At 30.1% G+C, this 103,633-nt stretch overlaps 5 protein-coding genes and 1 long non-coding RNA gene across 13 annotated transcripts in view; 3 read left to right on the top strand and 3 right to left on the bottom strand.

The window, feature by feature from the left end:
• Positions 1–655, bottom strand: part of LOC147804044 (uncharacterized) — a 963-nt gene extending 308 nt beyond the window's left edge. The window contains exons 1-2 of the mRNA XM_087151395.1: positions 219–655; positions 1–170 (exon numbers count right to left, since the gene is read on the bottom strand). The exon at positions 1–170 is cut by the window's left edge and continues 308 nt beyond it. Of these exons, the coding sequence (XP_087007521.1) occupies positions 1–170; positions 219–655 (607 nt within the window). The remainder of the gene's footprint in view (positions 171–218) is intronic.
• Positions 656–11,205: 10,550 nt separating this feature from the next.
• LOC107447208 (uncharacterized) lies at positions 11,206–20,574 on the bottom strand. Its single transcript, XM_016062069.5, has 5 exons — positions 20,306–20,574; positions 19,171–19,228; positions 16,261–16,448; positions 12,481–12,636; positions 11,206–11,520 (listed from the first exon to the last, which is right to left on the bottom strand). The coding sequence occupies exons 1-5, from the start codon at positions 20,435–20,437 to the stop codon at positions 11,293–11,295; spliced, it is 762 nt and encodes a 253-aa protein (XP_015917555.3). The 5' UTR covers positions 20,438–20,574; the 3' UTR covers positions 11,206–11,292.
• Positions 20,575–25,471: 4,897 nt separating this feature from the next.
• Positions 25,472–53,150, bottom strand: LOC122268247 (uncharacterized). Of its 2 annotated transcripts, none has more exons than XM_071186524.2 (5): positions 53,061–53,150; positions 34,458–34,515; positions 32,346–32,533; positions 28,153–28,299; positions 25,472–25,806 (listed from the first exon to the last, which is right to left on the bottom strand). In XM_071186524.2, the coding sequence occupies exons 1-5, from the start codon at positions 53,088–53,090 to the stop codon at positions 25,579–25,581; spliced, it is 651 nt and encodes a 216-aa protein (XP_071042625.2). In that variant the 5' UTR covers positions 53,091–53,150; the 3' UTR covers positions 25,472–25,578. The 2 variants fall into 2 exon arrangements, with proteins under 2 accessions (XP_071042625.2, XP_042906864.2); XM_043050930.3 differs by lacking the exon at positions 53,061–53,150 and adding an exon at positions 35,768–36,160.
• Positions 39,348–81,884, top strand: LOC122268411 (retinol dehydrogenase 12). Of its 7 annotated transcripts, none has more exons than XM_087151746.1 (7): positions 39,348–39,480; positions 53,567–53,713; positions 55,616–55,807; positions 66,064–66,222; positions 73,672–73,791; positions 75,201–75,511; positions 81,336–81,473. In XM_087151746.1, the coding sequence occupies exons 1-7, from the start codon at positions 39,456–39,458 to the stop codon at positions 81,336–81,338; spliced, it is 957 nt and encodes a 318-aa protein (XP_087007872.1). In that variant the 5' UTR covers positions 39,348–39,455; the 3' UTR covers positions 81,339–81,473. The 7 variants fall into 7 exon arrangements, with proteins under 7 accessions (XP_087007872.1, XP_087007874.1, XP_087007870.1 ...); XM_087151748.1 differs by having other exon boundaries at positions 39,351–39,480; positions 75,201–75,408; positions 81,336–81,884; XM_087151744.1 differs by lacking the exon at positions 39,348–39,480 and adding an exon at positions 40,260–40,380 and having other exon boundaries at positions 75,201–75,408; positions 81,336–81,884.
• On the top strand, positions 62,580–63,461 carry LOC147804043 (uncharacterized). Its single transcript, XR_015429213.1, has 2 exons — positions 62,580–62,843; positions 63,246–63,461. It is a non-coding gene; the product is annotated as an uncharacterized LOC147804043 (long non-coding RNA).
• A 4,119-nt stretch (positions 81,885–86,003) lies between the features above and the next one.
• LOC147804042 (retinol dehydrogenase 12-like) lies at positions 86,004–101,786 on the top strand. The gene is made up of 7 exons (XM_087151739.1): positions 86,004–86,140; positions 88,435–88,581; positions 90,770–90,961; positions 93,910–94,068; positions 97,144–97,263; positions 98,629–98,836; positions 100,324–101,786. The coding sequence occupies exons 1-7, from the start codon at positions 86,134–86,136 to the stop codon at positions 100,418–100,420; spliced, it is 930 nt and encodes a 309-aa protein (XP_087007865.1). The 5' UTR covers positions 86,004–86,133; the 3' UTR covers positions 100,421–101,786.
• The last annotated feature ends 1,847 nt before the right edge of the window (positions 101,787–103,633 follow it).

Raw genomic sequence — 103,633 nt, 5'->3', positions numbered from 1 at the left:
AGTACTCCGGAGGGTGGTTGCCCTTAGTAACCTCGGAGAGCAGTGTAGTATGGAAAAACACTCTGGGCAAGCCCGCAATGGGACATACAGGACTGCAGATGAATTGCGGATCAACATTGAACTCTACTGCATCAAGCGAAAGGGCCCGAGAAAGAGGGCTGTCCTTTTTGCTTAATTGGCAAAATTATCAAAGATTAAAAAATCTTTGATAACTTTGCCAATTAAGCAAAAATTCAGCAGTCCGATTCTGAGTGCCCAAGCTAGCCAATTTCGCATAGTATTTAACAAGGTTAAATTCCCTTCTCATTTCCAAGGGCTGTAAATTTGTTTCATATAGTAGAATATGACTCGGGCAACTATTACGCAATCCAGAAATAATTCTGGCTGCACTATGCTGAACTTTTTCAAGCTTCTGGAGATTACTGGCCGAAGCACAGGAGTAGACCTGGAAACCATATTCCAATATGGGTCTCACGAGGGCAGTATAGGTTGTTCTAAGGGTGGCTGAGTCAGCCCCCCAGTCTCTGCCTGCGATATACTTTAGAATATTGAGACGACTTCTACTCCTGTTAACCAGGGAGTCAATGTGTCTATTACAATAAAACTCTGGGTCTACGATAAAACCCAAGTATTTAGGGTTTTTGTCATAAGGCATCCGAACTCCGCCGATGAAAATCTGAGGTTGGTAGTTGTATAAACGTCTATTTGTGGTAAAAAATGAAGTCACCGATTTTAAGGCATTGAAAACAAGTTTGTGGTCGGCCGCAAAATCATTTATAGGTCTTGTAACACTACTTGTAACTAGGACTGGGCTATAAATCGATATATCGCGACATATCGATTTAACGCCTATATCGGCAAACCGATACAGCAACTTTCATTCCAAGCGATGCATCAGAAATCTGATTTAAGCCGTCGAGTGAAGAAGACGATATAGCGATACACGCAAGGACTTTCTCTTACGTTCCGATGCCAACTCGCGCTGTGGAAGACGATATTGTTTCGTTATGTTGAGACGGCCTTGACTGATGAGCGGTAGAATCAGAATCACTTTTGAGACCTTATATCGTTATATCACAAGTTCGTTTTCGCACCTTCGCGATTTGAAATCGTTTCTTGTAGATTATTTTCAATGGGATTAACTTCGTGATCGCCGTCGTAACCTTGTTCTGAACACAATCTATTATTGAAAAGAATTTATAAAGAAAAGTTTCTTCATTAATTAGGTAAGTTTTTTATTTATTTTCTGACAAAACTTTTTTTATATTTTTAAATGTGAAAATTATCGGAAATCTAATTTAAGGCATCCATAAGGAATTAAATTACAAAGTAAATAAATTTGTTAGGTTATTTTTTTACTTTCTTTTAATTTATTAAAAACCTTTCGGATAAAACTTCTAATAATTTAATGGGCTTCTATTACTGATTTTAAATTTATAAATCTTGAGTTGTTTCTAATTTTAGAAATAAAGTTAAAACAAAACTTATTTTTTGGACATAAGTCAATAAACTTTATTTGTTCAAAAGAATTTGAAAAGTTTGCGAATTTTATTCATTTCTTTTTTTTTTTATCAATTACTACTTCGTTTTATTAGAGAGTAAAATCATTATTTTTTTTTAATTTTCGTTTTATATTATTAGTTAATTAGCTAAATATATTACCGAATATCACAATTCTTTTGTTTTTATTTTTAAGAATTAAATTAAGAAACTTTGCCTTACTTTGTTTTTCGTTCATAATTCGATCATTATTTAATTTAATTTAATTATTTATATCAAATAATAATAAAAATAGTGTTTAAGAAGCTTTTTTTTCTAAAATTTATTTAGCTCTTTGTTTTAAGCATACAAATAATTTTTTAACGAACTTATTTTTTAAATTTTGTTCCTATGCTGTTAGGTAAATATATTGATAAATTTCACTTTTATTTATTTTTTTATTTTTAAACTAAGAAATCTTTTGTTATTTGCTTGATCATTTTTAGAAAATATAACAAAACTTGTGTTTACTTCTTCATTAAGAATTTGAACATTACGATCGAACTTAATAATTCTCTAATTATTTACGCATAATAGTACAAGCAAATATTGATTTGTTAAAAAAAGTTTCTTTTTTTTTAAAAAAAAAAAAAAATATTTTTAACACTTTGTTTTAAGTGTATAATGAATTTCTTAATAAACTTTTTTTTTAATTTTTTAAATTTTCTTTCAATAATTTCAGCTAGATATCTTTATAAAATTCCCTTTTTATTTTTAAACTGAGAAATCTTTCAGAAAACGAAAATTTTAAGAAATTATTACAAATCTTATGTTTACTTTTTAGTTTAAAATTCGAACATTTTTAATTTTAAACTTCGGCTTTTAGTCAATCTAACTTTTATTTTAATTAAAATATATTTTGAAATTTTAAAATGAGCTTTTGTTTAATAACAATATTCTTTTTTCATTAAGGGTGTTTTAGGGGTTAACTTAAATTAAGACTGCTTATACCTTATAAACGATAAGGAAGTGCAAATATTTCATTCTGTATCTATACACACAGTTTTTCAATAAATATTTTAAGTAAGATTTGTACATCTTAGTCAATTTATTTAATATCTTTCTTTAGCAAAACATATATATTTTCAAATTAATAAATTGATTTAAATCAATATGCGTATGAAGTCTTGATAGAAATCTGACTTTCTGTGCCTTAAAGTAAATGAAATTCAAAAATACTATATCGCGATACATCGCTATATCGCGATGCAAAACTGACGATATATCACGATATATAATTTCTAATATCGCCCAGTCCTACTTGTAACACTAATTAATTAGCATATATAAAGTATGCATTGTGAAAAAAAAAATTTGGCTCTTTACTTTTTACTAATTGTTAACAGTTGTAATTCACAAATATTGTACATGTTCTAAAATTTCTATTTTTTACTCAATTTATCCCATATTTTTCACGTTTTTATGTGTAATTAATGAAAAAGTTAAAGTAATTAACGCATTAATATCCTTAAAATATTTTGATAAAAGTTTGCTTTTATTAACAGATATTGGTTTCATAGTTGATATTATTTTCTGTACAGTGCTGGGGAAAAACGGAACTCCTTGAATACATTTTGATTAAAGGATCGGATTTTCTTGTATTAGGACACAACTATTCACGAGCGTGACATCAATTATGTTAATTAATTAGTACAAACGATATTTTAAGGTATAAAAGAACGATATTTTATGCATCAGACACAGAAACATACTTTAATTTTCTCTGAATAAATATATCTTTGATTCGACAAATTTTGAATTTTGTATCCTTAATATTGAGGTGAGGTTATAGCCACAACCTGGAAAATATGATGAAAGTATGATCTCAATAATTTGGGGAGTACCGTTGAACGTTTTGTTATGTTAATTTCACTTCGCCTTTCGAAATTGATGAAAAGCTTCAAAAAGGGTCTTGGTTATCGCACTTTCTTAAGTCGTTTATCCAAAGATCCTATTTGAAAAATATTTTTTTAATATTTATTTATCATTCTTTACTGTTTAATTTATTAATGATAGAATTTTTTTTAAATAATAAGATATTCACATTTTTACGTCGATTTAATATACTTATGATAATTTAAAAAAAACTTTATTTTTTTTTTTTTTTTTTTTTTTTTAAAGGCGATTTTTTTAATATTTTTTATGCGGAAATTAACATCGGGGGAATAAAATTTTCGATCTTTTTCCTGTTTTAAATATTAGTACCATTTTCTTCAGATATTTTCTGGCATTCACGGATATTACTTATTCCATATTATCCAGATACTATTGGAACCACTTGTTTCTAATTGGGATCATATTTACCCTTTCACATACTGTGGGTTAAAGATTCAAATCCATTAAAAAAATGTAGGTTTCTTCACAGGAGTGCGTTCTGTGTCCGACTTCCTAACTTAAAATATCTTCTGCACTAATTAGGTATGTTTAAGATAAGATTGATATTAAAAAAGCTCTCTCTCTCTCTCTCAGTTCATTCTACATAATTTACATGTATTGAATTTCAATATGAGATAAAAACGTTCATGTATTAGGGGGACCGGAAAGTAATGTCGTTTCGGTGCATTTCATATTTGTTATCAAGATTTTATTTTTAATCGATAATATATTCACCCTCGTTAGCAACAACTTTTCAATGCTGGATAGAAAATGATTTGAAATGGTTTGAAAAAAAAAATAAATAGGTTTTTAAAACTAACGAATATTTAATGCGCCGAAACGACATTACTTTCCGGTCCCACTAATACGTATTCTGTAGTCTTAAATCCCTAGCATTTATAGGAAATTAGTATGCCTTATTATTATTAGTATTGAATTTGTTCTCACGGTATTTTAGTTGGCGATAACTTTACTCGGCTCGTATTGCCAGGATATTTCTCGTGATGGTTCTTGGCCTGATAGTTTACCCCAGGGCTCGAAAAAACTCAGAAATTTTACCCGTCCCCGAGGACGGCTTGTCCAACAATGTACCCGTCTTCCTTTGAAACTAACCCGTCGTTTCTAAATAAATAAAAATATTATTTTTTCTTATTTATTACAAGCATTTATATAAATTACACAATGAATTAGTAGCTACTAGGATTACATTATGCAATAATAAAAGAAATACTAAGTTACTAATAGTAAAACCTAGCATTTCTTTTATGAAATAATTTAAATGACAAAGGTCAAATTATCTGGAATGTCAATTTATCCGAGGGTCTGCGTTTTTTAAATGAATCAAATATGACGTTTGCCAGTTCCACAATCAAGCCTATGACTTACAGAGGTTTCTGCACAGAAATCTGAAAGGGGTTTTCCATTTAGGTGGTTGTTCATAATTGCGTTTAACGCTTACATAATGTTTTTTTTTTTTTTTTTTTTTTTTTAAAGTTTATTGCTGAAAAGTCCCTTTCAACTGCTGCATTACTCCCAGAAGGAAAAAACATCAATCCACCATGCGCAGTATGTTGATGTACGGGATTTCTAGATTAGAGGGTCATTTTAGAAGTGAGGCGCTAGACTCTTGTAAGACAAAAATTGAAAGTGTATCACGAACATTAACGGGAAAATGGCCGTCCGAGCGGACGTCTGATTCGAGAAATTCGTTGTTCGCGGAAAAATTTTTGACCGCCGAGGACGGGCGGTTTTTCGAGCCCTGGTTTGCTTTAGTAATAGGATATTTCTCGTCGTAGTTCTATCTGCTTAATAGTTTGATATTACTTAATCCATATCTTGATCCAACATTGATCTTGTAATAAAACAGTTAACTGAACTCTTATTTTGCCGTTCCATTGGAGTACGTCAGTTAGGTGACAGTGCCGGTCGGTAACAATGAATTATCTCAAAAATGGCTCAGATATGAGCCAAGGCCGCTTGTTACAGAGCCAATCCGGTTCATAGCTTTGTTGGCTTTGTAATTGTAGCGATATTTTTAAACTATTTAATTTCTAGTTTCACAATATATGTTTGTTTGTAACTTTAAAATATATATGTATTATAATAATTGTAATATAAATAACTACTCTTTGTTACTTTGTAATATATATTTACTATTTACATTAATAATTTTGTAACAATCGTGTTCACTATTGGTCATTTTCAAAAACATTGTACTTATGATGTCCCATGACTTTAACACTTTGAGGGACAGGAAATTTCCTTTAGAAACAAAAGAACAAATAAACCAGAGATGGGTACTTGCAAGTAACGTCATCGTAGATAAATCATGGCATTTGTTGATTCAGAAGCCAATCATGTTCGACACACACGCGTGACGTCGCTTACAGGTTTCCAATTAAATCAGCTTTAAATCACATGGCTAATCATAATCACTTCTCGAGTTGCAAGTCAAAATTATTTTATCTAGTTTGGCTCGAGTAGAGCAATTTATTTAAATGAATTTGTGGTGATTTAGTTAAATATATTAAATAAATTAATTCAATAAAAATTAACTATCAACACAGTTTAATAATAATAAAAAATAAAAGAAATTATATTAAGTTACAAAGTAGAAAGACAGATAGGATTAGCTACAGCAGCATTTCAAAAAAAGGTGTAAGTTCATCAGTCAGAAAGCCGTAATGAATGTTTTACAATTGGGTATACTATAGCCTACGTCACAGGTTGTGTTATTCCTACTAAATTTAACCCATGAACGGCATTTTCTGCGAGCCTAACTTCAAGCCACAAATGAACAAACGAAGTGTTTGATCGTTTAAATAGCTGCTCGCCAGATTTTATTGCATTTAAAGAAAAGTAATTGATATTCGATTTTTGATTAATAATTAATTTATGTGGATAGTGGCATTTATGTGGATAGTGGCATAGAATTTAGCATTGCGTCATGGTAAATGTTATTCCTACTAACAAGGAAGTGTGACTCGCCAATTTTGAAATAAACTAGTGGGATGTATGCCTTATGAAGAATAATTTTAGGGGGCAACATTCGTTTCGGCCCATAGAGGGTCCTATGAGAGATAAAAAATAATTAAGTATGTAGAAAAATCGGTATTTTATTACTTCAATGCAGACTATTAGTTATTGTAATTATCTCATACTCCAATTAATTTTGTGGTACTTTCACGCACTATATAATGCATATTTATTGTCAAAATTGATTTCGAAAATTTTATATATCTGTAGTTTTTCAGAAAAAAAAGAGAAAAAAAATTGGCATATTTAAAAAGAAAAGATTTGACATCAAATTTTTTAAATTTTTTTTTTCAAAAAATTTCCCAATGTCAAAACTAGTAAACAGTAATAAATTTCATTTATATGAGAGTCGAAATATAATATGCATTTTCCCAAACTGATGGAATTTTTTGTGAGTATAGCTTATGTAACATCCAAAAATGTGATTTATAAAAATAAAAAAAAAATTCATATTGTTAGATCCTGCAAAAAAATCTGAAATAATTTATGTGATTGCATAAAATTAAATTGCATTTATAAAAATGTTTTCAAATTTGGGAAATTCGAACTTAAAAAATGTTTAATATTTCAATTCGATTTTTTTAGTAAAAGATCAACTGTACTGTATACACAAAATTTGAAGTGATATGTCACTTTAAGTGGAAAATCCGTTGATACCTACGTCATGTGAACTGTTCAATATTTTGTCAAAACATTGTTTTCATTATAATATTATTTTTATAGTATCTGATATCCTAGCTAATTTTTGAAATATTTAACTTTAAAAGTTGGCATTAGCTAGGATATCAGGTATAAAGATAATTGTATGAATAATATTTCAAAAATAGCAATGTTTTGACAAAATATTGAACAATTCACAGGGCAATTTTTTTTAATAATATGTTAATTTTTTGGCAAAAAATTTAAATTTTTTTGAAACTTATTTTTTTTTTCATTTTTTTACCAGTTGTGCAATAAAAAAAATTGTGAAAAAAAATGTGTCTATTAAAGCGACAAATACTTACAAATTTTGTTTATATAGTACGGTTGACCTTTAAAGAAAAAAAGAAAATAATTGAAAACTGAAATATTTTTTTAAGTTCAAATTTCCCGCCAAACAAATTTGAAAACATTTTTATAAATGCAATTTAATTTTATGCAATCACAAATTGAAGGACAAATTGGGAAGCACAAATTGAAAACAATGGAACAAGATTCGAGAAGCTGCTAAAAATTTCTACTAGTGTTTTGGATAAATTCAAAAGTGCCTTGGATTCTTCAATAGTGATTCACGATGTAAATATTAAAAAGTGGGCTTTGAAAGCTAGAGATGAGGAGCATTTATCGCCTCACCTGTTCACTGCTTCTTCAAACTGGTTGCATAATTTTAAGAAAAGTCATCGAACTGTTTCCCGTAAAATAAATAAGTTTGTCACCCTAAAACAACTGGACTCGAAATATGATTTACTGATTCAATCTGATGAATTCGTACAGAAAGTTAAATCTGAAATCGATTCAAGGTCTGAAGATTCTCTTTACAACTATGATCAGTCAGGATTTAATCTACAAATTCACGCAGGACGAACTCTCGCATTTAAAGGGGTTCGAACCATCCAATCTATAGCTCAATCTCTTAATTCTATGACTCATAGTTATACAATTCAGCCTACTATATCCGCTAGTGGTAAATTACAATCTCCTTTGTTTATCGTTCTGCAAGAAAAAGATGGAAAATTTGGGCCTATCGTGAAAAAAAATTTCTATCAAGCAGAAAATATAGCGGCATTGGCTTCAACATCAGGAAAATTATCTTCCTATCTTTCAATGAAATGGTTTGAAAATGTTTTTCTGGCAGAAGCAAATAAAAAGTCAGTTTTGTGTTTAGATTCGCGGTCAGGGCGAACAGAAAAACAATTCGAAGAAGTTGACACGGGTGACAAAAACGTTAAAATTTTAAAAAATTCCGGGAAAATACAACCATTAGTTGTAGGTTTTCGCCCTTGGAAAAACTTTGTCAAATATTTTTCAGACATTGTTATACTACACGATTATGACGTTAATTTGCATTTAAGGAATAACGTTCTCAAGCTTCAATCTTTGACTCACAATCAGTTTTCCTCTCCCAGATGTATAAACTTATTTAAATATGCGTGGTACAAAAGTGGTTATCTTGCAGAAAAAGCACCAAAATTTGTAACGCCTGTTGACTTTTGCTTTAAAAACATTGACTTTAACTGTAGCTCTTGCGTGAAATTGGCAATAATTAAATGTTCGTGGTGCAAAATTGTCCTCTGTATGAACCACTTTTTTAACCCACAAAACAAAAGAACACCACATTATTGCAAAAACTTTGAAGAATAATGTATTCTACATCATAAATTTTATGAAGTACGCTATCTGTTATAAATTATATAATGTGTTTTTTTGTTATTTTAGAGATTTACGTTACTATTTATCTTTAATCAGATGGAAAATGAATTAGTTGCAAAATATTTAAATTTTGAATTATATGACGTATATAAGAATATCTTTATGATAACTCATTAATATAGCTGAAATTATAGTTGCAATTTAAATATTCTTTGAAAATCAGAAATTGTTATTTATTTATGTATAGTATGTTTAGAGTCACGTTCTTTAAATAAATTTATTATTATATGTCCAAAATTGTTAATTTTTTTATTGAAACTCTGAAGATTGTATATTTATTCATTACACGAAAAAAATTTTCTTTAATACACTTATTTTATAAACGAAGATCTACCTTAAAAATATTTATATAATAACTTTTGTCTCATTATAAGCTAGGGAACAAAACGTATTTTTTAAGTATTGCCAAAATACTGTTTAAAAAGGAACATCTTGTATATTAAGCATTGATTTCTGGAAAATACACTTTTTTTAAGACTTTGATTTTTTCAAAAATGTTTTCTTATATTTCGACTCTCATATAAATGAAATGTATTATTGTTCACTTGTTTTTATATAAGAAAATTTTTTGAAAAAAAATTTTTTTTTTTTTTAAATGCCAATTTTTTTTTTTTCTGAAAAACTACAGATATATAAAATTTTCGAAATCAATTTTGACAATAAATATGCATTATGTAATACGTGAAAGTACCGCAAAATTAATTGGCGTATGAAATAATTACAATAACTAATAGTCTGCATTGAAGTAATGAAATACCGATTTTTCTACATGCTTAATTATTTTTTATCTCTCATAGGACCCTCTATGGGCCGAAACGAATGTTGCCCCCTAAAATTATTCCTCATAAGGCATACATCCCACTAGTTTATTTCAAAATTGGCGAGTCACACTTCCCTAGTTTCCCTTGTAAGTGGAAGTAGTTGTGTTTTTTTTATATTATACCCAATTGACCTGTTGCCATTTCTTGAAACTAAGGTTTTAACACAGAAATGTTGCCATCTTATAGAAAAGTCATTTCCTTGAGGGGAAAGTTTTGTACTGCCACATGGCGAGCAGAGTTCATCCCCATCTGGTGAATCGCTACAAAAAGCCGTTTTTTTTATTGTTAAAAGCAACTAAAAAAAAGAAAAATATTTGGAAATAATCTTAAAAAGAAGAAATACACTAATGATTATTTCCAAAATGATGGTAAGGTAAACATCTTTCAAAAAAGAAAAATCCTAAAATTTTACGAGGAAAAAAAAATTTTAAAAAAAAATGGTGGGAAAATTTATTGAATTTTGTTCCGGTGTTTTGGTTTTCCGGTTTTCTGATTTTCGGATAACGGATTCTGTACTGTACTACTAATTTCTGTCTATTGCGAGAATGAAATGTACGGGGTGTTCAGTTATAACCGCCCATAATATGTATGATTTAAAATGCAGTCCTAAAGTATAAACAATAAGGGTTACAAACTAATATTTAAGATAGGAAAAGTTAAAAACGCTATCAAAACATTTAACCATGTTTGATTTCCGAAATGAAATAGGGAGGAGTTAAAAGGTAATTATTAAAAACAATAGGGAGATTATGTATGATTGTGGTTTCCCCTAATTTTAACATTAATCTTATTTGAGCATCACAGCGCATACGGGAAAATTTCCTACAAATCACAGTGACGAAAAGCGGGACGTTTAACATAAGACGAACACTATGCAAAATCTCTCTATTAATCAAGGATCTGCAATCAAAGATAATCAAAAATTAATCAAAATCTCTACAATCAAAGTTTTTTTTTTTTTCATTGCGTAAATACTAACAATTGGAGCATAACTTTTTAACTTTATTTTAGGCGAAAATTCTTCGAATATGAATTAAAGTTGATGTTCACGGAACATCCTGTATATTAATGCACGGCATCAGTGCATCATGTAACAAATAGTTTTATAAATCTAAAAATTGGGCTGAGATTTCCTGGTTGGTAGGGCGCTGGACACTCTCATTCGTGAGAACGGGAGTTCGAATCCAGCTGACCGAGGAATCCCCGTGTAGTAAAAGCTGACTGGTGCACGTTAAATCTGTCGGGTCACAAAATCCTCCATGTTCTCATAACAAATTATTCTGGGGATACTGAATTGGAGATTGATCTTTCCCTGGGTCAGGTCAAAATTACGATCTGTGGATGAATGAATTGATGCATGAATGTGTTCGTCCTATAAGCGGGTGTGACGCGTGGGTATGGCAGAAGTCGAATTCTCGGCCATAGATGGTGCCACTGGAAAACGAGAACAATAGTACACCCTCTACCTTAAAAAAAATCATTAAAAAAAATCCATTAAAAAAAATCTCAAAATTAGCAGGCAGACTAAAATTACAATGATTTTATTTCATAAATCATATGTCTCAGCACTTTTGGTACCATATTGTTCATTATTTTTTGTGAAGTGACTTATTCAAAATGGTATTGGTTTTCCGAATCTGTCTATGAAAGTTCCATGGTGATCTGCGTTCAACTCTCCGATAGTTTTGATCATAGCCGATATGCTTTCTTCTGGTGTTAACTCGGCTTTTTCTTTGTTGCCTAAATCTGTCTTGACCCAGCCAGGGCACATCATGACGACCAGAATGCCTTTCTCCTTTAAGGGCAAAGAACTAACTCTCATCCCCATGTTCAGAGCAGCCTGAAATAAACACCAAAAGTTTTAGTAAACTACATAAGTTACGGGGAAAATAATAATAACAAATGTCACATTAAAAAAGAATGCAGAAATTTTCGACTAAATAAGATCAACGTTTATTGATTGGAAAACAGTAATATTTTTCGCTGCACACAAAACTTGGACACTAATTATCAATTTCAATGGTGCAAAGAATTGCAATCTGGAAAAAATGGACGCAATAGCTTAGTTTTAATTTCCCTTTTTTCTTATTAAGCTATATTTTAAAAATTTCTAAGTGAATTAAATGTCATTATGCGGCATTGCGGCGGCTACTATATATAGCTTCCTTATTCATGTTGTACTGGGGTGTGTAACTGTGCTAGAGCCAAAGAATATATAGGGGAGCAAATAATACAAAGAATATACCCTATATATTCTTTGGTAGAGCATCCTACTACGAACCGGAAGATCCTTGGTTCATATCCCTACTGGCAACCAACGAACATCTTTCGCACACATTTCTCCCTCCACATGCATTTTGCTCGAAACTGAGTATATGCTGTTTCAATTTTGAAAATCTGGGGTTTTCAAATTCGACTATAATTTGCTTCGGAGCTATTTTGACACATTTTTGCTCAATTTTGAGAAATCCTTTCCTTTTTTTTTTTTTTTTTTTTTTTTTTTTTTTTTTTTTTTTTTACTGTGTGCACAGCACAGAACGTGTTTGTCTGTCATATACAGATATAGCTAGATGAGAATAAGGTGTTTAATGAATATTCGTGTCTCATACTTAAAAGAAAAATGAAAATTAAAACAAATCTTTGTGTATTGATTGCGCAATAAAAGCAAATTTCAATTGAAAAGAAATCTACACAAGTAATGAACATAATCATTTAATTGTATAGAAATAAAATTAAAACGAGTTTTCCAAGTTCAGAATATATCTTATTAATATACAGTAAAATATTGATTTTTTTTTACCTTGCTCATTTTGTAAGCTGGTACCATGGGATCAACCCAACTGTGCCATGATCTTCCTGTCAATTCTATACTTCCCAATGTGGAAGAAATGTTGAGGATCGCCGCTCTATGGCCATCTTCTTGAAAAGCTGATTTCTCTAATAATGGGCGCATCACCTGAAGTGTAAAGAAAAATTCTGTTTCGTACAATACGTGACAATATTATAATTTGTTGTAAAGAATTCTTAAATTTTTTTTAAAGTAAGTTGCCTAGAGCCGCGGTGGCTCAGGGGATATCCCCAGGGGATTCGAATCCCAGTCAATATGAATTCCGCATCCGGCTTGCACCTACCACAGTGATCACATGAAATATCCTCAGTGGTTGACGGATCATGGGTTAGAGTCCCCTTGCCGTCAGGCTAACCGTGGGAGGTTCTCGTGGTCTTCCTGTCCATGTAACGCAAATGCTGGTGAGCTCCATCAAAAAGTCCTCCACGAATGCAAATTTCTCCCAATACTCGATCCAGGAGTTCCCTTGTCTTCTGGATAAGGTTCAAAATTCCAAGACTGTGTAGTGGAACATTAGTAGTCGTAAACCCATAAAACTGGATCGGCTGTTCAACGATGGTTATATTAAAAAAATAATAATAATAAGTTGCCTTAATATTCATAAAGTTATAATTTGAATTAAACCCGAAATTATGTCTCATTGCTTAGTTTGAGTTGTACATAGTTTAGATTGCTAAAAAGAACTCTTCAGAAAAATCAGGTGTCCTTTAAAACACATTTTGACAATATTGAGGTTAGCTTCGAAATCGGGGCAAAAGCTTCACCCTAGAATATCCTACGTTATGATATAAGAGTTGCAAAAAAGCCAGGCCGGCTAGTTTTTGTTTAAAAGACAGCTTTTATTTTATAAAGCTGGTAACATTAAATTTTTTATGTTTCATTGCTCAAAATTAACATATACGTAGTTAAATTAATTTTATTAAAGACTAATTTTCAGTAAAATAACACAAGTAAAATATGTTATGATACTAATTTTACTACCTCTAAAGTACATTTATTCCATAAATGGATAAAATGTTATTTATTTTAATAATTTATTTACTGCTACATATTTTGCTTGAAATTCTTTTAAACTTATTTCATCATGTTTTAATTCTGAATTGATTTCTGATTGTAGTCAAGCTGTTTCGAAAGTACAAAATTGCGGCTCCATATTATTCCGATCATACTATCACATTAATGTAGTAATTAATTCCCAATTTTGATATACCTTTTATACTAATACAGTTTTTGAAACATATTATTTCAAAATAAAAGATGGATGTTTTTGTTTTAGCCGGTCTCTCTTAATTGATTTAAAAGTAAAAAAAAAAAAAGTTTTTTTTTTTTTTTTTTTCTTTTCTTTTTTTTTTTTTTTTTTTGCTTTGTTTGGCTAAAATCCGGGAAGCCAGCACGATGCATTTGAAAATGTATTCAAAATTAGTCAAAATAAAAAATTCTTTAAAAAATCCTACTTTTTTGAAAGGAAATTTTGAATAACTATACATTTTAGAAATAAAAATTTATAACATCATAGCAAATAAGTACCAAATATGGCCGCATCGTAGTGAGTAAAACCTGCGAAAATGTCAAAACAAGACACACAAATCATTATTTGTTAGCAAATAATTCCAGCTGATAATTGATTTCAATACAAATTTTGAATTAATAACTTTCGAGGAAAATGTTTTTACTATGAATGAAATCAATTAAGTGTAGTGTATCTTAGGGGTCATGTCCAGGCTAAATTTACGTACCTTCACAAATTCAACTTTAAGTAAAACGGAAGTTTCACAAAATACTTTTTCTTAAAATTTTAATTTTGTATCCCGTAAGAAATGATCGATCCATATTTTTGTGTTGATTTTTTAATATAATTTCTAATTTTCACAAATTGGGTCAAAAGTTTTACAAAATAGGTACCTCTCAGAAAAACCTAAACAGACCCCTGGTTGCGGCTGAGGTTCTATTATCGGTGATGTCTAGAATCCCAGCCATCTTCAGATGGATGGGTTCGAGCTCGTCTGAGAATTAAAAGCAGTCGCAATGCTGATTACATTGCACCATCATGCTTTTGGAAAATTAAAGCCTTAACTTCCTTTACCAACTCCTTACTCTTGCAAGGTTGTTTTATTTTATTTATTTGATAAAACAGATTAGTAGTGGGAGTTGAATTCTTGCCCATAGATGGCGCCACTGGAAACTAAGAAAAATTGCAACAATTATTTGTCAATAAACCGAATATTTTTTTTTTTTTTTTTTTTTTTTTTTTTTTTTATCACCCACAATAAATCTTGTCTTCTAATGATTAGATATTTGCAAACCAGGAAACAATAAAAAATAATTTCAAAAAATGAGAACATTTTATTAATTAGTTAATGATAAATATTTTTATTAAATTTAGGAATCAGACACCTTACTTTCTCTCTCAAAAAAATTTTTTTTTTATACTTGTGGAACAAAATATGGAGAGTAATTAGGCAAATTTGGAAAATTTGACCTAATTATTTCAGTCAGAAAAATAGTCAAAACTTTAGGTTGCTTAATGCTAATGTTTCTTTTTGTTCTAATGTTTATTAATAGTAATAATTTCTAATGTTTATTAATACGAGCATTCCTAATAGTTTTGCATAGATTTAAAATTTTATTGATGTATAGCTAAATGTTTCGGGAGTTTATGAAGTGAATCAAAAAAATTTTGAGCACGCTTGAAAGCTTGTTTATACAAAGATAATTTTTTATTATTTTATTTGCATTGTAGAAATTCCAGATCAACTTACGGTAGAAAGTACGGCGCTCCTAGTACAGTATCTGTAAGAACCATTTTACCATAAAATCCATGTTTACTGTAAAACTTGATACCTTAATTTCAGTAATATTTATTTAATTAGAGTGATAAAGTGATTTTTTCAGTAAATATTACTGTAAAAATTACGATATATCAGACTTTTTATCCCGTAAAATATTACAGTAAAAGTGGATTTATCGGTAGAAAGTACTGGAAGCCTGAGTGCCGGTACTTCTTACCGCAATTTGATCCGGAATTTTTAACAGTGTAATAACGGTCAAAAAAAAGTTTTGAATTATAAGGAATACAAATTCTTATATAATTTTAAAGTTTAAAGTCTGTAATTTTAAATAACAAATCATAAACGAAATTCATTTAATAGTTCTTAAGAAATCAAAATTTAAAAATATAAGTCTTTTTAAATTTTACAACACATCAATTTAACAGATTTCGCTCGTAAAGTTTGTTCTGTTTAAGCACTTAGTTTTATATCTATATATATTCGGGTTTACGACTATTAATTTCAAACTCCGCAGCCTTGTAGTTATAAACCCAATCCAGAAGACAAGGGAACTTTTGGATCAAGCATTGGAACAAATTTGCCTTCGTGGAGGACTTTTTAGATAGAGCTAACCAGTATTTGCGTTGCATGGAGAGGAAGACCACGAGAACCTTCCACGGTAAGACTGAATGCAAAGGGACTCTAACCCATGATCCGTCTACCACTTAGGATATTTCACGTCAGTACTGTGGTTGGTGCAGGCCGGATGAGGATTTGCATGCACCAGCCATAGCTGGGATTGTAACCCGGTTCACCTCATTGGAAGGCGAACGCTCTATCCCCTGAGCCATCGCGGCTGTTAACTTAGTTTGAAAATATCATGATAAGATAAAATTATGATATTTTTTCTGACATGCTGTTTCAGAGTTACAAAAACTTGTAAAAATTTTCAATGTTCATTTACCGCTGCAATCATCAGTGGTGCAATAGCGTTTGTCTTAATATGTTTTTCTATATTTTCAATTGTGACTTGATCAATGTGAAGGTGTTCATTAATTCCAGCATTATTGATGAGCAAGTGTAGGCCTTCTTCTCCAACATTCGCTTCGACAATCTGTCTGGCAATTTCAATTTCTTCCGGATCATTGACATCTAAATTAATTCAATAAAATACTCAAATGAAAAATGCTAATTATCTACGATAACAATGTACATAATTGAGGCAAATGTATGCAAACCATAAGTTGGTCTTAAAAAGTTTATAACATTGAGTTTTTAGATTTTTATAATAAGCAAGAAATTAAACTGACGTTTTTCTTCTGAAGACGGTAACATTAACTTTCTAACAAATCACACCTTAAATTTAGATAACTTTTAAAAGCAAAAAAAGAAAGAAAGAAAGAAAATTGTGCAATAGTTCAAATAATAGTACAAATAATAGATCGTAAATGAATCTACAAAGGTGACCTAGTAAATAATTGTTAAAAAAAGAAGTCAAGTAGTTAAATCGATTAAACACCCGTTACCTTTTCGAGAAAATAAGGCCCAGATCAATAAGCAAACCAAGATTGATGGTAAAATACGAATAAAATATAAAAAATCTTATTACTTTTGACTGTACACCCACGATTTTTAATTTTAAAGTTCAGTTTTGTCCTAATATATGTTACGTCTAATATAGGACTTAAAATATCTTGTTTTTTCTGCTATTTTGTGTGTTACATTATACTACAGTCGAACCCCGCTATAGTGAACCGTCTGCGGACTCAGTAATGTATCCACTATAACCGATGGTTCACTATATCCAAATTTTTTTAAAAATATTTTTTGCATAAGACAGTTGAATGATTGAAAATTGGCTTTGCAATTTTGCATAAGTTATTTAAAAAATTATTAACTAATTAACAGATAATAAAGCAAAAATTGATGGAAAAAGTAATTACGTCGCTAAATATTAGTTTTATTTTCACTTTTTATGAAAAAAATTTGTGATTTTTGATTGAACACAATTTGATTTTAAATTGAGTTCATCAATTTTCTTATCTACAATGTGCAAAGAATGTAAGATTTTTACATTTTGAACAAGATTTCGAACCATCCTAACAAAGCATCTTCTACGTTTTCTCTTTCAGCTCCACGCAGTTTTTTCGATGAAATCATGTTTTTGTCGTATGCCGCAAGATTTGCACTTCGATTTTTCTAAATGTTTGAAACTGTAGATTTTGACAAGGAAAATTCCTTACACAGTGTCGATTGATTGGTTCGATCATCAATACGCTTTACAATTTTAACTTTGTCGTCTATCGAAAACGCTTTTCTCTTTAGAGAATTTGCCATTTTCACTGCTTTTGAAATAAAAATCTTGTCTCAAATAGATAATGTAAGAATATGAAGAGAGCAGCTGTAGAATGAGTTAAATTGTTCCCCTTTTTGATTGTCAAGGGGTGATTTGTAAAGAATATGGTTTGAACAGATAAGAAAATTCCAAAAATTCAGCAGGTGGCCAAGTTAACTAGTTGTAGAGCAAGCTTGGGGAAAAGAGAGAAAGCGAGACTTGTCAGGGAGGGGGGAGTATAAGATAAATGATCTGTTTGACATTTATTACAGTATAGTTAAAAGTGATAAGCATAAAGGAGAGTAATATGACACATTTTATAGGAAGGCATTCATTTTCAGTCCCAACACCTACAAGTTTAAAGATGGAGGACTGAAAAAGATATTTAAAGAAATGGAATTTGAGTCCACTATAACCGAGTTTCTAAGTTCTAAGCTAAGTTCTAAGCTGTTCACTATAAGCGTTAAAAATAACATTATTTAAATAGGAATACGGACGGGACCGCTAAAAAAGTTCACTACATCCGAGTGTTCACTATATCCCAGGTTCACTATAGCGGGGTTCGACTGTATTTTTAAAATATTTTATATTCCTAATATAATGGGATAAAAGTAATATAAATCATATTTTAAAAACAAATGCGTGAAAATCTAATTGTTTTTAGTAAATAGAGAAAGTTTTGCTTGCTTTTTTTTTTTTTTTTTTTTTTTGTAGAATTTATGATTAGAGCTAAGTAAAAAAGAAATAGGGATAATGATGAGAATATAGGCAAACATTGCTTACATTATGGTATTAAAATTATTGCATTTAAAAAAGAATAATTTTAAATTATTAGAATGGTTATCTGTGAAGAAAAAAATAAATTCTTTATTCCTGAATTGGTGTATTTTATTTTGAATTAAGTGCAATGAGAATTACTCATGCAGTTATTTATAAATAAATATCCTTGTTTTGCTTTATTAAATATATTGTTGTTGAAAATGTAATATATTTTTAAATTTTGCTACTTCTTTTTATTGGCATTTTTCTTAAAAATACTATCATAAAATTAGTCGAAATATTAAATAAAAAATAGATTACTGACTGTATACAAACACAGTTTAAAGTTTCAAAAGTCGCTATTGGTAAAAAAAAGAAATTATAAAAAAATCTTTATTCGCGGAACCGTAGTGTCCTATCCACAGAACCCTAAGGTTCCGCTAACATCTTTTGGGAACCGCTGCTCTAGCCCATGAAAATAATTTTTTTCTCAAACAGTTCGAAAAGTGGTATGCAGTTGAAGCCTTTGATGCATATCGTGATTTAACTAGCGTAATAACTTCTTTAAAATAAATAACGACATATTTAACCTAAATTTACTGAAAATAATTAACGGAGTACTTAATAGTAAAACACATTAAGTAATTAATGTTCAAAATCTCAGAGAAAATTAGCATTTTAATTCTGAAACAATATAAAAATATTTTTCTTATCAAGCAGAGAGAAAAAAATTTAAAACTTATATTTAAAATACTAATAATAAAAATAAATAATACTTACCCATTTTAATTAAGACTAAATTTGTTTTTTCGGATTTCTCTTGCAGAATTTTAAGATCCTGATTGAAATAATTGCATAATATTAAAAGATACAGTTTGTTTAAAATTAAATTAACTCTACCAGATGAAAAAATAAATAAATACTAGATTTGTTTTTAATAAAAACAAACTTAGTTTATTATTATATTTTCTTTAAGTTCAATATCCTACTAATTTGGAGTTAAAATTGTTAGTTTTAAGAGCTAAGCTCATGAGTTGAACTATTAAATAATAATAATGCATAATCATACAGATAAATAAAATTAGACAGGTGTGGCTGGTAGTTCTAATTGCCAAAAATAAAGCATGGCGAACAAGGGCGCCGGCAGCGGAGTGCAAGGGGGTGCACTTGCACCCCCCTGGCTTTTTTTTTAAACAATTAAAGAGATACAGAAAAACAATTTTGTTATAAAAAATTTTTATTAAACATATTTTTATTGAAAAGCAAATAATTAAGTAATTATTGATACATAACAATTGAAAAATTATTTAATCAAACAAGAATAATAATCTTCTTGTTTGCTGTCCAAATATGTTAATAACTTTTTCAATGAGTCAACTTTGATTCTTTTCTTATGCAAACTGAGCATGCACATACTTGGCAGATATCTAAGCTATATTTTTAAATTTCATTAAATAAAACATAAGTAATATTATATTTTCTATTAGTTATTTAGTTTAACAAAGGTGTATAACACAAACTGACTTCTCACAACTGTGAAACTTCATCAACACAATAAATACCAATGTTAAGCGTGCACAAACACGTTAGTATACGAAACTATTGTTTGTAGTTATTTATGTTTCAAAGTCAGTAGTTATGCCAGCGCCATCAATACAGTTTCTCGCGTGGCAAAATTTGCAAGTACAAGAAATTCGTACTTTTTTTAAAATATCTTGTTAACAATGAAGAAATGTATCTTGAAAAAATTGACAGATGAAAGTTTATATAATACAAAACAAAATGTAATAACAGAATACTTAAATAAAAAATAGGGGGGGGGTAGTATGTTAGAGGGTTGCACCCCCTTTTTTATTATTCTGCCGGGCAAATTTATCTATACTAACAAAAATAATGAAAATGAGAAACAAATTACCTGCAGTGTGCTAGCGTTACGATAAGTGGCGAAAATAATGCTCGGTGGGTCATCGTTGGATATGAATTGCCGTACGAATTCACAGCCAATTCCTTTATTTGCGGCGGTAATAAAAATATTCTTGTATTTCATACCGCAATGTTGTTGAATTCAACAGCAACTGAAGAACGTAGAATGACTAGCACGTTCGCGAGCAGTTTCGTCCTTGGAAATACGGAAGTGCTGCCCAAAGCGAAGGTCGCGTTATTGGATATAAAAGTTTTGACTCCTTTTTTTATTTTCTTGTTTATAATATAGCTACTTTTTATTTATTTTTTTATTTTGCCGGCAAATGAAAAGAATTTTTGTTTTCTACTTACTTAAAATAAACTTTAAACTTTTATCATTTTTTTTTTTTTTTGTACAATTTATTGATCTCATCTAACTGATAAACGAATCAGGAAAAAATAGAAGGAAAATACGCTGCGTTTATTGTGAAATAGTCAAAGAACAAAATGGCATCATCTTAAATAACTTTTATTCTAATTATTGGATTATCACGTACTAAAATGCAATTTTTGTGTTTTGAAGAATACGCTTTAAATACGTTAAGGAAAGCGTAAGATTGGGTCTCATTGCTGCGTCAGTATATGCTCATGTTCTAAACATACGTACAAGGTTTATCAGATGATATGGCTCATCATTACCCATATCTTCTCATAATATTAACCTTTAATTGTTGTAATTGTTATAACGTATTACATTACCACACGGAGCCACAAAATCCCAGACGAATTAGGGGTCACATAATTGTGACCTATTGTGCATGTACACTTTATGCATATTCGCGGAAATAACTTAAAAGCTTGAATCCCGTTAATTAGCAGTGGTATGGCATGAAGCAATAGACTGCTAATTCCAAGGGCGCGGGTTTGAAACCAGGGGCGGTACTGTCGCAGTATATGTGAACAACAAGGTTTATTATAAGCTAAGTATTTTTTATTTTTATTTGAGATTTATTCTATACTGCACGTCATATCTTTGGAACTAACGTTGTGTTTTTAGTCTTATCTAGTTCTGCAAGTTAAAAATACTCTTAGGATCATTTATTAAAATCATTTACACCAAGAAAATTTGATGAAAAAAAAAGATAATTTTTAGAAAATAATTTTTCTTTAAGAATGATAAAGAAAAAACGTTTAAATCGAAAGATTTTTGCTTCTCTCAAGTAATGCAAATTTTAAAGGCTTAACCAAAAAACATGAACAAAACCTCTAACATAATTCCTAATAGTTAAAAAAGTAAAAGACGTCGCAATTTTTAATTTTTCTTTTCCTTAAGAAACTATTCAAAGTCTCGGTTCTAAACTAAAAATGTACAGAATAAAAATAGTTATTATTAGGGGCCAACCTTTCGATCGTTCTCCAGAATTAACTGTTGGAACTGTATTTTTCAAGTGACAACCTCCTCCCTCCCATATTTTATTAGTCAAAAATCCGAATCCACCAAAATAAGAGATATTTTTATTCGAAGAAAGTACGCTATTATGTCCGACATCGCTACTTGTAACACTAATTAATTAGCATATTTAAAGTATGCATTGTGAAAAATAAAATTTTGACTCTTTATATTTTATTAATTATTAACAGTTCTAATTCACAAAAGTGGTTCGATCTTTTACTCAATTTAATCCATATTTTTTTCACGTTTTTATGTGTAATTAACGCATTAATATCCTTAAAATATTTCGATAAAAATTTGCTTTTATTAATAGGTATTGGTTTCACAGTTGATATTATTTTCTGTACAGTGCGGGGGGGGGGGGAACGGATCTCCTTGAATACATTTTGATTTAAGGATTGGACTTTCGCGTACTAGGATAAAACTATTATGCTAATTAATTAGTGCAGACGATATTTTAAGGTATAAAAGACGATATTTTATACATCAGACGCAGAAACAAACTTTAATTTTCTCTGAATAAATATATCTTTGATTCGACAAAATTTGAATTTTTAATCTTTAATATTGAGGTGAGGTTATAGCCACAATTTGGAAAATATGATCTCAATAATTTGGGGAGCCGTTGAACGTTTTGTTATGTTAATTTCACTTCGCCTTTTGAAATTGACGTTCAAAAAGGGTCTTGCACGCAATTTCTTCAATCGTTTATCCACAGATCCCATTTAAAAAATATTTTTTTCATATTTATTTATCATTCTTTACTGTCTAATTTATTAATGATTGAAATTATTTTAAATAATAAGATATTCACATTTTCACGTCGATTTAATATACTTAATTTTAAATGATAATTTAAAAATACTATATTTCTTTTTCAAATGGCGAATTATGCGGAAATTAACATTGAGGGAATAAAACTTTCGATCTTTTTCCTGTTTTAAATATTAGTACCATTTTCTTCAGATATTTTCCGGCATTCACAGATATTACTTATTCCATATTATCCAGATACTATTGGAACCACTTGTTTCTAATTGGGATTATATTTACCCTTTCACGTACTGTGGGTTAAAGATTCAAATCCATTAAAAAAATATAGATTTCTTCGCAGGAGTAAGTTTTGTGTCCGATTTCGTAACTTAAAATATCTTCTGAACTAATTAATAGGTATGTTGAAGATAAGATTGATTCCTAGAACATAAAATTCCGATCATTAGATCACAGATATTAAAGCTCTCTCTCTCAGTTCTTTCTACTCAATTTATATGTATTGAATCTCAATATGAGATAAAAACGCTCTTATATTAGTGGGACCGGAAAGTAATGTCGTTTCGGTGCATTTGGTATATTAAAGATATTTTAAAAAGAATACCTATGTAATACCTTTTTAATACGTCAGATACAGCTAAATTGCTACGTCAAAAAGTTCGTTGGCTTTTATTTTACCGCAATAAAACCAACTACTAATTGATAATAATTTTTATTTATCTAGTTGTGAAAATAGGGCTATATTTAGTATAGCACAGCTGATGAAATATACTGTCGTATCAGCTTTAAATGACGTCATGATTGTAAGAATTATTTTCGTGATACTTGTAAAAATAAAACAACTCAACAGCGATGGAAACAGTTTTTAAATTCTTGTAAATAATGGTAGTTGATAGAATATGCAATTCTGATAATTTTTTCTCTTAAAAGTCATTTTGTTAAGTTGAATATTTGATTATTTCTTTTGAACAAACAGTAAAAGAATCTGATTGTCTCATATTGTATGTGACATATACAGTTTTAGAACTACTAATAAAATTCAAAGTTCTAGTGCAGTACTAATTACTAGTAAAAATCAAACATTTTAATATAGTCCCAGGGTTTTTCCATTCTTTTACGCACACTCTGTTACTATAATTATTGTATTAAATTATTCTGTTTAGTTAGCAAAAATGGTTCCCACGGCTTCCTGAATGATCTGTAGCTAAGGTAGCTATTTCAAAAATTGTCACTATATTTGCTGTATTCTAAGAAAATAAATCTTTGACACGGTAAAGACGTTTTATTCACTTTCTAGATTCTAGATATGTTTTATTCTTTCTGTTTCTAGTATGTCTGTTTTAAATTTATTATTTCAATGTTCTTTTGATTTTTTTTATTGCAAGATCAATTTGCGTTTTTTCAGTTTCATTTAATCATTTCGTCTTTTCTATTGAACCTGTCCAGGTAAATTGACTAGCAAATTCTCTTTTTCTCTCTGTTACTCTTTCTCGGTGTCACCATATTCATGGTAACTTTATTGACTAGACTCTTTATTTGGTATATAATTAATTATTAAATTTATTAAAAATATTAAAGTTATTGAAATAAATATAGTTGATATCAATATTTGCATGACTAAAATTTAGTAATTTGTAATGCAAGAACTGTCAACCTTCTCCTTTGTTACTATTTTCTACAATTTGTTAAGCTTTCATTTTCCTACATTAATTTAACAAGAAGCAATTTTAGTGATTTTCAGTGTAAATTTGACTAGAAAGTAAATTGCTCACTGTTTCAGGTAACTTATTTTTAACACTTATGAACATTGATAACAAAGGGAGACATAATGCAGATTTAAGTAGTGTTTTATCTTTTTATGTTCAAAATCAAAAAGTGCACTGCTGTTTTAAGTTTTATGAACAAAAAACATTCCAATTGCAACTGATATCTTTATACTTAGTAATTTGAATATTTTGATTTTTTCAATAAAATATTTTCTAAACTCACTGAGAAAAATTTAAGGTCAAAAATACTAGAATATGGTAAAATTTATCGCGTTTCTGGCTCTATGGAAACACCAAAAAGCTCAGTAATTTTAACCGAAGCTCTTTTGCAATGATTTTGGTAAAATTAAGAATAAAATATTGTTTTATAATCTGTGACAAAATTTGGAAAATGTAAAATTTGGTAATTTTATCTTGATGCTTTAGAGCAGTGTTCCCCAACCTTCTAATCGCCGCGGACCAGTCAACGTTTTAATAATTTTACCACGAACAGCTAAAGGGGAAGTGGGCGTTGATTGTTTATATTTTAGATGGTGCTGATTTCATAATTTTAATTTAATTTCTTTTAAACATGCCTTCAAAACAGAATGGAGTTACATGCGCGGTATGGGTTCGGCCTCAGGAGATGAATCTTAGTTTTAGATAAAGTCTCAGATTAACTCAGATTAAGTTTTATCTTACCTCTCGCCCGTAAAAAAGTCGCACAAATTTGAAGAAATACACCATAGTAAATAAGAATGGAAATAATTAAATTTTCCAAGGGGCGGCTGGGTAACATTTGATCCCCTGACCGGTAACGGTCTGCGGCCCAGGGAATGAGGACCACTGCCTTAGAAAACCCTTTATTCCGTTAAATTTACTTTTCAGTTATGTATTTTTAACGAAATGTGTGGTAATGAGAATTATAATTTTGAAACCAGAATGTCTGGTAAACCGTACGAATGGAAAAACTATCAAATGAAGGGTTTGAATACAGTATATTTTGGTTTTATTAACCAAAATTATTATTATTATTTTTTTTTTGTTCTACTAGAAATGTCAAAACCATTCAGTACGGTAATTTTATCAGAATGTTTTTCACCGTGTGCCTATTTATTTTGAAAATGACCCATATCTAATAATATATAAAGTCTATAATAATACATAATGTCTATTAGTTGTGTACTTTGGTCTATTCATATCCAATGAATTTTGTTTAATTTTTCAGTTTTATTTATAAACTTAACGAGAAATAGATAAAAATCTTCACACAAATATTTTTCTTAAAAAAAAAATCTGATCTTTTTTAATCGGTAATCAAAAAGGAATGGTTTTTCCAAATCGGTCTATGAACGCTCCATGATGGTCTCTATTAATTTGCTCTAAAGTCTTCAGCATTGCCGAGATGCTTTCTTCCGGTGATATCTCTGCTAAATCTCTGTTGCCCATGTCTGTTTTAACCCAACCAGGGTTTATCATCACAACCAGTATGCCTTTGTCTTTTAGAGTTGATGCCAAAATTTTCATTGCCATGTTCAAAGCAGCCTAAAATAATATTAATAATAATATTAAAATATTAAATAATAATATTAAAAAATAATAATAATAATAAACAATAAAATACAATTCAAAAGTACAGGGGAATATCCTGGTACAACTCAAATAATATGCAAAATTTAATAAGCTGGGCGAATATACTCATTTCATGTAGTCAGCATTGCGCACAGGCCGCCTGTATTTCACAGACAAACTGTTACCCTTCTGTTACAGACTGTTGTCACAGACAAACTGTCCTTCTGTCACAGACAAACTGCTACAGAATTGAAGCCGCGATTAGGGATCAAACCCCGGATTATTAACCAAATATTTCTATGGTCAGTAATTGCTTTTGTAATGATAAATTAATTTAAAACTTTATCTATAGTTGTTGATAATTTATAACTTGCACATTTTAATATTCCAAATGCAATCATCATCTTTTCATTGAAAAGGTTACGAATCCATATTGTAACATATATTATTCATGAAAATCAGAATAATCTGTTGGTTGTGGTAGCCATATATGGCAGTACTTTTACTTTCGTTACTTGTACCGCCGGTACAAGTAAAAAGTACGTACTTTTACTTGTACTTCGTTACTTTTTAAATTTAGTACTTTTACTTGTACTTTCGTTACTTTTTTAGGGAAACAATACAAGTATTTGTAACGGAAATGTTGAATGAAATCGTTACTTTTTTCTAAAACTCGGTAAGCTTTCTAAAGAAAAAAAAATGCTTTCGAAATGCAATTATTTTGCAAAATGAATAAAAATATTAATTATCAAGTTATTTTCATTCATTTTCGAGTTTTATGCATTTGTTTAATACATTTTAAATTAAAAAAAATGTTGGATTTTGTTATTATGTTTTTCAATTTTCTTTTTGAACTCACTAATAATACATTTTTGTCTAATATATTTTTAACTAGCACATTTTTTACTAAAATTATGTTTATGCCTGACCTTGTCAAACAACGCCCAGTCAAATCTCTAAGAACTTCAGAGCTATTTGTGCTATTGAAAACAATTATAATTACTATTATAACTCTTGAAAACTCGAAGGTATTAATTTAGCCGCTGATACTAAAACTCGTTTACAAATTTCAATTATTCCGTTAGGCAGAAATGTTCGGAAAAGTCATTTTCTCGCATGACTTCAGCATTAACCATTGTTACAAATAAAACTGTAAACTGTTCTGTTTCAACTTATACTGCGCATTCAATTATTTTTTACTAGTTCAAAGATCGCAAAGCTATCTGAAACCCCGAGTTTGCTTTGTTTATGTTTGTGCTTTTAAAGCGCGTTTCTATAGAGTAAAACAATTTTAAATCAATGGTAATTTAAATAAATAAGAATAATAAACTAGAAATTAAAATCAATAGATAAAATTTCTTTTTCGTGCAAATCCATATATTTGATTTCAAAATTATATAATACGATTATATTTTAAAATTATATTAAAACATTCTTCCGAATTTAAAAATAAATTAATGTCCATAACTTTCAAAATTAAAAGTAATTAAATAAATAACAAAAATTTTTCAAAAATATTAAAGAACATAAGAATATGATTCAATAAAATTTTAGGTTACTTTGAATTTTCGATTTCCTAGAAATGTACTTTCAAATCGTTACTTTTTTTGTTCAATACTTGTACTTTTACTTGTACTTTTTACTCGTTACTTTTTAAAATAAGAACTTTTTACTTTTTACTCGTTACTTTTTTAAAAAATACTTGTACTTTTACTCGTTACTTTTTAAAAGTAACGTTGCCATATATGGTGGTAGCCCTGTGATTAGAGAAATGAACTCCGGTCCAGAGGGGCCGGTGTTCAGTGTTCGACTTCGTTGATCCCAACTGAGTAATTTTAAATTACAAGACATAAAAATTTTGCTTTTGAGTTACTGAAATGCAAAATTTGAACGAAATCGGTCGAATAATTTCTGAGAAACATAAATTCGAAAATTCATATTTTTTAATGAATTCAAAAATTTACGTTTTCACAGTAGCTAAAAGTTTATGTTTTCAGAAATGAAATTAAATGTTTTCAAATAAAAATTTTTTTTTTGAAACAATGATAAATAAAAATGCACCAAAGAAAAAAAAATTAGAAAAAAAATGCCCTCTTAAACACAAATAGCTTCCTTTTAAAGATAAACATTGGAAGCGTATCAGAAAATTGTTAACAATTTTTTTCAATTATAAATGGTACTTTAAGAGAATCCTTGAAGATGGAAACAATACTACATAAGAAAGATTAAAGGTATATTGTATTATTGTTTTTTTTTTAATCAAGATTTATTGCTATGATTATGACAAATATAAATTGTATGTAAACTAATCAAACACACCTTGCTTATTTTATATGAGGGTACATTTAGATCGAAGAAATTATTTCCTGTGTTTGTAATGCTTCCTAATAAAGATGATATACTGAGTAAGACTACTTTATATCCGTCATTTTTTAATACTGCTTTCTCTAGGAAGGGTTGCATCACCTGTAAAAATACAGTGTTTAAGAATAACACATAACAGTATATTGTTCAAGTAACAGATATCGATGTATTATTCAGATATATCAGACAGTAACAAATTATTTTGATTTGATGGCTAATAATTATATCGTTAAGCTATAGCATCTAATAAAAAATTAATCAAGTTAAAGGGATAATATTATTTTTGAGTATTGATAATAGTATATACTTATTGTTGAGATTTTATAGATATATCTGTATTATATAAAAAGATATAGATTACAAATATTGTACGAATATGACAGTTAATAATATATTTCTCAGATATAAAAGATAATCTATTGTTTATGCAAATTAAATAATAATACAATATTTAGATCAAACAAATAATAATATATTGTTTAGATACAACAAATAATAATTTGATTATAAATAAAGTTAATATATTGTTTGGATAAAACAGTCAATAATAAACTGTTAAAATACAACAATAAATAATATATTATTTAGATTTAACAAACAATAGCACATTGTTAAAATACAATAATAAATAATATATTATTTCATTATAAGCGATAAGAATATATTGCTGTACAACAGATAATATTTTGTTTCGATACAACATATAAAAACATATTGTTTAAGTTAGATATAAATATACAGTTTTTAGGAAATTTAAATGTTACTTATTGTTGAGCGAAGCTGCATTTATTTCTAAATAATTGTTTTAGTTTGTTTTATGCTTTACAGAAATCTAAAATTAATTTACGAAGTATTAGACTAACAGTTGAAAATCATTTATTTGAATTAATATCGAAGATATTTTAACGATTTCTAACTAAAGTTTGAAATTAACTTTTAACAGTTAAAGTTTGCTTTTTAGGTTTTAGAAAATTAAAATTTAAATACGATAAAGCTCAAATATTCATTTGAATACAAGTTTAGAAAGTAATCTAAAAATTACTATATGCATAAGGAGCGTTGTTATATGAAAAATTGAAACTTGTGTATTAAATCTCACAAAACAGACTTCTGAGCTTGGTATAATAACCTTAAACATTGTTAACTGTAATTAATAATGATTATTAATGCTGTAGTAATTATTATACATTGCGTAGACTTCCCAAACCATAAAAGTAATTTTGGAAAATCAGCTTTAATCAAAATACAAGGATTTTCTTTCGTTCTAATTTTACGAATTTAACTAACCATTCATAACTTAACTTAGTATTTCAAAATTATTAATCAGCTTTTATAATTTAATATTTGAACAGAAATAAATATTATCTGAGTACTAACTAATAATGTGGTATAAAAATTACGTACACGTACAAAATGTTTCGCAATGACCACCCTAAATACATTCATTTTTCAATCTTTGCAATGAAAAACAATGCACTTCAGTGCCATAAATTAATTTTCAGGTGAGAATTAATAAATAATGAAACTTTGTTTGGGTTAATCAGAGCAAAGAAAGTACAGTAAAAATGATCAAAATATAAAAAGTTTCTTTTCCTGAGAATGTAACCAAACAAACTCGAAGAAATTTCTGTAAAATTTGGAATGTTAACCGTTAATTTATATGACAAGCATCGTTGAAATAAAAGTTCAGTGCCCATAAATGCAACGATCTTCAACAAAATTTTTAGAATTATTGCGCGTTTGTATATGCGGACTGCTCCCTCAAGAGGGCAAAAAAAAAAAAAAAAAAAAAAAAAAAAAAAAAAAAAAAAAGTTCAGTGCCGTTATTGTAATGAACTTAGCAAAACTTGCCGAATCGACAGCCGCTAAGTTATATGACCAGCTACCCGAATTTGTTCTCATCCCGTATTTTTTCTCATCTGCCGATAAAGAACGACTCTCTAGCACCTCTTTTACATTAGTGATTACTAAGGCCCGGATTTTGATGACATTTGCATTTTTTTGCATTTTTTTTGCATTTTTGGACATTTTTTGTCTTTTAGAGCATTTTTTTAGATTTATAGGGCATTTTTCTTGAAATTTTGGGGGGCATTATTTGCATTTTAATGCATTTTTTAAAGTTTTCTGTTAATTTTTTACAATTTTTATTATTTTTTTATCAATTTTCATTATTACACTGGCTTCCAAACACTAAAGAAAATCTATAGGATATTAACAGGTGAAGCAACATCTTTTCAAATTGAAGAAGAATTGTCAGTAAGTAAGACCGTCTTTTTCAAGTACGCACCTATAACATCAGTAGACGTTGAAAGAAGCTTTTGCAGGAATGAAAATTTACTTTCAGACAAGAGACGCTCGTTTACATTTCAAATTATCAAAAAACATTTAATAATCCAATGTAATTCTGATATTTAGTAATATTATGAGATGGAAGTTGTTATATCCATTAAAGTTTCTATACAAAATAAAAATATTTTGGTGTCAATATATTTTCCTTTTTTTTTTGTTATTTTAGGATATAAAACATATTTTTCAAACTTTAATGAGCGTAGAACAAGTATTGCATTGCTTTATATCTTTTAAATGACTCATAATAATTTTAAAGAGCAAAAATTTTTTTAATTCAATATTTTTACTTTAATTAAGGCATTTTTGCGCAATTTTTGCATTTTTAAGGGCATTTTTTGCCCTTTTTAAGGGTATTTTCTGCACTTTTTAAGGGCATTAGTTGAGATTTTTTAGGTCATCAAAATCCGGGCTCTAGTGATTACTAAGACCCGGATTTTAATGACATTTGCATTTTTTGCATTTTTGGACATTTTTTGTCCTTTAGAGCATTTTTTGAGATTTATAGGGCATTTTCTTTAAAATTTTGGGGCGTATTTTGCTTTTTAAAGCATTTTTTAAATTTTTTGTTAAATTTTTCTAATTTTTTATAATTTTTTATTATTACACTGGCTTTCAAACAATGAAGAAAATTTCTAGGATATTAACAGGTGAAGCAACATCTTTTCAAATTGAAGAAGAATTGTCAGTAAGTGTGACCGTCCTTTTCAAGTACGCACCAATAACATCAGTAGACGTTGAAAGAAGCTTCTCCTGGTATAAAAATTTGCTTTCAGACAAGAGACGCTAGTTTGCATTTCAAAATATTAAAAAAAAATTTAATAATCCCCTGTAATTCTGATATTTAGTAATATTATGAGATGGAAGTTGTTATATTCATTTAAGTTTCTATACAAAATGAAAATGTTTTGGAGTCAATATATTTTCCTTTCTTTTGTTATTTTTGGATATAAAGCATATTTGTCAAACTTTAATGAACGTAGAACAAGTATTGCATTGCTTTATATTTTTTGAAACGACTCATAATAATTTTAAAGAGTAAAACATTGTTTTAGTTCAATATTTTTACTTCTATTTAAGTCATGTCATAAGGCATTTTTAGCGCAATTTTCGCATTTTAAGGGCATTTTTTGCACTTTTAAGGGCATTTTTTGCAGTTCATAAGGGCATTTTTTGCACTTTTTAAGGGCATTAATTGAGATTTTTTAGGTCATCAAAATCCGGGCTCTAGTGATTACGAATAGGCAACTCCCTTACTCCTCGGCAGATGGCAGCACTACACGACTGTTCACCATCAATCTACAAGCAAATCGCTTGAATTCCAAACAACGTCAAGACCTATGATGAGCAAGATAACTATTATGGTTAGTGGCTATATATTTTACAAGAAAAAATTTACGGGCAGGTCTGTATTTTTATGGTCACAATAGTTTTACGAGCATAATTTTTTTTTTTTCATTCAGAGATTTTAAGTGGAGCATTTTTTTTTTTTTTTTTTTGTCACTGACAGCGAGGAATAAATATAATGTAAAAGACGACCTCATTCCAATCTCTCAAGACAGAAAAAGAAAATTTTATTATTTTAAACTCTCCTTTACTTTGATCAACCTCAAAATCTTCAGAATGTTTTTCCTCCGCACTTTTGACTCCCAATGTGCATTTCTTGTGCAAAAATCCAAAATATATTTCAAGGGTGGATATATTTCAAGGGTGGATGATTATTACGGCGCATTCTGTATCCATATATACAAAGAAATTTAAATATATTCCGATGACACAATCATTCGATGTTTTGGTATTACCTTAGACAGCATCATGGGACCTACGGTATTTGTCTTGAAATGTTTCTCCAAGTTTTCGGCTGTCATATGTTCTAATGGAAGGATTTCAAATATACCTGCGTTGTTAATAAGTAGATGCAGACCCTCATCCCCAGTGTTAGCTTCAACAATTTTTTTGGCAACTTCAATTTCTTCCGGCGCGTTTACATCTAAAATGAAAATTTTTTGATAAATTATTTAAGATATAAAAATATTATTAAAGACATAATTTTTCATGGAGATTTTGTACCTAAATTTCGTGGTACTTGATAGAACAATGTCATTGTACATGTCGCAAGCAAAATATCAGCTTAAATTTGAAAATAGATTATTTTTACGTGATTGAATCTTGAATAATGGCATTGGGTTTCTCTTATTACTTCAATTTGTAATCAACCTTAATTGCAGTTTGTCTGAGTAGGGCAACAATGTATCAAATTTCAATATAGTTGAAAATGCTTGATTGGGGGATAATATTTAACTGGATAAACAATATGAACAACTTTATAAGGTAAATATCTAATTAATAAACATAATAAAACAGGTATTAGGAATACAATTTTAAATTTATTACAAAATAATTATACTACTAGGGGACTCCACCTATTGCACCCACCTCACGCCCACCCCCGTAATTGATTCTTATTCGTAATTGTTTATTTTTTTCAAGAAAGCAGAACATTTTGGTTTCGAAATATACCATTATTTCAGATTTATGTAAGAGCAGTTTGTTAACATGTTAATCGAAACGAAATGGACAATTAGCTTCATTTGAAAAATAATCATCTGAACTTGAAAAGAAAAGCTAAAACTTAAGAACACAGAATTAATGACTCAATAAGAAAAGACAAATGAAAAGTAATATTATTTGTTGATAAAATTTATAAAAATAAATTTTTCATAACAATGTATAAATCGTTAACATTTAAAGCAGAAAAAGCTGAAAAATTACCTAAATTTGCAATACTTTTTGAATAAATGAGAATTTAAAAAAAAAAAAAAAAAAAAAGAATTGTTAAAATTATGACGCAAAATGGCCCTATCAGCAGCAACGGACCTACAGCATCAACTTTGTGGTTGCATTTCAACGGATTAGATCGTAGATATTTTTTTTTTAACTGCAAATTTAGCAGTTAAATATTTCTTGAACTAACAATCAAAAAGTAATTTTTTTTTAATGCATGGAACTCTTTGAACACTTTCCTACACATCTTCTAATTTCAAGTTTCTAAGTCTGAAGATTAAGTCAAGTTTCTAAGTCTGAAATTTTGAGCAACAAAGCAAAATGCAGCGTAAAGCAGGAAACTGAGAAAAAATTCACAAAAAGTACCTAAAATTCGAACTAACTTTCGAACAAATTGGAATTTCGAAAAAAAAATCTGTTAAGTTTATGGGCAACCGTGGTTCTCTCAATATTTCATCTCTGTAATATCATTATCTTGCGACCTATAGAACTTCCCCCCAAGTTTAGTAGTCAATAATTCTAGAAAAATTATTGAATGTTTTTTTTTTAAATCGCAATTCCTGTGTAGTTCTCAACACAACTTAACAATTTAAGGTTTCCCAGTCTTATAGCAAAATGTAGCATTAAGTTAAACACACAAAACAGCGACTTAGGACCTTACGATTTTTTAATAAAGAGAGTAAAAAATTAGGACATTTGAACATAAAATTAATTAAATAAAAATATTTTTTAGGTGTTCTAATGTATTGCATTATTTTTAAAATTATTATAATCAATTAATTTTACATTCAATTTAAATATGCAATTAAGTACTGCATAAAGAAAAACAAAGTTACTATAGCAAAAGTATATACCAAAAAATGTTAGTGTTGGTCTAAGAAAAGGATAAAAGAGAATATTTATATGTTATATATAATGCTATATCAAATGTGTCAGAATTTTGTTATTATCAAATATTTTAAAATTCAATTTCAAAATGCAATTAAGTAACACATTAAGAAAGCAAATTATGACAAAATTTTATTGTGGATTGCGAAACACATAAACGGATAATTATGTTATCTCCTTCGTAAAAATCAGTCTCTAATCGTCTTAACACGAAATCAGCTTTAAATAGTTTTAACACTTACCCATTTTTATAAGAATAAGTTTAGTCCTAACTGCATTATCTTGCAATGCTTTTAAATCCTGCAAATGAAGTATTTTTCATTAAATAAAAGATAAATATGAATAGTTTGGTAAAGTTAGCAAAACAAATATGAAAGTTTTAATAATACATTTTAAAAAAAATCATAAAAACTAGAACTGGTTTCAGAAGCCTTAAAAATTTTTTTGACAGCTTCAAATTTAAAAATCATCACGAAATTAAGTATTTTAAAGGATGCTGTTCGCACCATACTTTTGCATGGTGCTCAATGTTGGAACTTCTGCAAAACCGTAATAAAAAAACTGCAAACATTCCAGAACAAATGTCAAAGAATTATTTTAAGAATATTCTGGCCTTAACACTATTTCAAATGAAGATCGACTAACAAAAGCAAAAATAGCATCCATTCATGAGGAAAATTTGAAGAGAAGATGGAGATGGTCTGAACTTCGTTTAAAACGGGATAGTCCAGTTAACGTCGCACTTACTTGGGCACCTGTTGGAAAATGTTAAAGAGGAAAGCCAAAACTTACTTAACAAGGCACTAAAGCAAAATTAAATGGATGGAAGGAGGCAAGAAGAATGGCTCAAGACAGGGGTGCCTGGAAAAAAGAGACTAGTGGCGTTATGTGTCAGCTGACGCAAAGAGGATACATTTTTTAAAGTTTATGGAAAAACCCTTGAGTAATTTTTTAATGTTATCATTATTAATGACGTTAGCTGTTACAAATACATAAACTAAGAGTATTTTCAGTTTTTTGAAATTTTATGGCTGACGCAAAGAGGATAGGTAGCTTGGATACATTTTTTACAGTTCATGGAAAAACCCTTGAGTAATTTTTTAATGTTATCATTATTAATGACGTTAGCTGTTACAAATACATAAACTAAGAGTATTTTCAGTTTTTTGAAATTTTATGGCTGACGCAAAGAGGATAGGTAGCTTGGATACATTTTTTACAGTTCATGGAAAAACCCTTGAGTAATTTTTAATGTTATCATTATTAATGACGTTAGCTGTTACAAATACATAAACTAAGAGTATTTTCAGTTTTTTGAAATTTTATGGCTGACGCAAAGAGGATAGGTAGCTTGGATACATTTTTTACAGTTCATGGAAAAACCCTTGAGTAATTTTTTAATGTTATCATTATTAATGACGTTAGCTGTTACAAATACATAAACTAAGAGTATTTTCAGTTTTTTGAGATTTCGTGCTTAAAACATCAGAAACGCAAACATTTAAAGATATAAATTATAATCAGTAAAATTAATTCTAAAAATAATATTTACCAGAACAGTGCTACCACTCCTATAGGTAGCAAAAATAATTTTTGGTGGATCTTCTCTCAATATTAACTGTCGCACAAATTCATATCCAATACCTCTATTTGCCCCCGTAATGAAAACATTTCCGATTTTCATTTTTAATGCTCTGTAACTAACCGATTTCTAATACGAATGCGTAATTCAAGGAATGAAATATAAAAAGCAGCAATCTTAGATAAAAAGCCGACCTTGGTACTATTTTTTAAAGGGTTAAAGTTCCGCAGTCAAGAGTAACATAGATACTACTTTATTTTGAATTGATATCAAGAATATTAGGTTCGAAAGAGTTTACCCTTTGTCAATTGGTATAAATTTAAATGCATAAAAGGATCAACGATCTCTTGACGTAAACTCAAAAGCAAAAGTGATAATCCGACATTTATGTTCTTATTATTGACGATAAGAGGGAGATATCATAGAATCTCAGACGGAATTCATTGGTTTTATTTTTTTCTTATCAGTTCTCACATATATATTTTTGTCTAAATATTCAAGCAAAAATAAATCAGATTTAAAATAATTTTTGGCAAAGTAAATACACCGATATTTAAACCATTATTTTTTTGAATCCGAACAAGTTCAATTGGAGCTAAAAAAATTATTTTTTTATCATTTTAATAATCATTGTTGCAGTTTAATTTTTCATCAAATGATAGTGTTAAAAGCACCACTCAGATTGATTAGTCTTCGCCAATACTTTTAAATTCATTCTAACATTTACCTTTAATAGCCTCAGACTTATACCACTTTCCAAGTAGAATTATTTCTCACTCAAAAGTAACGGCACATTTTATAATCTATAATATAAATAAAAAATATTTGTGAAAAAAACGTTGCTTTAATTAAAAGACAACCTCCCTCTTGTGGTCATCATAAAATTATTTGTAATTAATAATACACTGAGAAAAAAGTATGGTCGAAAGATAATTGTAAAATCTACTGTTTTCTGGCTCCACAGGAACACCAAAAAACGAGGTATTTTTTACCGTATAACTTTGGTAAAATTAAGTTTCATGATATGTGATAAAATTTGGTCAATGTGTTATCATGTTCCTTTAAAGCATGGCATAAGAACTATTTACTCAGTTAAATTTACTTCTCAGCTTTGAATTTTTAACTAAATGTGTGGCAATAAGAACTATAATTTTGAAAAACCAGAATTTTAAATAAATCGTTACCTTATGAAAGGATAAATTACCAAATGAGTGGTTTAAATATTGTATTTTTTTCAGAAATAAATGAATTAATATTATTGTACAGTACAGTATTTTAACAACAACAAAAAAAAAAATCTCCTTGTAACATGAATAACAGCCGTTTACTTGCTTCATTTGCTGCTTTATACATAACATTCTGGAAAGATTTGGAGCACGTAAATCGTACACTTTGGACTGTGCTCCAAATTTTGTGAGAAATTAAAAATCAATCTGCACAAAGAAATTTCTAAACATACACCTGATATCCAAATTAAGAGGATTTTCAGATCCTTAAAACTACTAGACAGATTTTAGAGAAATTTGGGGGGACCATAGGTTGATATAATAAGAATAAAATAACTGTTCTGCAATTATAATACGCGTATATGATCTTGCTCAACACTCTACGGAGTCAGAAGATAAGAAATAGTGGCCACAGGAAAGAATAAAAAATGGTTCAGTAGGCAGTATGGCTTCTTTTTACAGATACTATGTAAGTCATACAACGTAATTTCATACTGGGATTAATGTAGTTTAGAAGTTGCGATTATAGTTCTCACTCAGTTTCTGGTCCTATATGCGTTTTAGGGAGGAATTTCGAGTTCTAGTTGCCCTCCCTAGGGCCTTCTGATCATGCTGTACGAGATTGAGATCTGGAGACTGACTACGAATATTTTCACTTTTCAAGACATCGTCGATCAGATAAGTTCTATGAGGCTGTACATAGTCGTCCATTAAAATGAAATCAGTCCAACTATAACCATGAGAAGCAAATCCAGGGTTACAAGACATTATCACCATATCTCTATCTGCCCATATATCTGCTTAGCCCTATACCTCATGTGGAGAGAACCAGTTTTCCATTATCAGTCCTCCAACATCCCAAAAGTAAAATAATATATATATATATTTTTTTGGAGTTATAGTTATGATTATTTTAGACATTGAATTTTTGGCATTTAAATGCCATCATTTAATTAAATTTTGGAATTCTAACCTTAGATTCTTAATCCCTTACCTCAAAATCCCTTAAGTCTATAATTTTTAAAAAATATAATTGAAGTATCAGTTTTGATTAGGTAATTCCGAGCTATGAGAATATAGAAGCTTTCCATTTTCTGCAGTGGAAATGTGGTTTTGGTTTAAAAAAATTCACCTTAGTTAAGTTTTTAAAGTTGTCATTGAAGTGTACTATTTTTAAACAATACTTTGTCATGTTTTTTATATTTTTTGTCGTATAATTGTCCATAAAAGCTTTGATTTAAAACGTTAATTATAGGTTTATGTATTTAAAATGTCTTAGTACTATCTTGTTTTGGTATCTCATAGACTTTTTCTAAATTTTGTAGATTTGATAACATTTGTATTTTTTGAAATAATATCCCAGTGTTTTTGAGTCTGACGAATTTTGACAATCTCTAATGATTTACACGGATCATATATGCATTAGATATAATAATAATGAACAACTTAATAATTGCTATCTTCTTATTTTGATTTTAAAAAGTGTGACCTTTTACCTCCTATTAATTTAATTTAGATCATAATTCCTTCGCTTAATTTTCAACAATTAGGCTAGCGAATGTAATATACTACCAAACATTACATTTTCACAATAATTAATTTGCTTAGTATTTGACTCATTATTGTTTGTATAATAACGTGTTAAATTTTTAATACACTGAGAAGAAGTTTTGCTCGAAACTACCGGAATATGGGGAGATTTACCATGTTTTTGGCTCTACGGGAACATCAAAAAGTTCGATAATTTTTACCGAAGCGCTTTGGTAATGATTTAGGTAAAATTAAAAATAAAATTTGGTTTTTAAAATATGCGATAAAATAATGTGGTAAGATTTCGTAACTTTACCATGATCCCGTAGAGCATGGCATAAAAAAACATTTATTTGTTTAAATTTATTCCTCAATTCCGTATTTTTTACTAAACGTATGGTATTAAGAACTGTACGTTTGAAAGCAAGAATTGTCGGTAAACCATATGGACGAAAAATTGCCAAATAAGCGGTTTAAATTATCAGAATTATGTTTTTTTTTTCTTCAGAAATGTCATTATCATACAGTACGGTAATTTTACCGAAATTTTAATTTCAATATTTTAACTCATTATATGCTTAGAATTTATTTTTCATCGTAATTTTATAGCTGATGTGTATTGAGGCATGAATTTAAATGAACAAAACAAGAAAAAATGATGCGTCAAAAAAATTTTAAAGTTTAATAAATTTTATGCTCCTGTCTCAATATTTTTGTTTCTTGCATTATTGGACCAGAATCGAATTTGACCTAAGATCCGTAGAAATCTTTAGGAGGCCTTGATCTTCCTTTGATCGATCGCTGCCTCTTAATGAAGTTCAATCGATTCTCGGCTATTTACGGCCCTGGGGATTTGAAAATTCTGTACATTCACAGAATACCTCAAAGCATTTCACGGGAATATGGTTTTGTTTTCCGGAAGTAAAGGTAAGTTTTTTTTTTTTTAAGAGAGAAAAAAAGATTACATAAAGAGTAAAAATATAAGTCGAAATTTTGCTTTTAAATTTATTTTTATTCAAGTATTAAAGGAAAAGTAAAAATTAAGAAATGGAATGCGCATTAACTCATACAGTTCATTTTGAAAATGAAAGAACCATTTTCTTATTATTACCTTGGTAATAAACAAAAGAAGGAAAAGGGAACTTCGCGTATTTTTGTTCATAATTAAATTGAAACAATCTGAAAAACGAGTTTTTTCTTGAAAATTATAAATTTTTAGTGATACTTTTTTCGCAATTTAATGGGAGTTTATTTTACCTCTTATATAATACAAATATGACGTAATCATTACATTTTCAGACAACGGATGATACTGAACTTTTGACAGGAAACTATATAAGGAAATATATAAAAAATATCTATAAAAAATTATATAAAAAACTTAAAATAATGGAAATATAAGAGAAAAAATATTAAAAAAAAGTTGTCTCTTTACTGATAATTTTATTTATTTATGTTGAATAAACAATTTCTGAAAATACATTACGTTAAAATAATGAATTTTTAACAAGTAACTGTTAGAAACACTTGACGAAGGAAAGAAAACTATTTTATATATTGTGTTTATTTATTTTAAATAAATCATTTTTCAAAAATGAATAAGAAAAACTTTCTGCCACTAATTTTGATTATATTTTTCAAATGTTAAGTACGGTTTTTATGTTTAAAAATTATAACAGTTAATACAAACGTATTTTTCAAAGAAAAAAAAAACAACCTGTTATGACATTAACTGAAGACGATCCAATTGGACATAATCCAAAAAGATGTCTCGTATTGTAATCATTGTTGTCCAAAGCGTCAAAGAAAAGGGAATGCACCCAAAAAGTGAGCTATTTGACTTCTTATATTTTGTTAATGCGTTTTACTATTGTCGAGATCAAACGAGATTGAATGAAGCATTATTTAACCACGTATCCGTTGAAATATTCGCTTGATTCGAAGGGGAAACTATTTTCTGATAGTTTCTAAAAATGTTCATTTTCTACGCAAATATTCATTTTTTTATGAAGAATGAAAAGGTTTTTACCAAAATTGTGAATTTTAATAAGCACTTTTTTTTTATTTCTTTGACATTGTTTGGATTGAATGCATCAGATTTTTAATGTTTGCTGGTTACTTGAATTTTTTACGTGCGCTTGAATCAATTAATCTCATATTTCACTACTAAAAATTAAAGATAATAGTTTTGGAGAAAGAAACTTTAAAGATGCAATTAATTAATTATTCAAATGTATTTTTTTTAAAAAAACTATGATGTATGATTCATTAATCTATGCTTTGTTTATTCAATTTATTTGAATTTTAGTTACCGTAGTTTTAGTTTTCTCTAATTCAAACTTTTTATAACATGTCTATCGAAGCATTAAATTGCATCGGTTTGCTAGGTTTTTAAACTTAAAAATATGTATGCGTTTTCTATTATACTTTGATATTTTTTTTATTGGGAAATATATTGAATTTCAAATATTTGCAGATTTTGTACCTTATTCTGATTTAGAAAATAGGTTAAAATATTTTTTTGAGATTAAAATATTAAAAATGGCGATTAATTTAGGTAGGCATAAAGCCTATAACAACATTAACATAAAGCCTTAGCAATTTTTTTAATTAAAATTGAATGTCATTCAAATTAATTTATTAATTTTATGTACTTAATTGTTTACCGATTTTGCCCATGTTTTTTTCTCTCTCCAAAATTCGTCATAAAATGCTTATTTGTTTTTTAACTCAACAATAAAAGATTATATTACAGAGAATTAATAAATTTTAAGTTTAAATAAAATTCTATATTTTTTTTATTATTAATGTTTATGAAGTAATAACTTTAATAATAAAAAAATATAACATTAACAATAATAAGCGATGCTTAAGTACTATTGAAAATTTTAGTGTCTAACAAAAAGTAAACAAATGAAATTAAGCTATGTGCTTTTTTTTTCCTTTTAATCGCTAATTTGGTTTAAGAATCCTGGTGTCTTGCGTTCCCCGAATTCGAATTAGATTTAAAATAATTGTGTTCAAATTTTTAACCCTAGTTCGCTTTCTACTAATCGATAAAATAAATTTTTGCATAACATTTTTGTTATTACTGAAAACACCCTGATTATTTTCTTGCAGTGACTTTTTTAAAATGCTGTGCTAATAGCTATAAAAAAATCCCGTTCTTCTTATAGGCTTTCTCTGTACATTTGATGGTTTAAAGCTGAATTATTGACAAAACAATTTTTTGTTTTTCATTCTAGTTATAAACGGAATAAAACCGCCTGTTCAAATTCTTTTTTTTGCCCTTCAGTCTTGCTTACCCTACGATAAATTAAGCTTTTTTTCAAATCATTGTACGTTTATTTTCTCTAATTGCTCTTATTTTTCAGCAATTATTTTATGATTTTGAGCATCGTAAAAATAAAACTGTGATTCGATTTTATTGTCAAGTAGATGCTCTACCTGATTATTATATTTCTTTAGACATAATATTCTGCTAAGTTAAGTTGTCAGACATTTTTATACTGATGAACCACTATAGTTTTAAAAGCTTTTACACTTAAATATTATTTCAATAAGTGAGACCTTTAAGATCTAAACAGTTTAAGATTTTTCCTCATACTAAGACACTAGTACGAAGAAACTAAGACTCTAGAGCCGTGATGGCTCAGGGGATAGAGTGTTCGCCTTCCAATGAGGTGAACCGGGTTCGAATCCCACCAATGGCTGGTCGATTCGAATCCGCATCCGGCTTGCACCGACCACAGTGCTGACGTGAAATATCCTCAGTGGTAGACGGATCACGGGTTAGAGTCCCTTTGCCGCCAGGCTAACCTTGGGAGGTTCTCGTGGTCTTCCTCTCCATGTAACGCAAATGCGGGTTAGTTCCATCAAAAAGTCCTCAACAAAGACAAAATTTCTCCCAATACTTGTTCCAGGAGTTCCCTTGTCTTCTGGTTTGGGTTCAAAATCACAAGTCTACGGAGTTGAACTTTAGAAGTCGTAAACCCAAAAATTGGGTCTGCTGTTCAACGATGATTATTAAATACTAAGACACTATAGACCTGCGGTAGTTCAGAGGACAAAGCGCCTGAGGTAGTCCAGGTTCAAACCCCAGCGTCGACTCGCCGTACGAATGCTGCTCTCCGCTCGTATCGACCAACTTGGTGACATAGTTAAGTTTATAGAATTTTTTGTTAAAATAACTGCGTTTATTTGTTAAAATAACAGTACTTATCGGCTGGAAAAAAAGCATGCATCTATTTTTAAAAACAGTACTTTTCTGTGAAATAAACGGGTTTTCACTGACACACCAGCTTACAGTTTGTTCCCGTGAACATCACGGATTTTTCTTTTATAGAGTAAGAAATGTGAGAAAAAATGTTTAAAAACTTTTAGACTTCGTATAATTGTTTTAACTATTTTCTGTAAGCTATATTTTCGCATAAATATAGCAAAAAACACTGATTTGCTTGAAACCACTTGAATTAAACTACAGTAGTTGAATAACTTAATATACTGATAAGTATAAACACGTTAGTTAAACTTTAAATATCGGGTAAAAAACTGCGGATGTTACAAATTGAAAACAGTTTATTTATTTTCGATTTAAAAATATTGTATTAGGAAGTCATTGAACAGAAGTTAGCAGAAAAGGTACCAAGTTATTTTTTTATAAAATTTTTAATAAGCTTAAAATTAAAACAACAAAAGAAAAAAAATCGTTAGGCAAAAATAAGCTGTCTTTTTTCTTTATGGCATGATTCAATTTGCGGTGCCACGTATTATTTTAAAACATCGTTATCACAAAGAAAGCGATTCTATAAATAGCTTTTCTATAAAAACGATTCTATAAATGCGAAATTTATACAAATCGTTTTCAGAATTTTTTTTAAATATATAAATGGAGCATACGAAGATTTTTGCGATATAATTAATTTGTAATAGTTATTTGTAAATTATATAAACTTAAAAAGCTAACTCAATCATATTTCTTTTAGAAAATATTAATTTAATAAAAAATATTATTTTTATCGAAATCAGAATATGTGATTCTTTATGGCAACATTGTTTGAGCTTAATAACAGCATTTTAGAACTTGTATAGTATCGTTTTTCATTTTTTATTTTTACCAATTAGAATATTATATCATTAATGCCTTTCACCAGAAATCTGAGTAAGCATCTTGAGATTTTCTTTAATCTGTGCATTATTTCATTCCATTTTCTTACATTTTGCTTAAATATTTTAAAGAACAGTTGAAAATAACCATTTCTGATAATTTATTCATGAACACTGTTTCCATTTCTACTCAAAACAAATTATGAATCATTTTCTGTGAAAACAAGATATTTCTTATTTCTACCATCCAACTCAAACTTTTTTTTTAATTGTAAATAGTTTAAAAAAATCAATTTAATAGACTCCACTACCGGCTCACCTGCTTAAATTGAGTAAGTTCCAGAAATACATATGTTGATTGTATTACGAATGAAATAGCGCTAGTTGATAATGAATTTTTCTTAGATCACAATATTTTTGGGTTTCCATTTAAATAAATTTCCTTAGTTAATAAATTCTTCGAGAAAGTAAAGTTATTTACAAAAGCTCTATACATTTTTCAATATATGTAAAGATGATTTCACTTTATTGCGTAAAAACCGAAGAAAAAGTGTTATGTAGTATAATGTTCTACTGTAGCGTAACTACCACTACAATTATTAAATTCCTATTTACTAGCTAAATTCCTATTCCTATTACACGCTTTCACCGACTGAAATCCCCACTTCAATTTGAACTCACCTAGTTTGATGGAAGGAAAACAGTGAACAATTAAATTGCTATTTAGGAATGCGACATTGTCCTCCTCTTACTGTTGCTACTCAGTCTCAGTCTCGATCACTCACAACGGGATCCTGAGCACTCGACTGTTAAGTGCAACACAGGAGCGACCCCGCTAACAATCGTGATTTTAACTCACGACTAGCACTCAAAGTCCGGTGATCTTAATACAGCTCTCCGGTCCTCTTGCAAAACAGCAATGAATTAACTAGTGATATCCATTTATCAAATTCTATCACAAATAAAATTTCTGGTAGGGGAGTACTGAAGCGTAACTACAAAAATTATTAAATTCCTGTTCTCTAGTATATAAGACGTGTTAACTGGATTCTATAGAACCATGATACATGAAAGTTGACACTATTAATAGCCCAACCCCATACAGCAATCTGAATAAATGACTTGATTTTCCATAAAAAGTCATAAGTTTTCCTGAAAAAAAGGCTTTTTTATGTGCTTGCCTGATGGGAAATATTTTTGACAATTATTTTTCTCGGGATTTTTAAATATAAAATTGAAACATAAAAAATTGAAACATAAAACTTACTAAACTTAATACTATATCTTTTTAATAATGCTTTCTTATAAATTGAGCAATTTGTTGGATAAACTTTATTTAATGCATCTATTGAGCTGATTCTTTGCTAGCAATATTTCTAAATCATATTTATCAACTGTAAAAAGTTGAATAAATAAATTAATAAATAAATAAACAATAAATCATATTTCAGAAACTAAATTGAATTTTGATTCTCGAAACCTGTTAGATATTTATCTTGGTTCCTTGGAGTATTAATCCAATTTTCCTTCGAGGAGAATTTCATACCCGTCGAATATCGAAGGCCGTGTTACTAGTCTGATCGTTTTGAAAGAATTCTGAATGCTCTGCGTGTGTAATATGCCTGATTCTTTATCGTCTTACAAGATCATTGCCAACAAAACCAATTATTTTTATTTTTTGAATCCGGAATGAAAAATGTAGCAGAAGAGTACCGATTTCTGTGTGGATGCTTGTTTCTGTTTCTGTTGGATCGTTAAACTAATTAAAGTGATTCTTCGCTTACCTGACAAAGTACCAATCTTCATTTCTATAGTTCTTTCTTTTTTCCCTTTTTCCCCCCCTTTATTTTAATGGCAGACACAAGCATTTCATGTTTTTATTTTCTTGCTATCTTCTTCTTCTTTTCAACATTTGTATGGTTTCTGGTCTGTTGCTGGTATTAAAGAATAAAATGAAAACAAAAGTAATTTGAAAGCTGATGGAAGCTATAGTACGTGGTGCCTTACAAAATTATAAATTTCTCATTCATTGTTCGTTATAAATTGTTCTTTTCATTATAAATTCATTGTTCATTATAAATTTTAACGCTTTAAGGTAAACACGTAAGATAAAAGCATCACTGGCTACGGGTGTGCGGGTGGGTGACCACTTGGATCAGCCTGTGTAGGGACCGAGGGTGTGCGGTATTGGTCCTCGTTAAACTGTTCTACCGTAAAGTGCTCGACTTCGCGTGCAGGTCGTCGGGCTACCGAAGCGGGGGTGCCATCCCCTCTGCAGAGGATCAAAATTGTGATGGCATGTCTTCGATTCATCCTCATTGATGTTTCCCAGACCGTCGCCAATCGCCCATTGTGCAGCTCTAGTGCGACGTAAATGAACAAACGAGCGAATATATATGACATAACATAACATAACATAACATAACGTAACGTAACGTAACGTAACGTGACGTGACGTAATATAATATAATATAATATAATATAATATAATATAATATAATATAATATAATATAATATAATATAATATAATATAATATAATATAATATAATATAATATAATATAAAACACAATATTATATTACACTATACACCGAAGAGCCATTACATTATGACCACCCTTCAAATAACATGTAGGACCACCTTTAGCCCTCAAAACTGCTAGCACCCGCCGTGGCGTGATTCCACAAGGTGCTGATAGGTAGTCTGAGGTATCTGGTACCAAGCGCTCACCAACTGGTCCTGCAATTCCCTCACATTGCGAGGGGGTAGCGTGGCAACACGAATTTGGTTTTCCAAGTAGGATCACAAATGCTCTATCGGATTAAGGTGAATTTGGGGGCCAAGACATGACTTGAAAGTCACTGGAATGTTCCTCGAACCAATCCATGACGATTCGACCCTTATGATATGGTGCATTATCCTGTTGGTAAACACCCTCCCCCGCAGGAAAAACTGTTGAAATGAATGGATGAACCTGGTCTGCAACTATGTTCTAGTAGCTTACAGATGTCAGGGATTGTTCTATGAGGATTATGGGTCCTAATGTGCCTATGAAAATATTATTCTTGGGCGAGAAACCATGAAAACCTGGGTGAGCCCATTGCTTTAGATGGCGGGTGGTCATAATGTAATGGCTCTTCGGTGTATATTAAAAAAACTATACTTGCTAGGGATTCATTTACCGTGGTTAAAAATTTCAAATAATGTGACCCTTCATTTAACAGCCTATAGTTTCTTGAACACTAATATTTAGAAGTTAAAAATTACTATTTCTAAATCTACACCTTGTAAATGATGCTTAAAAATATTATGTTTTAGATTTTGGTTGATCTTACTGTGGGATTGCCCATATACTTAATTATTGAACTAATCACAACGCTTTTTCAACAATAATTTCTGAAACCATCAAGATTTATTGATTTTAGTAATGTATCAAAAATACATAAATAAGAAATTACGCAGCAGTTTTTTTTTTTTTTTTTTTTTTGTGTGTTTTTTGTGTTTTTTTTTTTTTTTTTTTTTTTTTTTATTCTAGATGAATTGGAAAACGATACCAAAATCTTTTCAAAGATTACTTTTGATGTTGAGTTGATTTTAATTTTAAATGAAAATTTATTCAAAAATAAACGTTTACAACATGCATAAAAAGCAATATAATGAACTTGCAAAGCTTTTGTAAAATTAAATTATTTATTTTTTTTTATAATAAAACGCTATTTATTAATTGATATTAGCTATTATCGCATAGCTCTTTTTAACATAAAATGTGTGCCCAATATTGAATAGCATATTTGCGATAGTATTGTATTGCTTTATGCCAGACATTTAAAAAGCCAAGACAGACGATAAGTCAGGATAAGATTTCGAAGGAAATGAGATTCCGGAGGGGAACCTGACGCCGGAGAATAATAAATTGAGGCGTCGGGAGGGGGGTCGTGTTTCAAAGTAAACACAAATTTGAGTTCAGATAAACGTCATTCTATAGTCAGAGCGAGTTAGAAATGTGTGACTCTTCCACGAACCGTCCGGCAGGTAAAATTATGCCTTTCTTTTCTCTTATCATAACAGCAATTATTTTTGTAGATTTCTTACAGTATTTTTCAAAATGAAATCTGCATAAATAAGAATTTAAAAAAATAAGAATGTAGAGTTAATTTTAATATTATAAGTATTCACTTTATTTTGAATGCTTTGTCCAAAAAATTTTTAATGTCAACAATCTGTTTATGCTCCTGTGTCTTTTCCGCGCTGTGAACAGAGGAATCAACTAAAAACGTGTTCTTATTTTATTTTTCATTTTATAACAGTCGTTGAACTGTCTACCCAGTTATTTGGGTTTATGACTACTAATGTTCAACTCCGCAGCCTTGTATTTTTGATCCTAATCTAGAAGACAAGGGAACTCCTGGATCACATAGTGGGAGAAATTTGCCTTCGTGAAGGACTTTTTGATTAAACTAACTCTCATTTGCTTTACGTGGAGAAGAAAACCACGAAAACCTCCCACTGTTAGCCCGGCGGCAAGGGGCCACGATTCCCTACGTAACGGAAATCCGGATTTAACGAAGAAATCAGAAATATTAGGTTAGTACTAATTTAAGAGTACAGCTTGCTTTATACGAGAGAATCTCGGTTTTAGACTGAAATTTTTTGTGATTCGTGTTATTCCTACTAGATTTACTCTCTGCAACACAGCCTTCTTGGAAAAATACCCTTTCGATGTTTTTCGGGTCGACGAATCCCAGAATGATCTCGACAATGTTTTTCAGGCCACGAGTCTTATCCGACGAACGATAACACAACAAAAAGAAAATAAAACAATTCAAAGAACTTTTTATGAGCACTCGGTTGTAACGAGCTAATATTGCAGTCCATTCGTGTTCGCTATAAGCGAGTTCGACTAAATATGATAAATGAAAACTATAGTTAGCTTCAGAATTCTTAAAGTGGATACTTGCAGTTGCTTTAGGTATTCGCATACAAATACTTTGCTTTATGAAATTAATATGAACAATCTATCTCTGCTCCCGTATTCTTTTTCGTCAATAATGATGATAAAAAAACATCTATAGTTAGCTGTAGTAGTAGCTCAAAGTAGATATTTAAAATTTGCTTAGATGTTCTCATCCAGATACTTCGCTTTATTAAATTAATATGAGCTATCCATTTCTGCTCCCGTGTCCTTTTTCATCATTATCTATCTATATATAAATGAATGTGGATGTGTGTGTTCTATATGGACTCCTAAATCATTCAGCCGAAATTGATGAAACTTGGCATACAGATAGTTTGAAGCATGAGGAAGGTCACTGTCGACATTAAAACATTCTACGACGAACCATTCGAGTAGGATGAACGAAAACCGAAAAGGAATTTTACGATTGGTTAAGCGTTTGCCATTGTCTTAAATTTAACTATAGATGATTCAATTTATTACTTACTTTAAAGATAATATCAGAGATTATTACTAGCTTATAGCTCTATTTGATCAAAAAATAGTTTATTGCACGTATTTAAATATTTCATTTTTTATATCGCTATTTAATATCAATTGGGTATAATATGAAAAAAACACAACTACTTCGATTTAGTAGGAACAACATATGACGCAATGCTAAACGAATGGAATTTAGTTGTTGTTTATTTAGTTATTGTTATTAGTAGTTGTTGTTATTTGTTTTAGTTGTTGTTGTTTATTTAGTTGTATTTAGTTTCAATAACTTTTCTTTATAATGCAATAAAATCTGGCGAGCAGCTATTTAAACGATCGAACACTTCGTTTGTTTATTTGTGGCTTGAAGTTGGGCTCGCAGAAAATGCCGTTCATGGGTTAAATTTAGTAGGAACAACACAACCTGTGACGTAGGCTATATTATACCCAATTGATTGATACCAATTGATTTGATTTCTATACTGGTTCGTTTGATAACAAATGAATAAATTAACATATGAACTGTAATTAAGATTTTCTTATCATTAGTGCTACGAGCACGCTATTGCTATAAGATCAACAACCAAATTCCAACTATTTGGGGTTACAAGAGACGGCATCCTTGTCTTGGCATCCCCGCCCCGCCACCAATTCAATAAACAACATTACGTGATAGCACGCGTAGTCTAAGTCGCCAAATTTATACTTTTAAAGTTGTATGATACCATGAGCTTTTTTTTAAAATCGATAATAATTTTCTTAAAACTGGTTTCTAAAACATTATTTATTTAAAATAAATGGTAATTGAATAGAAAAATATATTTATAAGTTTAAAGACAAAATTAATGTTAGTGTGGTACTAATTCGTTAAGGAGAAACGTAAAAAATCACTATATTATTATTGACCTTATTATTATCGATCCTTAATTAATTTAGGTAATATATTCATTTTGAAATTAAAAAAAAAATGTTCTGCACTAGAAAACAAAAGAACAGTAAGAAATCGTAATGCTACCATTGACGATAATGATACTTAAATAATATTGGTAATATGTTAATTAATATGAAAAGATTTATGTACTAAAAAGCAAAAATAATGGAGAGAAGATACTTCTTCATTTAAGAGAGCCATAAAAATCGCCATATTATTATTGACATTAATGCTTTATTAATATTGATAATATGTATAAATTGAAATAAAATAAAATAAGCTATGTGCTAAAAAACTAGGTCAAAGGAGAAAGAAGAAATTCTTTTAGGGAAGCCGTAGAAAATCGCCGTTCACAGATGACGCTTAATTATTGTGTACTACTGCTACCGATGATAACATGTTAAGTGAGCAAAAAAAAAAAAAGACCACTTTGAATAACTTTTGATCTAATGATCGGATCTTCACGTTTTAGGGGGTGACTTCAAATATGCTAATTAATTAGTGCAGACGATATTTAAAGTTACAAACTCAGACGCAAAAAAATACTTTCTCTGAATAAACATACCTTTTGTTGACGGATTCGGATTTCTGACCCCCAAAATAAAGGGGGTAGCCGCAGTCTAGAAAGCATGGATTCTATAGTTTGGTCAGGAGATTGCTCCACAGTTTGGAACACTTAATGTTAATGTTAGTTTTTGCGTATTTCGCTGTATCTCAAGAGTTTTCTAAGCGAATTAGGAAACTTTTGCACGCAATTATAAAATTCGTTTGTCTAAAGATAATGCCAAGCAAAAAATAGCTTTTGATAAATATTTATATTTTTTTTTATTATTTTATTTAATAATAGTCGAAAAAATTTCGAATTGTAAGGTATACAATTTTTTGCATAATTTTCAAGAATATAATTTTGCAAGACAAAATACAAAATTTGAGCAAAATAGGCTGAATAGTTCCTGAGAAATCGAATTTTAAATATCTGACTTTTTCGAGTGATCAGATGACTATTCAGATAGAGAAACGGTCATGCTCCAAAATCCTTATCAAGTACTAATAAGAATTCTATTTTTTCAAAAAATTTCGGCATTAGTTGGCTGTCACTGACAAATGTATTTTTCACAAAACTCAAATTTTGAAAAGTTAATGTAATAAGTACCTAATATATGCATAAAATACTATATTGATATATTTGGTGATTATTAAAACTACGCCAATACTAAGCAGTTTTAATACTGATACTTCAGAAATTAGCATATTACGGCCCCTAGAAAGGGGCATGTACTGAAGAAAATTACTTGATAGTGGTAAATTTTGACTATTATGAGTTGGCCGCAAGCAGTAGCATCATGCCAATTGATGCTAAATACATTTTATCTTTATTGCAATGATATGAATTACGAACAACGAGCTTCGCTTACTGCAATTAAGCAAAATCATTAATTCGGGCAGCAAATAATATTAAATAAAAAAAAAGTTCAATTATTTCGACTACATTACTTGAAAAACTTAGTGGAAGAACCAGGTAAATAACATTTTCAGAAAGAAAGAAAATTATATCTGAACTATTTTATTATCAATTTATTAGATTTATTACGGCACAAATAATTCCTTGCTCTATTTTATTTACCACTGCCTAATTGAAATTAAAATCTAACAAGCATACTAAAAACTGATATGATAACTTACTTTAAGATTAAAGTGAAGACAAAAACAGGATCTGTTACCCATATTGAGGCAACCATACATAACCATACCCAAAAATACCCATATTGATGCAACCATACATAACCATACCCAAACATACCCATATTGATGCAACCATTTTTTTGTTTTGTTTTGTTTTGTTTATCTTCTCTGATTCATTAATACTCCAAAAAATTTCAATTACCCGCGGTTCTTCCATGAAGCTGCTTAATTTTGTCAGTATATGCTTTTCAGTTCAGAGCATGATTTCGTAATGTTTCTCAGTACTGATTTATTGATTCTTTGGTTATTTTTTTATTTACCAGGTGGGAAGAACGGGTATTCAGCTAATTGATGATAGAAGAAAGAACTATAACTAGCTATAGTATTCTCTAAGTGGATGTTCAACGTTTGCTTATGCATTCTCAGTCAAATATTATGCATTATAAAATTAAATGAACGATCTTTATTAGCTCCCGTGCACTTTTTTGTCAATATAGATGTTACCGGCAAAGTATGAAACGCCGGCATTGTATAGAATCACTAGGCATTGTATAGCATGCCTGACGTTTTTAGGCAAACTATGAAATGTGAGAAGTATTACATACTTTGCCTAGGCATTGTATAGAATGCCTGGGCATTCTATACAACATATACTAGGCAAAGAATGAAATAAACGTCCTGATGAAGTTATTATGTAAATAATGTGCATGTTACTGTGAATGAGGGAAATCGGTGGTTGTTGACTTTCACCGGTGAATGTTGACAATCACATAGTCGCTTTGGTGAATGTCCGAAATATTTATTACATCCAATTTTATATTAATTTATCCGTGGATATAATTACATTTATTCGATATTTTAATACATACTGACGATAGATTAGAATAAACATCAGTGTTTGGAGTATCGGGCAAATGTATACCGGGCAGTTGCACTGAACTATAAAAAATCATCAGTGTAGGGTATAAAGGGCAAATGTATACCGGGCAATGGCACTTAACTAGACCTAGTATATATTTCGGACATTTACAAAAGGTCCAGTCATACTAGTTCTAGTTAAGTGTTATAGCCCGGTATACATTTGCCCGGTATACCCTACACTGATGTTTCTTCTAATCTATCGTCAGTAAGTAATAAAATATCGAATAAATGTAAAACTACCGATTTCGGTCATTCACAGTAACATGCATTTCTCAAAAATAAAAATGTTATTCTGAAAAAAATACTGAGAGTGCCATTGAAAAACATTGATTCAAAATGTGGAAAGAAAATTAAAAAGTTATGCAAAACAAAATTTAAGCCTTTCTTATTAAGGGATACAAAATTTTCATTTAAAAAATATGAAATTAACTTACTTGTTGCAACATGGCAGGCTTGAATGGCATTTTAAATTACATATCATTAAATTTTTCCATGTAAATTTCATTAAATTCCTCCATTTCCATGTCGCACAGTAAAAAAAATAATTTTTCTTATTAGTTAAAAATCACGAGCCACGCGTTGAAAGTCACGAGCCTTGCCAAGTGACATTTGAAACGAATGGAAGATGTGTTTTATACTTTGCCGGTTTTCTCATTTGGCTATCTATAGAAAGCCTAGGAAATGGGTGAAATATAAATCATTTCATATTTTGCCGGCTAATTTTAGGCAATCCATACAATGCCGAATTTCTTACTTTGCAGGTAACATAGATATTAAAAAAGAGAACTATAGTATTCTCTAAGTGGATATTTCAAGTTGGTTTATGTATTCGCATCCAAATACTTTGTATTTTAAATTTGATGTAAAATTAGTGTCTTTGTACTTATGTTCAATTTTTTGCTGCGTGAATGATGAATTTAAATGACAACTTTTTTCACAGGCTCTAACCGCATCCTGGTTTATTTGAAGGACTTTTTTAGCAGTAAAAAATGCCAAAGTACCGCTTCTTTCCAAAATAAAATAGTCATCATCACTGGTGGTAATGCTGGCATAGGAAAGGAAACAGCTTTGGATCTCGCAAAAAGAGGTATGATATAATAAGTTCATGATTTAAATGTATGTTTATGTCTTTTAAATATTTATTAATATCTATTATATCAAGTAGGTGTTTGGATTTAAAAAATGAAAAAATATTTTTTAGGTTTCTGTATAATAAAAAAAAAATACAAAAATGAGCAGAAAATGAATTTGAATTTCATGAAAAAGGAGTGCTGATTCACCATGTGCGAACCGTACTTTTTTTCTTTTCTTTTTGCTAATGGAAGTAAATGTTGCAAAAAAAAAAAATAATAAAAAATTAGTTTTTTTTTGCTGGTAAAAAGAGAAGGCATGGATGGTATTTAACGAGTTTTGCAATTCGTAATTCGCTTATGTTCACTTTGGAATACCTTTATTCTGCAATATTTTTTAAATGCAAACTTTTCTACCTTTTTAAGAAGAATTTTTATAATGGTAGCAAAGCAATATGCGTTTGTATATTAATTTTTACCTTAATTAATGCGATTTAAATTAATTTTGAACATTCATCATGGAATAATTCAAACATAGGTATAAAATACCAAAATATGAAGCAATGATGTGTTTGCGTAATAAAATTAGTCAAATTTATCCAAAAAGAGGTTAGGATATCCTTTGTGCTATGTAGATAAAAGTAACGTGAATAAAGCACAAATGAAGAACAGAATTATTTATCTGTGCTTTATTCACGTTGTACTTGATTTAAACTTAGAGAAATTTAGTTGTCATCTCACTGCAACAGGAAAAACATTTTTTAAAAAAGCGTAAAAGTTGGAAGGTATGGGAGCATCCGCCATTATGAAATTTTTCTTTTCCCGACTAAGACGCTTAAAAATCGAATATAATTAAAAAATTATTGATAAGCTCTTATTTGAAATAATGATGGACATTTCTGAAATAATGATGGAATTATTTTAAGTAATGATGGAGTTATTTTAAATAATGATGGAGTTATTTTAAATAATGATGGAGATATTTTAAATAATTTTGGAATTCTTTTATATAATGATGGACAGTTATTTTAAATAATGATGGAGTTATTTTAAATAATGATGGAGTTATTTTAAATAATGATGGAGTTATTTTAAATAATGATGGAGTTATTTTAATAGTTTAAATCTTAAATTTGGCACGTTTCGGGAAAAAACGAACCCTCTATCGTAATGCATTAACGAAACGAGTTCTTTTTGCTCGCTATTTTGATGAAGTTATCTGATGATGAGAAGTTCGTTCCTTACGAAAGCATTGGTTTGTTTTAACTAGTAAGTGTATTTCGAAAAGTATAATAAATATTTATGTACTTTAAATATCCCGTTTATCCCGATTCCTTAATATTCTAGCTTTTAATCAACTCGATATTTCCTGTTGCGATAATTCTACTTCAAAGTAATGGATTGTTGACAATTATAACCAACAGGCTCAAAACACAACTCGCAAAAGATCAATTTCCTTTCATTATTTGGCTCGTAAAATTATTAAAAAATTAATATTTAAAAGCGTTACTAGTAAACGTCCTTCATTTAATAGCATAGGACAAGTCATATAATAGCAAGAAGTCAAATATTATATGGGTAAGCTAATTAGAAAATCCAACTTTTTTGCAAACTGCTGACATCACTTTGCTTTGCGTCTAATAAGCGTAATAATTAACTGTGGCAGTTTGCGCAGAGCCGGATTTTCCAACTAGCCTAAGACATATATTTATGTATAGATACTGCGTGTTCCAACTATATAAAGCCACCTTAATCTTATGCCATAACTGTACGCAAAGAAAACCATAAGAACCAAATATGTACATTAAAAAATCTATATCTACACACATATAGTTACAAAAAGTAATCCATTTCCAGCACATTTTTCTATTAGTTTTTTTCCCCTGAAGCGTAAATAAAACTAGCATTGATTATTTCAGGTGCAAAAGTGATTATTGCATGTCGTGACACAAGAAAAGGTGAAGAAGCAGCTCAAGACATCAAAGAAAAAGAGCCCTCAGCTGCAATTCAAGTAGAGCAGCTAGATTTGTCTTCTTTTGCTTCGATTCGGAAGTTTGCAGAGAATATATTACAAACGGAACAACGCATTCATATTCTGATTAATAATGCAGGTAAAGAATAGCGTTTTTTTCGATATTATAAAACAGAAATTCAAATTTATTTATCTTGATAAACTTCAAGCTTGGTGTTGAATATGCGCTCAAACTATCTTAATTTGATCTCGTTAATTATATTATATATTTTAATTCTAATATATTTCTCGTTATTTCGATTTTCTAAAAAATTACTCGATTTTTCTAAAAAATAGTTATTTTGAATTTAATATGGCTTGTTTGTTGTGAAAGGATGGTGTCTTGTTTGCTCTAAAATGTGAAAATAGTTATAAAATCTATAATAATAATAGTTATAAAATCTAATAGTATAGTTATATAATCTATAATAATTTAAAATAATGAGGTTTTATGGAGAGGTGTTTTTCTTTAAAAACATCAAGTACTTAAATAATGCCGAAAAGGAATACAAATTTTTTGTCCCACAATTTAATGTGTTAAAAATAAAAGACTAGTTTAAAACAAAGGTTCTTTTCGGTTTGACGAAAGTAGAGAAAATCAACTATTTTTTTTTTTAAATTTTTTTACATAATTCTTTATTTTATTTAAAAATAAAAAAAATAAAAAAAAAGTTGGTGGAGGTATTTTTCCTTGAGCCTGGCGAAACTAAAAGTGCCAAAACAGATTATATCACAAGGTGGTGTGATATAATCTGTTTGGGCTAAAATTATGTATAAAGCTGATCTGGGTGCTAAAATAATGTATAAAGTTGAGATTGGATTTTAAAAAAATCGAAGGCAAAATAAATGCGAAAGAATATATATATACTAGGGGGCTTAGCCCCCTGTTCGCTGCCGCTCACCAACCCCTATTATTGCTTCGCAATAATTGTCTTTTCTTGGCAGAAAACAATTTTTTGATTAAAGTTAAAATTATTCACTTAACATATATGTACTAAAAGGAATTCTGTTTACTTACTCTTGTGCCTCTACTTCCCACGTCTAAATATTACTCTCAAATATTACTTTACCCAAATATTAGATCTCTTGGTGAACGGAAGTGATTTTTCGAAGTAATCATTTTTTAAAATAACATTTATATTCCTATAGCATTATATTGTTCAAGCAAATTTGATGAGTTCACAACCATAATTTAATATTCTCGCTAATAGTGGCAGTATTGAGTATTGTAAAGTGCTACGAGCAAATAGTAGCAGTACTGGAAAATAAGTTTAAATTAGGGATACAAAAATATTTAAAGAAAAACAATTCGCGATCGCAACGAACTATAGGGGGCGTTGTTGTATGAGACTAATACCTGCGATTTCTATATGAACAGTCATTCAGTTACTCTAGAGATGTCGTTAATGTAGCACGTAGCATTGCAACGTTCCTTCTTTATTGTGGCTAATTAAATTTAAAAAGAAAAATGCTTGATATTCTTTCTTATGCAAACGAAAACAAAATGGTATCTCTTTTTATTAGAGAAGGAATATCCAAAACACATCGGAAAAATATTTGTACATTAACAGAAAAAAATATGTATATTCTTATAAGAGTTAAAACCTAATGCCCGAGAAATAGTATTATTAAATTTAATGATATAACATGAAAGGCCCATTTAAACTTTATATTCTATAGTTTTAAGAATCATATTACTTCAAAAATTAAAATGAACAAAAAGTATACATAAGCCTCATAATTTTATGAAATTTAATTTTGTACACAAAGATTTTTGACAACAATTTTTATCAAAAAATTTCAAGTTTCAATAAAAATCATTATTTAGAAACTAAGAAACGTAAAATAAAGAATGCTGACGAAACAAAAACAAAAAAACAATTCTTTTTTGTCGCCATTTTTAGTGCTACGAAAATTCGTCTTTGGGATTTGCCAAAAACAAAACAAGATGCAATTTTATTTTTTCAGGAGGGAAATATTTTACCGGAAAAACGAAAATGTACCAATTCCCACAACATGAAACTTTATCTTGGTAAACGTACGTTTTGGAAATGTTATTTCATTTGGAATCTTATTTATCAGAGTTCATATGGCGATATGATTGTTTGGAATCTATGCTAAACTCCTTATCGGCTCATTTTCCACCGAAATCCGATTGACTATTTTGATTTTAAATAAAGTGTTTTATTTTATGAATTGTCGCAAAAATTTTAAGTGTAGATTGGCGGCACTTAAAAACCGCCAAATCTGTAGCGGCGGTGGCGTTAATACATAAGTACCGAATTTTTATTCCATACTTTTCTGAATCATATTACTTCAAACATTGGAATATACAAGAAGTATACATAAACACATAATGTTATACCATTTAATTTTTCAAAAAAGTATTTTGAGAACAATTTTTATCAAAAAATTATAAATTAAAAAACGGAAAATAAAGAATTCTTAGGATAAAAAAAACGATTTTAAGAATTCTTTACATTGAAATAAAAACTTTCACATTGTTTCTTTTTTTATTATTCTTATAGTTCTTAATCAGACGTAAAAAACCATTCTGTAGAGAACCATCATCAAATGAAAAAAAATATTTACAAGCAAATTTTTTATTGTAAAAATCATTGCACTTACCTGATTTGTAATTTCCGGAAAATTCCAAAATGATAAGTTCCTTGTTTGAAAACTTTATTCTCAAATAATAGATACATAGTTTATCCTTTCATTACTTTTAGATAACATACTACACAGCAAAAATTTATAATTGATATGAATTTGAATATGTAACTAAAAACAGAATAGCTGAATTCTAGTTGAACTTATTCTTTCAAAACTAAAAAATACTTACCAAGAAAACGATTAAAATTAATTAAGAATCAGCGCAAATGGCACTATTTCAAGTAACTTGGATAATTTTTTATTGTTGTTTTCTGAATTATATGGATACAGAAATATATACTATTCCATAACGAAGAAGAATATGCGATAACTATTACAATTCTGTATGTTCTGAATTCTTATTTATTCACTGGAATGACGAAAGCAATGCTGACTTCACTTTAATTCGTAATGAATTGAAGACAGAAGAAATGCATTTTACCTTAATACACACATCTGTAACAGTATCCGAAATCGGAAGTCATCAGTTGCAAGTTTGTTGATAATGGAAATTAAAAATTATTGAGGAATTTTTCTTCAAATGTTTGGCGTGTTCTGTTCCTGAAAGATTTACTAATACTCTGGAGATTTTTTTCAAGTTCTTCGGCCTTTTCCTTAGGGAAATTTTGTTTCTTATTTGCTGCTAAAAAATGGCGTCTGATTCAGTCAATGATTTTGTTGTTGTTAATTTACGTCGCACTAGAGCTGCACAATGGGCTATTGACGACGGTCTGGGAAACATCCCGGAGGATGATCCGAAGACATGCCATCACAATTTTGATCCTCTGCGGAGGGGATGGCACCCCCGCTTCGGTAGCCCGACGACCTGCGCGCGAAGTCGAGCACTTTACGGTAGAACAGTTTAACGAGGACCAATACAGCACACTCTCGGTCCCTACACAGGCTGATCCAAGTGGTCACCCACCCGCACACCCGTAGCCAGTGATGCTTTTATCTTACGTGTTTACCTTAAAGCGTTAAAATTTATAATGAGCAATGAATTTATAATGAAAAGAACAATTTATAACGAACAATGAATGAGAAATTTATAATTCTGTAAGGCACCACGTCAATGACTTTGATGGAACTAAATGAAAACGTGATAAATTAATGTCTGATATTTACAGGCTCCCGCTGGACGGCGTACTCGAGCGTTGCGATTCGCGATCGCAACGCTCGAGTACGCCGTCTAGCGGGAGACTGTAAATATCAGACATTAATTTATCACGTTTTCATTTAGTTCCATCAAAGTCATTGACTGAATCAGACGCCATTTTTTAGCAGCAAATAAGAAACAATATTTCCCTAAGGAAAAGGCCGAAGAACTTGAAAAAAATCTCCAGAATATTAGTAAATCTTTCAGGAACAGAACACGCCAAACATTTGAAGAAAAATTCCTCAATAATTTTTAATTTCTATTTTCAACAAACTTGCAACTGATGACTTCCGATTTCGGATACTGTTACAGATGTGTGTATTAAGGTAAAATGCATTTCTTCTGTCTTCAATTCATTACGAATTAAAGTGAAGTCAACATTGCTTTCGTCATTCCAGTGAATAGATATGAATTCAGAACATACAGAATTGTAATAGTTATAGCATATTCTTCTTCGTTATAGAATAGTATATATTTCTGTATCCATATGCGGAAAACAACAATAAAAAATTATCCAAGTTACTTGAAATAGTGCCATTTGTGCTGATTCTTAATTAATTTTAATCGTTTTCTTTAGTTTTGAAAGAATAAGTTCAACTAGAATTCAGCTATTCTGTCTTTAGCTACATATTCAAATTCATATCAATTATAAAATTTTACTGTGTAGTATGTTATCTAAAAGTAATGAAGGGATAAACTATGCATATATTATTTGAGAATAAAGTTTTCAAACAAGGAACTTATCATTTTGGAATTCTCCGGGAATTATAAATCAGGTAAGTGCAATGATTTTTACAATAAAAAATTTGCTTGTAAATATTTTTTTTTTCATTTGATGTTGGTTCTCTACAGAATGGTTTTTTACGTCTGATTAAGAACTATAAGAATAATAAAAAAAGAAATAATATGAAAGTTTTTATTTCAATGTAAAGAATTCTTAAAATCGTTTTTTTATCCTAAGAATTCTTTATTTTCCGTTTTTTAGTTTATAATTTTTTGATAAAAATTGTTCTCAAAATACTTTTTCTGAAAAATTAAATGGTATAACATTATGTGTTTATGTATACTTCTTGTATATTCCAATGTTTGAAGTAATATGATTCAGAAAAGTATGGAATAAAAATTCGGTACTTACTTATTAACGCCACCGCCGCTACAGATTTGGCGGTTTTTAAGTGCCGCCAATCTACACTTAAAATTTTTGCGACAATTCATAAAATAAAACACTTTATTTAAAATCAAAATAGTCAATCGGATTTCGGTGGAAAATGAGCCGATATAGAGTTTAGCATAGATTCAAAACAATCATATCGCCATATGAACTATGATAAATAAGATTCCAAATGAAATAACATTTCCAAAACGTACGTTTACCAAGATAAAGTTTTATGTTGTGGGAATTGGTACATTTTCGTTTTTTCGGTAAAATATTTCCCTCCTGAAAAAATAAAATTGCTTCTTGTTTTGTTTTTGGCAAATCCCAAAGACGAATTTTCGTAGCACTAAAAATGGCTACAAAAAAGAATTGTTTTTTTTTTGTTTTTGTTTCGTCCGCATTCTTTATTTTACGTTTCTTAGTTTCTAAATAATAATTTTTATTGAAACTTGAAATTTTTTGATAAAAATTGTTGTCAAAAAACTTTGCTTACAAAATTAAATTTCATAAAATTATGAGGCTTATGTATACTTTTTGTTCATTTTAATTTTTGAAGTAATATGATTCTTAAAACTATAGAATGTAAAGTTTAAATGGGCCTTTCATGTTATATCATTAAATTTAGTAATACTATTTCTCGGGAAATTAGGTTTTAACTCTTATAAGAAATATACATATTTTTTTCTGTTAATGTACAAATATTTTTCCGATGCGTTTTGGATATTCCTTCTCTAATAAAAAGAGATACCATTTAGTTTTCGTTTGCAGAAGAAAGAATATCAAGCATTTTTCTTTTTTAAATTTAATTAGCCACAATAAAGAAGGAACGTTGCAATGCTACACGCTACATTAACGACGTCTCCAGAGTAACTGAATGACGGTTCATATAGAAATCGCAGGTAAGCGGCTCACACAACAACGCCCCCTATAGTTCGTTGCGATCGCGAATCGCGAATACCTTTACGTCTATTGTTAATTTTGTGCTGATGACAACCAAAACAATATGGAAATGAATGAGGGAAAACTGGATCCTACCACGTGATTTTCCGGCCAATAAAAATGCGACGACAACAATGGAAAACGGCGTCAGACTTCTATTATTTTATGTTATATATATATATATATATATATATATATATATATATATATATATTATATATATATATATATATATATATATATATATATATATATATATACAAGGGGTGATCAAATGAAAAGGTACGAAACAACGTAAAAACGTAACAGTTAAATATTTGCATATTCCGCTATGGCAGAACGTAGCGATACATCTCGGGATGCAATTGGAGTCTCTGACTGCGGTCGGAGCATGCGCGGGTGTCCGCATGAGCAGGAGAAACCAGAGGCTCTTATCAAAAGCGGCGTCCAAATGATGCTGCAGTCCGTATGAGGACTGGATGGCGTTCGCGTTGCAAAATTCGACGATTGAGGAGCAGCGAGGTGTTATCCGATTTCCTCGAGCACAGAAAAACCATCAACTCCGATGTGTACTGTGAGACACTCTGACGCATACGCAGGTCCATCAAGAACAAAAGACCGGGGCTGCTCACGGAGGGTGTGGTTCTGCTCCATTATAACCCTCGTCCACACGTCTCCAGACTCACACACATGGAACTGGCCAAATTCAAGTGGGAGACGTTGGACCATCCACCCTACAATCCGGACTAGTCGCTCAGCGATTTCCATGTGTTTGGTCAATACCTCCTAGAAAGGAATCAAGCCTCACAACGGGTTACTATAGGCGATGATGACGTAGTAGAGTTAGGCCCAGAGGGAAACCAGTCAGGGTAGCTATTTTTAAGAAAAACTCCGAATCTGATCAAACGAGCCATTGGCGATATTCTGAAGTATTATAACCTGTGTCGGCATTCAGCCAATTGGCAAATATTTTTGATTTGAATTTGTAAACAACCGTCGGTGTTCTGGTGTCAACGTTCTTCGTAAAATTTATATTTATTCTACAAATGTTATAAATGTCAGCATTAATTTAATTCTTAGTGTTATGAATAATTGCATATGAGTGCTGTGTACCAAACTGCAGAGGATTTTACAAAGTTGATGGTACAAAAGTATGAAATTTTGGATTTCCCAATACGTAAGAAATGGCTTGCCGCCATGCCAAGAGATTTTGAAGTTGCAAAGAATTCTAAAGTGAGTAATATTTGTTTTTATTTTTAAAAATTTAATTATGCTTCTTTATTATATTTTTACTAAGAGTAAATTATTTTAAATTGTGGATAAATTATTTATAATAATTAAGTTGTTCTTATCAATCATATCGCAAACTATTGTAATATATAGTTATTTTTATAGAGTTTTATTTTATAAAAATATTAATAATTTTAGTATTTTATTAAATTTTTGCTCAAACTTTAAGCATTTTTGTTTGACCATAATATATTGTAACTGCTTAAAGCAAAATTTTTTTTATTTGATTATGAAATTTAAATCTATTAATTTTTCTACAAAAATCTATTAATTTTTCATACATGAATATAGTATGTACTATTTATTTTAAATGCACATATAAATATTGTATTCATTTTGTTATAGGTATGTGAGATGCATTTCAAGGAAAATGACATTAGAAAAGAGATATTAAATGACATTAGAATTATTTTTAAATGCTACTGAAAGTTAAACATATATCAGTAAAATTTATGTTTACATTTTATTTATCATTTTTTGAATTTGCTATTTAATAAAATATTTATTATCTAAGGTTGCTTACTTTATTTTAGTTTATCAGTGTGACGGGTAAAAATTATACTTTTTTAAATGTTACTGAAAGTTTAACATATTTCAGTAAATACATTTTATTTATCATTTTTTGAATTTGCTGCTTAATAAAATATTTGTTATCTAAGGTTGCTTACTTTATTTTAGTTTATCAGTGTGATGGGTAAAAATTATACTTTTTTAAATGTTACTGAAAGTTTTAACATATTTCAGTAAAATTTGTGTTTACATTTTATTTATCGTTTTTTGAATTTGCTATTTAATAAAATATTTGTTATCTAAGGTTGCTTACTTTAATTTTAGTTTATCACTTCTAACAATCACACTTCCACAGGAAAAAAATACACATTATAATCATGCTTTTGATATGTTTTTTTTTACTATCTAAACCTTGTTTGAAGACTGCATTTGATTTTCTAAATTTTTTTAAGCTCATTTTATGTCATTGTTTATAAACAATTTCTATTTTATTTCGTATGCTCTAGTTCTAATAACATGCAAAACATAATCATTAAAATCCAAAATAATCATCTACTAAAAATGTAAGTATCATATTATAAAAATTAGACCCCTTTCTTAGTTTTATGTCAAAACTATAATAATAATAAATGTGTAAAATCCCTTTAAAAATATATTACTTTGTTTTTAATCCATACATTTTATAACAAAAAGTTAGATAAAATTTTTCAATTTATAAAATAAAACTGATATTTAATGCTTAAAAATATTTTTTTTTTTCATTCACACAACAGTTATTTTTGTTAGAATTGATTTATTGTTAATCATTTCTGAAAACAAATAAATATATTAAGCATTTTTACACAATTTAAGAACATTTAATCTAGACAAAAAAAAAATAATAATAATTTGTAGAAAGTAAAAAATTAGTAGAAGAGTAACGAAAAAGTGTCGAGAAACAGAAGGGAAAAAGAGAAGCTTCGTCAGAAGTGATCAGCAAATCTGGGCCTAACTGTATGAGTCATCGTTTTGCGTCCTTCGACTTTCTTCCATCTAGGTTCTAGGAGGTATTGGTTTGGTCCACTGAAGAAACACCTGAAAGGGAAGCTCTTCAACTCGGACGACATACTCAAGGACGCTGTGAAGGACTGGGTCTCGTCAAGACCGCAGGAATTCCTGGAAACAAGGAATCTTGCTGCTTGTTTATCAGTGGGATCGTTGTGCACAGGCCTATGGTGTATATTTTGAATAAAGTCTACATTTGTACCCACCGCGTCGTTTCGTACCTTTTCATTTGATCACCCCTTGTATATATATATATATATATATATATATATATATATATATATATATATATATATATATATATATATATATATATATATATATATATATATATATATATATATATATATATATATCGCTTTTTATCAAATTTTTTTGAATTACAGTTGAATAGTGATCTTTAAAAATGATTTCAAGTAAGTATAAACGATGAAAAATGCTAATAAATACGATTTTTAAAGTATCTTCAAAAGCTCAAAAAAGAAGGGTTAATGAGATAAATTCCTTTCTGAGATAAAGATGAACATAGAATTTCGCAAACTTGTTTTTATTTTAATGAGTATTTCTCAAACAAGCAAAATTACTACCATATTTTAAGACTTAGATTAAATGTTAAAAACGCACACTTGTCCCAAGAACTTATTATTTTACAATAACTGGTATCACTTGACTGATTAAATTTATTAAATTGTGATTTATTGTACTTTATTATGAATTTATAATTATTTTTTTAGTATTTTTATTACTAAGTTTTGTTCTGTAGCTTAAAACTCCAATTGAATTTGTTTTCACATAAGAAGCATAATTGGAATTACAGTCGGACTTCTATTTAACGAACTTCCATTTTGCGAATTTCTCCTTTTTGCGAATTTTTTTGAGGAATCAAGAACATTTTGGAAATTTCTTCGTGAAATAACTTCCAAATAGCGAAGTGAATTTTCTATTTAACGAATTTTTCTTTGAGATCCACTTTCCCTATTTCCCACTTCCCTACTTAACTCCTACTTTCCCTATTTAAAATTACTTTGCAGTTATAATTTTATACAGCAAATAAATACAGTCAAAATTTTATGAATAAATTTGGCTGTTTTTAGTTGAAAATGTATGTAGCATGATAGTGTAACACTGGATAATGTTTTGCTCTATTCTTGTTTTCCATGCAGATTTCTTTTATGGCTAAGATTTATAAAATAAATAGTAGGTACTAGTTTACAAGATGAAGGTGTATCAATTGCTTTTTTAATTATGTCTAGTGTTTATGAATTTAAAACCTATTTTGTGTTGCTTAAGCATTTTAAAATCGCGATTTTCTATTTAACGAATTTTCCATATAACGAACTTATTATCGGGATTTAGGAACTTCGTTAAATAGTGGTTCGACTGTATTCAGTTCCCTTTTCTTAAAGTAACTTGTTTTGAATTTTTAAACAAAAAATGTAGACTTTTTTATCTACTTTGTGAGGGGAAAATTTAAAAGCCTATTATAACTGATGCATTTATAAATCAAATTTAAAAACATTGAATTCTTGTTTTAACTGCTTATGTTTTTGTTTAATTGTTAATGATAATGTATTGTCATTTTAATTGTTGATGTTTATATTACTGAAAGGCGTAGCAAGTTGTCCAAAATCCCTTACTGAAGATGGATTCGAGATGCAATTTGGTGTGAATCATTTAGGACACTTCCTGTTGACAAACCTTTTACTGGAACGTCTGAAAGTTTCTGCTCCAGCAAGAATCGTCAATGTCTCTTCAATTGCTCACATATGTAAATATAACAGCTTTGTTTAATAATTGAATTAATACAATGACAAGTCACTTTTTTAAAATGTTATAGAGAGTAGTTTTGTAACTTACTTACTTACTTATCCTCTACGTGCCTTGGGCACTTAAGGCCTCCAGCATATCCCTCCAACGCCTCCTGTCTTTAGCAATAGATCTTGCTTCCTCCCAGCCAGATATTCCACATTCTTTTAATTCGCCCAAAAACATGCGCTGGATGGTAAGTCTGGGTCTTCCTCTTGTTCTCTTACCATCAGGGGCCCATGTAAGCGCAACAGATGAAATTTTTTCTTTGGGCATTCTAAGGATATGTCCGAGCCAGCTCCATCTTCGTTTTTTAATTTCATCTTCGATTGTTTTTATTTTAGCTTTCTTTAATAGATTTTGATTTGATACTTTGTAAGGCCAGAAAATTTTAAAAATAAATCTTAAACATTTGTTTTGAAAGGTTTCTAATTTTTGTATTTCGATCTTAGTCTGTTTCCAGGTTTCTGCGTCATATAATAGTACTGCTCTAACAATAGCTTTGTAAACAACTATTTTTGTCTTTATTTCAATATTTGACTCTCTCCAAAATTTATGTAATCCCTTAAAACATGTTCTTGCTTTGATTATTCTCTGTCTAATATCTTCGCTACTTCCACCTTTTTTATCTACAATAGAACCTAAATAGCTAAATGATTCTATGTCATCTATTTCGTGATTTTCGATTTTAATTTTGTCATTTTTCTTTTGATTTATTCTCATTACTTTAGTTTTCTTCTTGTTCATGAATAAACCTACACTATTTGAATATTTGTTGAATTTGTCTGTTTTAAGTTGAAGGTCTGTACATTTGGATGAAATAAGTACGATGTCATCAGCAAAATCAAGGTCTTCTAAAGTAGTTGTGAAATTCCACCTTATTCCTCTTTTTTCATCTTTCAAGCTGTTTCGCATAATCCAGTCTATCACCAGTATAAATAAAAATCCCGATAAAACACATCCCTCTCTCACGCCAGTTTTTACTAAAAAGAATTCAGTTAATTCTCCATTTACTTCTATACATGCTTTGCTGTTATCATACATATCTTTGATTATGTTAATATATTTTTCTGGTAAATTATAAAGTGATAAAATTTCCCATAATTTCTCTCTCTTAACTGAATCAAAGGCTTTACTGAAATCAATAAAGTTTAAATATAAAGAGGTGTTAAATTCTAAGCTTTGCTCAATGATATTTCTAAGTGTGAAGATTTGCTGCATTGTTCCACTTCCACTGCGGAAACCTGCCTGTTCTTCTCTTAAAATTCCATAAATTTCATGTTTTAGTCTATTCAAAACTATTCTTCCAAATATTTTTCCTGGTATGGAAAGTAGGCTAATACCCCTCCAATTTTCGCATTTTGTTAGATCGCCTTTCTTGGGAATTTTCACTATTACTGCTTCTTTCCATTGTTCTGGTATTCTTTCATTTTTCCAGATTTCATTGAAGAGCTTTTGCAACTGTCTTGTAGCGGTTTCAAAATCTGCCTTAAGCATCTCTGCCACGATTCCGTCTCTCCCTGCAGCCTTCTTTGGTTTTGTGGCCCTCAGGGCACTCTGTACCTCATCCAGCGAGATATCTTCCAAAGGAAAATCTACAGTAGATGCTACATTTAATGTAACATTTGGGAGTTGCTCAGAATTTTCAACATGGTGTGCGTTAAGCGTATCTTCAAAATATTCTCTCCATCTTTCTTCGATCCTCTTATCCGTAGTAAGTAACTTATTGTTTTTGTCTCGTACTGCACATTGCGAATTTCGTTTATTTCCTTTTATTTGTTTCACTTTCTGATAGAAAGTACTTATTTGTCCTTTTTGCGCTGCATCTTGAGCCTCATTGGCAAGGTCTGTGAAATATTTCCTTTTGTCTTTTCTGGCTGACTTTTTTACTTCTCTATCAATTTGACTATACTGCTGTCTATACCGATTAAATAATCTTTCAGACTTTGTAGTTTCCATCTGTATTTTCTTTTTCCTTCTGCTTTCAATTAGTATTAATGTTTCACCCGTAATCCATTCTTTGCTTTTCTTTCCTTTCTTTTTACCCAACACTTTTTCTGCTACGTCGCAATAAATGTTTTTGATATGTTCCCAAGTCTCTTCAACTTTTTCTTTTACCTCATTTTCTGATTGCTTAGTGTTGCCATGATTTTCTTCTTCCTTTAACAGCTCAAATCTGTTTTTCAACTCGATTGAAAATTCTTGTCTACACTCTTTGGCTTTTAACTTAGCAATGTCATAGCTTATTCTTTTATGTCCCGTCTTCTTTGGTGATTTTCTTAATTTTAGTTTTAATATTGCAAGAATCAAGTAGTGATCTGATCCAACGTCGGCACCTCTCATCGCTCTTACGTCTCTTAGTGAGCTCCTGAACTTGTTATTAATTGCAATATGATCTATTTGATTCTTTGTTCTTCCGTCTGGTGATGTCCATGTACATTTATGTATCTCTCTATGCTTGAATCCAGTGCCGTAGCGAGCTTAACTCGCGCCCGGGGCACAATACCTTTATAGCGCCCCGCCCCCCCCCCCATTCGAAAATCATCTAATATTATAAGTAAAATATACTCGCAAAGTAATAAATAAATAAAGTCATAGGCTCAAGCTAGGCATTAAATTTGTGACAAAAAATGTAGTTGAGAAAACAAGACTAGATTTTGAAATGTATATGTTCATCTAGAATTAGTTCAAAAGATACCTATTATTTATTTTACATATTTATAAAGAAATATTTTAAAAGCACGCAGTTTTAAAACAATAAAAAAGTAAATATTTATTATCTCTAAGGAGATACATATATTTAATAATATGATTATAATACATTAATAAAACTAATTACTATGTATAAATTTTCCGCTTTTGATGAAGCAAATTTATCAATAATATCATCAAAGTTGATCATTTCAAATTTTTTCATACCCTATTCACTGAATAATAGAATCGTCGAGTAGATGTAGTAAGTAATCTTATTTGTTTTATTACTAACCAAGAATGCCTTGAACTTGAAAGGTAGCAACACAGTGAAATATACACTAAAATTTATGCTAACATTAAACTTATAACATTTAATAACATTTCATTTTTATTCTAAGCAGAGCGCGATGACAATGACGCAAAACTGAAAAATACAAGCACAAAATAACTTAAACGTTAATATTTCGGGTATTTACCTAACTTGTAGCGGAATTCCACAACCAGTCGCAAGTGTCACGGATCTGTACAGTCACGGAAAAAAGTATCCGGAAAGTAACAAATAAAGAATCATTTATTTTTTGAAACGGATAATTCTCAGGTACAGAACAAATACGGCGTTTGTGTCCTTTCCTAGAAACAGCAAAACGCTGTATTTGTTGTGTGTCTGAGAAGTATCTATATTAAAAAATAGACAATCTTTTAGTTGTTATTTTCGGGATACTTTTTTCCGTGACTGTACATATAAGTACATTAAAGTGCTATTGTTATCGTTTTAAAATAACAAGCGTAAGCTACATTGCGTTTATAGAAACAAAAATAAATAGTGTTCTGAAAGAAAGAATGTTTGTACTTTGTACACTATACAAACACTTTGTACACTGATGTTTGTACTTTGTACACTGCAAATATTTGGGGATAATATATGTAACCACACAGCGTAGATGCCATAAGGAAGTGCTGACAGACACAGGTCGAGTCAGCCCAGTGGAAAAGACGTGTCATTTCTATTATGAATATATTATTACAGTTTGATTAGTGTTCCTTTTTATTTACGAATTAACATTTATTATATTTCACCGGCACTAAATTTAAAATATATTTTCCAGAAATAAATTATAATAAAAATTAAAATCATCCAACAATTTTTTTTGTTTTGCTGACCATTTGGCGCCCCTTTGTGTGTAGTGCCCGGGGCATGATGCCCCCCCTTGCTCCCCCCTCGCTACGCCACTGCTTGAATCTACTCCCACCTATGTTTAAACTATTTAGTTCGCACAGGGAAACAAACAGTTCTCCATTTTCGTTCCTCTCACCCGGTGATTCGTTTCCCATGGAGGTTTCATCATCACTAATCCGTTTTCCAACCTTAGCATTAAGGTCTCCCATAAGAATTATCATGTCATGTTTTGGAACTCGATTTAAAACACATTGTAGTTGATCATAAAATGTCTCCTTTTCCTCCTCATCAGCATCATTCGTTGGTGCATACACTTGAATAATTGATAGTTTAATATATTTTGAATAAAATCGTGCTCTTAAAATTCTTTCACTGATTGGTTCCCATTCCAAAAGACTCTCCGCTGTTTCTTTATTAATGATTAGCGCCACGCCTCTTTCGTGCTTTTCTTCAGCTCCTGAGTACAAAATGATTTGTTCACTTCCAGTTTTAATCTTGCCAAAACCTGTCCATCTAAGTTCTGATATTCCCAAGATATCCAAATGGTATCTATCCATTTCCATTGATACCTGTCTACTTTTTCCACATTGGTACATAGTTTTGTAAAGAAAACCAATAATGATTTCAGTGTCAGCAATAAGATTTTTTGTGTATTATTATGTTATCTAGAGGATATTCGTCAAAACTATGGAATACTTATCTGGAAACAATACAGAAAAACTGTACTATATAGAATTTAAAAATCAACACTGTATTACGTCGTTTTGTGCTTTTCAGAATGCCTTTTTTAAATTCCGTAAGAAACTTTTTTTCTTTACACAATCAGTTGATTTCGTGTTAAAAGCACCAAGCCTAAATGTTAGTATTTTTGATTACGTATATCGTAGTATTTCTTGTCATCAAACTGACTTAATTTTATTTTATTTACAGCATGTGCTTTGTGGTTTATTTAAAGGAAATGAGTGATAATGTTTAAATCCTCATAATTTCGAAAGCAAGCAAAAAAAAAATAATAATAATACTAATTTTGCTCTTATGAACGAATTTTGAGTAAAATTCACCGTTACGCGTACCAAGGGAAACTTAACATGATTATTCTGAAAAATTGGCAGTTTTAAGATAAGTTAAATTATACACAAATCAAAATTACAATCATTTACCCTTTTTTAATAAAACTTTATTTCAAAAATAATAATAATGTTTAAATGCTACTACTTAATTTATAACTCAGATGACCAAATAATAAAACTGACTATGTGTATATGATACATTCATTTCTTATGGATTAATATCATGCCGGCCATAATCGTCATTAGTCATCATTAAGAAAAAAGAATAAATGATGACTAAAGGCAAGAGTGAAATGCTTGAAAGGTTATCGCAAATATTTTATTAGAATCATATAATGCCAAATAGTACATTAAAATATCAAAATGGTATTATTATTGAAGTCATTTTGCATAGGAAACTACCTAGTTTTTATGACTAATGACTATCACTATATTTTTCTTGAGTACCATATTTTCTGTTGAGTTAACACTCTTAGGACTACTAGGGTTGTCTCTTCGGTAACGGCTTTCAGCTTTCAGATAGCTTTAAGTTAGTCGATACGTATGTCACTGTTTGGAAGGTCCAGGATAATACCAGCACTATTTAATAACATATTTTATTCAGCAAAACAACATCAACAATGGTATACAATTAACAAGCAGACAAACATAACATCTTACATCCAGATCTCGTACGTAAAGCCAACTAACCTAGAAGTATTTGGGGGGAGGTTATGCAATGGATGCGCGCATGCCCTAACATTTAAGTTTCAGTTCGTATTTCTAAAAGTTTCACTTCGGATTTTAACTTACAACGTAATACTGCCTGCATGCCATTGGTCTTAAAATTGTAATTCTTTAACTTCTTTCCTTACTTATTTTTACGCTAGTATTAGGTCTGTAGCATGCTTAAGAGTTACCTATGCCTAAGATAATATCTTAAAAATCTAATTAGTATATTTAATTAGTTTCTGCAATTGGATACAAGTGGATGACGTCATCGGCATTTGTGGATGTAGAAGCCAATCAGGTTTGACACACATGCGTGACGTCACTTACAGGCATCCAATCAAATCTGATTTAAATCACATGTTAGGCATAATCATTTCACTTCTTCTCGAGTTGCAAACACCCAATTAAATTACTCTTTTGTAAAAATGGTTTAACTAATTTGCATGTTGTACAGAATAGTTAGCTTAGTTTGCATACATTTAATTAATTACTTAGATTTCCCAGTATATTTTAAAGATAAGAGTAGATAAATAGTAAATAGTCGAGAGAACATTGTAAAAATACTTCATTTCAGTAGGATTTTTTTCCTAACTTTTCTTTCTTTCTTTATAATTTCAAATTAATTTAACTTGAAACACTTTTAAGAAACGTAGGAACGTTTGTTCAAACAAAATGTGGAAACGCAAACTGAGTACAAACAACTGAGTTTGAACAGAAAAACCTTTTAATAAAATGTATGTGTAAAAAAAAAGCAAAATTTGAAATTTTTTTATGAAATTAATCACCTGTTATTGAGATTATAATTGTTTGTGACCATTGAAGTAATTCCAAGATCAACCCAATGATTAAAGAGTTGCCGAATTTCAGCCAAGACAAAAAAAGTCGGTAATTTTTTTTTAACCCACCTAAAAAAGACTGACTAACATTAAGAAAACTGATTTTCAATAAAACTAATATTTTTCCAAAACTTAAATAATACAAAAAATGTTAACTAATTACTAAATTTTATGTTAGGAACAATTTAGAGCTACAACTTTGGACTTTCGTAACAATTAGAAGCAACAGCTTTAACACTGGAAGCATTAAGAAAGATAATTTCAAACAACTTAGAACTACAATTAGAAACCAACTTATTTAATGCTTTATAAGTATACGAATAATACAGAATCAACTATAATTACTATATGCCCGACTTTTTAAAAAAATATGATAATTAGTTCGCAGAAATCATGATCAATTTTATAGAAAATGTCTAATATTTAAATGATTTAGAATAATTTTAAAAAATAATCATGTGAAATCCATTTAAAGAACAGTTGGGATGAATTAGAATATGGTTAAAATAATTTCAGACAAAAATGTTTGGTTTGGAAGCAAATATGGAGAAGCAATTGTATCGTTATGACTTAATAGCATTTTATCTATTTATGGAATAAATGTCCTTAAGAGACAGTAAAATTAATGTAACATGTTTTACTTAAGTTATTTTACTGAGTAATCATTAATAAAACAATTTAAGTACGTGAATAATAAAATTTCAAAAAGCCAATGAAGACTGGCTGTTTTAAATAAAAGTCGGTCTTTTTAATAAAAACCAGCTGGTCTGGCTTTTTTTAAAAAGGCCAGCTTTTTTTTCCTGAATAGTCAAAAAGCCTTATTTATCAGGATTAATTTTATTTGTAATATTATAATTTTTGTAAATTTTCTTCTTTTTTTCAATGTGTTTCTTGATCTAATTGTGTTTTAATTCTTGTTTAAGATGGAAAGATAAATTTCAATGACATCAACCTAGATCGCAATTATGAACCATTAGCTGCATATTGTCGAAGCAAGCTGGCAAATATACTGTTTACGCGTGAACTAGCAAAGAGATTAGAAGGTAAAGTGATTTGTACTAATTACATTTTAAACTAATAATAAGATCATAAATCATTTCAATGATTAATATATTTGAAATGCTTGAATTTCTTTAAAAAAATAAAACAAGCACTTTATGCTGAGATGGCAGGATGTTCTGCAATGACCACCTCAATTATTCTTGAAAAAAATTAAATTCAAAAATTTATATACCTTTTTCTTCTTCTTCTCATTGGCACGACAGCCCAGGATGAGCCTTGGCCTTCTCAACAAGCCTATGCCAAGACATTCGTCCCTTAGCCAAGGTTCTCCAATTTATTATATTTAGAACTTGTAGGTCCTTTTCAAGACAGTCTAGAAATCTTAGGTTTGGTCGTCCTCTTTTTCTTGTACCTGTTGGCCTGGCACAGAAAACTTTTTCGGTTGTCCTGCTATCCTCCATTCTTATAATGTGGCCTGCCCATTTAATCCTTTGAATTTTGATAAATTTAATGACATTGGGTTCTTTATATGATTTGCAAAGTTCCGTGTTTGATCTTCTAAAACAGGTACCGCTTTACTAATAAAACTAAATATATGCCCGGCACAAAAGCTGACTATGAAGAAACACAGTTTGAAATTGGAGCTTACAAATTCGAAGCCGTTGATAGCTTCACCTATTTGGGGTCTAAGATTAACAACAAAAACGACACTACACAGGAAATACACACGAGAATCACGATGGCCAATAAATACACAAAAGAAGAAAGAAAAACAAAAACAACAAAAAAATTTATATGCCTTACGGGTTATAAATTCTTAATTGAGGAAAAAAAACTAAATGCTTCCTAACGGTGATCAATAATTTTAAAAAGTTAAGAAAAAGCAAGGAAAATATTCAATTCTTCAAACCCTTGTTTATTTGTCTAGTAAGACTTTATTTGTCTAGTAAGCGCTGGAAAATACCTTTAAGCTTTATTCTCAAATAACTGTTTTTAGATGATTTTAATACCTTTGCTTTGCTCTGATTAACTTCCATGAGTGTTTGGAACACATCTATAGCATCACTCACGACATTGATAGCAAAATAAACAACCGGCTAGTATATGCAGCCATATGCACATTGATAGCTGAAAGTCCTCTCTGTGGTTGTGGTGTTGAAGTTCCGAAAAGAGGGGTACCAATTCAGGTACTGCACACGTCATTTGACAGGCGTTAAAAGTTCGTGGCATTTCTTCCATGGCCGTTAAAAGATAAAGCCCTGTAAAAAGTGTTTGACCATAGTTGCTGCAGACAATACCAGTTTGTCCAAATTTAAAAACACTTATGTTCTTTCTAACTTAAGTATGCATTTGTGACCACTAATGTGCATATTTTTTTTATAACTTTAATTTTATTAAGGATTCTGAAATTATTTTCTACTTTACAAATACCCTGTAATTTCTGTTTCAGGTACAGACGTAACGACATATTGTCTCCACCCCGGTGCCGTTCATACAGGCCTAGGACGCCATTTAAACACCTCAGTAAACAAATTCATTGGACACATTTATGAAGGATGTAGCAAACTGTTCTGGAAGAACGCTCGCAATGGTGCTCAGACATCCATCTACTGCGCTGTTGAGGAGTCATTAGAAAACCAGTCAGGGTACTATTATTGGTACGTTTTCTACGACCTGGTGTTTTCTTATTTTTCCAGTTCCTGTAGTCTTGCAATAGTTATTATTTGTGTAGTGCCTGGTTTGACAATGCCATGCAATGAGGTAGGAGACAATCTGTTCACCGATTTAAACTTTTTCTGTCTAGTTAGTGTCAGTATATTACGATCGTGACCGATATGCTCGTGTACATATAATCATAATAGATTAAGCCTAAGTTCGAGCACCAAACACTCCCGATAAGCTTTATTTCTTATGAATGTTACGCTTTGGTGATTCTAAATCCCGCAAAATTTACGATTTTAAACATGTAGTAAAGTTGGTTGAGCAAACTACGAAGTAAGTCTGTTGCCTCATTAGTTTTTTTACCATACAATCGCAATTTTTTTCCAAAAATGTCATAAAGTAAATCATTAGTCTTAACGGTTCGTTTTTTTTTAGAATACAAGAACAATTAAGTTTGGTAAGTTTTCTCCGCAAAGATTACCAAGAAAATCCGTAGTTAGAATGGTTTTTTACCAAACCATGAAACTGTTAAAAAATTAATTGACTATTAAAAAATTACATTTTATGGTTGGGTTGGTTCTAATGCCACTTGTCACAAGGGCAAGCCTGCTTGGTGAAATCGAGCAAATTTAAGGCTGAGTGTGTGATTCTTGTTTTTCAGTGGCGCCATCTATGGCCTTGAATTCGACTTCTGCCACATCATACGTCACACCTGTTTATAAGGCGAACCCATCCATACATCCATTCATTCATCCACAGATCATAATTTTGGCCTGAATCAGAGAACGATCGATCTCCAATCTAGTACCCCCAGAGGTATTGATTTGTTATGGGAACATGGAGGACTTAGCGACTCGACAGAATTTTGACTTGCATCAGTCACCAACAACACGGGGAGTCTTCGGCCGGCGGGGTTCGAACTCACGAATTCTCGGACTTGGGCCCAGTGCCCTACCGACCAGGCTATCCCAGCCTAATTAAATTTTATTGATTATAGTATTAAAAACGAAGAAAAAGATAAAATTAAAAGACAGGAATTTTCAAATGTAATTAATTGTACCTGCAAGAGATGTAATAAATTTAAGAAAAAGTGAATTACAGGAAGGTGATTTTCAACTAGGTCATTTCGATTAACCAGAACAAAGACAGTTATTATTATGCAATTATTATTATATACAATTATTATTAGAAAAAATTATCAAGTCTTTTCAAAATCTTTAAAAACGCTCAGATGTATAGATAAAGTAATACCTGTTGGCTTTCGACTTGCAATTAATTAATAACATCGCTAAACATTGGACTAACTCACTTCCTAAGATTCAAAATATCATTTTAAATTACTCTAATTACCGCTTCTTCTGCTGTCTTGACCTTTCTAACATGTTCAACTTTCATGAAAAATACCAAAATAAACTGTCATTTACAACCCCTTGGGGCACATTTAAAAATAAAATATTAGTTTTTGGTTTAAAAACAGCTTTTCAGGCTCTTATGATTTCAATAATTGAGAAGGCTCAACTGGAAGGAATATGCGCGTATCAAGATGATTTAGTAATTGTAAGTAATTCTTGCAATTACTAAATCATCTTGATAGAATGAATATGCGCGTATCAAGATGATTTAGTAATTGCAAGTGATTCTTGCGATTACTAAATCATCTTGATAGAATGAATATGCGCGTATCAAGATGATTTAGTAATTGCAAGTAATTCTTGCGATTACTAAATCATCTTGATAGAATGAATACGCGCGTATCAAGATGATTTAGTAATTGCAAGTAATTCTTGCGATTACTAAATCATCTTGATAGAATGAATATCAGCGTATCAAGATGATTTAGTAATTGCAAGTAATTCTTTTGAAAAAACTATAGAAATATTAAAAATTCTTATTTCTATTTTAATTAAATATAATATAACTCTCTCACTAAGTTAATGTAAATTTTACCTTAAAGAAATAAATTATTTAGGATTAAAAATATCAAAATAAAACGTTGTACCTAGTCAATCAAATATAGTTAAAATTGCAACGTTTCGTACTCCTAAAACTTAGAGACAACTTGCGAAATTAATTAATGTTTGTGGATATTATGAAAATTCACTTCCATGCTATGACAAACAAATTTAACAGTTAATTGATTTAATCCCCAGTAAAGTTAAATTCAAATAGACTGAAGAAAATCAAAATATTTTTAATTTTCTACGATAAAGTATTTTTTAATAAACCATTCTTAAGACTCAATGGGAAAAAGACTTTCTTTTAAATACAGATATGGTTCATATTTTTCGAATTTCAATATTCAATTATCATGTATCATATTTTTTATATTACATATTTTCCTTTTGTATCATATTTTTCAAATTCCTATATCCTGTAAAATTGAATTAATGGCAATGATAAAATCTGTTTTGACTTTTAAACATTATCTTTATAATCGGCATTTTATTATTTAATCTGGTAGTAAACCCCTAAAACATTATAAGTAAGCTTTTCCCTTGGACTGAACAAGTTGGTTACTTCAACTAAGCGGAAATTCTTTTACTTTTAAACACTTTTCTGGAGCTCAAAATATTTTATCAGATTTTTTTAATCGATTAGGACAGGAACCACCCTAACATGATGTAACTAATAATCCTCAACTACTTTAAATAAATGAGGAATACTTCCTTCTGTCAGAAACTCTAACGACGAAGAACAAAATTATGAAAAACAATACCATTGTAAACAAGCACCACCTTCTGGAAATTGCTAACGATACATTCTTACAGAAACAAAAATAAGATGAAAATATTAAGAAAATTTATATTAGCATTGGAAATAAACAATTCAATAAATCTAATCAACATCACTTTATTAACTCTGATATAAAATTATTAATGTGTTGACATATTGAGAATAATCGATATATATATTGAGAATTATTGCTGCTCCAAAATCCTAAATATGTAATATGTAAAATCCTTAATATGTATGTAAAATGTAGATATTTTTGGTATGCCATGTATTCTGATACAGAAAATTTTGTTAAATCTTGACCTAAATGTATTTAAATAAACATTACGAAACACTTCAAGCTCCTTCACATAATAATATTATTCCAAAAAGACCATCTGAATTTGTTTCTTTAGACACAGCTGAGGACAAATCACAGACAAACCATAGGTCCTACTCACAACTGAGGACAAACCATAGGTCCTAGTCACAGCTGGTCCTAGTCCAATTTGACTCTTATTAATCATTTCAGCAAACATTTAGAGCCAAAACTACGTTAACCAAAATAACTACTGACTCTGTCTTTTTTACATATATTTGCATTTATGGCAAACCTGATATGATCTTAACGGATTTCGGTCCTCGGTTCACATCAGAAATATTTGAATACTTTTTTTAAATTCTTGGACATTAAAATTAATCCCACCACTTGTGCACATCCGGCGGCTAATACTGTGAATGAACGAATTAATGCTAGCGTAAAATAAACTATAAATTGATATGATCGTAACGGATTTTGGTCCTCGGTTTACATCAGAAATATTTGAATACTTTTTTTAAATTCTTGGACATTAAAATTAATCCCACCACTTGTGCACATCCGGCGGCTAATACTGTGAATGAACGAATTAATGCTAGCGTAAAATAAACTATAAATTGATATGATCTTAACGGATTTCGGTCCTCGGTTTACATCAGAAATATTTGAATACTTTTTTTAAATTCTTGGACATTAAAATTAATCCCACCACTTGTGCACATCCGGCGGCTAATACTGTGAATGAACGAATTAATGCTAGCGTAAAATAAACTATAAATTGATATGATCTTAACGGATTTCGGTCCTCGGTTTACATCAGAAATATTTGAATGCTTTTTTTAAATTCTTGGACATTAAAATTAATCCCACCACTTGTGCACATCCGGCGGCTAATACTGTGAATGAACGAATTAATGCTAGCGTAAAATAAACTATAAATTGATATGATCTTAACGGATTTCGGTACTCGGTGTACATCAGAAATATTTGAATATTTTTTTTAAATTCTTGGACATTAAAATTAATCCCACCACTTGTGCACATCCGGCGGCTAATACTGTGAATGAACGAATTAATGCTAGCGTAAAATAAACTATAAATTATTTAATGAAAGATGAAATTCTATTTAAAAATACAAGAATTCATAAAAATTTGCATAATGGTGCCAAACATTGCCCACCAGGATTTTTCCCATATATGATACATTTTGGTCGAAATTCGTCATTAATTTTTGATACTTTAATCCCTATATACAAGTACTACAGTTAGATAAAAGTCATTACTTGGAGGAAGTTCTTTTTTATTTAAACATAATAGATGATAAAACTTATATAATTTCTCAGATGCTTAAAGTAAACAAAACTGAAACCGTAGTGAAAAATAAGATCTAAAAAATTTTCAGGTCTCTTTAAGATAATCAAAAAACATAATGATGTAACTTATTCTATTCAAATGCTAGATAATCACCATGGAAGAATTTTTAAAAGGTGAATTGATACATTATTATTAATGAATAAAAGGAAAGGACATTAAAAATAGGAGGATAAAAATGCCTGGGCGAATAATAGAAATAATGAATTTAATTCTAACTTAAGAAATGGAATGACTTACAAATTATATTTCTGTACTGTGAATGAAGGATACTTACATAACATTTTTTTAAAACTTCTTCCTGCTGTAAAAGCAGTAACATTTTGCTAATGCATCTTTTTTTCTCTCTCTGTATTTAATTCTAAATCATTAAATAGAATATTTAAGAATATGTCAATAGAGTAGAATGTTTTTTATTAATATAAATACATATTTATTTCAATTGTTTTTATACATGTATGATATTTACAATTCAATATTTCAAGTACGTTATTTTAATTTATTTATTTATTTATTTTGAGTGATATTGAAAACAAAAAGTAAAATGTTTTCATTCTGTTCTTGATATATATATTTTTCTGGAATTTTTTCTACGTTTGTTTGTAAGGATTGGAGTTTTTCAACATTTTTCTGGCTATTAAAAGTTCTTTGAGGGACAATGCAAGTTTAGATCATTTCCTGATCGATACAAGCAAAATGTATCGTCATTTTACCGCCAAATTTAATTTTTCTTCAATAATACTTTCTGACAAGTTATAAAGTTCAAATTTTCATTGGAGCACTGAGTTGATTGGGAATAAAAAATTTAAATCGTTTTCTGACCGTCAAAAGCAGAATTAGTATCATCATTTTATCCTAAAATGGAATGTATCGTCAAACTAAATTTTACCGTTATTCATACTAGGTAATTGGCATAAATTTGAGCAGTAGCATTGTATCAGAAACCAATGTAAGTTTTTGAACGGTGCAAAAATTTCATCACCAATTAATATTTCACACATTAGCAATCAAACAGACTCAAAATTAAAAAGAAAAAGTAATAAAATATATTAATAACTGTTGAAAATATATTAATAACTGTTGAATAAAATATATTAATAACTTTTCTAGTGCTCACTGCACTCGAAAAAATCAAAACTTACTTTCGGATCACTTTGTTCGATATCGGATGGTTAGTCTAACTTTGTATAAGTGGTGCTACTCTCTTTAAAATTAAGTTCTGAAAATATTTATTATATACATTTCCTCAGGGAAAAAATCCCCCTGAATAACTTTTTATCTAATGATCGGATTTTACTGCACTAAGGCCCAACCGTAATAGCTCTAGGGTATGCCAATTTTAAGTATATTGCTTTAGGTTTAACAAGAACTATATCCATGCTCAATTTATACAATTAAATGAATTCGAATATTCTTTGCAATTTTAAACTGAATTGCAAGTCAAAACTTTTTATCCTAAATGCATCTTATTTGTACAAATCATTTGCAGTGTTTTTTTTTAATTTTATTGTCTAATTTCAGTAACTGCACCAGAATAGAGCCTTCTGCAAGAGCTCAGGATGATGAAATGGCAAGAAAGTTGTGGGAATTCAGCCAACAAGCTACATCTAGAACCTAATGATCAGTAATGATCAATAACAATAATTTTTTGCTCAATATGACTGTAAATTGAAGCTGCTATGAAATCTTTAAAAAAGTTTAGCATGAAACTTACGAAATAGAATTTGTTAAAATTTTTAAACACATAAAGCTGTACAAATAACATATTTGGAAAACTTATACATGGAATGTAGATACACTTAATTTTTTAACTTCTTAACAGTTTTTGATGATAATAATTATCTACTTTAAATGATTGTTAAAAGCCAGTGCTGTTATTTCATACACAGTTTTTTCAGTTTAAATTGGTTGAAATAATTATTTCAGCCTCTTATATTACATAAACTGAAGTTGTAAAGATATAATATTGGCATTTTTATGCGTAGATGTGTAACTAGTTTTTCAGGCGATGAAGAAGACTGTATAAATAATGTATTATCTAATATCAATAAAGAAACGAAAACGTGACAACTGCTGTGTTTTGAATTAAAATGTATTTCTTTGTGATTATAAAAATTATAAAATTTGAGATTGATGCCATGATATACTGGTTCAACCTGAATGGAAACATGGTTCAATTTAATCCCAACAAAATCCTGTTTCAAGGAAGAATTTGTACTGTATTTGGGATCGAGAAACTGATATTATAATATAATGTTCAATCAACTTTTCTGAGTGTTACGAACAACTACAGCCTATAATATTTATGGTCATACCTTTAAGCTGAGCCGACCGGAATGTGCAGTGGTCAAGGGGCTGACCTTACATCAGAAGGTCTGGGTTTGAATACCAGGCAAGGCACGGATGTTCTTTAATTTAATACCTTAATGACGAGTTTCAATCGGATGGATATTTCAGTCAATATTTAGTACAGTAGAACCTCAATTAACCGAGCTTTGATTAACCGAGGTTTCTGTCAACCGAGGCAATAACGAAGTCTAAATTTTTTTTTTCTTCTCTCCAAAATGAGCTTGGAAGAAATTATACACATATTAGTTCGTTGTCCGTGTTACAGGCACTAATTCCCCACAAAAGCACTCAACTTCCATGAAATATTACACCCTGAGAAGACAACATCCATGAATGCTTTGTTAACAGTGGTCATGTGACTTGTAAGTTTAATCATGTAAATTTTAAAAATACAATATTTTCTTGAGATTTGTGTTATTTTTGAAAATGCGTCTTTCGATATTTAACTAAGTATAGTTAAAGAAATTCCATTTTACTTTTTAAAATTTACTACTAGAGTTGATTTCCTTTTTAAGTCTTTTTAGCTGTGAAACATAAGTTCATATATGTTTATTTTTATCATTTGAAAAACGTTCTATTGTTTACTTCAAAAGTAGTTAAATTCGCAAGCACGGAAGGCTTTTATACATGGTTCCTATTAGCCGAGATTTCCGATGTCCGAGGTACTAGCTGTCCCAATTAGCTCGGATAATCGAGGTCTTACTGCACTTATAAGCCGATGTATGGAACTTGTCTGCATTTTTCTTTCTTTTCCCCTAAAATTTAATAAGATTAAAAAATTTTATGGCCCCAAAATGGCCTTTGGCTAAAGGAAAACACTAATTAAAGTTTTCAAAAAACTGATTCTATTAATTTCAATATTATTTGACATTCACACAAATTGCATTTTTTCTAAAAATGCTAGTGAGAAATGGTATCGACTTTAGTACGAGTACCGGTTGAATTTTTTGTGAGTGATTTCAAATGACATTTTCCAAAACAGTGCTTTTCGTATTTGCACAGATACGTAGATTTTTTTAAAAAAAAGTCTTACGTTTAAAGCTATATCACTAGGTGAAAGTAGTTTAAATATTTAAAATTAAAATGAGAAGTTATTGTGCTCATAGTACGCGTGTTTATTTTTATATAATTTCTTTTATCATCTACTTTAAATGTAGCGTAAAGCATACAGTAGAGTGATCAGTTGCAAATATCAAAAAAAAAAAAAAAAAAAAAAAAAAAAACGCTATCGAAATCTGACGAATCGCTATCGAGAAAGGCGAATCACTATCGAGAAATGAAATTAAGTGGGATAAGCACTTTTTAATTTCATTTGGCAATCAACACAGTTTCTGAAACTTTCATTATATAATAGTTCACTGTATGATAGTTAACACCATATTAAAGTTTCTATATCTATCATTGTATTATGGTTGAAGGTACCGCTTTATGATACATAAATGCTGCAACCTCAATAAAGTTATTAGTTGAACTTAATCAATGTGAAATGTTATCCTTTTTGAACACGATATTACGGTTTAAATTGACTGGAAACTCAGATCAATTTAACACTGTGTTTAAGTTTCTGTAACGTTCACTGTATTATGGTTCAAGTTACAATCAAAATAAAAATTTCATAAACAATAAATTATTAATAGGCTTAAAATAAGTCAATTAATAAATCAAAATAGGTCAGTTTTCAAAATAGTTTGTATATTATCACACTTACTTTCTAACTAACAAAAATAAATGTATTTTTTATACATCTGTTTCAGAAAGATACTGAATAATAAAAGTTAGTTTCACAAAAAAAACAGCAATCGTTTTTTAAAATAACATTTAAAATAAATTTTTTTTTGTCAAAACGAATTAGATGAGGTCACGACTGTAATTGAATATTTTCTTTAATCAAACAGACTGATTTATTATTTACAATTTATGCATGCATTACATTGAGCATGAAACTGATCGTTAGGTTCTTAACCATTTAACTAATCTCTCCAACTATAATTTGTAATAGTATGTTATAGTTATTTATACGATAAAGTAATATGTGTAACACGGTTAATAAGATTAGACATCGATTTAAATATATATATCCTAAAATGTAATGAGCATGAAACTGATCGTTAGATTTTTAACCATTTAAATAATTACTATAACTATAATTTGCAATAGTATATTATAGTAATTTGTACGATAAAATAATAATTGTAGCACAGTTAATAAGTTTAGACATCGATTTAAATAAATATAAAATGTAATGAGCATGAAACTAAAAATAAAAGCATGAAACTGGTCGTAAGGTTCTTAACCATTTAACTAATCTCTCCAACTATAATTTGGAATAGTATATTATAGTAATTTGCACGATAAAATAATAATTGTAACGCGGTTAATAAGTTTAGACATCGATTTAAATAAATATATCCTAGAATGTAATGAGCATGAAACTAAAAATAAAAGCATGAAACTGATCGTTATGTTCTTAACCATTTGAATAATCTCTCCTACTATAATTTGTAATAGTATATTATAGTAATTTGTACGATAAAATAATAATTGTAGCACAGTTAATAAGTTTAGACATCGATTTAAATAAATATAAAATGTAATGAGCATGAAACTAAAAATAAAAGCATGAAACTGATCGCTAGGTTTTTAACCATTTAAATAATCTCTCCAACTACAATTTGCAATAATATATTATAGTAATTTGCACGATAAAATAATAATTGTAACGCGGTTAATAAGTTTAGACATCGATTTAAATAAATATATCCTAGAATGTAATGAGCATGAAACTAAAAATAAAAGCATGAAACTGATCGTTATGTTCTTAACCATTTGAATAACCTTTCCTACTATAATTTGTAATAGTATATTATAGTAATTTGTACGATAAAATAATAATTGTAGCACAGTTAATAAGTTTAGACATCGATTTAAATAAATATAAAATGTAATGAGCATGAAACTAAAAATAAAAGCATGAAACTGGTCGTAAGGTTCTTAACCATTTAACTAATCTCTCCAACTATAATTTGGAATAGTATATTATAGTAATTTGTGCGATAGGATAATAATTGTAGCACGGTTAATATGTTTAGACATCGATTTAAATAAATATAAAATGTAATGAGCATGAAACTGATCGCTAGGTTTTTAACCATTTAACTAATCTCTCCAACTACAATTTGTAATAGTATATTATAGTAATTTGTACTATAAAATAACAATTGTGACACGGTTGATAAGTTTAGACATCGATTTAAATAAATATATCCTAAAATGTGGCTTGATAAGGTAATAATAATAAAAACACGTTTCATACTCTTTCAGTTTTAAACTCTTAAGTTAGAAAGGACTTAGATTTAAAAAAAAACGGAATAATAGCAATAGAATAATAAGAATAAATATTGCAGGTAATTGCCTTTAAATTAGGGATAAATTACATATTTTATAGGAAAACAATACCTTAATGACTTAAATTATTTTATAGATGACAGCTAAGAAAATGTAAAAATTTAAATCAAGGAGGAAATACAGGATCATACCCTGTTATTTTCCGACCAATAAAAATGCATCGACAACAATGGAAGACTGTGTCAGACTATTTAATTCCCCTCTTTTTATTTAATTTTTTCTCCCCCAACAAATGTACCAAAACAGAATAATTAACTAACAGCATCAAAAATGATAGGTCTTCTTCGATAGTTGATTTCATTAATCAAAATTAAAATATTTCTTAATGTCCTATCTTTTCCTTGAATGAGCATAGTATTAAAAAATATTATCCTTTTTATATAATATTATGTAAAAAGGAAGCGATCGTACTTAGCGATTTACTTAGTACGTCCGTATTAAGTAAATTACGTACGTACTCAGTGATCTAACGGCGATTTTGTACATTTCTAAATGCTGTCGATTGGTTCTTGGACTTGAACTTTTTCTTATAAGCATTGTTATTCTATGCTTTGATGAAATAAGAATGACAAGTAAGTGTCTATCTATATTTTGCTAATGACTTTCATTATTGGAGTGGTTGAATGTTATTAAATGAAGATTGTACGCGAAGCTAATTACTTAAACTTGAGAAATTATTAAGAAATGTTTTTTTTATGTTTACATGAACCAGTTTGTTATTCCAAACTATATGTTACGAAATTTGTTCTTTTAATCTTCAACTTCTTGACAGCAAAAATTCGATTTTGGAAATGATGCTAAGTTATCTAATATTTGCGATTTAAGTGCATAATACTCTTTTTTTTTCGTCTAGGAAATAAAGTTCATCGAAAATAACATTATTTTATTTTGTAACCGTCGTTGAACATCCGATCCAATTTAGAGTTTACGGCTACTAATGTTCAACTCCGTTGCCTTGTAATTTTGAACCCAATCCAGAAGACAAGGGAACTCCTGGATCAAGCATTGGGGAAACTTTGCCTTCGTGGAGGACTATTTGATGGAGCTAACCCGCGTTTGCGTTACATGGAAAGGAAGACCACGTGAACCTCCCACAGTTAGCCCGTCGACAAAGGGACTAACCCAGGATCCGTCTACTACTGAGGATATTTTTCGTCAGCGCTGTGGTTGGAGCGAGCCGGTTGCGGAATTCGAATCAACCTGCCATAGCCGGGATTCGAACCCGGTTCACCGCATTGGGAGGCAAGCTCTCTATATCCTAAACCACCACTGTTTAATCGAAAAATAATAGAAAATATACGTTCTCTTCCATTGTACTAGCATTTTAATTGGTGTCCTAGAGTTTCATGAGTATATATTTGCATTTGAAGGTATGGCCTAAGTGATGTCTAATGGCTGGTCTAAGTATTAGTCATTATGATGCCTAGATTAACGAAAAAAACTTGCTGCTCTGCTAAGATGTAATTCTTATTAACTCTCGACCACAGGGGCATTCTCATTGGGTCCATTGATAGACTCACGAAGATTTGTACTAATCAGATACCAAAAACCTCTTTACGTTTGAACCTTGTTTCTTTATTTAAAAAACGTTAAAAGTAGTTGCCAAGTTACAAAACGTAAAAGTAGTTGTACTACACTGCTACACCACTTCTACGAAAAGAAGTAACGACCATAGTAGTTTCAAACCACCAATCTATTAAACATTTCAACAATAAGGAAGTAGTTATTTATTATAGTTTGTCTTAAGTAAGAACTCCCCTAGCTATTCGTCTGGAGCCATGGCGGTGACTATGGTAACGAGATATAACTATTTCAAGTAGGGGTGTGGGGTCATTGCTTAAGACAGGTTTTGGCTCAGATCGGCAAGAGAAAGGGACTTCGATCTATTGTGTTAGCCCTAGAGTGAAGAGAAGCTACCCTCCCTGAAATGCGCTATTCTTGTTTCCATAACCAGACGGCCTCAGACTTTGCGGTGAGGGGAGTTTTTACCGTAGACAAACTGTATACTATATATCAGTATAACACATTGATATTGATTTGTTTAACAAGCTAAATGAAAAAAAAAAATTTAAAAAAAGAAAACTTAAGATAAAGTTAGGTACAAGCTAAAAATGAGTTGAAAAATTTTATTTAAAAAACAAAAGTCCAATTTTTAAGAAATGTTATTAATTACTAATAATTTTGAGCTCTTTAAAAATCATTAATAGCACTCTTTTTGATTTAACAATGATATTGTGGTCGCCACATTTAAGTTCATGTTGGGAGATAAAACTCTGATTTGCTTGGTGGAAGAAGATAGGAGTAAACAATTTTTCAACTTAACTTTCTCAACAATGGTTCGGAAGATTTCGATAAGAGTTTTTTTTTCAGTTAAATTATTAATTTGAAATTTTTTATTAATTAATTAATTTTTATTAATATTAAATAATGAAAATTCGTTAATGTTTAATAGCAAAAATAATTCATTCATTTTTATTAAAAATAAATTATTATAATTAATTTTTTATTAATAAAAAATTAAACTTGATTAATTTTTTTTATTGATAATAAATTAATGAAAACTAATTCATAATTTTATTTAATAAATGATAAAACAAAATCATTTACATAATTTTTTTTAAGTTTTGTGTGTAAAAACAAAACACAAGTGCCCTGCAAGAAATTATTAATGTGGCCTTATCACCATTTGTCTAAAACTTTCCAAAATTGCTCATGCATCTAGTCTGACTGAGGTCATAAAGTGATTTGCTTATCCAATAAAAATACTTTAATATGTTATCACTTCGTTCAATTTTAACATTATAGTAAGATATTCTTCATTTAATAGTTACAAAATAACATTTAAATGTAAATTTTTTTCCCACAGCTGTATACAGTGTTTTGGTTTATTTAAAGGACTTATTTATCACTAATACATGTCAAAGTAATGCTTCCTTGCGAAACAAAACTGTTATAATCACAGGTGGAAATACTGGTATTGGGAAAGAAACCGCTTTGGATCTCTCCAAAAGAGGTATGAGAAAATTCATGTCATTATTCAAATTTATGCATTTGAATTGTAAACTAACGTACATTTAATGAATGCAATTTAAATTTTAGAAAAAAGTTTCAAATTAAAATTTAAAAAAATTATAATAGGCATCACAAGTTACAAAATTGATAAAAGTGAATCTGTACTGAAAAAGAAGAGTATTCTATTATTCAGCTATATACTGTCGAGTATTCTATAATTCAAAATTCTGCTCATCAATTTAGGAGCAGCAAAAACTCCCGTGGGGGAATTGCAGAGACATATAAAGACGTTATTCCGCGGAAGAAATTCTTTAGTGGAAAATTTTCGTTTACCTTAGTAAATAATTTAAAATTTTCAGTATTAAAAAAAGTGAGCCCCCGTAATCTTAGAGGGAACCATGACGTTTCAAAGACTGAAAAAAGAATTTCTAACAAATTATAAAAGCACTACATAGGAATAGAAAATTAATCTATTATAATCAATATCTATAAATAATTCATTAACATTTTGATAGTTTGTAGACATTTTTTCAGTTTATGAAACTATGTTATTTACTCAAGGTAAGCTCAATTTTCTCTAAACTTTAAATTTTAAAACATCAATGGCGGTGAAATAGAATTAGCCATAAAAAATTTCACCCGCTCATACCATCTTTTTAGCAGGACAAAGTGATGAACCCGATGTACAGCGCAAAAAAAAAATTAATAATGCTGAATAACTTTTGATTAATCAAAGGATCAGATTTTCACGTACGAGGACTCAATTTTAATTGTTCGAGGGGATGACTTTAAATATGATAATTAATTAGAGCAGGCAATATTTTAAGTTACAAAAGCAGACACAAAACTTTTTCTGATTAAACATACCTTTTTATTAACATATTTTATTCCACACTCTCTAAATATAGAAAAATACAGCAATCTGCGAAATATGGTCAAAATAGTTTGGTGGCGAGATCGGTCCCGAATATGAATAATTTATTATTAATTTCACCTTTTGTCATATTTACAGAAATCTTTAAGCGAACTGAAATATTTTTGCACGAAATTAGAAAATTTGATAATGTCATGCAAAAATAATTTCTAATAATTATTTATTACTTTATTTATTTAATAGAAGTCGAAAAAATTTTCGAATTATGAGGGATATAACTTCTACTCCATTATAAAGAAAGTATATTCAGAAGGCAAAATACAAAATATGAACGAAATCGGTCTAATAGTTCCTGAGAAATCTGTGTTTAAAGAAATCGTACACTTATGCATAATAACAGCCATCAATAAAGTGTACCATTACATTGTCGAACCTCACATATTTTTTGAAGGTCGAACTGTAGCTAGTTCATGAGCCCCACACCCGAGACATCGTTTAAACAAGAAGTAATTTTCTACTCCCTTGTGCACCCTCATCTTTGGCCGTTAATCAAATTCGTATAACAATTTCAACGCTATTGGCAAGCAAGTAGTTTAATGGCCTAACGGCTAATGTAACTGGCATTTGACAAATAAATAAATCAAATTTGTAACTTCATGTTTATCAGTAAGTGGACCCGAGTTTTCCTTGATACGCTATTGGATTAACCGTGGATGTCCAATAGCGTATCTAGGAAAACTCGCTATTGGACTGAATCAATTTCTTTCGATATTTGTTGCTCGGTGACCCTGCTAGTTCACTCCGCTCTTAGAGCTGAAGCTACGATTTCCCTCCTCATGACGTCACTGTGTCCACAGATCTCGGAGATCGCAAGCAAAGATATGATAACTTTGCATCTTTCTCTTTGTAAAAATAAGTTAGACTTTTTCCGGTTATTAGCCTTCAAACTTTACGTAATTAACACATTATTTCCGCTCGTACTTTTGTTGTGTGACATTTTTTTATGTCTTTCTGATTCTTATAAAGCTATTTATAAAATATCATTTTAGATATTTGTCAGCATCAATATACTTGCCCGCTTTTTTCAAAAATGGAATATTAGTATGAAAATTTAGCATTCCTTAGAATGGAATGTTGTTGCATAAAGTTTCCTCTTATATGGTCATTTATTTGGAAAGCTCAATAAGTAATTGCTATCATAATGTTTTGCTAATATTAAATGCAACAATACTGCCGAATTCAATAAAAAATATTTATAGAAAATGAAACACTTTGGTGAATCTCTTTTGAGTATATATAACACTGACACTTTCAGGTGCAAGAGTGATTATTGCATGTCGTGACACAAAAAAAGGCGAAGAAGCGGCTAAAGACATCCAAGAAAAAAAGCCTTCAGCTGCAGTTCAAGTTAGACAACTCGATTTGTCTTCCTTTGCTTCCATTCGAAAGTTTGCTGAGAAGATATTACAAACGGAACAACGTATTCATATTCTGATTAATAACGCAGGTAAAGAATTTTGTTTTTTCCCTGCTGTAATACATATGAATATTCGATTTTCATTTAATGAAATTTACTCATGAACTTCAATTGCATATGCTGTTACTTCAGAAACATACATAATACAAAAAAATTGATCCCCCCCCCCGAAAAAAAAGCAATATTCAGACTTTTTTTCCACTTTTTTTGAAAACGTGTCACGCATCTGTAAGCTGGCTAGGTGGCCTAGTGGTTAGCGTGCCTGACAGCGAAGGCAATGGTTGCGGGCTCGATCCCGTTTAGGGCATGGATGTTTCTCTGTGCGTTGTCTTCTGTTGTGCGATGTGTGAATGTGGCCCACCTTATGAACTGGTATCTGTGGTAGTGTGGCATGGGTAATGTTACTCGCCTCCGTAACTTTGGTTCACAGGTGCCCACTGGGTGATGATAAATGAGCAACACTTTCGGCATCTTCTAATAAGACTAAGAACGAACGTTCACTAACGGCTGTTAAAATAAAAAAACAAGGAAACTTATCTTTAAAAAGGTTACAGAGTTCTAGAATGTCACCAAATATATAAAAAAAGAACTTGGAATATTATTTAACGGTCAATAGCAGGAGATTAAAATAATGTTAAAGATGTAGACTAAGGAATGTAAAAGTGCAAGCCTTACAAATATCGCTTTTTTATAAAGTTAGTTATTTTATTAAATTTTATATAGCTAATTGCAGTTTTAAGGTCTACTCTTACTAATAAAGTCTTTAAAAAAAATGCTTTGATCAATATCCTTTATTTCGGGGGAAGGATTAAAAAGCTGGAAACTTGTTTATTTTTCTAAAAATTACTGTGTCTGCTCGAATGACAGGACACAACGGACATCAATTTTTACATCAATTGCTTTTTGTAAAGTAGTTTTAAAATTTCAGTTCAACTGGCTATTAAATTATGTTTAATTACTCGAATTTTTCAGATAATTGTGAATAAATCACTTCAAAGTTTTGAAGAAGAAAAAAAAGTTCATATTTTGCCGTGTAATAAAATAATAAGTATTTATTACAAGTAAATAAGATAATGTTGCTGAACTCTAACTACGAACTTTAGGACAGAAAGTTAAGTATAACTGTCAAACGCTATCTGTAAAAATGGTAATAGTTTCTTGGCTCGAAAATCAACAACTTGAACATCAACAAGCGAAATTTGATTTTTGAAAAGAAAAATTTCAAGATTTTATAAGTCCTCATTAGATTGATCAGTTAAAACCATACATAATCTATTTTATTTGTATTTTTAAAGTGAAATTTGTATTACTGTGATTTTAAGAATTCGAACAGAAACAGATAATTGAGATCATTTTAGCTCTAGGTACTATAATCATTAAAATAAGTGAAACATTGTGAAACACAGATATTTTTTACCCACAATATTTGTGTGTAAAAATAGATTAAATCTTATTATATAACCTATACGGTGCTTTACGGTTGCGTGAAACTATCCTTTCATAATTTGCAATTTTTGAATTAAAGTTCTCATTCACTTCCCTTAGCACATATTACTTATACATAAGAGAAGAATACTAGCTTCGATAGACATAATGTAAACTTGTCTCCTTAGACTTGGTGCGGTTCCTGTGCATAAAGGAAAAAGCAACATTTAGGGGCACATCAGGAAATAGTAATTATAAGTAGAATAGTAATTAAATAGTAATTTCAATGAATAGTAATTATCAAGGCAGAACATTGTAAGTTTACATCAATTGTCAGAACCCAACTTTCCTTCAACGAATAGCAATTATCAAGACAGAACATTGTAAGTTTACATCAATTGTCACCACTCAATTTTCCTTCAACGAATAGCAATTATCAAGGCAGAACATTGCAAGTTTACATCGATTGTCATAACCTAATTTTCCTTCAACGAATAGCAATTATCAAGGCAGAACATTGTAAGCTTGCATCAATTGTCACAACTCAATTTTCTTTCAAGGAATAGTAATTATCAAGGCAGAACATTGTAAGTTTACATCAATAGACACAACCCAATTTTCTTTCAAGGAATAGTAATTATCAAGGCAGAACATTGTAAGTTTACATCAATTGTCACCACCCAATTTTCCTTCAACGAATAGCAATTATCAAGACAGAACATTGTAAGTTTACATCAATTGTCACCACTCAATTTTCCTTCAACGAGTAGCAATTATCAAAACAGACCATTGTAACTTTACTTCAATTGTCACAACCCAATTTTCCATCAACGAATAGCAATTATCAAGGCAGAACATTGCAAGCTTACATCGATTATCACAACCCAATTTTCCTTCGGCGAATAGCAATTATCAAGGCAGAAAGTTTACATCAATTGTCACAACTCAATTTTCTTTCAACGAATAGTAATTTAAAGGCAGATAATTGATTTTATTTTATGGAAAATATTGAAACTGTTATTGTTACTGTTTCATTCAGGAAGATTAGTAGCATTTATCTTCAGGGAAGATTTTTTCCTTCAATTTTTCAATGACTTGACTAAGAAGTTAGTAACTCCATAGGAAATTTGTAACTTTTTGGCTTGATGTCAAGTTTACATCAATAGTAGCATCCCAATTTCCTTTCAAAGATGAGTTATCTTTATTTCTAGAAAATATTGTAATTGTTATTGAGTTCAGCATTCAGGAAGAGTAGTAGCGTTTTCCATTCGAAAACATGATTTTTCATTTGATATTTTTATTTATATGTTTTAGTAATTTTGAAATTTTCTCTCTTTATATATTTAACTGCAAGTGATTTTGATTTTCTTATAATCTTAACATTTTTAAACACTGTTTTCAAACTTCGAACACTTTAAAATCAGGTTCACTGCCAAGTAAATTTAAAGCACTAGTGCACCAGCTGAATTCTATCACTGAATCCAGATTTATTTTGATTCTTTTTTAAAATATAGAACACCCATTTTAGTCGTAATTGCTTATGTTATTTACAGGAGTAGCAAGCTGTCCTAAATCCCTTACTGAAGATGGATTCGAGTTACAATTTGGTGTGAATCATTTAGGGCATTTCCTGTTGACAAACCTTTTACTGGAACGTCTTAAAGCTTCTGCTCCAGCTAGAATTATCAACGTCTCTTCCATTCTTCACATAAGTAAGCCTAACAGCTTTGCTTCCAAATCGAATTAATATCATGATAAGTCACCTTTTTAAAGAATTAAGGAGAGTATTTTTGTAAAAACAAAACATAATAATTTCAATTTTAACAATAAGATTTTTCGTGTATTGGGTATTATTCTGTTATCTAATGAAAAGTCCAGAAAAAATTTATAAATTACCTATATTGAAACAATACTAAGGAGTTTTACTATATAGAATTTAGTACTTATCTCTGTATTGCCTCATTTTGTGCTTTGATTCAGTGTTAAAAGCAAGGAGCTTAGTTTTTACGACTAGTACATATATCGTAATGTTTCTAGTCATTAAGATAATTAAATCTTTTTTATTTGCAGCATATGCATTGAGATTGGTTTAAAAAATGAACCTTCATTTTGTCGGAAACTTGACATGATAACTCTAAAAATAAATTCACTTTTAAGATAAATTAAGCTCCATAATCAAAATTACAATTATTTACCTTATCTAATAAAAGTTTAAAAAGATAATATTGTCAGAATGATATTACATAATTAATGATTCAGCTGATATTTTAATGGCCAAATAATAAAACTGACTATGTGTGTGATGATATACCATGCCGATATATACCATATATTTTTTCGATATATATACCATACCGGTCTTAGTCCTATTTAATTGTCGGAAGAAAAAGAATAAATTATAATTAAAGACACGAGTAAAATACTTGAAAGCTTATCGCAAAAATTCCATATATTATGACAAATAGCGCATTTTATTATCAAAATAGTAATATTATTGGAGTCGAAGTCAAACTGTACAAGAAGCTATATAGTAAATGACTGAGAACTATCATTATATATATTTTTGAGTACCTTCTTTCCTGTTGAATTGTCACTGTTTAGGACTACTACGGTTCTATCTTTAGTGACGGTGTGGCGTAACTACCACTACGAAAATTAAACATCAATTCACTGGTATATAAGACATGCTAACTTGATTCAATCACGAGGTACCTTTCGATAGATGACGGTTGGCATGGTCGATAACTCCGTCCCCACATTGGTGACCCGGACGTGATTTGAACACGCAGTAACGTCCACTTCGCAAATAACTTGACGGTAACCCCTACTTCGATGGATTGTCCACATTGCACAGTTGACTTGCTACTTGTGACTGAAAAATGCAACACAGAAGCAACAACGAAAGCTACGACGTGATGTTAATACACCTCTCACATTCAGCACTCAACAAACAGAGTCGGTCTGTCACAAGTACAGCAACTAGTGGTATCCGTTCATCGAATTCTATCCCCGATAATATCCTGGTGGGGGAGTATTGTGGCGTAACTACCACTACGAAAACTAAGCATCAATTCACTGGTATATAAGACATGCTAACTTGATTCAATCACGAGAGACCTTTTGATAGATGACGGTTGGCATGGTTAATAACTCCACCCCCACATTATCGTACTCCATTTGTTGAGTGCCAGTGTCGTTCCTAACCGGATTGACTGTGATTGTGGGAGGCATCATATCTATATGATTGACAGCATTTTAAAAACAGACACGAAAAAAACCCATTTACTTCAAACAAAAAACAACGAAAAAGCACAGCGTTTCAAAATATTTCAAAAAGCCAATTCAAAAAATATTTCCTATTCTTCCTTACATCTCTTGCCACTCTCAGAGTAACCTACATATTCCGAAAAATTTTGGTGGCGCTGACGCAAACCACTTGGAGCCAAATAGGTGGCGCTGCACACGCGCACACGCCTACACTGCAGCTGGTATTTGGCGCAACCGCCAGCATGTCTGCGAAGTAAATAAAATCGATTTGCAATGCTGAGTACTGTTTGTCTAAGATAGGTACTCTGACCGCCACTAAGTCTGCGGCAGTCTGGTGCTATGGAAACAAGAAGAGGGTATTTTAGGAAGAGTAGTTTCGATGAAGAGGTCTCTTTTTCTCTCGCCGAAACCAGTCCTAAAGAGGGACCCCGCACCCCTACTTAAAATAATCGTAACTCGTTACCATAGTCACCGCCACAGCTACAGACGAATGTCTGACAGAGTACCTATCTTAGACAAACAGTACCATCCGGTGGTTTTCCAATTGTATTGCTTTAACCTTTGTTCCTGTACTTATTTTTTTCGCTATTACGTCTGTTGCATGCCTAAGAGTTACCTAAGTCTGAGATAATATATTAAGTGTATAATTTATGCACTTAGTTAATTTTGAAATTAAATCATTCTTTTGTAAAAATGGTAAAATTGATTTTCATGTAGCGCGATTTAGTTAGTTTAGTTTGCATCTATTCAATTAATTACTCAGATTTCTCAGTTTATTCTAAAGAAAAGAGTAGATAGATACAAGAGGGAAGAAAGTAGAAATATTTCATTTTTATGTTTTTTGTTTCCCTAACTCAAGATTATAACTTAATAATTTCAAATTTATTTAACTTAAAACTCTTTCAAGAAACATAGGAAAGCTTGTTCGAACAAGAAGCGGAAACAGAAACAGATTTTTTGAAAATCAAGAGTTGTGTTGCGATGTTGCAACGAAAGTTAGGAGATAGGTTTTTTAATAAAATGTGAGTGTATGGATAAAGACAAAAAATTAGAATTTATTTATAAAAACAATCACCCTATGATTAGGATAGTAATTATTTGTGACTATTGGATTGATTAAGTGATCATCCCAATAATCACGACACCTTATTTGTCGGGATTAAATAATTTTTTTTATAGAATGTAATAATTTTTAATCACCCTATGATTAGGATAGTAATTATTTGTGACTATTGGATTGATTAAGTGATCTTCCTAATAATCACGACACCTCATTTGTCAGGATTAAATATTTTTTTATAGAATGTAATAATTTTAAATCACCCTATGATTAGGATAGTAATTATTTGTGACTATTGGATTGATTCAGTGATCATCCCAATAATCACGACACCTAATCTGTCGGGATTAAATATTTTTTTTTATATAGAATGTAATAGTTTTTATAATTTTTTTTAAATGTATTTAAGTTCCTTTAAAAGTATTTCTTATTATAATTGTGTTTTAACTTTTGTTTAAAGATGGAGAAATAAATTTCAATGACAACAATATGGATCATAATTATAAACCTGTTGCTGCATATTGTCGAAGCAAGTTGGCAAATATTCTGTTTACACGTGAACTAGCAAAAAGATTAGAAGGTAAAGCATTTTGTTCTAAATACCGTTTTGAACTAATAATTAGATATAAGATCATAAATAACTTCATTAATTAGTGTATTTTAAATAGTTGTATTTTAATAGTTTAAATTTTAATAGTCGAAAACTAAATGAAACACTTTATGCGGAGATAAACAGGATGTTCTGTAATGACCACCCTAATTATCATTGAAAAGAATTAAATCGAAGAATATATGCACATTACAGTACGTAAATTCATACTTAAGAAAAAAGTTAAATGTTTCAAAACGTTGACCATCAAACGAAAAACATTTTAGAAGACGAATCGAAACAAGTAAGAGATTAAATTCGTGAAATCCTTGTTCTTTTGTACCGTAAGACTGAAAGGCGTCAGAAAATCCTTTCAGTTTTATTCTAGGAAAAATGTTTTAAAAATGATTTTATTGCCTGCTTTGCTCTGATTAATCTCCATGATAGCTTAGAGCGCAACTAGCGTCTTCCACGCCATTGGTTGAGAGCAAAATAAACAACCGGTTAGTGTACACATTTAAGGCCTGTTTACACGGTCCAAGCTCTTGAATCCGAGAAATTGGTAGAATTTCTCTGTCCAAAAAATTGGATGATTCGTCGACACTATCCGAGTTCTTGAATGTCACTGATTGGTCAGAAGAAATACTTGCGCATGCGCATTGTTCATGTTCAACATTATAAAATCATACTTACATGACTTTAAAATTACTGAATAAATTCAAATAAAATCATAATAACACTAATATACCGTAAAAGATTAACTTATTTTCACTAAATTATATGAAAACGAACAACAAAATGACACAATCTGATGTCTGCTTGTTGACGTCACAAAACTTAAGAAGCTGATTGGTTAAGGGAGGAAAAACTTGGAGGGAAAGTAGAACATGCTCTACTATCGTCCAAGAACTTGGACCAAGTACTTGGATGGTGGTTTACACGATCCAAGCTCAAAGCAAAACAAGTTTCCATCAATATCAATCAATCTCTGTCCAAGAAATTGGATCGTCTAAGCAGGCCTTAAATCTGATGGTATGCTTGAAAGACCCCTAGTTGATTATGGTGTGGAAGTTCTGAGAAAAGGTGCACAAACTCGGATGCCATTCACGTTGTTTGACGGGGGGTCAAAATTTCGTTGGAATTCATTCCATGGCAGTTAAAAAGTAAATCCCTGTAAAACAGAGCTAAGTGCTTGACCATAGTTGCTACAGACAATGACAGTTGTTCCAAATTTAAAAGCATTTATGTTCTTTCTAACTTAAGTATGCATTTGCGACACGAATGTGCACAGATTTTCTATTTAGGGATTTTGAAAATATTTACAATTTCACAAATTCCCTGTAATTTATGCTGCAGGTACTGGAGTAACGACATATTGTCTCCATCCCGGCGCTGTTTATACAAGCATTGGGCGACATATAGACGCTTCTTTGAACAAATTTTCTGGACTCTTTTATGAAGGATGTAGTAAACTGTTCTGGAAGAACGCTCGCAATGGTGCCCAGACATCCATCTACTGTGCTGTTGAGGAGTCATTACAGAATCAGTCTGGATACTATTATTGGTACGTATTCTAGGACTTGGTGTTCCTGTAGTTTTGCAACAGTTATTTGTATAGTGTGTGGTTTTGCCAGTAGTCAGAAGTAGCGAAACTGCAGTGGTCGCTACTTTTTTTCGTAGTTTGTAGTGTAGTGTTATACTTTTTAAAAGAAGTAGTATAATGGATAGTGCAATACAAAAATAGGGTTCCCACGGTCTGGAAATTTTTGTGGTAATAAAAGTGAGATATGTTTAGATATTTTAAGCTATCAATAAATATGTATTATTATTCTTTCAGATATATGAACGCAAAAAAAATTCGGGAATCATTTCGTAATTCACAAATTAAAGATATATCGAAGCAGTTTTCAGAAGTCGTGAAAGATCTTATTTATCTCAGGTCGTTTACTTTTTGCTGGTAGTGGGATCCTTGAATAAAAAATAGTAGTAAGCTGGCAACTACTTTCCTGGTAACTACTTTCAACGTTAGTTTTGTAAAGAAAACAAGGTTCAAACATAACTAATTTTTCGAATCAGGTTGGTTCAATTCTTTGTAGATCTGTCAGTGGATGTAGTGAGAAAGGCCCTGTGGCCGAGCGTTCATAAAAATCACGTCCGATGCTCCAAGGCAGGTTTTCTTTAATCTGGTTGGTTCTGGTTGGTTCTTGCGACACGGGCAAGCCTGATTGGTGAAACCGAGCAAATTTAAGACAGAGTGTGCGATTCTTGTTTTTTCAGTGGCGCCATCTATGGCCAAGAATTCGACTTCTGCCACATCATACGTCACACCTGTTCATAAAGCGGATCCATTCATACATCCATTTATTCATCCGCAGATTGTAATTTTGACCTGAATCAGAGAACGATCGATCTCCAATCCAGTACCCCCAGAGGCATTGATTTGTTATGGGAACATGGAGGACTTTGCGACTCGACAGAATTTTAACGTGCATCAGCTACCAACTACACGGGGAGTGAATGGAAGTCGAAGTGTTTTTGGTGATTTATATTTATTTAATAAACGAAATATTGCAAAAGGAAAAAAAATCGAAACAAAATTTAAAGTTTTAAATTGGCAACTGCATCGGTTGTGTGAAACCGCAAAACTTACTAAGTAAATCCGAAGCCTCAACGGTTTTATACCATAAAACAACAATTTTTTCTTTAAAAGTCATAGAGTAAATCAGTAATCTCAGTGGTTTTTAACCCTTTAAGAACAAGTTTTACCCGTAAAATTTAATGTGAATATCTGTAGTCAGATTGTTTTTTTTTTCACACTAAAAGAAATTTTTTCTGAAAAAGTTACAATACAGTCACAAAATATTCTTTCCATATGAGAAGATATTTTCGTTGCGAAAGTTTTAAAGTAAATCCGTACAGGGTTTTATTCAGCTCTGTCAATTCGCCAGGGAATATTCGCTGTTAACTAAATTACAAGTCAAACCTTTCTATCCTAAATGTATATTATTTGTGCAAATCATTTGTAGTGTTTTTTTTATTGTCTGATTTCAGTAACTGCACAAGAATAGAGCCATCTGCAAGAGCTCAGGATGATGAAATGGCAAGAAAGTTGTGGGAATTCAGCCAACAAGCTACATCTAAATCCTGATGTTCAGAATTTGAATAAAAATCATTTTCTACTCTATATAATATAAATTTGAAGCTACTATAATATCAAAATTTTTATTTTTTGGTTATTACGCTAACATTTTAACATTTTTAAACCCTCAAAGCTGTACAAATTACATATTTGGAAAAACGAAATATGAAGCTCTTAAAAACTTTTTGACTTTTTACTTAATGATTCGTGATATTACCCAAAATTAATGTTAATAGATTGTGCTATTATTTCATTCACAGTTTTCTCAATCGAAATAGGTTGAGCATCTTACATTATATAAAGTTTTAAATATGTAATATTGATATTTTTTGTGTAAATATTATGGACGTGTAATTAGCCCCTCAAGTGAGGAAGAGTAGTAAGTGTATTTTCTTATATCAATTAAATAATTAAAAAAATATCAAAATTATTTACCTGCTACTTATACCCGCTTTTATCCTCTATCTTTACTTTTAAATTTTACGCTTTGTTTACTTGGCTATTTTTATCCCTTTTGATAATTTTATCTTTTTAAAGGTTTTAATCCTCTTTCGATTTTATACTTCTACTTTTAGCTTTGCAACTTTTACGATATTTCCTTGTTTTAACTATTCTACTCTGTTTACCGTTCTAATTTCTTCCCACCGTTTTTTGGTCTTTTAGCTATTTAAGTCCTAGCTACTTTTTAGCTATCAACTTCTAGTTACCTTTTAGCTCTTTAATCTCCCACCTTATCGTTTTTAAACGATCATTCCTTAGACTTATGTCCTTTTATGCTCATCAGCAGTATATTTCCTCTAGTTCAGGGATCATCTTGTGGTGTAATTGTTTTTTAAAAAAAATTCTTCATTTTAATGTTCGGATAGATTACGCTGATAATTGCAGAAGGGCCTTTTGGCCTGGTGTTGCCACCAGAGAACCTCTTTTATTGTTTAAAATATGCAAAACTCTATCATGTTTATGCAATCAAAAACCTGTATAATGATAAGATGCTGCCACTTGATGTAAATATTTTGAATTTCAATGAATGCCAAGGTGGGTTTCACCGGGTCCTTCGGTCAGGCCTTGTGCCGGTATGGACCTGTTCTATCATGGCTGTTCATGGGCTGCAATAGCGGCACAACTCAAAAAATCATGTTTTGAGATAAGTGGGTTTAAAGTTTTCGATGCAAAAGAAAATGCACAAGAAATGCTTTATTTTGCTTATACGAAGATTACCTTCAAGTAATGTATGAGTATTGCTACTGAAAGAATGAGTATTTTCATATTTACGCCTGTTCTTAGTCCAAAACGCGTGTTTTTTGACTTGTGCCACTATTGCAGCCCATGAGCGATTTGTTGTAAGAATATTGAACAAAAAACATTTTGATTTCAATTTAGTATATTTCATTGGGTTCATTTAATTTATCATACGTTGAAAAATACTAGCAATTTGTTATTTTTTGCTTTAAGATCATGCTAAACAGGTATAAATAAAATAAACTATTGTTAGAACATGTACAATGCTTTAAAAAAAAAGACGGAAAACCCAGAATAACTTTTGATGTAATGATCGGATCTTCCCGTTATAGGACTCATTGTTAATGCTTTGAGGGGGTAATCTCAATTATGATAATTAATTAGTGCAGACTATATTTTAAGTTACGAAATCAGACACAAAGATGTACTTTCTCCGAGCAAAAAGACCTTTTTTTAACGGATTAGGATTTCTGACCCCCAAAATATAGGGAATAATCGCAATCTGAGAAATATGGTCTCCATAGTTTGATTAGGTGATAGCGATCCGAAATTTGAACCTCGTAATGTTAATTTTAATTTTTACGTATTTTGCCTTATCTCGAGAACTTTTTAAGCGAATTGAAAAAAATTTGGGCTCAATTTTAAAATGCTTTTACACAAAGATAATCCTATGGAAAAAATAATTTTTAGTAAATATTTATTATTTTTTGATACTTCATAAATAATAGTCGAAAAAAATTTGTAAGGTATACAGTTTTTTTTGCGTTTTTTCAAAGTACGATATAAAGTACAAAAATATAAATTTTAAGCTAAATCAGTTGAATGGTTCTTGAGAAATCAAATTTTAAACATTCGGCATCTTTAAAATTCGATTTCTCAGAACCCATTCAACAAATTTTGCTCAAATTTTGCATTTTGCTATGTAAAATCAAATACTTTAAAACGACGCATAAGACTGTGCAACTTAGAATTTAAAAATTTTCCACTATTATTTAATAAAATAAAAAAAAATAATTATTCACGAAAATTTATTTTTTGTGTGGGATCTTCTTAAAATAAACGAATTTTATAATTGTGCGCAAGATTTTTTCGATTCGCCTGAAAATTTCATCAGATATGGTAAAGTACACAAAAAGTTAAAATAACATTGAGGTATCCCAAATCTTGGCTAAAGGATACCTACCTCTTTGTTTACCAAGGTCCAAACTATGGGAGCATATTACCCAGATTGCAGCTGTATTTGGGGGTCAGAAATCCGAATCCGTTGAAAAAAGGTATGTTAGTTCAGATACAGTATTTTCTTGTCTGATTTCGTTGCTTAAAATATCGTCTGCACTTATGAATTAGAATATTTGAAGTTGCTTTCTCGAACCATTAAGATTGAGTCCTAAAACGTTTTAGATCAGTGTTTCCCAACGTGGGGCCCACTCCCCACTGGGGGGCAATTCGACAATGGACTCGACATGAGCTTAACCCTTTTGCTCCGGGCCATTTAAATGCAATGCTAGATTTCGGTGCCAAAATTGAAAGAAAAAAAGCAAATTCTTAAATAATTGAGGCCAATAAATAATATGTGACTTCGCAATTTTTTAAGCGACAAACCTGAAATGAAGTATCTGTTAACAGTCGTTGGTAAAGCATTTGTGAGTTATTTAGCTGATATCTTTGAAAAACAATGTTAAATAAGCTACATCAGGGAACAAATGAAACTCTTGTTGATGCAAAAGCGAAGATATTTAGTTTCATTACTCTTATTGAGTTATGTTAGAAATATGTTAACAACAAAAACTTTGAACAGTTTCATTGACTCCAAAAATATGAAGTGAATGATACCGCTTTACTTGTTATTGTCGATCATCTGAAAATTCTACCGGCTGATTTAAAAGAAAGATTTTCTGATTTAAAACAAATTGATTTTCCAACACGGATGATGCAGCCAATGTTAGTGGATTTGTATGATATATCAAATATACAGTATCAAGA

This window comes from Parasteatoda tepidariorum, chromosome 9 (genome assembly GCF_982258835.1).
Source record: "Parasteatoda tepidariorum strain Cologne lab strain chromosome 9, Ptep-v5.0, whole genome shotgun sequence".
In the NCBI taxonomy this organism is placed as follows: Eukaryota; Metazoa; Arthropoda; class Arachnida; order Araneae; family Theridiidae; genus Parasteatoda; species Parasteatoda tepidariorum.
The sequence above is the reverse complement of the archived record's forward strand: the minus strand, read 5'-3'. Positions and strand labels throughout refer to the sequence as shown.

Coding starts and splice junctions, on each gene's coding strand:
- LOC147804042 (XM_087151739.1), top strand. Junction 88,582..90,769: donor TTTGGATCTCTCCAAAAGAG/GTATGAGAAAAT, acceptor TGACACTTTCAG/GTGCAAGAGTGATTATTGCA. Junction 94,069..97,143: donor CTCTTCCATTCTTCACATAA/GTAAGCCTAACA, acceptor TTTTGTTTAAAG/ATGGAGAAATAAATTTCAAT.
- LOC122268411 (XM_087151742.1), top strand. CDS start 53,252: ATGTGTTTTATACTTTGCCGGTTTTCTCATTTGGCTATCTATAGAAAG. Junction 53,388..53,566: donor CCGAATTTCTTACTTTGCAG/GTAACATAGATA, acceptor CTTTTTTCACAG/GCTCTAACCGCATCCTGGTT. Junction 53,714..55,615: donor TTTGGATCTCGCAAAAAGAG/GTATGATATAAT, acceptor TGATTATTTCAG/GTGCAAAAGTGATTATTGCA.
- LOC122268247 (XM_043050930.3), bottom strand. CDS start 35,899: ATGAAAATCGGAAATGTTTTCATTACGGGGGCAAATAGAGGTATTGGA. Junction 34,516..35,767: donor GGAGTGGTAGCACTGTTCTG/GTAAATATTATT, acceptor CTTCATTTGCAG/GATTTAAAAGCATTGCAAGA. Junction 25,807..28,152: donor CCTCATATAAAATAAGCAAG/GTGTGTTTGATT, acceptor ATATTATTTTAG/GCTGCTTTGAACATGGCAAT.
- LOC107447208 (XM_016062069.5), bottom strand. CDS start 20,437: ATGAAATACAAGAATATTTTTATTACCGCCGCAAATAAAGGAATTGGC. Junction 19,229..20,305: donor GTAACGCTAGCACACTGCAG/GTAATTTGTTTC, acceptor TATTTCAATCAG/GATCTTAAAATTCTGCAAGA. Junction 12,637..16,260: donor CACCACTGATGATTGCAGCG/GTAAATGAACAT, acceptor TTTACACTTCAG/GTGATGCGCCCATTATTAGA.